The 144,179-nt window shown below is 37.8% G+C and overlaps 5 protein-coding genes and 1 non-coding gene across 6 annotated transcripts in view; 1 reads left to right on the top strand and 5 right to left on the bottom strand.

The window, feature by feature from the left end:
* prkci (protein kinase C, iota) overlaps window positions 1-32,513 on the bottom strand; it is a 34,675-nt gene extending 2,162 nt beyond the window's left edge. The window contains exons 1-16 of the mRNA XM_014984306.2: window positions 31,979-32,513; window positions 21,795-21,916; window positions 18,675-18,764; window positions 17,410-17,460; window positions 16,690-16,775; window positions 16,427-16,564; window positions 16,295-16,349; window positions 14,167-14,222; window positions 13,195-13,371; window positions 11,213-11,310; window positions 9,458-9,544; window positions 9,227-9,362; window positions 9,015-9,102; window positions 6,809-6,934; window positions 6,309-6,388; window positions 4,089-4,178 (exon numbers count right to left, since the gene is read on the bottom strand). Coding sequence (XP_014839792.1) covers window positions 4,089-4,178; window positions 6,309-6,388; window positions 6,809-6,934; window positions 9,015-9,102; window positions 9,227-9,362; window positions 9,458-9,544; window positions 11,213-11,310; window positions 13,195-13,371; window positions 14,167-14,222; window positions 16,295-16,349; window positions 16,427-16,564; window positions 16,690-16,775; window positions 17,410-17,460; window positions 18,675-18,764; window positions 21,795-21,916; window positions 31,979-32,061 — 1,563 coding nt within the window. The 5' untranslated portion in view covers window positions 32,062-32,513. The remainder of the gene's footprint in view (window positions 1-4,088; window positions 4,179-6,308; window positions 6,389-6,808; window positions 6,935-9,014; window positions 9,103-9,226; window positions 9,363-9,457; window positions 9,545-11,212; window positions 11,311-13,194; window positions 13,372-14,166; window positions 14,223-16,294; window positions 16,350-16,426; window positions 16,565-16,689; window positions 16,776-17,409; window positions 17,461-18,674; window positions 18,765-21,794; window positions 21,917-31,978) is intronic.
* A 4,603-nt stretch (window positions 32,514-37,116) lies between these two features.
* On the bottom strand, window positions 37,117-45,556 carry dapk3 (death-associated protein kinase 3). Its single transcript, XM_014984304.2, has 9 exons — window positions 45,442-45,556; window positions 44,037-44,144; window positions 41,669-42,029; window positions 40,787-40,916; window positions 40,628-40,676; window positions 40,505-40,531; window positions 40,273-40,425; window positions 40,128-40,173; window positions 37,117-38,752 (listed from the first exon to the last, which is right to left on the bottom strand). Exons 2-9 carry the CDS (start codon window positions 44,096-44,098, stop codon window positions 38,216-38,218), a joined length of 1,365 nt encoding a protein of 454 aa, XP_014839790.1. The 5' UTR covers window positions 44,099-44,144; window positions 45,442-45,556; the 3' UTR covers window positions 37,117-38,215.
* Window positions 45,557-46,475: 919 nt separating this feature from the next.
* trnae-cuc (transfer RNA glutamic acid (anticodon CUC)) lies at window positions 46,476-46,547 on the bottom strand. Its single transcript has one exon. It is a non-coding gene; the product is annotated as a tRNA-Glu (tRNA).
* A 249-nt stretch (window positions 46,548-46,796) lies between these two features.
* On the top strand, window positions 46,797-57,534 carry sppl2b (signal peptide peptidase like 2B). Its single transcript, XM_014984301.2, has 15 exons — window positions 46,797-46,911; window positions 47,695-47,811; window positions 48,424-48,606; window positions 48,762-48,851; window positions 49,458-49,597; window positions 49,847-49,989; window positions 50,102-50,198; window positions 50,950-51,066; window positions 52,390-52,471; window positions 52,552-52,626; window positions 52,710-52,772; window positions 52,846-52,945; window positions 53,030-53,107; window positions 54,604-54,764; window positions 55,436-57,534. Exons 1-15 carry the CDS (start codon window positions 46,864-46,866, stop codon window positions 55,628-55,630), a joined length of 1,689 nt encoding a protein of 562 aa, XP_014839787.2. The 5' UTR covers window positions 46,797-46,863; the 3' UTR covers window positions 55,631-57,534.
* Window positions 57,535-59,951: 2,417 nt separating this feature from the next.
* LOC106916185 (rho guanine nucleotide exchange factor 18-like) lies at window positions 59,952-80,189 on the bottom strand. The gene is made up of 21 exons (XM_014984299.2): window positions 79,930-80,189; window positions 74,252-74,302; window positions 73,548-73,658; window positions 73,163-73,257; window positions 72,019-72,159; window positions 71,529-71,773; window positions 69,518-69,643; window positions 69,040-69,157; window positions 67,892-68,143; window positions 67,564-67,640; window positions 66,950-67,131; window positions 66,727-66,782; window positions 65,210-65,389; window positions 64,981-65,121; window positions 64,282-64,373; window positions 64,124-64,210; window positions 63,037-63,084; window positions 62,474-62,935; window positions 61,544-61,859; window positions 61,312-61,416; window positions 59,952-60,753 (listed from the first exon to the last, which is right to left on the bottom strand). The coding sequence occupies exons 4-21, from the start codon at window positions 73,239-73,241 to the stop codon at window positions 60,536-60,538; spliced, it is 2,925 nt and encodes a 974-aa protein (XP_014839785.2). The 5' UTR covers window positions 73,242-73,257; window positions 73,548-73,658; window positions 74,252-74,302; window positions 79,930-80,189; the 3' UTR covers window positions 59,952-60,535.
* Window positions 80,190-82,564: 2,375 nt separating this feature from the next.
* On the bottom strand, window positions 82,565-143,169 carry insra (insulin receptor a). Its single transcript, XM_014984298.2, has 21 exons — window positions 142,015-143,169; window positions 129,297-129,845; window positions 109,909-110,233; window positions 104,429-104,568; window positions 103,966-104,110; window positions 103,526-103,740; window positions 101,926-102,052; window positions 100,421-100,662; window positions 96,555-96,722; window positions 95,203-95,401; window positions 94,224-94,507; window positions 93,511-93,650; window positions 92,885-93,044; window positions 91,915-92,014; window positions 91,759-91,826; window positions 90,635-90,864; window positions 89,069-89,179; window positions 87,515-87,674; window positions 85,486-85,615; window positions 85,163-85,297; window positions 82,565-84,116 (listed from the first exon to the last, which is right to left on the bottom strand). The coding sequence occupies exons 1-21, from the start codon at window positions 142,088-142,090 to the stop codon at window positions 83,759-83,761; spliced, it is 4,062 nt and encodes a 1,353-aa protein (XP_014839784.2). The 5' UTR covers window positions 142,091-143,169; the 3' UTR covers window positions 82,565-83,758.
* Between the last annotated feature and the right edge of the window lie 1,010 nt (window positions 143,170-144,179).

Genomic DNA, 144,179 nt, shown 5'->3' with positions numbered 1-144,179 from the left:
TTAAATAAGATTCCCTAATTTCCATAACGTTATTTAATGCATAAAATATAAGACAACCTTTATATCAATTACACAGATCAAAAAATCATTGAGATATTAAGAATAATAAATATTAATTATATTGAAACAATAAAAAACAAATTATAGATGACCTTCCTGCTCAAATTAAATGCTTAAACACAAAAATGGAAAGAAAGTTACAACAAAAAAAACTTCTGTCGCCAAGTTATAGAAATTATTTTTTAATCAGTGTCATAAGTTGGAAAAGGTCTCAACACAATTTTTGTTCGGCGCAATAATTTATGCGACAATTTATCATCTGGTAAAATTCGTTACGTCAGGCTTACTGTGGACATTATTTTTAAGTTTTTCCAGATTCTCAGCTGAACCTATGTGAGTTGGACTTTGACTAGACCATCTAACAGATGAAAATGCTTCATAGCTCTTGCTGTATGTTTACCAGGTCTTCTTCAAAGCCTACCCAGCATCTAAAGTTCTCCACAACTTCCCTGACCTTTCTGCCGTGTTCCTTGATCTTCATGATGCTGTTTATTCTCTAACAAACCTCTGAGGCGCCGCATACAGTTTCAACAGTGAGTAAAACCTGCATGAGTCAGTCGTTTTCCACTACACTGATTACCAGTAACTCGATAAGCTTTCATCTGCCTCCCACTTGCATCAAAAACTGACTGGAAGCCCAGAAGAGCTCCCCCTGCAGGCCTGCAGGTGAACTTGTAGGACAGAAATTTGGGTTTGTGTCACGACGGTCAAAGTTTGGAGGGAGGAGGGAGTGCAAGCTGATCTGTCCAGACGCTGTGACCAACTGCTGAGTCTCCGCTCCAGACCAAACAGGGGGAAAAAAGGAGGTCATACTGATCCCTGCTGAGCTACGCGGTCTGTCCGTCACACGTGGGTCTGCTTCAGACACAAAATGTACCTGATCCTTCAAACGGGGACAGTTTTAGAAGTACAAACACTGTGAATGATTCAGCATATACTAATGAAAACATACACAAAGGTTAGAGTTATTATTAGAGCTGCAGCTAACAATTATATTAATAATCAATTAGAATAATTCATTATTTTGACGATTAATCAGATAAAACATCAGACACAGTCTGCAGATATTTCATTTAACCACTTAAGTCGGTTTTATCAAATTTATTAAAGAAAAAAAAGAAAATTAACATTTTCTAAAATGCGACAACATAGCATTTCTTTTAGTGCAGCAAAGGATGCATCAGCACAAAAAAATACTAACATAAAAAGTCCTTTCTGGCTGACTTACCAATATTTTTTTCAATTAACCAGTTAATAATTGGATAGTAAAAGGTGTTTAATAGGATATTTTTCTTTATTTTATTTTTTTTAAGGATTAGAACCAAGTGAAGCTAAAATTATGCTATTTAATGAGTTCTGGGTAGAACATGCTTACAAAGGGTTTCTTTTAATCTTAAGTGCAAAATGTATATATTTTTCAACAGTTTTGGTTTAATTACTGCTCTGAGTATGTTGCCCTTTCAGCAATTTGCCTTTTTTGAGTCTGTTCTCCACTTAACGATTAATAAATTACTAAATTAGTTGATGACTAATCGTTTCAGTCCTGGTTATTATTAAGCGTGGACTCTTCCAAATAATCTTTTCTTCATTCAAATATAACCATCAACTCTATTTTGCTGATGATAATGACGATTTTATTACACTTTTGCTGTTAAAACAAACATCTTTGGATTTTTACACGATTATTTGAAATGATTTCTGTCAACAACTGAGCTTCAACTCTGCTGGGACTGGGTCTCATTTTACAGCGGATGGTGTCACAAAACGGAAATCTCACTCTTAGACGACATCTCATTCATCGTTGAAACTGAGAACAGGAAGCTTTAAAAATATCTGCGTGTATTTCTGGTTGTAGATTCAATTTCACTCATATTCCTACAGGTGATTCTGAACCTCCTAACATGCGAGTTATTGATTCCCACAGCTTCATCCCCGAATTCAGAATTAAACTTGAATGGTTGTAAAAGGAGAAATCAAACTAGAGAAAAGCTCCAGTGTTTGGAAACTTTGTGAAAATAATCAATGAAAGTGTCAGAGGCCGAGATTACTTCAGTGGAAGTAAGAGCAGTATCTGAGAACTGGAACCTTAGCAGACAGTTCAGTTTCACTCTGAAGCAACACATGATTCACCGATGATCAAAAAAAAAGAAAAACAGAGCTCCACATTTTAGCTCTATATGGTCCGTCTCCTCTAATACGTTCTCCATCTTTGGCTTGAGCCTATCTGAGCCCATGTGAGTCACCCCATCAGCTGTTGTCAGTCTCTCGCTGACATGTTTGTTTCTGTCTGGCTGTTCTAAACAAGGACACGCGTCTCAGACCACAGCTGGTAACCTTTGGCTTTTACGCTGCAGCCAAACCTGCAGAGCATGACAGGAAGGCAGGACGCATGACCCCAAAAGCACTTAGGTTTGACCCTCAGCTGTCCACCTTTGTCCTACTTTCCAACAAGCACGCATCTGAATTCAGGAGGAAAACACAAAGTTGGCAGCAGGCTGTTCGCATTGTACTGAAGAATCCAACACATCAACGTCCAAAGTGCGGCCCGGGGGCCATTTGTGGCCCTTGGACTGACCAACTGCAATTCGAAAACGATACAGAATTGGCTCACAGATGCAAACGGAGACATAAAAACTGTTACCCACATTAACTGTAAATTACAGTACAACACAAAGTATTTGTCTTCTTACAACCAATTTTTAAACAAAAGGTAAAACCAAGTCTATCCAGAGACTTTTACTGAAAAGCCAACTTTGTTAAACCCAAATGAGCTTTTATTCGATCTTAAATGTGGTTAAATAAAGCAAACATTTTGAAACAGAGTGTCCCAAATCTTGTTCTTATTACTGAAAGTAAATTTATTCAATCAAATCCAAAAGAAACTGAAAAATAGAGGTCTTTCTTTTAATACATGCAAAATTACAGTAAGTAGTAAATTTCTGTCAAAAAATGTTGAGATCAAAGAAATTTTCTAGAGAAAACAAATTTTTAGGTTAACAGAAATTTTCTACAAAAAGCTTGAAATTTTCAGATTTTTTTTTTTTTGAAAAATTTTGTAGAAAATTTAGAAATAAATCACAACATTTCTGAATTTTTGGCCGAAATAATTTCTATCTACAATGGCCCACATACACTATTGTAAAAATCTTTATTTGTTTGAGTTTAGGTTGTTTTTTTGGCCCACATGGCAAAAAGTTTGGACATCCCTGCATTAATGGAAAGTTGAAAGGAAAGAGAAACAATCTTCACAGTCGTGGGTAGGATTTCAAATGTGATTTTAGTAGAAAAGTGAGTGGAAGGAAAAAATGTATCGAACAATATTTGGAGGAATGGTGAAGCAATGGTTATTTAAGAATTTGATGGATATTTAACATTACAACAGTTTTTGTCGTGCTTATTTTAGGGCTAAATCCAACAAACATCTTAGCGATTAATCTATCCTTTATTCTGATGATTAACCTGAGAAAAGTTATCAAATTCTGCAGATTTTTTAAGCCCTCTTACACAATATTAGAAATCCATTAAAAGTTGCAAATATTTTAACTTCTTTTTCAAATAAGAAAAACATTTTACTGCCTGAAATGCGTTAACCGCATTCCATTAGTGAACACTTGATCATTAGTAGCATAGGAAGCATCTCCAGCTAAAAAATACTTTTAACATCAACATGAAAGCTCAGCCTTTTCTGCTTAGCTCAATAAGATGCCTTATAGGAGATTTTTTTTTAATTTATCTACAGAATTTGAACCATGTGAAGCTAAAACCCTGAGTTCTGAGTAGAACATATTCACAGATTCTCCATCTTAAATGCAAAATTTACATATTTTTGTACAGTTTTTGTTTAACTGCTCTGCGGCTGCTGCCATTAAAAAATAAGGCCTTTTTGAATCTGTATGCTCCAGTTAGTAATTAATCTATTACTAAATTAGTTGACGATTATTTGAATAATCATCATGACTGACTGAGGATGAAACAGCAAAAGCACACATACAAAAAAAAAAAAAAAAAGAAAGAAAAAAATCACTCACAAGTTCCCAGTCGACGTTTCGGAAGAACGGATGGCCGTTGATGTCTCCGAAGCCTGTCTGAGGGTGGCAGCCCAGACGCTCCTTGGGATCCTGTGGGAATGAAGGTGAGAGGAGGGTGAGAGACGGTGGGAGATGACAGCAGGAGGAGTGAGACAACATGTCCAGCCAGGATGAGGAGCGAGTGACAAGGAAGAGAAACTGAGGACAGACAAATAAACGAAGGCCAAAAAATTTGAAGCTTTTTAATTCATTTGAATTCACCTTCAAAAGGTAACATATGATGCTTCCTTGAACAGTTTTAGGGTGGTGTGTGGGCTGTACAAAACATTTATTATTTTTGCACAAAATCACTCTTCAATCATGATTTTTAGTCTGATCAGTTCTGCCTATTCTGAGCTTTCAGAATGAGATGGTTTAGGGTGTCTTGTCACTTTAAATCCAAATAAGCTGCTGTGGGCCACACCCCCCACTTAATGCCTATACTGGCAAGTGAAAAACAGATGCACAATTATACAACTGTACAACTTTGAAAAGCAGAAGTGGAGCCTCCTGCGCAATCAGCAAGTTTTCAGCAAGTGGTTTCTGGATGGTAAGTCAACAACACAACACTTTTGTTTTTCCAGAAGCCATTGTACAGGACATACAATGGCTGCTGTACAATGGCTGCTGGTAAAACCAGCTGACCAAACATGGTGGAGCTCAGCTTGGGTTGTGAGGTAACGGGCTGGAACTCCACCTTGGTTGCTAGGAAACGGCGCAGTGCCTGCTGATCTGTGACGTTACATTCTGGAGGTTTTTGAAACACTCATTTTCAAGGAAACAAAAAACGTTAAAACATGGCTAGGTGTTTGGGTTTTTTAAGCATTTAGGCTGTTTTTAGAAGAAGTAGAAAGTACAAAAATGTACAAAATGTTCATTTTAAATAATACATTCCCTTTCAAATGAGTCATAATACTCCTTACATGAGTCCATCAACTGGTTCATGTTACATATTCTTCAAGACAAATTTCCAGTAAGGTGGTTTTTGATCTATTTTTAGAGATATTACAGTCATTTAGATGACAGTGCGGCTAATTTAGTTTGAACTGAGCACATCTAGTGATGATTAATGGTCGATTTAAATCAACGAACAAATTCAGGGACAACTGTCTGTGTGACCTCTCAGGATGAGCCAACATCTCTCCCACACAGTGAGTGTTGCATTGTCATGTCTGTCACTTGGGCACTTTATGGAAAATATTAGTAGCACTATTCATGACAGGTATCACCAACACTGACAACAAAACAAAAACATTAGAACAACCTCAAAACTACGCTAAATCTGCATTTTTTTTTACACAGTCCTATTTATATCGACTTTTGAATTCAGATCATCTCCCAGAAGGAATGATTGAAATAAAAGCATGTTTTTTTTAAAGATATTTTCTGCCATTTATATTACATTTTTAAGGAAAAAAGCAAGTTTAAAAGACAATTAAATCAAATTTTTGGATTACAAAAAATTATTTTCAAGCCACATCACCCAGCTCTAATCTTATTTAAGTGTTTACATCCACCGCCGCCATGATTTTTAATGATTTATCACATAAACAAGATTGTTCACAGGTGATTTTAATAGCATTTCTCATTTAATGAAAACACTGCAATTGTGAAATTGCATCTCCAAAAGGTTTTAGACATATTTATAATCGAAAAGCAGCTACAGTCTCTTGTTCTGAACTGCAAATAATCGTTTGTGCTTCTTTTTCATCCCGACCTGATTACGCCAATGCCTCACTAGAACAGCTACAAGTTGCCTAAAATGCAGCTGCCAGGCTTTTGAGAAAATCCTAAGTATTTTTTACATGTGACTGATGCAATTACATCGACTTCTGGTTTATTTTAGGAGCGTAATTTAAGATGATTTCATTGACCGAAAGCTCTTCATGGACAGACGATCTATATCTCTACACAAGTACATTCCTGGCAACTTCTAGAAGATTTTTAAACTTTCTGCTCAACTACAGAAATATGTTTACGTTGTTCAAATGTCATCCTTCAATACACAATAAAAATGTATGGAAACATGGAAATCAAAGTGGTGTGTGTGTGTGTGTGTGTGTGTGGGCAAGTTAGAGAAAAAGAGAACACAATAGAGAAGGAGGTGGAATCAGTCCAACATGGATATGATAATGTAATTCCCAGCAGAAACGGATCTTAGCCTGTTTAACCCCTTCATACCTTGTTGAGGAAACCTTTGAGAACGCTGGCAGCTTTCACTGACAATGAGCGTGGGATTCGGATCTGTTTTTCCAATATAACTGCGACAAAAAAAAAAAAAAAAAAAAGAGGCATTGAGACTGACACACTCTCCTCATGCCGACATGTCAGGTTATTGACACTGCTGCAGCTCGGACCCCCAGCGCTGAACATGCTGCAGCTCTGTGATCCATGTTGTGATAACGTGTGTTGAATTATGTATCGGTCTGCAGATCCAACATCTCACTGGCTATTCTAAGAACACAAACACATTCTGGGAGCATATTTAATAATGAAATAAAGGGAAAACACATACTTTCACACATTTCCCAGCAACAGATGGCATGTGCCTGGCACCGACAGAAGCCGTTATAAAGGTGTCGATAAAAAGGTGTTGGATGCTTCATCACAGTAGGTTTTATTTCCCCCCTGCCTCCCGTCCAACTATAAATCTTAGCAGTGCGTTTCTCTGCGAGTTATACCTTGAAAGAGGTAGTCTTCTGTGTTTTGGTCTGGGTTTTCGTTGCTGCCGACAATGTCGAAGGGCGACCGGCCCGCCATCATCTCAAACATCAGCACGCCCAGCGCCCACCAGTCCACGCTGAACCCTGAGAGACACACATTAGAGATTATATCTGTAAAGCAGAGACATGACTTCTTTACGTTCCAGAGACGAAAGGCGACCCATTATGCTTCCTTGAACAGGTAAGGATCGATCTACAGGTTATTCAAAATGTCTTTATTATGTTTTCTTTGCACAAAATCATTCCTAGATTATAATATTTCAGTCTGGTCAGTTTTACCTATTTTCAGATGAGCTGCTTTAGGGCCTCTTAGTCACTTTAAAGCTTAATAGCTCTTGCTGGCCATGCCCCCCCAATTCAACGCTTACACCCCATATGAAAATGGCTGCCAATTATACAATCATACATCTTTGAAGAGCAGAAGTAGAGCCTCCTACACAACAAACAAGAATGCAGCAAGTGGTTTTTGGGGGCTAATTCAACAACAAAACACTTTTCTTTTCCAGTAGCCATTGTATACGCTGGAGCTCTACTGGGGGTTGCTAGGTGACGGGCTGCGCTTTGCCGGGGTTGCTAGGTAATGGTGTAGAGCCCATTGATTGTGATTGAACAATCTGAAGGTTTTTGAATTAAAAATTAACTTATTGCCAAAAGAACGGCTTAGGGGTTTTTTTTTGGTTTTTTTTTTTTTAAAGCGTTCTGATAATTTTAAGAAGCAAATGAAAAAAAAAACATGTAAAATATGAATTTTGCTTAATAGGTCCTCTTTAAATTCAAGACATCTAAAGGTTGTTAAAAGCTGATTTAACTGCACATGAACTAAAAAGACGACATTTAAAACCTTAGCAACAAATACTTAACCTTAATTTATCTTTATCTACTTGCCTGGGTGTTTTTTGGCTCTAGCATGCATGCTATTTGGCTTAACTGTGGGACAAATGTGCCAATAAACCCCACATTTACCTCCAACAAGTCTCAATTTCTCATTCTCTCCTATAATCGTGATGTTTCCAGCTCTCTCTGTGACCTTTGGCATCTACTGCTCTGATGAATATACGCATCAAATGTGCAAATTAAAGACAGTAGGAATATAAAGGTCAAAGCAGGTATATTCAAAAATGTCCTTGGGGAAATTAAATACACTGATGTTACTGTAATAATTAATTTTCAACACAGTGTGCAGCTCTATTACATTCCTCTTTCCCATCTACCAATAAATCATACTTTTAAAGTAAAAAAAAAACTTTACAAAAAGAATAAACCTTCATAGTTCTGTATTTTATTAATGGTAGTTCCTAGAGTAATGTAAAGTGAAATGAGTGAAGAGCTTTTAACTTTTTAGGTTCCTCTATTGTGAAAAGATTTCTCGATTTGGGTTCAAACTTCCCTTTTAAATCAATGCCAACAGTTAGCGATGGCTTGGGTAACTGTGAGCCGTTGTGTCTTTCAAAGAGGATTCTCATGTTGAAACTAAACGACGTCAAATCAAATTACTGTAGTTTCTTTAAAGCTTGGTTTGAAATGCGTGGCTGCCACCAAGCAGAGCGTTTAACTGAACCACAAGACACAACAAAGTGAAAAACAATAAGGAATAATTTTAATGTAAATAATGGTTTCTGTGACAGTGAAAATCTGAGTTGTAAACAGTTATTTCTTCTTTTTTTTTTTTCTTAAAAACTAGGAAGACTTGTCGCTATGATACCACTTTGGTTACCGGGGAGCTTTTCCTATTTTTATTTTATTGTTTTGCGTGTCGATAATTATAGCCGAGGATCTCAGCAGAACAAAGTGACATTTATCTGAGCAGCTGAAACTAAAGGCAACCTTTGCCGTCAATGTGTCTCGCTAGACTTGGAGTCATCAGGCCGGCCTTTCACCACACTGTTTTCCAAAGCTCATGCACCTTTGAGCAAGTTTAAAACTTTCCCAATTAAGTTTGTCTACTTTCGTATTCATTTATTTCCTAGGTTCTGTTTTTTTTCCTGACATAAACTACATTTCATCTGCCCTCATCTTGTTCAGATAAACATGCAGCTCAGCTTTTGCAGCTGCCATTACGACTGAAAGCATCATTTCAGATATCGAATCATAACTCCTCTGTAACTTTTCATAGGCAATCATCGGATAGCATTTCTGGTAAGTGCCTCCCCGTCATAATTCTCACCATAATCTTCTCCTCTGAGTATTTCAGGAGCGATGTAATTAGGGGTACCACAGAAAGTGCTTGTTGTATCGCCTGGTCTCAAACCCTCCTGCAAAAACAGAAAGATCAGCGCGCTGAAATCAGTAAGCCGACACTTCTGGAGCTCTGCAGGTGCTTTTATCCAAAGTGCACTGTGGCATCATTAGTTCGCGCGTTAACAGGAAAACAAACACCTTGCACATGCCGTAGTCTGTCAGCTTGATGTGTCCCTCAGAGTCCAGCAGAACGTTGTCAAGCTTCAGGTCTCTGTAGATGATTCCCCGCTCGTGGAGGTAGTTGAGTGCCAGACTGATCTCTGCAGAATAGAATCTGAAATAACAGGAACAATCATCAGGATCGTGGTTTTTTTTGTTTGTTTGTTTGTTTTTTCTTAAACAAACCAGAGGAACGGACTGGGTTTATACCTGGCGTGTTCTTCTGGGAGTTTTCTTTGTCTTTGCATGTGGAACATGAGGTCGCCTCCATTTACATATTCGATAACAAAGAAGAGTCTGAAGAGAAAATACATTTTTATTGTTAAATTGCTTTTCTGGTGAGTGGCTAGCAGCACAAAACACAGGACAACACAAACAGTCCATCCAACTTCCCTCTGCTATTTTTAGGTTTAAACATTGAGTGGTGTTTTTGAATATTTTTCATGATGGGAATCTCCCACAACCTGAACTGTGACTTCACAGATTCATTGACAGAAAAACGCACTCCAGTCTAGATGCAGAAATACCCCAACGTGTCATTTAGAAACACTCAAATGGGTAAATTCTGTAATGACTGAATGGTTTCTTTACATGACTGTTTCAAACTTGAAAGATGTTTTATATTTAACCACAACATTTTCACTTTTTCTAAACCTTACAGGCTGAAACATTTGTTTATTAATTTGGTATTTCATGTGATACACCAACAAGGTGCTACATATGGTAAATGGATCAGCAAAAGCCACATGGTTTTTAAAATCAGTTTGCTAACAGAAATCTACAAAGTGTGGTGTGCATTTTGTTTGTCCTTTCACTGCTACTAAAGACGCAATTTTTTTTTGGCAATTTTCTAAAAACTTTGACATGAGGAGGCTAAAATGTTCCCTGTTCTTCATGGGGAAAAGGTCAGATTGAATGGAGACGTTTTGCAAAAGATTGTCAACAAATTTAAAGCTTTTTTAATCCTTACTGTCCCTGATAGTTTAGCTATTCACAGCTGAAACTCACTTGATTTCTTAAAAAACCTCTTTTGCTGTTTTTCCTCGCCCGCACTGGAGTTGGGAATCCCTACGCTTACATTTTTGATTTCATTTGACCAGAGCATTTTCTTTCAGAGCATCTGAATTCTGAAAGCTATTAATTGCACTGAAAAAAACTTATTGTTTTTTATTAATATAATTTTACATATATCGATTTATGACTTTTTAAGGGTGTTTGGACACCATGTTGGAACTCCCTAGAACACGTGTCAAATTAAAGGCCCGTGGGCCAAATCCGGCCCGTTGAAGGTTTTTATGTGGCCCTCTAGACTCTAGACTAAACACCAAGTGTGCTTACATATCATCTATCAATCAAATCAATGAGGTTTTATCTGTTTACTGTCAAATTACCTCAGTCAGTCCCTTCAAGTGTCTTGTTAATTATAGTGGAAATCCCCCCCTAAAAAGTTAACAAATCACTTTTCTGCGCAAAGACATAATTGGGAGTTTGTTGCTGATTTTTCTCAAATTTGTCAAAAGCTTTATGACTTGCACCTTAATTAATGTAATATTATAGTCCATGATCTATACAGCGAGTAATAAAAAGTCGCATTTACCAACAAAAATATGCGCAAATGCTTAAAAATTAGTACCACAAACATTTTGATTTTTATTGCAAAAAAGAAAAGAAAATCACAAAAACAATCGTGAAATCCTAGAAGGACTGAAAAGATGTTTGATATCTAATTTTAGTAATTTATTAATATTTTAACAATTTGTGAAGGGTTTTTATTGATACATTCTGGCACAATCGGCCCTTTCAGAGCATCCATGATCTTGATTTGGCGCAAAACAAAAACGAGTTTGACATCCCTGCCCTAAATCATGCAAAACGTCATGGAAATATTGAGTTGATTAAGAACTGAGAGTTTTTCCCACCAAATGCAGCCTGTCCTAAGGGTCGACGAAGAAGCTCGTCTCTCACCTGCTATCTGTCTGGAAACAGGAGTGGAGGCCGACTAGGAATGGATGATTAGAGGCCTGCTCAAAGACGTGCTTTTCTGTTTGGACCCAATCGATGTCCTGGAAGAGACACACACAAAGACACACCCAAACGTCAATCTGAGATCATTGTGACACAGTATCCTTGAGTTAATAAAAGCTGAATAAGCAGATAGTCCCATCGACCGTGCTACAAAGCTTCAGGATGGGTTGTATGGACGGTGGCCAGCTGTGGGACAAAAAGGGCTGAGCTAAAAAGCGGCAGGAGGACTCCATCGATGTTCGGAAGATAATACATCTGGACATGGATGCTGCTCACGCTGACAGCGCAGGGACAGCTGAACACTTCAGCATTGATCGAGAGGCGCTTGTCAATTTGTCAATCATGCTAAGTGCATCTAATCAAGGCTAACTACTCCTGTTGCCGCCGGCTGTGCTGCTACATGTGTCGACAGATCAATTTCTGATGACATGATGGTTTATCTACACCTTCTTAGAAAGACTGATGGCTTTCAAGAGGTCTGTCGCGTCAACTAAGTGTTTCAAACAAGATGTAGAAGATGAATGAGACGGATGTTCGTTATGCAATGAGTAACAGCTCATTTTCAATCAGATTGTATATGGAGGCTGTAAACGGGGGAAAAAACAGCACTACTAACAAGAAAAAACATTTACATTTTTTGTTTTGAGATCTTAAATGTATAATTTCTCCCTCCAGACCTGTCTTGTGGTGGTTGAGCAACAATTTAACCCTTAACTTTAAAGACGGAAATGTGGAATTTAAAAAACAAAATGGAGTCCACATGATGACACTGAATCTCTCAGAATTCCCTGGTATCCGAAAGCAGGAAAAGCTATATTTTGGCTTCTGCACTTTATCTGTTACCCAGTAATGTGGGGCTCAGCTCACTTTGGCTCTCTTCAGAAGAAAAAAAAAAAACGGTCAGTCGTGGTGGAAAAAACCTCTCTGAAACACAAATGTCCTCCAAAATAATAAAAGAAAACCCAACTCGACGCTTAGAGCAAGGTTAAATTAAATCAAAGTTAAACTGAATCGAGAAAAAAATCTTTACTGTAAATTGTGTCACCGCATGTTGGTAGGAGGAGCAAGGCTACAGGAGTTGTTTACAGTAAATGTTTTCGTAAATCAGAGTAAGCAAGGTGAGATTTTATTAAAGATTTTGTTACCGTTTGTGTCAGTTCAGATATTCCTTTGGCAAACGACTGAAAAACAGGTTACATAGCAGTCCAGATCATTATGGATTTACTGTAGCCTTCAACTCTAAAGCATTTCTAAAAGGAGATTTTCTTGTTTCAAATGTGAAAAACATGATTTGTTTAGGTTTTTTCCTTAGTTTTCAAAATGGTGGCGAAATACATTTAAATGCCCTGAATGGATCCACTTAATATTCTGCTGAATCACAACACTTGAATTCTCACTGAATTGGGTTAATAAATATGGCTAGAATGGGAAAAACAGAAAAGGTGGAGTTTGGGAAAAACCTCCTCAATTTGGAAAATAAAGATTTGTTTATCATCGTTTTTCAGTTCCTTTATATTGAGGAACGTTTTAATTTGATTCTTAACTCCACACGCTTGGATTTAATCAGGCTCAGGTGTGGCTGGTGAAACTATAGTGTCTAAATCACATTTAATTCAGGATATAACAGGGGTAGGTTCTTTTTCCCTCCACAATAAAAACAGCCTTCATCTGAGAAATGTTTCATGATCTGACAAAAACAGAAGAAATCTGCAGGGGCTCAAACACTTTTCACAGAGCCACAGGTACAAGGCTGCTAAGGAATCATTTCATGCATGTTTACAGAGTTCTCTCCTCTTTGTGGGTGGAGTTTTACTGCATCTCATTTTTTAAAACACATCCGCTAAACACTAATTAGTGTAAACAATCTCCCATAAAAGCCTTTTTAAAAAGAACGAGTTAAGTCTCCCCGTTGGTTCAGATACCTCGTCATCGTTGACGAGCTCCTTCTTGACGACCTTCATGGCGTAGATGCGCTCCGTCTTCTTTAGCTGCACCAGCAGCACCTTGGCGTAGCTGCCTCTGCCGATCACCCGCAGCAGGTCAAAGTCCGCCAGGCCCAGGCTGGTGGGAGACTTCCCTGTGTCTCTACTGCTGCGTGCCTTAAGGGGGGAAAATCAACGAACAGGGTGTTAAATCACATCATTCAAAACAGTAAACAACCTAATATGATGATTACAAAGTCAACTGAGACAATCAGAAATGAATAATTTCGATCCAGCTACCTTTCTCAATCTAATTTCATCTGTGAACTATCGACAGAGCTGATGATCTGGTTTGGACAGGAAGATGATTTCCTTTGGGTAACTTTGCAAATGAGATTGTAGCGGCTCCCAGAGCAACGTTTTGAGAATAAATCTTAGTAATGATTTCCATGTGCCTATTAAAAACCAACATGCAGCTTGCATTAGGTTAGGCACTTGTATTACAGTCATATTTCTCGGTAAACATGGCTCCCACCTTCACCATTTCCTCACTCCTCTCTTATAATCATCTTAGTAGTAAACTATTTCAACCTCCTGCCTTCACTTGAAAACTGTTAATATCTCTCTCTAATCTCCATAAAGAAAACGCCTAATTTAATTTATTCTTTACCCATCTTCTAAACTACAGTAACCCCCAACTCCATCCCAAGCCATTAATCAGCTGCTGCTGTTGAGAGCTGTGATAAAAGGTTACTTAATTAGCTCCACCAAAGGAAATCAATAGCAGTGCAAGGGCGCCTACGTCTGCACGCTGTATCACAGAAACGCAGCAGGTAAACAAGAAGATTATAACCCCACTTTTATTTCTGATTATTCCATTTTGTTTCCTCCCTTGCTAACAATTTAAATCCCTAAAGAACATCAAGATGACAAGTTGTCATGTCAGTGACAATCAAAAGATTTCTCTCTCACCAATTTCTCCTCTCCATCGTAATCCAAGCTCCGACTGGAGTCTTTAGTCTGAGGGCCTGAGAAGGAGGAAAGTGAGGAAAACAAGCGGAAAAAGTGGCAGACAGAGTGACAGACATACATAAGGAGAGGGGGTGGCAGGAAGGGTGAAAAACAAGTAGGAGAAAAGAGAGAAGAAGGAGAGAAAATAGGTGAGAGACAGTCACACGTTTTGTTCACAGCTCGCTGCAGTGCCTGGATAATCTCTCACTGCTGGGTTAAAACGAGAAAAAGAATCTGTTCTGGTACTTTTTTTTTTTCATTAAAACATAAAAACCTTCTTTGTTTATGATATATTCCAATGTTTTTACATCTGTGCTCCACAACACACCCAGGTGGTCTGTCGGCATCCGCAGCAGGAGGTCCAGCTGCTTCACTATCATTAGTAACTAAAACCCCAAAATGTCTCACTTCAGTCGACTCATTTCAATCTGGTTCATAAGCCTCAAAATAAAACCAATCAGCTAATAAGGGTGTTTAAAATCTACTTATGAAGTTACAGTTGATTATTGTACTCTTCTAAATTCTTCTTATTCGATTTTAACCCCATTAGACGGAGAAAGGAGAGAAATAATGAAATTCTTCTCAAATAAAATCCTCACATCGAGAAATAAACTCTGAGTTTATTCGTTTTAAGCTTTGATTATTTTAGATTCTAATCAGAAATCTTTTTCCAGGTCATCAAGTGAACTCCAAATAAGCTAAAAAGTAAATAAAAGTGTGACTCAAAGTGCTTTACATTTACATTTAACAATAGCAAAATAAAGGAAAGTAATGAAAAGTTATTATTTGAAATGGGGGTTTTAGCCTGGATTTAAAGGAACTCAGTATTTCAGCAGTTTTGCAGGAACATAAAAACTGGTTGCTGCTTCTCCATGTTTGGTTCTGATTCTGCAAAGTAGACGGGCTGGAGGGTTGATACAACAACAAAAGGCCTTAATGTATTCTGGTGCAGCTGATTGACTACTATGCAGACGCATGGAGGAGTTTGGTGTTGCTTAAAAAAAAAAAAATAATAATAATATTTGTGTGATAACACAAACAACTTAAAGTAGCCCCGTATCTTTGCTTTAGACTTTCAAGGTTAGACATCCAGCCCTCGTATTAACTGTGCGTTTCTGAAGCTCAGCAAAGGCCAAATTTAGAAACTGCTACTTCAGATGCATCTCAAATTAGAATATCATCCAAAGTTATTCCAGGAATTCACAGTGATCCATCTCAAATGTTTATTTTAGTGGCCACAGCTTACAGCTAATGAAAACCTAAACATTTTACCTAGGGATGTTTTTTTGCATCAATGCAGCGTGGAGTGGAGGTTTCTTTAACACCAACCCTTCAGCTGATCCACTCTGTCAGTCTTGGGCCTTACCCGTCTTTCTTTGATTCTCTCTGGGATTTATTTAGGTCGGCCCAGTTTGCTAACAAGTCAACCACGGTGACACCATCATGATTAAAGGCTGTATTGTTATTGTTTGGGCAAAGTCCTGCTGGGAAATGAACTTCTCCATAAACCTTATCAGTAGAAGGAAGCATGAAGTGCTCTAACATTTCTTGATATTCATCATGTTGACTTTGGACTTGATAAAACAAATAAAATAGATGCTTGAAACAGAGTGGATACTGGAGAGACTTCCTTCAGATCCTCAGAACTTTTAAATACGTTTTTCCTTCACAACCTGCTGCAACCTTTATTTAAAAAAAAAAAGAAGAAAAAAAAACATTTTTCCTTTCACTCAACTTTCCAATAATATGGTTGAATACTGCCAGACTGAGTATTCTGAAGCAATGAGGTTTTGTTGCTTTAATCAATGGAAAACCTTTAACAGTCTTCCAGGTGATTATTTAGGCAAGAATATGTCTTTGCATTTCTATATTAAAATTATTTTTATTGGTCTGTGGAACATTCTGCTTTTATGAAAACTGAATGTTGGTTTTAAGCTATAAGAATCTGAATTACCAGAAATAAATGTAAAGGCTCACTTTTTCAATCAAATCATTGATCATTGAGTCTTCTGTGTTTTGAGTCGATGAATCCCTGTTTCAACTAACAACATATAAAACGACAATGTAGATTTAAATAAAAATGTGTTACCTTGGTGATCGGCTGGGTCTAGATGACTTGACTGCGTGCCGGGCATGATTGGTTCCTAAATAGATTCCACCATTAAGAATCGTCAGGCTATGCAGGATCTGATAAGTTGTGATGATTTGTGACAGATCTCACCTGAATCATCGGTCGACCGCACTCCACCGTCACCAGTTTATGGCACTTCTTGTGCACCAGCAGTTTGCAGTTGATGCATTTGTAACCTTGTCGTCCCAGACCCCAGATTCGGTCCGTACAGATGGCACAGTGAGCTCGCTGCATGGGAGGGTCAACAGAGGGGAACCGTCATCACAAAATACTTTTTATACCAAAAACATTATCAAATATAATGTACAAAACCAAAATAAATCCCTTAGATTGATCTCAGTGTCTTGTCTCACCCTGTTGAAGCGTTTGGCCTGAAAGGCGTGGCCGCTCGCGTAGTAAAGCTTCCTCCAGCGTCGAGCGCCACGGCGATATATCGACTCTATGGAGAGAAACAGACTGGTCTCAATACAGGAATGTAAAATGGTGCCATTTAAACTGGTTTAAACACCAAAAGATTGTCAATTCAGCTAATAGTTTAGCTGTAACTTGTATAGCTTGTTTTTGAGCTAGCAATGTTGTTTTTCAATAACCAGGACTCATACATTCAGTGTTATGTGTACTGAGGTTTCTAGATTTTTATGCAGTTTTTAAAGACTTTATAGAGTTTGAATACAAAAACATTTTATATTTATGTTAAAAAAAAGAAACAAAACAATGAGGAAAGTGGTAAAAACATATTTCACTTATTTTAAATACAGCTGGAGCAATTTAGATTAAAGATTGGCTCAAAATTTCCAACAGATTTGTCAAATTTAAAAATTCTGCAAAACCCAGAGTTTGACATGTGACATTTATTTTAGTTTTATTAATAAATTAAACAAAAACTGAATGCTTCGTATTTGGTTTGGAATAGAACCCTTATTTAAGAGGGACTAGAGGAAGAAAAGGCAGCAAAATTGCATTAATCTTTAAATCATACCTAATAATTATTCTAACATTTTTTTCAGGTAAATTATAAATTTTTCAGGATGCTTAAAAAAGGTCTAAAAATGAAGAAAACAAGTTGAACTCACTGTCCTCTCCTGGACAAGGCATACCGGGTTTCTCGGGTACACAAGGGAATACTGGAAAAGAAGAAAACATCATTTTAACTTAGCAATAATATTATAATATTTTCATCTTCTCCCATCAGCTTCAGCGGCGCTGCTTTGAAAAGGAGTAAACGAGTCGGTGATAAATGTAAAGAGTTCTAAAGCGCGGCCTCCTTAGCATTTACCACCAGTAGAAAAGGCCTCTTAACTGGAGAAATTTGTAAAAACACTTATAAGCATTTTTTGCAAAGGTCACTTCCAGGGAAGCGAGAGGAGAAACAAGATTATAGCAGCCAATGAGAGGGGAAAAGGCAGCAACCTCGACCTGGAGCAGCGTGACTCAAAGGGGAGGCGTGGGCCGCGGCCAACAAGCTTGCTAACAAGCAGATCTGGCAACCCCCGAGGGGGAACCAGCACATCTCCTCCCACCCTCAAAACCCCTCCACCTCCATGCATGTGGCATCCAGTGCACTCTTGACCCGGCGCCTCTGATCTAATTAAAACATTACATTAAGCACAGAACCTGTCCCCGTTTTCCCCAGAGAGCGTGCTTACACACAGAAAACCTGTCAATCAACCCTCAAACCCAGAGCAGCACCTGAGTTAAAACCCTCAAGATCCAAGAGGCTGCACAATAATAATCAATAACATTCGGCTTAGACGTAGGAAAGTAAACTGGCTTCAAGGCTTCAAAATGAGCAACAGTGGAAGTAATGTTGTCTTTACAGGTCACTGGACAATTAACTGTACGTTTAGGTGATGTTTGTGTTCAAAAATAGTCCTAAAGGCGACATGCAGAGATGCAAAAACAGCAAAATGCAACCAACATCGATGAAGTTTACAATTACATTTCTGCTTTATATGTTTAGATAAATATACATTATTCTGTAAACCAACAGCAGTGACTATTTTCTCACTTGATTTTTCTAAAAATAAAAAATAAAAAAAAAATAGCACATTCTGCAGATTTTGACGTCTTAAGCTTTTTTTTTAACACAATATTAGAAAAACATTCAAAAAGGCAAATGACTTGATTCCTCTTTTTAAAACTAAAATGCAATAACAGATTTCCATCACATAATTTGAACCAGGTGAAGGCAAAACTGTCAACTAATGAAGTTTTGGGTAAAACATATTTACAAACTAAAGTCTAAACACACAAATGGATCTGTGTGTGTGTGTGGGGGGGGGGGGGTCATAATGGGTATAAGTCATGTCAGTTTAAATAAAAATAATGATAAACTCACTGTGGATTGTGAGCTCAGAGTCTTTGTTGAGTTCATAGAGGCGAAGAGCTTCTTCCAATTCCAGCTGAGACGACACGGTGCAGGGGTCACCTGATAAACCAGAGACACATCATCATTAAACATATGTAACTCAAGAGACCATTTGAACAACCATGTAATCAATTAAAGTAGTGATCAACAGGAAAAGACTCACATTAACCTGGGTTAAACTTTTTTTTCCTGAATGGTTGTGGCTGCAAGACAGCAACCATAACCCCACAAAAACAAAAACAGCTCTTGATAAACATTCCCCATTTGTAATATGCTTCTTTATCGCATCCGTCACATAAAGAAGTTTGATTTTTATGCATACAGTAACTGCGTTCAATCAAATTTATTCATAGTTAAAAATAATATTGACTACAGTTTTTTTTTTTTTTACATTTAACTGGAATTTATCACGAAGAAATAAAGATGCCTTTTCAGCACTGCACAAATAAAACTTTCTAGTGGACTCATATACATACATATTTTATGTGTAGGAAATATAACGCTGTAAATGATAATAAATAAAATAAAGGCTCTCCTCTTTCCCCCACCTCCACAAATACACTGTAAATAATTAAAGTGACTGTACAAACTAAAATGTGTAATCCAGTTTGTTCATTTATAATGGTCACAGTTTGGTGAGTCAGTATTTTGTCATCTCTGATGTAATTTTTTTCATTATTATTCTTCCTGCTCATGTTTAGAATCAGCTTTGTTCCTAAAAAAAAAAAACTAACTTTGCTGCAGTGTTTCTTGGTGTTGTACTTGTTTCTTTTTAACTTTTTCTAGCTGTCAAACACCTCAGCCTCTCAGTGGGGTCATAAAATTTACATGCCAGCCAACAGCACACCAACTACAGGTGCATGAATCATTATGACTCCAGATTTAAAGTCACACCTTCGAATGTTAGGAAATACTTTCCATTTTGAGGAACTAAACACACCCCACGCCACTAATCATGACAGCAGCCTGATGCACAGTGGGCTGCTTGTTCAAGGATATCACGGCCCCCCGTCATGACACTCGTCCCCACATCCCACGCAACAACAATCACTGCAGCAGCAGAATAAAATTAACCCGCATTACAACTGTGTTCTCCGGCGATATTTGGAAAACCAAACAGAAATCTCAGACTGTACTGGAGTACTTAGAAACTTTCACTAAGACGTGGAACAATCTTAATTTTCCCAGCGTGTCTTCAGGCTGTGGCTGACGTTACCTGTAGGCTTCAGCAACACTGGAATATCCTGACAGAAAACACACTTTGAATCAAGTATGTTTGTGTCAGACTGCAGTACATGATGTTTCAGTTTCACTCTACCTGGTAAAAACATCAAAAATGCCGCTCAGATATTCAGACGCCCGACATTCCTTTAACAGGAAGAGCCAGGTGCCGCGGCGGCGTCTACCGATCCTGTTGGTCTCGGTGCGCCTGCCATGACAACCAGCTGCTGCTTGTGCAATTAGCACAAGAACAGAAACTGTGACACATACTGTAAAAACTGCTTCTGTATGTTAATAATTGACTAACTTCCAACAAGCAGCTGGTTTATTTTTATTTTACTATCCAGTAGCTGTTAGTTATTTACCAGAATGAACGATTAAGTGACAACGCTATCATCCATTTGTTTTATTATCACTACATTTAAATATTTTTTCCGCTATCAAGCAGAAGTACTTAAGAGTCTTATGTGTGTATGGAAACATAGATGACCTAGTTTGTTGTTTTAAAACTGCATATTTTCCCCAGCAAAGCACCTGTGGTTAAAATAATTAAAGTGACGCGAAAGAGAAAGTACATGGCAGCATCCAACACCGCCAAGTTTATGTCAGATGTCAGTAATCTGTGATTCTGTGTAGGACAGACAACTAAGAAAGAAACTCAGCTGTTTTTGGAATTTCCAATTTCAATTTAGAAAAAAAATGTGTTTTTTTTTTTTTTTTTTTTGCTTTCATGAATTACAAAACTAAAGCCATAGATTACATAAAATGTAAAGGTTATTTTAGTTTTTGATTCAATAAGATAAACCTGTCTAGTATAGAGATTGATTACACAGTGTGATAAAGATCAGACGAAAGATTTGTGGGGTTAAAAAAAAAAAGGTGGCTGTTTAATGGTTCTAAGCTTTAATGGTTCTTAGTAGAAAGTTGAGTGGAAGGAAAAGCTGTGGTGGGAAAATGGCTCACTGTCACTGAAATAATTTTAAGCAAAGCCAACTGAAGAGTTTAGAAGAGACTCAAAATGTGTATTCAGGACAAGGTCTGCAATGGTTAAATTTATTTACTAATCCACTCGTGAACAAGAGAAAAGAAAAAAAAGCATCTTAGAAGGACAGGAGGAATGATAGAGGCCATTCTCTGTAGTATATGAACATATTAGTACACAATATTATTCTCCATTACCTATAATGTATTGCTTGCCATTGAGCTATAACATTTTTTTCATTGAATTGCTGATATTCTAATTTAGTACTATTTGACCGTTTTTCGTCGTGTTCTTTGTTTAAATTAATAATTTTAGAAACACCTGATCATGACAGTGGCAAAACCTCACATGCACAGCTGCATGAAACTGTTTTTTATTAATTAGGCAGTAGGAAAGACAGCCTCCTCTCCACTGTTTACTTAGGAAGGACCACCAAGCGTTGTTTATTACCCACACATAATGACTCCGCTGATTATATGTGGGAGGCTACAAGTGGGAGTTAGTCTGAGTCTAATGAGTTTTGGCAAGCTGACCTCCTCCTGGGCTCAACGATCTGATGGCTCAATCTTTCCTGTGACACCATTACTGCTGCCTGACTAACAGGACTGAATACAAGAGCTGCACACCTCTGAGCTCAGAGGAGAACGACAACAAGGATGTGTGTGTCTTTATGTAAACTTGTTTTCATAGGAAGGTTTGACACCACCTGCGGTAGGCAAATTTACCCACTAACTCCGTAAACATCGGCTTTTAAAAACATCTGCACTTTTTTCATTTCAGATAAACAGCAGCAGGAGCTTCTATTGCTCCCAGTCTCACTGTTGTTTTTGTTAAAAAAAAAAAGAGAGTGAGAGAGAGAAACGCTGACAATGCAGAGATAAACACACCTTCCTCATCGATCCACTTCATGGTGAACTGCTGGTCATTGTCCATTGAGCACATGTCTCTCACCTCACCAGAAAGGCCTTCATAAGAGATGGACGGTTCAAAATGTGTGATCATGATGTCCCTGCAGGGGGAAAAACAGAAAGAGGAAAACACTTAAGGAGCTATGGCAATACAAAACACATGCCATCAGCTTGGGCATAAATCTCACACATGCTGGGATTGAGAAAAAGAAAAACTGATCAGTGTTACAGCACATTTTCAAATTAAATCATTACAGTGACACATTTAGTTCTTTAAGGGAATAAAACTCAAATAATGTTAAGAGTTTTTTTCTTTTACTGTCTTCAAAACCAAGTTTACAAACACTTCCTTAATATTTTCAGTATCTTCCACACCTTCACATTAGTTTGCTTGAATTTTGGCCCATTCCTCCCAACAGAACTGGTGTCAGAGTTTGGCTTCTATGCCATTTACTTAGCTTAAGTCAAGTCTAGTTTATTTTTAAAGCACATTCCAGCAACAAGTTCAAAGTGCTTTATGCCATAAAAACAATACATTAAACAATTATGAAACAACCAATAAACATTACATTTTGTCAAATGCCATCAGCAAAACCATTGCCCAAATAACATACATCAAATATTTATCAATGTTCAATTTATTATTGATGAAGGCAGCTCTGAACAGATGGCCTTTATAGCCTTGATTTAAAGGAACTCAGTGTTTCGGCTGATTTGTAGCTTTGTGGAAGTTTGTTCCAGATTAGTGGAGCATAATTACGCCTTTTCAGCTCTGCAAAAATAAACTTTTTAGTGGACTCTGGAACATAATTTTATATGGTCTATTTAAATGCCTAATTTCATTATGTTATAATTATATATTTTAAAACTGTAATAGAGCAATATGCCAATAAAAACTTAAGTTGAAGAGTTTCTGTAGTGTGAAGTATATTAAATAAATTGAGAAAACTTGGTTTAATCCATTCAATAGCTATTTATTATCCTGTCTTTCTTTCCTTGTTAATCATTTATGGACAGCCTATCTGGTTTAAAATGTCAGAACAATTAAAACGCTGCCAACAGTTAGGATGAAATGATCAAAACCAAATAACTTCTCTGGGTAAACCCAAACAATCAAAGGCCTTTTCATTTTATAGCTAGGCAATTATTTTTTTAATTTGTCGTCAGCAACACACACTGACACTGAAAAAAATAAAACACTCCATTCATCTGAGCCACATGCACTCACAAAATACAACACTTGGCTGCAAGTCTCAGACTTTGAGTTTGTTACAACTGCAAATTTATTCATTCGCACAGAATGACGAAAGTTCAAGAAATATCAGCAAAACAAGATCAAGGGACACAGAAACTCAAGAATGAGTGGGAGCAACACATTTATACATACGAAACCAGTTGATTTAATTTTTAATTTATGGTCTTAATGGACGCAAGTCTGGAAATACAAAGATTTTCTATAATCTATTATCCCTTTCCATAGTTATCCGGATCAGAAAAATACTTCAGATTTGATATTTTTCTAGATCTAAAGGAGCTTTGGTTCAGTAACTAACTCTCCACCTCATCCTGTAAAATTTGGTGGCAACATCCTGTTTTAAATTTAAGGTTCTTCTGATGGGAAATTATCACAAAAAAGTATTTAACTAAAACTATGAGGTGTAGATTAAATACACGGAATAGGGGTTAAAAATGACAGAACCGCATCAAACCGAGTAAGGAATCATTTCTCACTTTTTTATGACAGCAAGAGTATTGATGTTATCTGACCACAGCACTGTGGGTTCCCACAGTTTACAACCTTATAAGAGCGGATGGGGGTGGTACGTACAAGCTTTTACACGTCTGCAGGCAACGGCGTTAAATTCAGGCAGCCGAGCGCGGGACGTCCATCAGGACAGAGATTAAAATGAGTAAAATCAGCAAACAGATGGGAATAAAAAGGGGATATTGTGTGAAATCTGTCTTGGCTTTTGTGGAATGACCACCAGGAGGAAGATCTTTACTGCCATCATCAAGACTGACAAGGGCTTTTCATCATCTTGAGAGCTTTAGAGCAGGACGGTAAAATCCAAACAATTTGTCAAGGACATGTAGAGTCCAGTGTGAGCACAGAGTATGGAAGGTCAGTAAATGGTAAATCCATGCCAGCACATAAATATACAACAGGTAGTGATTTATTTGCTTATAATCCAATTTCACATAAATGGCGAGCGTGTGAAGTAGCTTGTCTTGGTAATGCATCTTCCACACAGCAGATATTAAAACTGGCTGGCTGGCTGGAAATCACGCACGTAGAGCAAATAAAGCACTCTGAGCAATAACACGCTGACGTTAAGAGTCGGCCTAATGCTCGCCTCGCCCTCCCTCTATTTTCTCACCCGCTTCCTCTTTCCTGATGGTGTTAATCACTGCCTGGAAGGGAGGCGGAGGAAGACTGGCAACTACACACCGCCAGTCTGATCTCACCTCCAGGCCCCGAAGCTCTTTATTTTATCCTGCAGCTTTGAAGACGTCAGATGGCAGAAAGCACACCATAATCACAGAGAATGGTTCAAACACAGAGAGTGCAGATGATCTTAATAAAGCCTCCTCTGCGTCCAGTGTAACTGGACCCAAGTCTTCACTGCAGAGTTACATTTTAGCTCCTTCTAACAACTTCCTCAAACTCTGATAAGGGTCACATCTCCTGCAGGAAACTGGAACACCAAGCAGCTTCTTTTTTTCCTCAACACTAGTTTGACAGGTTGTAAAAAGCTGTTCTAAGAAAAGCAGGTTTTTAGAAAACCCAAATTGCTTAAACATATTTCATTAGTGCTCCACTAACCCAACATCAAGAAAGCATTAAATTGGTTTTAAAGCTAAATTTATGATTTCCTGTGCAACGCACCATCTTAGTCCTAGCATAGTGCTGGTCAATAAATCAATAAACAATATATATCATGATAGACATATGATCAATATCAATAGATAATACATCTGATAGAATATTCAATACATAGAAAAAAATCCAATCCAATACCACAGAGCATTCTGGGGAATGTAGGCAGAAGAAATGCTTTGGATTTTCTACATTTTTAATTATTTCTGACATGAGAAAAACAGAATCAGACATAAATAATGAAATTAATAAATAAGTCAACATAAAACAATCAAAAGAGTCTAACAATGACAAAAAGAGTAATGCCAACATAGCATGCCCAAAAGGGAGCAGGAAGCTTTTGCCATCATTCCTCACACAAATGCTTTAAAATAAACAATAGCGTGGAATGAAAAATGTAGTTTAAAGAGGAAATGTCGCATCACCAAGACAAATGTGAGAACGAGGGGTGAAACAATAACACAAACTCACAAGATGAGACAGAAACAGATTTTAATAAACAAAAATTCTATATTTCTATTGATTTGGTCAAACTCAAAAATTGACGTCTTCTGACATTAGGACAGAGCTTAGCTCATAATGTACGCTGTGATTGTGATGTAGCTCAACCTACAGTCCAGCCATTGGTTGCTATAGCGATGCAAAAATTTTATATTTATTTTAATTGCATTTTTTTGTTGTTTGCCTTTTCTATTACTTTAAAGTTGGTGTTTAGGTACTATGAACAGCAGTAAAACATAAATACTTAATCAAACTTTCAAACTTCCTGTCAACTTTAAACATTTTTTAACTAAAAAACACAGTGGACCACTGGATGACTGCTTCATAATGCCCTACCACCGGACGGAGCACTCTTTCTGAGGGAAACCCTGTACAAGCAGAGCTGTGTGTTGAACAAATGGGATCTTTTAATTGTTGATGACTAAGAAGCAACAGCATTGCAAGTAGACGAGACATCTCTCCAACTCGGCAACGTCCAACTGTGCCTTTAATTTACAGAGGGAAGGAGGAAAGGGGAATAATCTGAACATCATGATTGTTGTCATGACCTAAAGAGAGATCAGGGTGACTTTCTATCTCTCTGCCAATACTGCAACGCAAAGAAAGTAACTACTATACGTGATTCATGAAAATCATACACAGAGTAGACAGAAGTTTAGACAATAGGCTTCAGAAATCCTGTTCCTCATAATAATACTAAACTGTGCTAATCTGGACCGCTGGATGCTGTGGTCTCTAGGCAACAGGGGTCACCTACAGTGTTAAACAAGTGGACAAAATCTGGAGAACAGCAGCAGCAGCAGCCAGAAACAATCCAGTCAGTCATGTGGACAAGGTCGCTCCTGAGAAAAACGCACACATGTTCAAAACACCATTTACTTCAGTCACGACTGACAATTCGTGACTAAGCTGAACTTATTATAGTGCAGTGTTCTTCTGCTTTTAAATACAAAACAACTATATTAACAAGCAAGGGAAAGAACAAAAGCAAAAGTGAGGGACTTCTGTTCAAATGTTACAAAGCTTGTTCAGTCCATTTAGAGTGAGTGATAGGGCTGAAACGATTAACTGGATTAATTGTGATGAATCAATTATTGAAAAACTAGTCAACTAATTTAGTAATCAATTAATCATTAACTGGAGTATGCAGACTCAGAAAAGGTCATTTGCTGAAATAAAAAACATTTAATCTTTGAGGATGTGTTCTTGATTTGTTATGCCATTACTGTCACTATGTTACTTGAAAATGGTCTCAAAACGACAATGTTATTGTTTGTCACAAAAACCTCAGGTAAAATTTAACATCGTGACAGGCCTAGACAAGCTCCAAACAAGGTCCAAGAATGCAGAACAATCCGACATGCAGCGATGGAGCTCTACTGAAAACAAGCTGCGTTATTGGCTAATGGATGGCTGCGTGACGCTTGAGGGGGTTTTCAGAAGAAAACAGACTAGGAATACCTTTTAATTTAAACAAAGCAGTGCCTTCAAGCACTAATGCAAACAGGAGTCTTTAACAAAAAGAAAAAACTTCTCCGATAGCAGGAAAATAATTGAGTTGCTCCATCAGGCTGGTGTAATCTCTGTACCTTGGCAAGCAGCATTGCTTCACTGAGGAATTTTAAAGTTGAGCTGATGCATGAAGGGACTTGATTTGAAAGTAACAAAATGACGTGTGCGCTTTGTGCTAAGAGTCAATTGTTTTAAAACATAAATTATCTCGTTCTTCTAAAAGAGTTCTGGGTGAAGAACTTTTCAATTAGTGCGAAAGCACAGCCTCGTAATAAACCGACTGGTGAAACAGGTGTTAATTGGACTCCATGCCTGACATGGGGTATTAACTACAGGCATTACCTAAAGTGTTTCCCCAAGAAATGGGTATTATCTTTGAGCCACTGGGGCTTCTAAAAGGCCTATCCAAGCCAGCAGCAATAAATACACAAATAACAATAAACAATAATGTTCCGCAAAGCGCCAACGCCAAGTGCATGCTGCTGCCTCCAGCTGCACAAAGGGCCTGAAATGGATTTTAAAATCCTGCACCCACTGCGCACACTGCAAGCGATCACTTCTCCAAACATTTAATTCTGTTAAGCAGGATATAATGAACTCTTATTAGTTTCCAATGCACAGAAAATTTATTGTAAGGCAGCTGTGTGTCTGCAAAAGCATAACAGATTATATGTTTGTTTTTTTTTAAGCTGTATAATCACAGCTTAAACTTCTGCATAAAATTTTTTTTTTCCAGGTTAAAACTGGAGCGTTATTTGTCTATTCTGCAAGAAAAATAATTTCTATTTAGACGTACTGAAAGACTGCCGTTTTTACCTGCTTACACAGCAAGAAAGTGAAAAAAACAAAATAAAAAAAATGTTTTGTTCAGTTTTGTCTCATCATATTGTTATCCCTTTATGAATCTTGGGATAATATGTGGAGAAAAACTAACTAAAAACCAACAGTTAGTTTTATGAGAGCAAAAAGAAGATGAGTCAGTGATGGACGGAGACGACGACAACCAGACACCAACCTGCACAAGCTGGCAGACTCAGGAAAAAAAAAAAAAAAACAACAAACAGAAATATTATTCACACCCTGAGACACAGCCATCCTCTGGCTCATTCCTGACCTCAAAATAATAAAAAATATCCATTAAAAAATTATTTGTACCTTCCTCAATAACCAAAGACATTTATCAGTGTTATAGAACATAAACCTGTTTTATAATTGCCGCTTTTTGCAGGTTTTTACTGGTATTTTTGATTATTTGTCTTGGAAGGCCTCCTAACAATGACCCTAATCTCCAGCTTCCTCCAGAGATTCTTCATTAGATAGGCCTGTTACAATAATCAATAAATCAATTAATCGTATGACAAATTAAAACAAGCTCAATAATTTATATTAGCATGATTTGTCATTTTTCTCTTTTCCCATCTTTCTACCAAAAACTGGATGATAAAATCTTCGTTCTGGTGTTTAAATTTCAACTAACCCTTGTATTTTATTAAAGACAATTTTGTTGTTTTGTTTATTTATCTTGGATATTTAAACTCCAACGTTTAATGTTCATTATAATTTAAGGTTTATTGATTTTTGAGAATATGTTCTTGCATTCTTTTGCCATTACCATGACTCAAAACAACAATATTATCAGTTATCGCAATAACTTCTGTGACAATTTATCGTCCATCTAAATTTGTTATTGTAGATTCAGTTTACGTCTCAGGCTGGGCCACTCCAAAATGTTAATGCTACTTTCAGTAAGGAAAAAAACACTTTTGTAAGGTTAAAATAAATATTTAAACCTAAATCTGCGAGGAGTATGAATAACTTGGGGATGACCTATAAATTTACATAAGAGGATATTACTGCACAGTCTTCAAAACACAAGAATAGGTTCATTTCAAGCTTAAAGCCGCTGATTGTTTCCTTTAACAACATCAGTGAAATAAAACTACAAGTTTCTGACAGATTTAAAACGGGACAGAAAAGTCTTCTGAAATGCTCCCCATTTTAAGACGCCTGGGGGAATGGTATTTACGATCTCTGCAATGGTTCTTTTATTGCACTGCTCATTCTTCACATTGGATGTTTTCTAACTTTAGGCTTTTTCTGAGCTAAATAAGCGATGTTATTCAACGTCGCTTTATTCTTCTTCTCCTAGGACATTTTTTTATCCACATTAAAGGTCACAATTATAAACAAAACAATATTAGAATATTTATTTCTAAAAATGGTCAGCGTTACGTTAACAGGACTTCCTGAATATCTTAAGATGCATGTCATATTTGGAGTGAGGGATATTTATATTAAGATAAGTCACTTTATACCTTGGATGTACCTAAAATAACAGATAATTTTTGTAAAATTAACTGTTTTTAGTCTGCACCTTTCATCTACATGTTTCTGCTGAGAAAAACTGAGATTCTACCAAAAACTTTTAGAAAATTTAAAAAGAAAGAAAACACGTATTTTCTCCATTTGTACCAGGGATGAGCTGGTTATTGGTACCAGTACAAAAACAAAGAATTTCAGTTTCAAAATCACCAATAGTCTTAACTTTTTTTTTTTTTCATGAAAAACATTAGAAAATGCAGGGCTGATGAGAGTTTTCGGCTGAGCACTGAAACGCCGCCCCTCCCCTACATGTTGCTGTGCACTGCCGGTCAGCCGACTAACACAAGACTACAAAAGTTTTTCTTGTGCTTGTAAAAATGTAGATAAATTTGGGTGTCTGGAAACATTTTCAGGGTAAAAAAACCTCAAGATCTTGATTCTAAACTAGCGTCAGCTACCATTATGAGCCTCAAACTCCTCCTGTTAATAATTACAAAGTCTTACCAATGGCTAGATAACGTCAAATTTATGTACTGTAAAATCAAAGCCATAATTGTAATAATAATGCACATATGTAACAACCAATATATTATGTTATTTTGGCAGTACTACAAATAATTGTTGGATTCATTCTTTTAATAAAATGGATAATGTTATATATTCATGCTTTAAATTATGAACTGGAAATTGTCAAACCAACACAGGCCTCGTTTATACATCACAATTTTATTCATGAACATTTTACCATTAAGCTTTGGTTTTATGTAAAAGAGATTATTATAAAAAGAAAAAAAGCAGTGTGACACATTTAAATAAAACATAAGCTGCGATTGTTTTGTTTCAGAATACCTTCAGGTTGATGAAAACAACTGAAATCATTTGTGTAAAAAATCTAATTTATAGGGGCATTTCGGTTAATTTTTCAAAGTAGAAATGTTGAGGTCATCAACTTCTGACTAAAATAAAGATTGAATAAACATAAAAATAGGGAACATCCTATTTTAGTCCCGTTTCTTAAATTTTTGTCAAGCTGGTAATCCATGGAAAACCTGTCGTTTACTGAGGTGATACTATCATCAAAAGTTTGGGACAGACTGGTTTGGCACCTCACCTGTACGCTCATGCAGAACACGATCTGAACATCTGCCTACATCTTTATATACTTCTCCGTTAATGCATCCAAAAAGAAAGACGCACAGACATTTACGAGGCTCGCAGCTATGTTCGTCGCTGGGAACATTGCTGAGATTCCTGAAGAAGGAGGTCATAAATAGTTAAGATTCCTCCCAATGATCACCACACATTACGGCGTTCTTTAGGCGTGTCGAACACAAAAGGTCCAGCTGACCCGTAAGACATGTTTTTCAAGATTTCAGTCACTACAGAGTCAGCTGGGAGAGAGTATTTAAGAAATAACACTGTGATCAAAAATGTCACCTAAAAATACAATAATTATTTCACTGCCATTTGTAAAGCTATTGTTGAGCACTTCAAATGAGACAAAAATATGTAGGCGATGTCACTTCTGAGCTGTAAAAACATTAATTTGTTTGCTTTCATTAAATTACTCAATTATGAAACAATCAGCAACTTTGCAGCTGCCATTTGTGCTCCAATCACGTTGAATGGTAATCATGCTGAACTGGCTCCTCTCAGTTCATTTCTATAACTTAATGAAAACATACCTAGAATATTTTTTTTCTTCATTCCTCCTACTGCAAAATATTCAGGTGATGTTTGGGTTCGGCTTGCCTAAAAATGAGCAGGATTTCTAAACAGTATGCATGAGGACGCACAATATATTGTACATTTATCATTATATTTATATGCACATTGCAAAGAAGCACCTGGAGTTAATAATTTCAGCAGCATGCATTAATATATTTGATGGCATTTGTTGTTTAAAGCAATATAAAAGACTGAAGTAAAGATGTAGTAAAGTGAGTAAAAAAACAAACAAAAAAAACTACAAACTGTTTCACTGTAAACAACATTTTCTATCATCCTTGTGTTTGAGATGGAAATTATATTGTTTTAATAGTTATCATTAGTGGCTTGTTTAATATGAACCTATATCAGAATGACAGTAACATTAATAAATATTATTTTATGTTTTCCTCATATGGTGCAGCTTACTTGCATACCAAAAACAGCTTTACTAAGAGTGGAATAATTCGCATTTGTTTTTACCACTGTATGGCAAATCGTCTACATCTCCTTTGTTTTCCAGATTAAATTTACTAAATTTAACTGGGACCAAAATATGTAAGGACACTCTGTGTTAAATTCTTCTTTTTCGTGAAAATTGTACATAGAAACCAGTGTAGCTGTTGGAACGAAAATATAAGTAAATCATAAAAGAATAGATTAAGAGAAAGCATCGCTCCAACATGTAGATTTAAATACTGTACATTTTCACACCAGCTGAATATAATGGCCTAACTTATAAATAAATAAATAACACACAATAAAGCTTCTCTGTTTAATTACAAATTACACAAACCTTAACTTTTATTACATCTTATCGACATTTCATGATACGTCGACTTGGAAACACCGTACAAAGCTTTACCAACAAGCCAAATCCTTATCAATCTCAGCTGGAGACAGCCAACTTCAGTTAGCAACTGTTAGCAAGCCGAGCTTCAAAGCTTTGAAACTGAGTTAAAACACATATATTCCCCACTCGATTAAAGCCCCCGGATATTTAGTGTCTGGCTGACACATTCCTGACATTCCACAGAGGGACTGGCTGTGGGTTGACAGGACGCCTGGACAGTTTCAGCTGCCCAAAGTTTACCGAAACCCTCTGATAGAGGACCAGCATTAGCCAGCCGTTAGCTCGTTCAGCTAATGCTAGTCAACTGATTAGCTTCCAAGTGTAAAACTTTCCGTAATTAATTTATTTAATTAGGCCGAATACACAGTGGATAGCAGGTCGAGTTCTTACCCTTTATAGTAAGCCTTGACCCGGACTTGGTGGGAATTCTCTCCGGGGTGGGACATGGTGCTGTCCCGCAACGTCGGCATCATAAGCTCCGCCGCGGACACTCAGATTCAGATTCACCGATACCTCCCTTCCCTCTTCAGCGGTGTAAACCACGCCCAGAAACACTGTGATTCAAGGGACCCCCGACAAAAAAGGGCCCCAAATGAGTCAAAAGATAGTGAAAACAGTGTTCCGGGGTTCCTCGGTTAAATAAAATTAACCTGTAAAGTAAAGGAAAACTTGCGGGTCCACCAAACAACTCCCTACCGCAAAGGCCTAGCGACGGACTCTACCAATAGAAGAATGTTCAGGGAAGCGAATAACCAACTTGAACACTCATATGCACACGACACAAATACATAATCTAAATACTTACACGTATCTAAAGATTAATAGTAAATAACATTTAAAAATCAGCCTATTAGAATAACATATATCGAAAATAAAACGTTACTATCCTTGTAGCATCGTTCTGACTGTACCAACTCCCGTTTTCAACAGTACGGTGCTGCCTTCGAGTTCCACACAAAAGCTCGGAAATAGTTGAAACCTGTAAGAGACGTCTCTCTTTCAGGTTCTCTGGCACGGAAATAACATAATTGACCAACAACAAAGAGGTGTGTTATTTTAAGTTTCATTTTAGAAACACCTCGCTAGATTTGGGGTGCTTTTTTAAATTGAAAGACGGAAGAGTGAAAATGGGCATTAAAATAAAATAAATAAAATTATCTTGACTGGTAGTTGTTTTAGAAATTGTTTACATTTTTCAATGTATTTACATTTTTATTATTTCATTTAAAGGTAATATTTATATGATGGATGTAATGCACGTTCTAATGTCAAATAAACATACAAAACAATATTATTTTCCTTTCCTTAAATGTGGGAAAATAGCTGAATACTATGGCGAATAATCAATTCAGTATGTGGCAATTTTCAGGGTAAAGACCACTTTAGAATTTGGTTATTTTCTGAGATTTCAGAGTACAATTGAGCAACTATCTCAGTGTAGTATTGCAGACTACACTTGAATGTCGCACGAGTTACGACCATTGGCAGCAGAGGAGGTTGAGGATGAAATTCAGACATCCAGACCCAGTAAAACACATTTTTGAAAAACTCAAAAACAATTACCCTAAAGAAAACAGAACTTCCTACAGGTTCTGATGGAGGGCCACCTGTTTATTACACACTGAAAATTAACCCATAAATTAATGAATAATATATTTTATAAGGACATTTACGCTTTATGTACATGGACTGAAGAGAAAATAAGCATAAATAGTGTCTTCATAGGTCTGCCTAAAAAAATCAGTCAGCTGCAGCTGATCCAGATAGCTGCTGCTCACTAAAACCAGGAATTTAGAGAACATCATCCCAGCTCTACACACTGGCTCCCTGTAGCTCAGTTGTTACTTTATAAATCACTTAAAATAAATTGCTGTCGCTCTACCAGCCTTTCAGATCTCTCAGGTCTTCTGGATCTGCTCTGTTCTGCATCCCAAGAACCAGAACCACACATAGAGAAGAAGCAATCAGCTTCTATGCACCACAAATCTGGAACAAATTTCCAGAAAACTGCAGAACAGCTGAAACTCTGAGTCTAATAACCCATCTGTTTAGAATTGCTTTTGACTAATAACTATTGATCAATATATTTGATGTGTTTATGCTTGATAATTTTGATTAAATGTAATTTTGGTTGTTTCATAATTGGTCAATGTATTATATTTTTATGACATAAAGCACTTTGAACTGCCTTGTTGCTGAAACGTGTTATACTAATAAACTTGACTTCACTCCAAGTTCGCAGAGAGGGAAGACTTCATCTATTTATCTCTTGACAAAGCTATCTAGATATGCAAATTTTCGAGACAAATGTTTATAATGTGCTAATAGAGCTAAGTATGGTGGAGGACTTATGAGGCTGTGGAGTTTTTCTCTTTCAAAGGCTCTAGGGAATTTGTTAGGACACAAAATACCATGGATAATTAAATACCAAGGCATTTTAGAGGAAACATTTGAAGCTCTTTTTTTTTACCATAAAACCTGAAAATGGGTCATCATTGGGTCTTTTAGAACAATAAGAATACAAACAAAAGACCAGTGAAAACAGAAAATGGTTACAAAATGACTCTTCTTCCATGAGTGTCTTGAGTCCCAGATGTAAATGTGATGGAAAACCTGTACGGTGAGCAGAAGAACAAGAAAAATATAAGGGACGTATGGGAGAGATTATGCAATTTCCCTGTTGGCAAAAGAGAAAAGGTTGCGATAATTGTTGGATCAGTGACTTCGTAGAGATGAATCATTTCTTAATGTGAGAAAGTATTCCCTGCGATCAACAAAAATATCTCAAATTTTCAGTGTGAGATTATTGCAAAGCTACAAAAGATGAATTTATTTCCAAGCATTTTGCGCATTTTTTTGCCATTAGGTGTATAAACAAAGAATTGTGTTTCTGTGAGGGGAACAAGACTAATTAGTGAATGCCGTATAGCTGAAGGTTCTGGAGTTCACTCAGATTTGTTGACTCGAAGCACAACTGGAGAAAGAGAGACTTGGAGAGCTGACTCATGACCTACCAGAGGCGCATTGCTAAAAGCAGTGACCTGCGTCAGAGTTGGTGGAAAACGTCACCTACTCACAGTTTTCCACTCACACTTTCATCCAGGCTTCAGAAAGTCTTTGATATGCTCAGATTGTCTGATTGTCTCTTTCTTACAGAAAAATGAAACACCTGAGAGCTGTCAGACTGCATGAAGTTAGTGTCCGCTCCCTCATTACTGGTTTCTGTTTAATATTTTTGCTGTTTCCACTCAGGTTCATTGTTCACTGCACTCAAGTGTCTCACAGTGTTGAGATTTCGTTTTTGGGGCTGCAACACAAGCCACATTTCAGTCTATTTCATGCATGTAAAGGTGTTTTAAAATTAGTTTTAATTAAACAAAAATGCAAGAGAGAGCAAAATTATTACAAGATAAAGACAAAATGTATTATGACTGATGTCACAGTGTTATTGGTGAATAAATGAATGAATGAATACATTTGAAAGCTCATTTAAATTTGCTGTATATCCACTTTTATGCTAACTTCCTCTTGATATTTTACAATTTGGTGGAAAAATACAAAGTATATGTGTTCACATGTATCACATTTATTTATTTACATATCAACAGAAAATGAATTATTTGATAAAATATCTATTTAAGGGTTTATACCCTTTCTCTTTCTGTCTTCAGACAAACAAGTCTTGTGTAAAAATTTCAGACTTATTAATTTTATTAAAGCAGTTTTGTGATTAGTTATTAATTTGTTCAAAAACTATTCTCTGAAAGATTATTTGGATCATTTAGAAACAAAGAAAAAGTTGTCATGCAAGTTTATAAATTATTGTATTCTGATTTTTTGTGGTGGTTTATTTGTCATCAGCTCATTTTTTAAATTAATCAAGAATGCTAAAAATATTTACTACCAACAGTAATATAAAAAAAGTCTAAATTATTTTAATTTTGTCTTGATTTGTTTTTATTGTTAATGTGACATCTATATTTTGACTTAAATGTTTTTTTTAATTACTATCTTTTCTTATTTTTATCAGTTTTAATGTCTCCTTTATTTAAAAACAAATCTGTCACTTGTATTTCAGTAATTAACCACTAGAGGGCACTGTTTAAAGTTTAAAGTAAAAACAGTTCTGTCTGCATTGATCTCCGGTTTGTGGTTGGATTTTTATTTATGTTTATTCCTATTTTTCATCATATAAACTGATGATTTTTTACAGTTATTGTTACACACTATGGAAATCTACCAAACAGACTGTAGATGGTAAATAAGAACACAACGTGATAAATCTTGAAAAGATATTTTGAAAAGAATTTCTACTTACTATATATTCCTGACAATGTATTGCAAAAATGTGGAAGATAACTTGAGATAAAATCTCTTTTCAGGGGAAAACCTGTCCAGGACACACTCCAGAGTGCAGGATACAAAATAAAAAAACTACTATTTAAACATCATGAATTTCACTTACACACAATGCGAATAAGAATAGAGCATTAGGTTAAGACTTAAATTAATTTAAAAGGGGACTAAGAGTAGAAATAAAAATGTTCAGTTGTCAAGAAGTTTTAAATTCATTGAGGGGAAATGACTTTTGCAAATTGTGTAAAAGAAAAAGTTTTTTAAGTTCTGGACAAATTTTAGGGACACTGAAAGTGGATGTGATGAGCAGGTATCGTTCTGACCTTTTTGGATTTATGAGCCTGTTTAAAAGAGGCTGTATTAGTCTAAATTACAGTATCTTCACCATGTAGATGGAACTTTACATTTAGCAAATCTCTTTCCAAGTCCATCCATCCATCTTCTTTACACCCTTGTCCCTCAGTGGGGTCGGGAGGGTTGCTGGTGCCTCTCCAGCTATTTCTTTCCAAGTCATTTATAAAAATTATGAAAGGAGCAAGAAAAAATTAGCAATTTTTTTCATTTTTATTCTCCACTTTGTGCTGATTTATGACAAACACTAAGAAAATACCTGAGAAGTTGGCCCAACTTCTTCAAATCAGACAAAAAGGGTGTCAAACAATTGTGTGACACTTGTGTAGCAAACATTTTCATTTTGCCGGTATCATTTTAAAGACAAAGAAATGTTTCCAGAGGTCATGAAAGGTCAACGAGCCTCCCCCCACTCACCTACGTTTGTGCAGCAAAATGTTTTGTGTTGCTTTGGCTTTGATGATATTAATAAAAGTTTAAAGGCCAAATGTCAACCAGCTCCCCTACTTTTACAAAATCAAGATGACCTTTAAACTTTCATTAATATCTTCAAAGCCAAAGCGGCACAAACAAAAAATTTTCTGCACAAACATTTGACGCCATTTTGTCTGATTTGAAGAAGGCGAAGGGACCAACTTCACTCACGTTAACTAAATTCATTAAGTTTGTAATCATAACAAAATCTGAAAAAGCTCACACTGCATGAACATGCTGTGGGGGCAAATCTTGGGACTCACTTATGAGGACAGGATGTTTACTGCCTAAATCTGTATAGATATTTTTTGCAGTTACATTAAAATGATTCCCACACAGAAACAATATGCTGAAGTTTCTTTATTTGAAACAGTTCCCAGAAAGACTTACAGATCAGGATACAGATTAAAATAGATTCTGAAACTGCTTTATAAGTGCAAATGAGTACATCTCTCTACTGAAAAATACTACAGACGACAGAACACCATTCCTGCACAGGGAATGTGGTAGCTGGATGTGAAACTCGTCGATGGAATGTCTGAAGTGTGCCGTGACGATCGCAAAGTTACACCGAATGTACAGACAGAAGGTTTCCATGCACGCCGTTTGGTCTACAAGACTACTGTGCAAAACATGTTGCATTTTAAGACTATCAGTATTTCTGTAAATGTGAGACTGAAATGATTGAGCTGATGGCAGCTGAATGCCCACGATGAGGTTGATAAGTTTTCAGGCACTGCAAAGGCTGAGTCATACATTCTCAAAATCAGGCAATGCTTTATTTTAGTAGTTACTATAAATTCAAACCTATATTAAGTTATTCTCCTGCTCAAATAAATGACTTGGCACCAATGAGATGTAGAACAGTTTCAATGGCTAGCAGGTGATCCAATTTAAATTACATGACATATAAAATAAAGCGCTACCCTAAAGCTCTATATTCTGTGCTGAGGCTTTAAATTTATTGCATCGACACTCAGTCCAGACATGCATGTAACTGCATGAATAAATACACCTGAATCCATCAGAAATCTGATAATATCACATGTATTGTGAAGCTCAACGGGAACAGAAAGCGTTAAATTGAAAGCTAGTCTTTAAAATGACAAACCAGGCTACAAATACTCAAAGGAATGGGAGTCATTTCCTTCCTCGCCAACATGGTTTGAAATGACAGCCAAGTACATTAAAATATCTAGAAATCATAAATTAATGTATTAAAAAAAAAATAACTGAGCCTTCTTCTGCAGAAGCGGCTTCAACATGTTTGCCTCTTAGATTCTCATCCTTCCCTATGGGATGAAAATGGTGGAAGATTTTCCCGATATGCAGCGGCGGCGGCAGCAAAGCGCTTGGAGACGACACTTATCTCCTCCGAGAACAAGCAGAGCAGAAGGGCGGGACGAAGCTTTAGAGAGAAACGTCTTGGCTGGATGGCGGCTCGGCTCAGGGGACGCTGCCGGATCCGAGGGCGTCCTTCTCTGCGGACATGGACCTGAGCAGCTCCTCCACCCAGCGGACCTCCGAGGCCACCTGCTCGGCCAGCGCGTCGTAGCGGTTCTCCAGACGCCCAAACTTGCGCTTCAGGTTGTTTGCCGACTGCATGGTGAGCCGGGCGTCCTCCTGGCACTTCCTGCGCTGCGTTTGGGAGCGCTGCAGCTCCTGGCGGATGTGGCTGAGGTCAGCAGAGATGCTCTGGTTCTCCTCCTTGTACCAGCCCTCCTTCTCCTCGTAGATGGACAGCAGCGCTGCCACGTCCTCCTGGCAGGAGCGCTGGTTGCGCTCCAGCTCTTTCAGGCCCTCCTCTGCGGCGGCGATCTCCTCCAGCACCTGGGAGAAGCGCTCAAAGTTCACGTAGGTGTTGTTGGGAGGCATGCTGGAGTGCGACTTGATGGTGTACTCCTTCAGCCGAGTGGTCTTCAGGCGACGGCGCTCCGTTTTGTGATCCCTATCCTCCTGGCGCACGTTTCGCCTCTTGATAACCTGAAGAAATCAAAGATCGGAAATTGAGAAGACGCTCCACAGATGTTACGACAGAATGCTTTGCCAGACTAAAACCTCCAGAATCCTCAAATCATCTCTAAGGAATAAACTGAAAAGGTTAAAGATGATCTATTATCCTTCCCCGTTAGGATAAATCGATGTCCATTAAATTTTTGCACAAAATCATTCTTAGGTGATGAGATTTTAGTATGATTAGTTCTGCCTATTTTGACCTGTTTTAGGGTCTCTTGTCACTTTAAATCCACATAAGCTGCTGCTGGCAACGCCCTCAAATCACTATTATGCTTGCATGTAAAAAAGGCTGCAAAAAGATGCAAAATCATACAACTGTGCATCTTTGAAAAGCAGAAGTAGAGCCTCCTGCACAACCACCAAGAACGCAGCAAGTGGTTTCTGGATGGTAAGTCGACAACAAAACAGCAGCAGCCATTATTACAGCAGTGAAACCAGCTGACCAAATGTGCTGCAACTCTGCTTGGGTTGCTAGGTAACAGGATGGCCTCGGGTGGGGTTGCTGGTGACGGCACAGTGCCTGTCGAATGTGACACCACGTTGAAACAGCTCATTTTCCGGAAACCAAGAAAACATTAACTTATTGATAAACAACAGCTGGCCGTTTTATTTAAGTTTTTTTTTTCTTTTTTGCTTGTGCTGTTTGCAGAAGCAGTAGAGACCCAAATGGACGTACAAAATGTGCAAAATGAGGACTTAGCATAAAATCACATCGCTAAGAGATGACGTTTTAAATACAGAATCTAGAAATGTCAACAGAGATAAACACGTACTACATAACCGCATAGCTAGACGGACAAAAAGATGGAAGAATAACTGGATCACTGGTTACTTAGGATAACAGATAAAGAAATGGACTAATGCACTGACAGAAGGACGAGTAGATAAATGGATGGAGGAAAGAAGGCATAAAGGACTGATCAATAATGGACAGAGACAGACTAATTGGTAATTATATTATTGGTTGCATGGATAACAGATTGATGGATGATAACAGGAAGAAAGGATACATTTATAGATGAATAATAGACAAATTAATGGATGGAATGGTGGGTAACAACAACTCTTTCTCTAATTTCTTAATCTATCCAGACTTGGAAAACATTTCCTGAATTTTCCAGCTGGAGTGAAAACCCCGAGATAAACTCCCTGGACTTTAAATGAGACTCCAAACATCCCATAAACAGTTTTTGTACAATCTGCTCACCTGAGGAGAAAATTAAGAAACTACAACAATAATAAAAGCATAAAAAAACCTGATTAAACAAGTCAGTAGATCTACTAAGCACCATTCCTAAGTTTTAATGAGAACAGTGAAATTATTAATAATTAAAATGCCAACCTTAATCCAGGGATGCTCCAGACTGTCATCAATTGTCATTCTCTTCCTACACAAAAAGAAATCATTCATCAAGTCACCATTTCTTCTAAACTAAAATCCAGTAACTTAAGCAATGTGAATCCATGAGTTTTATTTATCTTATTACTTTGGGTCTTTGACCAGCAGGCGGCGTATGAAGTCCTTGGCCAACTCACTGGTGTTGCTGAAATATTCCTCGTCAAAGTCGTAGTTGACAGCCGAGATGTTGGTCAGAGTCTCCTGCTTGGTCTCGCCGAGGAACGGCGACGCTCCGCTCAGTCTGGCAGACAAAACGTTTCCCGTCAGCGCTCACTTTAGAAATGATTCGACCGAACGCTATGATGAGAAACTTTACTTACAGAATGTATGTGATCACTCCGATGCTCCTGCAAGCAGGAAGAGATGAGTAAAGATAAATGGCAGGTTGGTAAACATCTCTAGATGAGGAGAGGAAAAAAAAAAAAAAAAAAAAGACTCCTCACCACATGTCTGCCTCCAGGCCGAGCGGCTCGTAGTTGACTATTTCTGGTGCTGTAAAAAGCATGAAAGAATGAAAGCTTTAATTCAAACCAGATGTGATCAGAAGCCAAACATTTTCCACTTACGAGGTTTAAACTCGGAGTGCAGCTGTGAGACCTTACCGACAAACTCTGGAGTCCCAAAGATGTTCTTGAACTCGTTTCCAGCTTTGATCTGGTGAGCGATCCCAAAATCAATCAGCTTGATCCGGGGGTTGGGAACGTTCTTATCCAGCAGCATAATATTCTCAGGCTGAAGGATTGAAAAAAGAAAAGGATTTTTACTTTTAAAGGTGACCTATTATGTTTCCTTGTTAGGATAGGCCTGTGGGATATACAGAACATGTTCATTACATCTTTTTGCACAAAATAATTCTTAGATAAGGTTTTAATTGCTCAGTCCTGCCTATTTCAGAATGGGATGTTCCACCGCGTCTTGTCGCTTTAAATCCATATGAGCTGCTGCTGGCCACGATCCTCAATTGAATGTTTACTCTCACATGTGAAAATGGCTGCGAACGGATGCACAATTATACAACTATACACCTTTGAAAAGCACAAGTGGAGCATCCTGAACAATCAATAAGAATGCAGTGAATGGCTTCTGGATGGCAAGTCAGCAACAAAACACTTGTCTTTTCCAATCAGCCATTGCACAGCGGTAAAACCAGCTGAGCAAACGTACTAGAGCTCAGCTTGGGTTGCTAGGTGACGGGCTGGGGTTCAGCTGGGGTTGCTAGGTAATGGTGCAGTGCCTGTAGTATGTGACTTAACAATTGAAACACCAAAAATCACAAACTTATTGCCAGAAAATGGCTGGTTGTTATTTTTAAGTGCGAGAATTAAAGTAATGCAGATATTTTTTTTTCTTTTAAACAGAAAAAGTTATATAAACACACAATGACAATGATATTTCCAAATATAAAACACATTTCATCACTACTAATTTGGTTAAAAGCCCTCAGCAGCCTTTAATCTCCCACCAGTTCCCCTCGGATGGCTGACCTTCAGGTCGAAGTGAGCGATGCGCTTGGAGTGGAGGTAGTGGACGCCGTCCAGGATCTGCTTGAGGAACTGCGTGGCCTCCTCCTCGGTCAGAGACTCCTTCTCGGCCAGGAAGTCGAACAGCTCCCCGCCGGACACCAGCTCCAGGATCAGGATCACGTCCGTCTTGTTCTCGAAGATGTCGTGCAGCGTGATGATGTTGCTGTGCTGGATCTCCCGCAGGATGTTGACCTCGCGCTCAATCTCCTCGCGGCTCACCCCACGCCGGCTGGACGACAGGCGCCGCTTCTTGATGAACTTGGCCGCGTATTCGACGCCCGTGCTCTTCTCCTTGCACTTCCTGACGATGGCGAACTGTCCACTGGAGAGAGAGAGAGAGAGAGATTATGATTTAAAAAATCATATTCTTTGCTAATATTTTAGGTAACTGTATGGTTGTAACATCATGGCAAATATTGTTTAGGACAAACATTCTTACAATAATCTTCTTCATAATGCCACTTACTTAAAAAGTGTGATTTATATCAGTAAACTGCACATTAAGTAGATTTAATCATATTTTATAATTTATTGATGCTTTCATGGAACAAACAGTGGAGAAAATGGCAAAAATATCATTTTCTATCATACTGCCAGTTTTTTTTTTTTTTTACCTTCAATAACTAAAATGAATCATCATAACAATAAATCAAAATCCATATCATAAGACATTTTTCATTATATGATACATGCACATTCCACAGTATCTGTCATAATAACCAATTAATCAATCAATCGTTTGATAAGCTAAAATTAGTTCAATAATTTCCATTCAGATGATTCATATTTTTTTGAAGAGCAATTATTTACAATTTTTGTTTACAGTTTTGGTTGTGTGTTTTTATTTCCTTTCCATTTATATTTTTTGTGCTTTATTTAGTATATTTTAAATCTCTTCCTGTTCCAGTGTTAAGTGTTACTTGTAAAATTAAAGTTTATTGATCTTGCATATTTCTATTTTCTATATCAAAACAACAAATATTATTGTTTATTGAAATAATCACAGGGACATTTACTGGCCTATACCTCCACTAATATTTGATTAAACGATCTTCAAGAACCACAAACTCAATTTACAATCTTTGGGGATTATTTTGGCTGGATTTGTCGTCCATTGCCCCACAGGAAAGGGAAGAGTTCCTTTAAACAGTTAAACAAGCCATTTTCACACAAATGTTCAATCAGGTTGATGCCAGAGAGTTAGGGGGGGAGGCCGTTCAAGAAGCTCCAGATTAACATTTCAAACACAGTTTGATGTGGAACATTTAACTATGTGTAGTTTCCAACATCTGCCAGGTCAAAGGAAACTGGTTGGGATGTTTGGGATCAAAAAAGTTTCCACAAACATGGAGATGCAGGAATGCCACAGACGCTGTCTGGAGTGAAGCCAGTTTAAAATCAACATAGACCGACATTAAATACTTATTTATGCACCCAACTGATGCAAGCTGTAATCAGTGCAAACTGAAAAAGCCACTTTAATTATACAGCTGAGGAAGATTCAAGTGCTTCATTAAATGCCAATGCTAATGCAAATAGTGAATATTTGAATATTGATTAAGCCTGTACCTTACTGAAACTAAATGTAAATTATACTAACAGATATTTTCTTAAAAGAGTGAGAGACAGACAGACAGAAATCTTGCAAACAAAGCTTAATATCAGCATCATTTCAGGACAAGTCCAACACTAAAGAACCATTTTAATTGCACTTCAAAACTACTACATGGCGTGAAATGTTATTTGTAAAGAAGAAAATCTAAGTGAAACCAAAGTGGAAACATAACAGCAGGATCTGTCCCTGTAGGACTGTTAATTCACATTTGTTTCAGGAAACAAAAACACTCTGACACTGTCCCGATGTTTAGAAACTCTCCACCACAGCAGAAGCGGAAAGGGACAGCGAGAGCCACTGACGTCACAGTTTTTGCTGCATTACTGCAGAAAGAGATTAGCCAAGGCGGGAAGGTGGGTCAATCTCTTTAAAAAAAAAAAGAAAAAAGATGACTCGCCTTTAAAAGTGTCCAGTGCAGCATAAAAGTGCATTCAATTATATTTTATGTTGCTGATGCAAACTTGTTATGATCAGAGTTTTTTTTTTTTTTTTTTGGCAGCCTGGAGTTCATACCTGACAGATCAATAAACTGTGTGGTCCAGATACGCTCATAATTACAAGAAATAGATCACTGGAGTTTAGCTATACAGCTGAGGAAGCCTTATTAGAGTTTCATAAAGTGCTTTGCATGCATTTTGCCTGGCACTAAAGGGCCACTGTACTGAAATTAAACACCTGAAAAACATGTTTCTGTCAAGTGGGAATGGTTCCTACCTGCCCAGCTCCTCTCCCATCTCGTAGTAGAGCTCAACATCTTCCTGCCTGAAGCCAGCCATGGTGCTGACGACGCTAACGGTGAGGGGAATAGGTTCTGCAGGTGTCCTGCAAAGTAAAAAGAAAGTTAACTATACAGATCAGTCAATGAAAAAAAAATTAAATAAGAAATAAAAGTTACATACATATAGATGCATCACACAATTAAATAGAATATTAGATGTTTTATTAATAAAAAGGATTCATAATAGACATGGTTTGTTGTCTATTATGGGAAGTCAGATGTTCTTTGAAAGTCCTTAATCAACAAAAAGGTGCATGCTAATAAAGCTGACTCTTCACAAAGTGCTGCATCTTAGTATAATGATGGAAAGTTGAGTGGAAGGAAAAAGTTGCTTTATGTCCCTCTTGACATACCGTCTGCTGTGGCTTTTACATAGAAAAACAGCATGGATGCCAAACTTCATAATTTGCTCAAAGCACCAATATGTAGATTAATCACCACAGTATCACTGTGCTTGATTGGCCAAAAAAACTTGCCTGACTCAATTCAAATAGGAAATATTTAGAATATTGTCAAAAAAAAAGTTAACACTTTCAGCAATACAATTTTAAGAAATAACATTGTGTACTGAATCCATCCAATATGAATTTTCCTTTTTGAATTTCAATACTAAAATGGATTCAAATTATCGCTGGTTCTCTAAGAGCAAAACATTCCCTTATTTTTTTAGAGCGTAACCCGAGTTATAAAGCAGCATAAGAGTTTCCTGCCTGAATGGACGTTCAGCTGCTCTCCTTGCCCTGCCTCCTGTCCTCCTTATTTGGTTGTAGTGAAAACACAGCTTTAGTTTTCAGACACTTTGGGGCTGATGTCAGACCTCTGCATACCAGTCTTACTTAGATCACCTCCTGCTCCTGCTTCAGCAAACTGACTCAATTAAAGGGCCCGGAGCGACTTCACAAAGAGATGTTTTACCTCTTAGTTCTTCACGCTGCACAAAATATACCTAAGTTTAAAGGTTTTTATGAATGACACAATTTCTGATTAACGTTTTTGTTACGGTTTTTAAAAAAACGGGCTTTTCCTGAGAAATACAACCGATAAAACAACCTAACGACAAACGTGTTACAGATTACACGAATCAAACTGAAAACCACACATATCCCGTTATTTTATTCATGATTGAAGGAGTTTCAACGCATTAACAAGAAGAAACAAAACGAATCCTGACAACGGAAGACGGCTAGCTATAGCTCGGTACATAACCTAGCATTAAACGCCGGCTGTCGTTGTTTTATTAATTTAAACCTCACAAACCAAACTACGAAAACTCAAATTATGGCAGCAAAATACACAGCTAGTCAGATTAAAAGAGAAAACATTACAGCAATGGATACTCACCGTACGGTTCGCTACAACTACTGCATTCCTCATCCAACTAGCTGAGTGGATCTCCTGGTTTATCAACTTATTGACGTCAAGACAGAGAACTTCCGGCGTCTAACTTCAAAGTAAAAGTTTTTCAGAGAATTTCATAGATTTTTTATTTCATTAATTTAAAAATGAGAAGGTATTTAACATTAAAATAAGCTACAAAAATGAGAGTATACCAAGATAAACTGAAAAAGTAATAAAAAAAGTTAAAATAAAAACAAATAAAATAAGAAATTGCTTTGCAAATATCAAGGGGTAAGTGCCAAAATTTAAAATAAATATGCATTTTAGTTATATTTCCATATGTGTTAATTTAAATGACAAATGCATTTATTAGATCAACTAAATTCAAAATATCTGTTTACAATAATGTCTAAAATACAGTTAAGTAATCAAATGTGAAAACCATTAAGAAGAATTTGAATTCACCGTATTTCAAAAGATTATATAATCATTTAGACATTTATTAAACTATTATAACTGGTTGGGATGGTAACTATAAATTTATTGCGTGACGGATGTAAGTAGCGTGAATTTATACAATGAATTCATATGATTTATTAAAAAGTCAGATTTTTTAAAAAGCCACAGACAACCTCTTATTGTTAAGTTTGAAATTCTTCAGGTTCCGCTAATGATGGCTGACTTGACACAGGTAAAATATACACCAGAAGGAAGGACATATGGAATGACATCAGGCTGAAAGGCTACTGCATCATGTCTGAATAACAAGATCGAGCACGCAACAACAAAGATTATAGAGGGGTCCTGCTATGAGCTGCGCATGTGAAATACCAATGACATTGCTGAATAGATGAGGGAGAATTACAGCTGCCTGTCTTTTCTTTTTAATTTATTCAGTCTTATGAAGTTCTGTTTAGCTTTGTAGTCGTACCGATAAAACGGTAATTGAACAGTTTGAAGCGCGGGCTCTTAATCCTGTTAATAAATGCAACCCCCCCTTCTCAACTAAAAAGTATCGTCAAAAGTTGAAAAATGTGTTCCCTGACCGGGAATCGAACCCGGGCCGCGGCGGTGAGAGCGCCGAATCCTAACCACTAGACCACCAGGGAAGATGACAACTGCGACGAAAGAGCAGAAATTGAAAATGGTAACACAACACATCAGTGTGATGTTTCATTTCTATTTACGTTTTGGGGAAAAAATAACCCACAGACTGTTCCATATTATATTTCCGTTGTAAAAGCTATATTTTACTTTATTTTAATCTAATCCAATCAGAATTGAGCTCTTGATTGCCTCCAGATGAAACCAGCCAATGAAATAATGACTAACAGTGTAAAGGGCGTGGCTTTTCCCAACAGCAGCTGAGAGATCGAGCTGAGCGGTTGGTCGGTTGATGGGTTAAACAACAACAAGCTCGGCGATATGAGGGTTCCCGGAGTACTGATTTGGGCCGCTTTCCTCATCCAGAGGGTGAGAGTGATTAAATCTGTTTCACCAAAAACGGTATATTTGTACAAGCAAGTCTTCTAGTTGACACAGTCGGGGAGCTGTACTGTAATCGATTTTTTCTGCATTAGCCTTAATGCTATGTGAACGTTAGCTTGCGGAGATCACCGTGGGCCCTGGAAACCCACAGATCACCGGTGGATAGGACATTATAATAAAGGAGGGTCGCTGCTGATTCAAAGCATCTCTGAAACCAACACAAGCACAGAATAATCCGGAAGCGAATAGAGATTTATTTGCTAATAATCTACAACGTGCCGTTGGTTTTAAAAATGGCAGCGGGTCTGAAATCTGAGCCGAAAGGAGTAAAATATATTCAGATGGCTTGCGTTGCCTCTAGAAAACAACTATAAAACTAACTCGACCCAGGTTAGAAAACAGCCGTGGTAAACTTTTAATTACTCTTTCCGAATCAGATTTAAACGCTTTTCTCTTTTTTTTGCACTTCTCTTTTTGTGTCTCAATCATAGGTTATTTGAAGTTATGTTAAATTAAATTTAAGATGAATCTTATATCGTTAGAAAATGTCTTAGTTATACAGTAAGAACGAAACTACAAATTGGAAAATTGGGTTAAGAGTAGCATAAAACCCTGTTAAGGTAAGGTAAGGTAATTTTATTTATATAGCACATTTTCGGCAACAAGGCAATTCAGAGCGCTTTACATGAGTTTATTTGTGTCATAATTTCTCAGTTTATTCCTTCTATCTCTCATGACCAAAATGAAACAATGTTTTTCTGCCTACAGGTGGTGGGAGAGCATGGCATGGCCCATTTCAGTGATGCGGGCAAAAGCAATGGGAAGGACTACTGCATATTCTTCAAGTCCCAGTGGGCACGTCTACCTCAGGACCTTAATAAAGCAGTAAGTATGCTGGTGACGCAACATCCTTTTGAAAAACTACTCTTGCATACCATTTGTGCTTCACATTTTGACATGTCACAACCACAAACTTCAATGTATGCTGTGAAGTTTCTGAGATTCCCGCAAAGAACTTGCAGAAAACCTCTGAATCCTAAATAAAGACAGACATTTGTGCTTTTCTGTCCTGTTAAGAAATAACTTCATTTTTGGCTTGTAAGATTATCTGTAGTTTCCAAATCAATGAAGCCATAAACTTTACGCTCTGCGTGTTTCCTGTTCTGTCCACCTGACGACAAAAAAAGAAAACCCTGGCTGGATCCTCTTGACAAAGTTCAACTGTTTACTTCAAAATAAACACAATACAGATGTAACTTATTTACAAAACAATAAAGTAAAATAATAATATAAAAGAGGTAAAAAGAAACTGCTTAACTCTCTGATAAGCAATTTCATGTGCAAATTTACAATTTGCTCATTCAAAACTTTTTATATATTTTTTTTAGAATAAAATTGAACAGCATCTTTCTCACGTATGAAATCAGAGAAATAAGAGTTTTGTTTATTTTTCCACTCCAGTTTTGTTTTAATCGCTCCGATCTTTCTCCGCCACAGTCCCATCTTCAGATCTATGACTTGACGTCGTCGGTCCTTTGCTCGCCCTCCGAGGTCCCAGAGGGGGGCTTCCCAAACCGCATCCCCATGGTGATGAGGGGCAACTGCACCTTCTACGAGAAGGTCCGCCTGGCCCAGATCAATGGCGCCAAGGGCATCCTGATCGTCAGCAAAGACAGGCTGGTAAGATGTTCACTTACCGTCACAGTGTATTGAGCAGATTCCAGTTCACTTTATTGATCGTGTGTGTGTGTGTGTGTTTCACTTTATTGATTGTGTTTGTGTGTGTGTGTGCGTGTGTGTGTGTGCGTGTGCGTGTGTGTGTGTGTGTTTCACAGACTCCACCAGCAGGAAACGAGAACCAGTACGAGGAGATAGACATTCCTGTAGCTCTGCTGAGCTACACTGATATGCTGGACGTAAGCAAGGTGAGGATTTTCCTGATGACAAATATTTCAGGGTGTTTACAGGTGCTTGAATTTCAAATAAAGTGTTTGCAACATTTGGAAAGAAAGTGCTTGATGATCTTTCTGCAGAGTTTTGAAATAAAGTTGTAATAAACTTTCATGTGAAAAGACGCCTTGCAAAAAGTCAAGTGTTTATTTATGTTGAGTGGGAAGGTTTTTTACCTTAACACAAACCAATTTGTTCAATGTAGTGAATATTTATTATTCCTAATGAGGTTTTGATCTGTGTAATAGCAATAAAGGATTTCTTATATTTTATACATTAATGTTTTAGAGATTATTTTTTGTTACATTTGTGTTTTGTTCTCAGACCAGTCAGTCGGATAAGGTGTGTGAGACATTTTGTTATATTTTAGTTCACTTTGTATGTAGAATACTAAGACAAGATATTATTAAAAACAGAATAAATGATGTCATAAAAGTTAATTAAAACCAAAGCTGTATCTCTAAAGTGTGGGGTTGGAAATGTTTGAAAATGTAACCTTGAAAATGGTTGGAAAGTGCTTTACCCTTAGATTTAAAATATTTAGTCACCCAGGCTGATCTCATTGTCTGTAACTCGTCCAGACTTTCGGTCAGGGGAGGCTTGTTGCCATGTATGCTCCCAATGAGCCGGTGTTGGACTACAACATGGTGATAATCTTCCTGATGGCGGTGGGGACCGTGGCCGTCGGAGCGTACTGGGCCGGCAGCAGAGATCGCAAGAAGTAAGTGGGAATCCCCCCCCCTCCGCCCTTCGGAGTGAGCAGAAATATTTTTGCAAATACGAAATAGTAAAAAGTGCAGCCTGTGTAGTTTATCTGAAGCTGCGAGCGACTCACCAGTTTGAGCCAAAATAGCAGAAGGCCCGGTCAGATGGAGGTCTCTGACGCTCGAAACGTTTCGTAAAATGGATGATCAGGAGCAGTAAACGTCGACTCGGTTCGAGACTCTTCAGCCTCTGATCTTATTTTCAGGCGTTACATGAAGCATAAACGCGACGACGGCGCGGAGAAGCAGGACGAGGAGACGGTGGACGTCACCCCCATCATGATCTGTGTGTTCGTCTTCATGTGCTGCAACATGCTGGTGCTGCTCTACTTCTTCTACGACTACCTTGGTACGCCACACAAACATGGGAATTCAGAGAGAGTGCAAAGAGATGAATCATTTCAACGCTCCTAGAAGGTAAATTTGAGTTAATTTTCTGCTGTTGATGTCTGGTTGTTCAGCCATTTGGGTCATCGCCATCTTCTGTGTGGCCTCCTCCGTCGGCCTCTACAGCTGCCTGTGGCCTTTCGTCAGGAGGATTCCTTTCTGCAAGTGCAGGTGAGGCTGCAGCTGAGGTTATACTGATGATTAAAAATGCTCCTCATTCGAAATAAAATGCATCTATAATCTGTTAGAATAACATTTCTAATTGCACTAGAGTCACATTTTGTTCCACTAAAACCACAAGTTTCAGAATATTTTTGTTTAGATTTGGTGTGATGGACCAACACAGAGCGGTGGAAGGAATATGATGAGTCATGGTTTTGATTCTTTTTAGAAATGAAAATCTGAAAAGTGTGGCATGTATTTGCGCTGTTCAGTCGCTATGAGGCAGCACATTTTTACTTCAGTTACAGCTGCCGGTCGGTAAGATTCTTGACCATTCTTTACAAAATAACTGTCTGACGATGAGTATAATTCTTAATATTTATTTCACAGATTCTTTGGATTTGACTATGCCATCACTAAGCTTTTACTTTTCCAGCCTCCAGCAGGTTTTCTTCTTGCTCTGTGTTCAGCTCTATCAATCCTTCTTGCTGAAGAAATGGATTTGAGCTGTCAACATATTCCTCCAAAATGTATCTTCTATTGAATGAACTTCTTAAATTTTGTGGTTGTGATGGGACAAAATGTCTCTCCAGTAATTGGAAGTATGTAGTCTTGCAAATTATGGGTGGGATTTGTAAAGAGAAACAGATGCTAGCATGAGTTGTGAAACGTAAACGGTTAAGACAGAGAAACAAACAAATCCTGCGGCGACGGTGATCGTTAGCGGGAGGCTAACCGATGTCTAAATTATGTAAAACAGGATCCCAGAGAACAACTGGCCGTACCTGCACAAGCGTCCGCAGATCCGCGCACTGCTGCTGTCGGCCTTCTGCGCCAGCATCAGCGTCGTCTGGATGGTGTTTCGCAACGAAGACCAGTGAGTCTGAAGCCAGCAGATGTGCTTCCTGTTTGACAAATGAGGGGAAAACATGGGGCTGGGCTATATGACTTAAAATCTGATTTCTTTTTATGCAATATATATATATATATATATGCCAGATCCTATATTAACAATTTTTTTTTCTTGCTTTCATTTCTAAAAGAGAAATTACAAATGACAGAAAATATTTTCAAAATGTGGCTTTTATTTAAGTCGTCACTGCTGTGAGTTGTTTGACAGAGTGTTAGGGACAGATTATAGATGTTCAACTACGAGAATCTACTCATAATAGCAGAATAAAAATGCAATTTTACCAGGAAAATATTCAAATTAATAGAAAAAAAAATGTTGCTTTAATGAGAAAAAAATAAGCTTAATTACCAGCTCAGTTTGTCTGGTTCTTTATAACTGTTTCAAATACAAATTCCTGTTACTGATAATATTTTCATGCTGATATATTAAAAGATTTAGTATTTCTATTGAGTATGCAGTATTATTTGTAAAACTTATGCACACTGCAAAAACACAATTTTACCAAGTACTTTTTAGTCTAGTTTCTAGTGCAAATATTTTAATTAAGTCTTAGTTTTGTCTTAGTTGAAATATACTAACTCACAAGTAATTTTGCAGCAAGATATAGAAGAATGTTCTAAACAAATAATTCCTTAATGTTGGTGAAAAGTTGGCAGTTTATCACTTATAGCAAGACATTTTTCTGTTGTTATAAGTGAAAAAAATCTGCCAGTGAAACTAGAGATTTTTCATCAAGATTAAGAAATTATTTACTTAAAATATTCTTCTATATCTTCCTGAAAAGTAACTTGTAATTTAGTTTTGTCTTATTTTAAGTGTGAGAAAATATTTGCTCTAGAAACAAGACTATAAATGGTAAGATTTGGTGTTTTTGCAGTGCAAAATTTCTCATTTTTGTTTTTCGTGTTAGTTTTCATAATATTATGAACTTATTCTGGCAATTAAAAAAATACAAAAATCATAACCTTGCACTAATGCTTTCAAAGTCAAGAAATAGAAGCTGTAAAACACGCTTGTCAAACAAAATGGCGGGCCATAAACGGGCTGACATCACTATGAATTATGGAAACACAAGGACTTTTAATGGTTGAGAAAAAAAATCTACATTTTCAATAATACCAAAATTCAACAAATCAGTTTTACCGATTTATCACCCAGCCCTAGAAAAACCAGAGTTTCTGCTTTTCTAATAAATTCTTAATAAAGTGGAGACACGTGGGTCGGCTGTGTTGTTGTTTGTTTTGGCGCCGCGGGCTGATGGCGGCTCCTCTCTGCTGTGCCCTCCAGGTGGGCCTGGGTGCTGCAGGACACGCTGGGCATCACCTTCTGTCTCTACATGCTCAAAACTGTCCGGCTGCCCACGTTCAAGGTGACGGATCGGAAGCGTTCACAACGGCTCAGCCGCCTGAATAAAGTCATAAATTTAACCCGTTTCTTTCTCTCCGGCAGGCTTGCACTTTACTGCTGTCGGTTCTGTTTGTTTACGACGTTTTCTTCGTATTTATTACGCCCCATTTCACGAAGGTACGATGACTCTCGGCTGGAGTGAAAACAAACCGAGTCGTAGTTTTCCGTCTGATTGTCCTCCTGTGCGTTGTTTTTCACAGAACGGGGAGAGCATAATGGTGGAGGTCGCGGCTGGCCCCTCGGACTCCGCCCCTCATGAAAAGGTGAGCGCTCTGATGATGCTGCTCTTCTGGGTTTCAGCGGCGAAGCGAACACTGACTCTGTTTGTGTCTTCAGCTGCCCATGGTGCTCAAAGTGCCCAGGTTAAACTTCTCTCCTCTGGCTCTTTGTGACCGGCCCTTCTCCCTCCTGGGCTTTGGGGATATCTTGGTGCCAGGTGACATTTTTAAAATGTTTTTGCTCACGTTTTGTTGGTTAGCTTCAACCTGACGTGGAGACGGCTATTCTGTTCCCCTGTCAGGTCTCCTGGTGGCGTACTGTCACAGATTTGACATTTTAACCCAGTCCTCCAGGATCTACTTTGTGGCCTGTACCATTGGTAAGTTCGTCTGCTTGGATTATGATGGGATGGTAAAGATAAAACATTTATTTCATAGTCTGCAATAAGAAAATAGGATGAAATGAACGCAGACCTAAACCTACTACATTTCCGTTTTGTTCAGATCCACATTCTTTTAATTTTCTCACACGACAACCACAAAGTTTAAAGCATCTTAATGGGATTTAATGAGATCGACACAAAACAAAAAACAGCATAGTTATGAAGTTGTTATCCAGGGATCGTATGATGATTTAAATCCTGAAAATGCTTTAATTTCATTTGTGTGTTAAAGTTTGGAAAGTGCCTGATTTCTGTATAAAGTCATTGAAAGTGCTTGATATTCAACCTGCACAGTTTAATAATGAAGTACAATCTAATGTTTGATTAAAAGCCTAAATTTGGGAAAACATTATTTTCAGTTGACATAATAAAAAAGACACATTTCTCAGTCTGAAGGTAAATCAGATAAATCTTTTCTTATTTTAGGTTAGTTAGAATTACCAAAATTATCTCTATTTGCTAAATGCAAGAAAACGTAGCAATAATATTTTCAGGGATTTTTTTTCTGTAACTTTATTTGTTTAATGTGTTTAAACATTCAGTTTGGTCTTAATTTACTAGGATTGTTCCAACATAATACATATTTTCTATTCCTAATGACTCAATGATTTATTAATCTGTGTAATTGAAATAAAGATTCTTATATTTTATAAATTTCTTTGTTAATTTAGGGTTTTATTTTCAGTCCAGTCAGAGGTAAGGTATGTGAGAGAGACGTACCTCTCGCATACAGTTTACCTCGTCCCTGCTGTATAAGTAATACTTTATTTGATGTGCATAAGGCTGACATGACGCTGTCAATGGAGAAGCAGCATTCAGCTTCTATGCACCACAAATTTGGAATAAACTTCCAGAAAGCTGCAAAACAGCTGAAACACTGAGAGCCTTTACAGCTAGACTAAAAACCCAGCCGTCCAGAGTTGCTTTTGAAACAATCAGTGAAACATTAATCAATAATCTGATGTGTAACGATGACAAAATGTAAAGTTTCAGTTGCTGACTTTGTACTTTTATGATGTGAAGCACTTTGAGATGCCTTTTTGGTGAAATGTGTTGTACAAATAAACTTGATTGGTTAACATGAAGGAGTCTTTATAAATGTTTGACTGTTTTAAAAGTGTCATTATTTACCGAACGTCACTTCCTGACCGTCATAAACATTCACAAAGACTCCTTCATGTTCATGACTTGGTCTTGTTAGTCTTATGCACACAAAACATTATTAATAACAGTAATAAATGTTTTGTTTTCATCTCCATTGCATGATGCTGGAAAAGTTTGAAAAGTTACCTTGAAAATGCTTGGAGAGTTCTTGAGCTTTACTGCTGGAAACCCTGTAAAGAGAACGATTATTTTGGTTTTGAGCCATTTTTCTCCACAGCGTCTGTGCAGAACTGTTACTAAAAGCCAGATTTTCTCTCCTCTCCCGTCAGCGTACGGCATCGGCCTGCTGATCACGTTCGTGGCTCTGGCCCTGATGCAGATGGGCCAGCCGGCGCTGCTCTACCTGGTGCCTTGCACGCTGCTCACCAGCCTCGCCGTGGCGCTGTGGCGCAGGGAGCTGCGCCAGTTCTGGACTGGAAGTGGATTTGTGGTGAATACCAGTTTGATATGACTGCCTACTGCGGAAGAACAAAAAGACTAATTAAAGAGAGAGAGCGACAAAAGACAATTAAAAAAAAAAACAACAACCAAAAAACATTCTACTTTAAAAAAGAAAAGCCATGCAAAGTGAAGTAGAATTTCAAGTTGAGTAACACCAGCCACTCCAACGTCATCTTTCTGTTTCGCTGTCCCTCCCCTGGCCTTTAACTGACTGTGGGTGTGCTGTAGTCAGCTGTCTGTGAATGTCACTGCAGGTATCTGGGCTTGGCTCTTTACTTTTAATTAAATCATGCTTACCTCACCTAAAGTCCCTTCCTGTTGTGTTGATTTTTCTCAGCAGCTGAGCCTTTACTTTCTGTTGAAGCGAGTGATCATGCAGCAGATCGTGATCCTGAAATAACCTGGCATGTTTATCTCAGTGAAACTCATGATCTCCGTGGGATTTCTGCTTTTCAGTCAACAGCAATGCCTCTGACTACAGTTTAACCTCAGAAGAGCTCCAGAAATTTGGCATTTTATTGTGCCAGAGGGATTACTGTGAATGTTTTTCTGTTTACCTTCAGGTCCTCTGTATCTGTTCTCATTGCATAATTTTTTTTTTGTCTAATAACTTTTCAGATGCCTTCTTTTACACACATTTTCTTTTCTGTCCCCCTCTAGCCTCCCATAGTCCTCGCACCGATCAACCCCACAATGACCGCCGAGCCGCAGATGGAGGGACTCCCGTCCAAAGCGGAGCAGCAAACCCCGGAATCCACCGTCGAGAGCGAAGAGACGCCCGACGCCGAGGAAACGCCCGATGCCAAGGAAACGCCCTCGACGCTGGAGACGAGTGACGAGAAAACCAGCAACTAGTACATTTTTAGCTTCACTAAATATTGATTTGTTTTTGTTTTTTCCTGGGGTTTCTCAGTGGAGATCCAAGGTTCTCTTGATACAAAAAGGGAAGAACTGTTCGGTTCAAATGTATTGAGACAGAGAAAAGTGAAGATTTGTTTAAACTGCTGGTAAAGATGTGTGAAAAAAACACCTTAAAATAAGTTCAGCTTTTATTGCAGCAGCATGGATGAGAAAAAACTGAATCATTTTTTACCAAAATTATCCTTGAAACTGTTGATGACAATGGTGGAGATTTAACAGTTTAACAAATTTTAATAGAAAATGTCTACAAGCTTCCCAGGATTTTTGCAGGAGAAAAAAAAGCCCAGAGCATCACAGATTCTCCACCGTGCTTAATAATATTTCATTTTTACTTTTGATTATAACTCGTATTTCCTGTGGCTTTGTTTCCATAAGCTTCTGAAATGTCACAAGATTTGTTTCCATACAAATCACCAAGATCAAGACCAACAATTATTTATTTTTTTTCTCCACTAAAAAAAAATGCACTTCAATTAAAGGTTGGATTTATAAAAAATTAAATCTAGATTAGATCATACATATGCAATACAAGAAGTTTATTTTAGCGGTTTTGTCCACATCTGTAATGAAAGAAAATTCTAATTTAAACTCGGCTCACTCTGATCAAAGCGTTTTCTCTCTTATTGATGCTAAAAGATCAGCGACATTAGCAGCAACTTGGAAATCATGGATTCAACATATGTGTGTTTCGACGGGGAACAGTTTGCAGATGTTCACGGGAACATCTCCAAACTTGGACAATTTGATGAAATAAGAAAATAAATCTCAGCTTCTCAACTGTGAAAATTTAAATCTGTAAACTGATTTTTTTATTTTATGTTTTAAAGAAAAAAGAATCTTGTAAATAATCTCCTGTCGCTGTCGTCTCTAATTTCTGTAAAATGCCCCCAACAGATGAAGTGTGGCTGTAGAGATCAACTCTGAATGTTTGGGTGTCTCTTAAACCGACACCATCGCCAAACTCAAGAAGAACCCACATGGCTTTTCTGTACTGCAAACAGGTTTAACTGGGCCTTACTGGTCTAATCAATGTGTTGTTAAAAAAAGATGTCATAATGAAGACAGAGCTGATGTTTCCGTTTTGAAAGGTTGCTGGTTCTGAAACTTGATTGGTTCCTGTTGCATTATAAACTGCAGTAACGAAAAACCCTTTAAAACTGAACCCAGAGTTAACAGTTTTATTTTGTTGTTTTTTTTTAAACATATTTCTTAAAACTTTTATTTTTTTTCCTATTTATCATATTTTGTAACGTTTTATTTTGCATGCTATGGTTTTTAATTGTACATTTTCTATCAAACTATCATAGGACGGTACAAAATGTCGCTCACTGACTGCTGCAGTTTTTTCATGTCTTAAGATTTGGCCTTATTGTGTTGGCGGCGCAGAGGAATGTGTCTCATGGAAAAACTGCTTTATGAAAACAATACTGGACTCTAAACGTGCTGCAGTTTATCGGACAGGAGTGACCAGCTGTGTTAAAACTCATTTCATGCATTTGCACTCTTCTTTTTTTTTTTGCTCATGTACGTTTTTAGCTATTATGATAAAGGATTTTTGGATGTGGAAACTAATAGTGAAACGTGTTCAGTGTTCCCCTTATTCCTGACCTGAGGTCGTAACAAACAGCAGATCTCAGCAGTCAGAGAGGATAAGCTGGTTAATCACAGAATAACCACCATGTGTGTGTGAGGCTGAGTTGTGTGGAGGTGAAAATATATTTCATGTGGGCAGCTGATATGTCAGATTTACAGGACATGAATCACCAGTATACTTTCTGTTGTCACCAAGTGGTTTTTAATGCTTCTGAGCGATAATTATAATAAAAAAATGTATTTAATGTTTGTTTCTTTGTTTTCCTACATTAATGTTGTTAGTATCTGTATATTGCCTTCAAAAAGGACATTTTAAATTGTCATGTTACCTCAAAAATTAATGTATATTGTTGAGGGTTTATATAGACTAAAACAATAAATGTTTCAGAAAGAAAATCCTTTACAAGTAAAAGTCTGTAAATGTGCCAATGCATTTGTTTGGGTCAGAAACACATTTGACTGCAAAATTTTTGGACGTGCGTCTCCAGCAGCTTCTCAGTTGGACTTTGACTGGACCACTCCAGCACATCAATACGTGATCTCTGGACAAAATGAATAACATCCCGTTGACACAAATCTTCCATCTGAGCTGAGGATCTCTGCAGCTCCTCCAGAGTCACCATGTTCGAATTAAAGTCGCTGCAGTGAATAATTAGAGCCGTCTTTATCCCAACCTGATAGTTTAGGTACATTGTGATTCTATTAGCTGTTGGTATGATTGCAGTTGTGTCTTAATCTTTCCAGTTTTGATTGATTAAATAGTTTTTATAAGGTGATTAAACGCAAGATTCTGTTGTATAACCTAAAAAGATCAGGTTCCTTGATCTTTAATCTTTGGATTTATACAGAGATTAAATCCCACAGAGGTAAATTATGTTCACACTGCAGCCTGAAGTGACCCAATTTCAATTTATTCGGTCATCGGAATTTTTTTTTTTTGCCGTGGCCATTCACTTTGAAATAAATGTGACCTGTATGTGTTCTCCAGTGTGAACTGCAAACGAACTGAAAGTGTCCTGCATGCGCAGTAGAGGGTGCAATAACGTCACACACAGAGGGCGTGCTCAGTGTTTTGCCAAACCGCCATAAAAAGTAGTGCTCAGTGTTAGCAAAGTGGATGCTAACGGTGGAGCATAACTTACAATTCTGAAATTGTTGTCCGACGGAGCCAGCACTTTAGTAACGTAGTCCTCGCTATCGTCCGCCATGGTTGTTCTTCTTCCCGCTTGCGCGTATCAGGGCGCAGAATAGTGACGTTTGTCGAGTATTAATGACGTTCAGGTCGGATGAACGTGACCTGGCCGATCAGATTCAGGACACATTTGAAAAGATAAGTATCGGGCCTGGGTCGCATTCGAAAAAAATCCGACCCGTATTGTACAGACTGTCATGAAAAGATCACAGATCACATTAAGGCCAAAAAAAAAGGAATTGGGTCTCTTCGGGCTGCAGTGTGAAGGCAACCTTAGACTCTTCAGAATCATATTGAAAATGTAAAACCATGATTCATTTTCTCTATTCAGCGTGGACCGATCGCATAAAATCCCAATAAAATACATCAATTATTTTTATTATTTGGTAGTAACGTGACAGAATGAACATATTTATGCTGTGTGGATTTAGACGCCTGTGGTTTCTGGGGCTGAATGAGTCTTTTCATGTGCAGAGATGGACAGCAGCCTGACAATGAGTCTCTTGTGACTTCAGCAGTTCCTCAAAGAGGACAGAGGGAGTATCTATTTACTCTGGATCGCTTGTCTGATTCACTGGCACACTCCTTCACAGAGTGCACACTCCGCCAACACAAGTATAAATATTTCAGCTATGGGATTTTTAAACCATTTTACCTTTACAGGTTCTCCAAGTGCTGATGTTCAGCACCTTCTTCCAACTGGGCAACAATTCAGGCTTTGAATGCAGAATCTGCAAAAGAACAAACTGAGGAACAGCTGACGGAGCAACAAATGGAGGGTTTGATTAGTAAGAATAAATAGATGGATAACTGTGAAATATAGAGGAATAATGAGCAATGGTGCGTTCACCATTGCTCAAACGTGTTTTGAGCATCAGGTGCTTCTGGTTTACATTCAAAGTTTATGTGGAGCGTCGGACACACCCGACACTTAAAACGGTTCAAATCATTCCACACTAGATGCTCGAAACTTTGAACGTAAATTAGACGCCCCTCAAATTGTGTTTGGTGTGAACGCAGCATAAATAGGATGTTGAGAATGTTGGGAAAACGGTGTCTTCAGTCAGAGGCTTCTTCAAATTTGCTGTAATACAGACTGCTACAAAATATCTTACCCACCAACAGCCATCAATAACTTGAATAATTTGAATTAATAAGTTACAACATTTAATTTCTCTTTTGGATCAATAAAATATTCTTGAACTGAATGTATGCAAGAATAAAGGGATGATAGAAGAAAAAACTGTTGAATAATCACTGGATGAATGGATGATTATTGAATAAATAATATAATACAACCACAAGTGTTCCATTAAATTACATAAAAGTTCAATAACGCATAAAGTCTGTGTTTGATTTCTCTGCACTTCTGACGGTTTAAATAAAATGAAAAAGGAAAATGTGAGCCTGGCCTCATTGTGGAAGACGAAAATATCAAAATAATGCATCATGAAAGCAGCTTCACATTGATTTGAGTTCTTAATTTAAAATGTTTTAATTGCATGCCGTTCAGTTGACGTTTGACCATTTTTACACAAAACCAGTTCATGTTTACAAAGTTTCAACCAGGAACAACATGATACCAAAACATGATCAGGCTGTCAGAGGCAGAATTGTTATGAACTCAAACGCGTTTGTCGGAAACTTTAAATATCTGTCAATACTGTGTGAAAACTCAGTCTGCACAAACTGCTTCCATCTACATGGATTGCTCATTTTCAATAACAAGTCGGACCAATTCGTACACAAACTGAGAAGCAGAAGCCTGAAGATCTTTGTATTTACAGACGTAAACTTGTTGAACCAAAGTTGTACACACATTATTACAGCTGTTAAAGTTAAAGCTTAAGAGTTTAATTAAAATAAAAATAAACTTTGGGTCAGAGTCTTTGTGTATTAAAATAATCATTTAAAATATATTTTTTTTCATAATTACAAAAGGCCAAACTTTTTGGATTGTTTTTTTTTTTTTTTTTTGGCAAAAGTGCAACTCTTCGAGGATTTCTCATCTGGATTAAAAATCTCTTCCTGCTGCTCACATCCAAAGTCCTCCATTAAACGACGATAACCTTTTCTTGTTCTGTCGTATTCAAGTCTGTCGGGAAGGGAGGAGGCGGCGGTGGAAGAGAATTAACGTTGTTCCACTTCGGTGCGATGAACGACTGAGACGGCTTCACGTTCTGGGAAGCCGTTCTGGGAAGCCGACCAGATCCTGAAGGTGGTGACCAGGATCTGGGCTTCAGGTCACCAGATCCTGGTGTCCTGAAGGTGTCTGAGGGAGGAGGGGAGAAAAGCTTTAAAATACTTCCCTGCAGCATACAAAACATGAAATTACATCCACTCAAGTTAAACTGGTGATTTATACTTCATTACAATAAATTATGTTGTTAAAGCTACTTAAAGTCAACAAGCAGAACAGTTTAAGGTGGCATCTCCTTTAAAGGCAGGATATTAGATTTATTTATGACAGAATTTATAAAACTGTGCATCATTACGTTTATACTTTTGGCAAAGTAAGATAAACCCCTCGAGTGCAGCGTTACCAAGTAAATTTGTAATTCAGTACATTTGTGTCTGTGTATGTTTTAAGTCAGTTCAGAACAGTTTTTCTGTATCGGATCGTATCGGCCGATGTAAACTTCAGATATCTGTATCGGTATTGAAAGTGAAAAAAGTGGATCGGTGCATCCATGAAGGTAATTGGATAACAAAGAACTAAAATGATATTAATGTTAGAGAAAATCTACAAAAATGACATCAGAAGTTGTGGCAAAGCTGATATTTTTGGAAAAATTTCTAACATTTTGGAAAAGTTTCTCTAGGTTCATACCTGCACTTAAGACTCTTTTTGGACTTGTGCTCATTTGGGCTTTAAGACTTCCACTGTCTTTCCCCATCACCCGGATCGGGATCACCTGGGTTACATCTATATTGGCTGGAGGAAGAAAACAAACAAGAATGATGTTCAATAGACAGAAAGTATCTGCAGCTTATAGACTGCTAATAACACACAATAAACATTTAAAACGACTAACCCAAATGAATAATTTGGGGTTTCTGACCTGCACTGTGGGCTCTCTTGTGGGAGCGCTTTGACTTGGTTTTCTCCTTCTTTTTGGGTTCGGCCGCCAGCTTCCTGGGAATCTTCTGCTGCACCTCCACAGGGGTCTGCACCTGGTTGGTGGTGCTCATCAACTGAACCGGCAGCATCTGCCTGCTCATTCTGATGCTGGTGCTCCGGGGAGGAACCCGCGGAGGAGATTCTGCCGGGTCAGGAGAGTTACTAGTAAAGACCAGTGGATTGGGAGCTGGGGTCAGAGTCCCTGCTCCGTTTACTATGCTGCTCCTGAATGATGGGGCAGTGGAGAGCGCCGGAGACTGGGAAAAGAAAGGACAATGTGAGGAAGATGTTAAAATCATGAAGAACACAACCAGAGTTGAGTAGTAACTAGTTACTTTTACTTGAGTAACGTTTGGGAAAAAGTGTACTTTGAGGAGTATTTTTACTGCGGTGTACTTTTTACCTTTACTTCAATAATTGTATTATGAAGTTTCACTACTCTTGAGTACAATTTCTGGACACTGAGAGAAACTTCACTGAATGAAGAAAAAAATTCTCCAGACTTAAACACACCGACAGCCTGTTTTAAAGATTTACATCAAAATAAATTGATTGGGAATGTATTTCTTTTGCCTGATTTTGTCATTTTGTAATTATGTCATTTATAGAAATTATTTTCATACTAACATTCCCGAATAGCTTTATATTTTGATCTGTCTGACGTTGTAACTCTTAAATATGAAATGATTTGATCAGTTACTCAGTACTTGAGTCGCCTTCTTACCAAATACTTTTTACTCTTACTTGAGTAATTTCTTGGATGGATACTCTTAACTTTTACTTGAGTAAAAATATGTTGAAGTAGTGATACTTTTACTTGAGTACAAATCTTGAGTATATTTACATATGTGATTTTCTCTTTTATTCTCACCCATGTCGGATCGTCATAATGGTTGACAAGCTTTGCCTTCATCTTTTCCAAACGTTCCTTTTCCCGTTCAATCATCTCCCACTCCCTGTCCAGTTTCTGTGTGGTCTCCCTCAGATTCTCCAGGTCCTGTTGGTACGTCTCCTGACTCTGCTTCAGGTTCAGCTCTTTTTCTTTTAGTTTCTCCTCCATCATCTTGCACTCCTCCTCCCGCTGCTGCATCTTGGCGTTCTGACTTTCCATCAGCAACTGCTGCTTCTGTCTCTCTTTCTCCCAGCGCTGCTGCTCCTCTCGATGCTGGTTCTGCTGCTTGTGCAGCTTAGCCAGCTCTGCTCTCTGCTTCTCCAAGTTGCGCTCTTTCTCCTTCTCAAGCAGCGCGTTGGCGTTGCTGCGGACGGGCAGCTTGCTCTTTGACCAGAAGAGATTCTGCAGTTCGATCCTGCTGTCCTGCTGGGCGATGACGGCCTGCACGAATCAAAGCGCTGATATTTTATTTGCAATAGAAATATAACGGCGTTTTTAAACTGTACATGATTCCATTTGTGGCCTTGTGAGGTTCGACTTGCCTGTAAGCTGCAGAGCTTCTGCGCCAGCGACTGAACGCTATCAAACACCTGCAAAGCAGCAGTGAAACTTTTGTTTATGAACGTACAGTCACATCTCCTAAACTCTTTACAATCCTACTTCCATTGACACTTTATGTGACAGATTAACACAAAGTTGTGAAGTGAAATTGTAGTGATGCATGTGTGGCAAAGTTTTGTACTTTGCTCTTTTATTCAGATTCCTCTTAAAAACCAACGAGAAAAAGAAAAACAAGCGTAGCCAGTGGAATCAGAGAAATAAGCAAGAGGATCGTGGTATGATTTGAAGAAATAAATTGATAAACATCTATTATAATAAGTTTGTTGTCAATTTTGTAGAACTGCCATTTTATTTCAAATTTTAGGTTTAAAAATAAAGAAAAAAAAACATGAAACCTTTACAAAGAGTAATATTATGAAAACCAATGTAAAAAACAAAACAAAAACTTTCCAACCTAAAGACAAGAAAAATAGGTTTAATAAATATTACTTGTACTTTTAGTGTCATTTTGTTGTGGAAATTCAATAAAATAATTACATTAAAATATCTATATTTACAAAAAAATTATTTCTTTTTTTATCACTTTAAGCAAATTTATTAACTCCTGTGGGACGTCGAGAGAGAGAGAAACCTCAATATTTGAAACTTAATGTTCAAAGAAGTTCATCCTTTAATATGAAATCTGTAATTTCGATACTATATTTTCCACAAAGTGGAAGCAGATGGACAGGACTTTTACTTTTATTATTTGTAAAAGAAAACAGATGTAAATATATGTTCTTTCACTTTATAATTTTCCAAAACTTTTTGTTGGTTTATCACATAAACTGCCAGTAAAAATACTAAAAAGAGAAACTTTAAAAGGTATGGCAACAATTGCAAGGCATGTTTGTGAAATCCAATTTGGAAAATGTGTTAAAAATGGATCAGATGGTGTGTGTGTTTCATTCTATTATAGTATTTTATATCCATTTTGTAACCTGTCAACATTAAAGGGGACATTTATATTTGAGCCGTACACCGTCCCTTTTTAAATACAGTTTATTATTGCCATCATGGTGGAGTTACCGCTGTCCCAGGGAATCCACCGCAGGCTGAACCACAGAGCAGCTTTGGGTGGGATCCACTTTCATCATCATCATCATCATCATCAGTCTGGAACAGAACAGAGGAAATGTATAAAAACTGAACGTCCAGTTTAGATCTTTTACATGCGTCCCACTTACAGACTTCCCCAGGTCTTCAGAGATCGACATGTTCTTGAGCAGAAGGTCACAGCTGCTGTATCTGCGTTGCACCTTCTCAGCTGCATCTTCGTCTGACAAAACATTACAACAAAATAATCAATTGAAAAAGAAAAACTCCTGTGATTTTTGAGATCTTAAGAGAGAGAGAGAGATCTTAAGGAATAAATCAGTCAATGATTTAATTTCTCCAGCCAGAGCTACTTTGGGGCGCGGTGCAATGACAGAAATAAGAAAATCCTCAAAAGAAGAAGTCAGCGGTATGATAAAGTATCTAAATGCACATTTTCAAGGTGTGTTTCAGCACATATGTCCAAATTTTTCTGTTTTAGGTCAGAAATATTAAATACATTATTTGCATTTGCTAAATGCCACAGAAAGGTGTGAAGATGTTTTAAATAATATTTTATTTTCAGAAGTTTACAAACTAAAATCTTTATGTAATTTATTAAAACCCAGCTTGTAACATCGTGGCATTATAACTGGTGGACATATTTCAGGCTTTAACATCATAGAAACATAAAAATAAATGAGATATGACATCAAAAACAGAGACATGTCCTGAATTTTGGCAAAAAGCATAAACATTTCAATCTGATCTAAACTTAGAAAAAAATTATAGTTTATAATAAGCATCTAGCTTCAAGTGAGAAGGTCTATCCTTACTAAAAACAAACTTACATTTCTTGCTTTTAGCTATCAGATTATCCAGAGAGCCTTTGAAGGTCTGTGCCCTCCTGACACTTTGCTGTGTCTCAATTTCCCCCTCAGGAGTGGCTGGATGTTTAATCATCATAAAGAGCAGGGTCTGTAACTTTTCCACTGCAGACAAAAGAAAAACCAACAAACAAACATTATTTAATCTCTCTACTTGAAGAGACGACTTTAACTGTAGTTTTTCTGGTCTTACCCTCTTCGATGGCCCCATTCAACAAGGTCTCCCCCTCCTGGAGGTCAGAAGCATCGCCTCGCAGCAGCAGCCCGTTGTACAGGCTTTTCTGACCCAACACGTCATGATAAAGTTCAGCAAACATTTCCTGTTTCTTCTCCAGACTTTTCGTTATCTGCTCGTCTCTTTTCTGCAACTTATCTGAAAAGTAGAGCCAAACAGATCCGTCTTTAATCCACCAAACGTAAACACAAAGTAATACAGATTTCCTACTATTTAGGTAAAAAGCAAAAATAGAAAAACTGCTTGGATTTTTTTTTTTCAGATATTTACCATTTTAATATTCTTTGCCAAAGTTAATCAGGTATTTGGGTTACAGGTAGGATCTGTGTAGGGCTGTTGTAAACGAATATTTTAGTAATCGAGTAATCTATCGATTATTCTTACGATTAATCGAGTAATCGGATAAAAAAAATTATAAAATGAAATATTGGTAAATCTGGCATAATACCGGTGTTACTATCAGATATCAATATCAGTCCAATTTTTCATATTTGAGCATCCCTAACAGTTGCTTTTTTGTAGTTTAGAAAACTAACCTGTAACAATAATAGCTCACTTTCTAAGTTAACCAGAGGAAAAGTTATAGAAAAATCTGAAATTATATTGAATTTAATAACAAAGAGGCAGGCTCACAAATATGCTTATAAAAAATGTCTACAATCCAGCTTTTAGTTTATGTATTCATCTTCAGTGAGTTTAATAGATTAATTAAACTCACCTTGCCACCTAACCTGTCACGCTTTGGGTTTGAAAATACGGGAAATGCCGCCTGGAGTGGGAGGAGAGGGCGAATGAACGAACATGGGGTGGAGGGGAGGAAATAGACCAGCGGACTGACGAACCGTTAGACCGGGGGACGAACACGGGGGAAAGCAATACGGGATATTTACGACACCTTCACTGGTCACACTCAGAAACTCATCTACCAGCCATGTACGATGCGCTCCGCCACCCGTTTCTTCAGACCGGGATATGAAATTTATTGTGCGGTTCGTCGGTAAAGCTACATTTACACGGTAAGCATCAGCTACTCAGCCGCCCGCCCTGTTCAGGCTATCCGCTCACCTCAGCGCTCTTCCCGCCGTTCGCTTTCAACCAGCAGTCCCGGAGGAGAAATGCTGCCGTACTCCAGGCATTCCCCCAGTCATTTTAAGGATGCTTATTGGTTCCCCAAAAACGATAAAAAGTCGGGCATTATCATCAATCAATAAAATCCCCACGGACCAATGTTGAAGATTGGACTTTATGCCGCTGAGACTTAGCTTTTGTCAACAACTCAGAGGCGGAAGTGAAAGCTCCGCGCAACGCAAATGAAGTCCCGGCCGGAACACGGTGCGCTAACTAATAAAACATAAATTAACGAAGCTTCGAGGCAGGTAAATTTTCCTCGAGGAATTTTAGTAATCGAGATACTCGAATCATTCGAGGAATCGTTTCAGCCCTAGATCTGTGTAATCTAAATTCAGGGGTATTACCTTGATACTGCTGCAGTTTAGTAACCATTTCTTTGTGCACTTCATTGTCTCTGCAACTGAAACACAAACATTTCACCGACAGACTTTATTTCAAAGCGACAAAGAAGCAATAGTCATCTTTCGAAACAGAGATGCTTTAACTTTTATCTGATGAAGTTATATTCAATTTATTAATTATTCTTTAACAATTCAGCATCTTAAGATCTACTTCTGTCCCTCTCACCTTTCTGCCATGTCGCGTATGAGGTCCATCCAGGTTTTGCACTCCTCTTTGGAGCTCGTGTGGAGCTCGTACATTTCTGGCGAGCCGGAGGGACACGCACAGATGACGTACATGGCTCTTTCCTCCATGGCCACTTGCCTCACAATCACTCCCTGCAGGTAGATGACTGGCGGTTTGCTATCCTGCAAGAGACAACGATAATGTCCTCTGTTTACATTGGGATGTAGCCTTCATTATAACAACTCAGATCCGACATGTGGCACAGGTTTAATAGATTCCAGCTTGGTTTTTAAAAATGCTGTCATTGTGACTTTACATCTGCTCAAATTAAGGTTTTAATGTGCAGTGAAAAAGTATTTGACCCCTTATAGATTCCTTCATTCTTGTTTTTCATTTTACCAGTGGTGAGCACAACTCTGACAATCCACAGACATTTTTCTTTTTGGTTTAACGCGTTAGCATTTTTGCTAACGTTAAAACTTTAATTTTTCTGGATGTCTGCTAATTCTACAGCGCTAATTTACTAAGCAATTCCTAAGATTGCCTCATGATTAGAAAAGAAAATGACAGATAGTTGTGATATTTTTGCTTTCTGTGAATAGTTTTGGACTCACCATGGCAGCTAATACAAGCTTCTGATCTTTTTCCTGTAGCAGAAGCAGCATATCTGACAGCAGCACAGCATGAATTTCTGCAGGGGAAAAGAGAACAGCATGAAAATTTAAAAAGACACGGACAGTGCTGCAATTGGAGACAAGTTTCAGGAATGATTTCTTTACATTTTACACACTCATTTGAATGTCATCTAGCAGAAAACCAAACATTGTACCTGGTCATAGACAGCAGCATACTGACCAGTAGACTGAAAGTTTAAAATAAACGCCTTTTCATACAAACACACGTCTTTTACTTCTAAGACGGAGGCCAGAGTCCATCACAAACCTTTTTGTTTACCGGACAACTTCCAGGTCAGGGGTCCTTCATGCACCAGCGTCCTGTTGCCCTGCCTCAGGTCGTCTCTCCAGAACCCGCGGCCATCTTTCAGCTTGGCCTGAGTCTTTTGCTCCAGTCGATTAATGATCTCTCTGAGGCGAGCGGTCTTCCCAAATTCACTCACCTGGGTGTTCACCTGGGAGATGGTGTGCTTGATCAGCTCCAGAGCTTTCTCCAGCTGCCTGTGCTCATGTGTGTCAGCTGTGAGAAGCAGTACAAAATAAATTACCAACCGATTAAGAGAAAAAAATATTTTCAAGACCGAAGCTCCAATAAGAATCGTGTGGTTCATTTCTGATCGCTGGAATTTTTGAAGCTTGAAAAGACAAATACCAGGATTTGGCCAATTCTGACTTCTCTTTAGGGGCTAAACTGAAGGAACATAAGTGAAACAGAAGTGAAAATAGTTTTCTTAGGCTTTCCTGCCACAGGTGGTCATTAAATTAGACAGTTCCCTTCAACCTCTGTGGTTATCATGACTTCATTTTAAGCACCTTGCCAATACTGGTAATGTCTAATTTTGAGCATGTATCACTCTGTAACAGCATCTACACCCAAGAGTGTTGTTAGTGAGACCTGGCAATGCTTGCGCTGCATTAAAGTTACATTCAGAACAGGGAAATTCTGACTTCCCAGTTGGAGAAAATCAACTGGAACGCCCTACGAAGTCAGATTTCCCACCAAAAAACTGGGAGTAACTCCGACTACCTGCAACTTGTTAGGAAGCTTCTTGGTTAGACAGCAGTAAGTTATGGTGGAAACATGTTTATTTTACAAGACACACATGTAAGAGTAGCGCCTGCAACTCTAAACTGAGCACCATTAAAGGTGGTGTTTGCTTACAGAAAGTAAAGGTTAAAATGATTATAAGAGGTATTCCAAACAATGTTGATGTGCGTCGCCATGTTGAAATGCCGACTTTGAAATGAGAACGTATAAGTATAATTTCCGAGTATTGGATCTATAAAACAATGCATGCAAAGGTCTGATGGAGCAGAATTTTGACCATTTCCCGTTTACATTTCTCAGTGAAACTCTGGTTTTTACCAGAACTGAAAGAAGGCAGCAGATAAATGGATCGGGGAGGGATCCTTTACCGTCTGTGTTCTGGATGATTCGCTCCAACAGAACCGGATATTTTGTGATGCGTTGAGTCACCAGCAAGAAACATTCAGGAATTGTTAATCTTCGCGCCAGAGGCAGCTGATCGATTTTCTGTAAACAACAAAAAGTGTTTTGTTTTTAAACCAACTTCATAAAATGTATTATCTTATACAGTATTTATTATCACTTAAACTTGCCAACATCTCCATACGCTTGTTGATTGGTGAAGACTTTGCTTAATTTAAACATCACAGATGTATTTTGGTTAAGTCTATGTTTAATATAAGTTGCTTAAAATCTGTATTTTTCTTTCCTAATTTCAGCTCAACCTCTGCAGACTCTCCACTGACAAACCGGCTACATTTCAGACAGAAATAAATAATAAAATCACAGTTTTAATATTGAAGAAGCCGTTTGGATGACAGGTCTTTGTTTTTTAAATAAAGACTGCATATAGTGTCGAATACTCACTCTAATCAAAATTTGCAGCTTCTTGTTGCTCTGCATTTGCTCCTTGTAGTAGCTGACAGCTTCGCTGTGATGGCTGCAAAAGTCGCCGTAACCCGCCGCCATCTGTATTCCCAGATTACCTGAAAACTGACACCAAAAACAAGAGCTTACCGATTCCGTCTTAATCTCTGGGTTTACGGGAAATTAAAAAAAAACAAAATATCACATAGAAACCCCTCAGAAACATATTTTATTTATGCCCGAACAAAACGTAGTTCACACATTTTCACCTGCCACTCAGTCAAATCACAGAGTCTGCAGTTTGCACAGGCAGAACAAACAGCCACTTGAAATGTAAAGTCTACCAGCAAAATGTTATGATTTGCTCTTCGTCTTAGTGATGAAGCTCAGAAATGAGGTCAGTTTTAATGTTTTATTCACAGGTAAAACCCTGGCAAGATGACCAAAAGACGAGGATGTGCTTATCTTTGAGTGAACTAAGCTGCTCTCAGCATTTGACTTTTAGATCAAAGTCAGAAATTCAGTTAAATATCAAAGTCACAAACTTGAAAACTTGCTTGTATTTTACAGAAAATCTACAGAAAAAACCCAGAGGCTTCTATTATTACTACATTATTTTGTCAAAAGCTGAAAACTGTGATCAAAAACAAAATGCAATCGATTTCACAGCTTTCATATAGAGTAGGGAAGCACGATATTCGGACGATATCAGTTGTAAAATTTAATATCGGAAAAATTTTCCGTCAAAATAATTCACTAATACAAAAGGTGTAGATTTTACATGATAAACCAGCGTCAGTGATGCCTGCAGCACAACGTCATAAGAAGCTGATAAGTACTGAAGGTTTTCATCAATTTGAGTTTAGTTTTATGAAGATTTACCAGTTTGCACTGTTTGAATCTTGTCAATATCTTAGAGAGAGCAGGTGTTATGAATAAATTTGACATTAAACATAATACAAGTTGAAAGGGTTACATTATTTTTAGCTTCCGTATTTGCATTTGGCAGAAGGTTAAAATGACAAAGATAATGCAGCATATTAACTCCACAGTAGAGAAACCATATAGTTTCAGTAAGTAGGTATAGAAAAAATATATCGATAATACTGTTATTGGTTATCAGCCAAATGAGTTTTAGTATATCAGCATATCGGATATCAACCAAAAATCCAATATTGTGCATACAGCCTGTAAAGGTTCCCTACATGTTCAGATTTAACCATGGCCCATCATTAACAAATGGGAAACTCAAAAATTTGGCTTAAAAAGCATCAACTGTGAATTAATTTAAGGCAACAACCCAAAGACCTTATGTCAGATCATAGAAAATCAACAAAGGTTCTCATGTTGGTGTATTAAAGGCACATCTCAAACCCGCTGCAGCAAGATATCAAAAAGAACTGAGAGCCTCCACCCGTTCTGGGTGTAACAAAGATGGCTGAAGGCGGCATGATCATCTGTTCATCAGGTTAGATGCAAGTGTAACATTTAGTCATTGTCCTGTTCAGGAAGGAGGAGCCATGTTTTCTGTCTTGTTTGTGAACAACCTACAGTGAGAAATTATTTTCTAAGCTGCAAAACAGAAAGAAAGACGCATGGAGAGAAAGAAAAATATGAAATCTTGGGCTGTTCTGAGATAGCTAGCAGAGAGTAAATCAACCATAAAAATCTGGTCAGTGCATTTTTAGTTGTTTTTAACTTTTGTAAAAAAAAAAAAATTAACAACATAAAACATAAAAAGACTGAATTGTATGCAATTATTCCAGCATTCTGGAGCGAACCCACCCGCATCAGAGACGGCACGATCTGCACTTTTATCTTATAAACATCACATGAACAGAAACATAAGGGTGGAAATGTGTAGGTGAGTAGAAACAGCATGAAGCAGACAAAGAATAAACACAATATATTTATACAAATCACAGCTAATAGACCAAACTCCCTGACAGATTTTGTTATTTTCTTAAAGAAATTTCCATGACGGTTATTCAGGACCGGCCCTTTGCCCTACCTGATAGATGAGGACATCCGCCAGCTCTGTGATGTAGTAGTTATTTGGATTGTCCTCATCCCGACTCTCATCTCTCCGGGATTTGAGGGACTTGAGGAAGACATAGTGGAGGCTGAGCAGAACCTTCAGGCTGGGGAAGAGCTTCTCCAGGTCGATGATGGATTGGAACTTCTTCAGCTCGTACATGTAGATGTGGAGGAGGATTTTCAAGGTTCGCACATGGTTCATCTCAGTCTGGATCAACTCTAGGGAATTGACAAGGGTTTTGACATTAAGCAGCTGATGTTTGCTCAATATTTAGCCTGAAACTTGGGGTAGAGGAGGTAGAAATGTTTCTATATAAACACATCGTCTACAACAACACGACTCTTACAAATGCAAGACGATTTTAGGGTAATGTAATGAGGCAGTTAGTTTGACAGATGACTCTTTTCCAGGAAGAGTAAGACACACCCCAGTTCATACATTTTCAACGTCTGTTCCAGCATACCGTAGATCACGTCCTGCCTTTTGACAGCCTCTTTGTTCAGAGACATCAGGTAGTTCTGGTCCACAGCCGTGCTCCAGGACTCCGCCTCCAGACCGCGGGAGTCGCTCTCCAGATCAGCTCGCAGCTCAGCATAATGGGAGTCTGCTGACACACACCGACAGGACCCAGACAGGGATAGTTCACACACTCTGTTCAGGCAGCAGGGATTTCAGTTGTTTTCAAGAACTTATGAATGTACAACTTCTGCAAGTTGGCATCTATTAAAAAAAAAAAAAATCCACAAAAGGAAAAAAAACTGACAAAAAACTTTGACTTTTATCAGGAGATAAATGTTTATCTCCTGAAATAAAATTCAGATGACGAACAGTTATGCCAAAGAAAAAAAAGGGGAAGAAAACTACATTTTTTTAGAGGACAATGTAAAACTTTTTTGGTAACACTTTATTGACGGGGCGTGCATAAGACTGACATGACACTGTCATAAACATGTCATAACGACATGGAGGAGTCTTTATGAATGTTTATAATCGTTGTCATGAAGTGTCATTCAGTAAATAATGACACTTTTAAAGCAAAGTTCCACTAGACGTTGCATAGAAAGTGTAAACTTTGCATTAAAGGTGTCATTATTTACCGAATGACACTTCATGATAACAGTCAGACATTTATAAAGACTCCTTCATGTTCATGGCTGTTGTTATGACATGTTTATGAAGGTGGCATCTCAGTCTTATGCACACCCCTTCAAATAAAGTGCAACAATTGATTTATTTTTTTAGGTTTGAAGGAATATAAATCCACACTGTCATAAAATCTCTTAATAAAGAGGACAATGCCATTTTTCTTAAGCTTGAGAGAGCACAAATTCATGTCTAAAGAAAACAGAAGCTGAATGAGGCGAGACAATCTACATTTTTTTGTTCAGGTGATAAAACTATTTAATAACATTTTTAAATTGCAATCTATTATAGGGTAAATATTTCATTACGTTTGCCACATCATGATATTTAAAACTAACAATTCTCTGATTAAATCAAAACAATACAGAAATCACTTTTTTAAATTCTTCCCATCTTTGTCTTGCATTATAAACTATTTCCATTAAGGCTCCATAACTCTTGACCTTCATCTGTTACCAACTGACCTTCTGGGTTGATTGGCTCGGCCAATAACGCAGATTCATCAGCGAAAGGCTTCACCCGCTGGCCTTCAGTCTCATCCATCTGCGCCCGGCTGGGTCTAGATGGCATGCGATGATAAAAGGCTCATCAGGTAAATAAAAACATGCCAGCACAAAAACAGAATACCTCAATACTGCTGCGACTAGTGAAACATGTGAAATGTTTTTTTGTTTTTTTTCAGTGTCGAGCAAAGTAAAATCCATCAAGTGGAACAAAGCTGACTAAAATTCAGATGTTTCGGATGACACATCCACCCGACCCGGAATACACATGGAAAAACCCGAGGCGCTGAATCTTGACGGGAAGTTGTTGAGTTTCTGATGAAGATTTTTTTATTTTTAAACCAACCTCACGCTTGCTGGTCTGTATGAAGAGGACTCTGGTGAAGAGTTGGACGTTTGGGGAGGAAAACTGCCTGTCCAGCCATTAGAAGGCGACGGACAGAAACTCTCTGCAGAGCTGAGAGCCAGAACAGCAAACAGAGACAAAAAAAAAACAAACTGTGAGAGCAGAGCAACACAGGGAAAAAAGATAAACACCGAAAGTAAACTGGTGAGACATTCACTTAAAAACATGAAAAAAAAATCCATGTTGATATTAATCAATGCTTATATAACCTGTCTCAACAATAACTGCCGTTATTGGTGTCATATTTTCTGAACTATTCACTTAAAAAAATGTGTCTAAAGGAGTAAAACTTATTTTCCTGACTTGTGACACTTTAAACAGATAAACTGTCTGAGCCAAGGAAGAGGGAGTGTAAGCAGAGAGTGAAACAAGCTGCAGCAGAAAGAATCATGTGAAGGAAACTGGTTTGACAGACTGTGACACAAGTCAGAACAGCTGAAAGGGAAAACTACAACTAAGAGCAAAGCTGACCTGTGGTAGCAAGCTGAGAGCTGAACATTTAGACAAATATGTTCTAGACTCAAAGTGAGAAAACTCCAATATTATTTACATTTAAACTAAAATCTCTGCAAAAAGGTGCAAAAATAAAAAAAGAAACATGATTAGTAGTTCATCGTTGCTTTAAGCCAATTTGAATGACTCACCCTTCTCATGAGAAAGTTTTCTTTTGTCTTCACAATGTTTCCACAGTTAAGCTGAAAAAAAAAATAGGAATGAAAAACATGAAATAAAGAGTCCATCCATATGAGGGATGTTAAAATGCCGATCAATCTGATTCAACAGTAGCAAAGCATGGAACAAACAAAAACAAACAAATATAATTTATGTTGTAAGCTTCCTCTTATCGAAGAGCTTATTCAGGAAAGCAGTAGCTGTGTAAAGTTAGACACACCTAGAATAAACACCGACGTTTGACCAAAGAAATTGAGGAACGCAAACTATTGGTCACCAGTCCAGGACATTGTTCATCAGGCTTTTTCTGAAACATTTTTCAGGCGCCACCATTCTGACCGTTTAAACACCAACAAGAACTGGACTTTTTCAGCTTTAAGAAAACAACAACAAACACTTTCCTACACATTGGCACTGCATAAAAGAAAGAGCTCTCTCTTGTAAATGAGATCTTCAATCTCACTGGGACAACCTGTACCAATAAAGCTTAAATGACAAAATAAATAAATGATTGGTTTAAAGGTGCAGAGTATTATGCGCTTAATTTACTCAGAAGTTGAAAGTTAAAGGTTAAAAGTTAGAAGGTTTATCACCAAACTCCCAAATTCAATCCAATATGGCGGCCTTGCATTGGCAACTTGGGGCTAGTTTAAGTAAACAAAAAACTTTGGACAATTTGCCCCTTATATCTCCCACACATGCACAAAGTACTTTAAAGCCTTTTTGAAAATGTTTCAAGGTAAACAAAAGCAAACCGCAAAATACATTATTACCTCGATCTACCAAAAACAATTAGCTTGCTCACAGACAAAGTGCTTGAAAACAGTATTTGACTCTTTTTTGTCAAACTTAATGTCCAGGATCAAATTAATTTCAACATAAGGCAAAGATAACCTAAATTAATACAAAAAATGTCCTAAGTTATTAATGTAAACAGCTATTCAAGCCAATTTATGTAAAAAATGTATAACTAACAAAATATTTCTCCACCCTTCACCTGAAGCATTTATGATTACTGGGAATACGTCTCATGTCACAGTGAACCTGCACAATTGCTTCAATCCAGTCTTATTAGAGTGCTTTCAATTCCACAGCGTCTAAATCAGATGCAGATGTAGGTCCATACTTTGACTAGGCCATTCCTGTCTGCAGCAGAACAATTCATCCATTAAATTACAGGGAGTTTTCAGGTTCTGGAGGAAGCCAAGCCATCCCAAACCATCACATTACCCCCACTGTGATAAAAAAACAAAAAAAAAAAACAAAACAAACAGATTATTTAGACAATTATTTTAGGAAGATGGTGGCATTAAAGCTTTGAGGATCTGGAACATTTATGCGAGACAAATACAGAATAAACATAAGCTTAGATACTTCAATCCTATCGTTTTTTTAAAGGAGCTGGAACATTGTTAATTTGGTTGTGATGTTGTTCCTAGATGATTCCCAGTTTTATGGTTTTCAGATTGTTCTGGGTGACCTTTGAATTACTTTTTGTTGAGATGTTTCTGAGGAAGTAAAAATCAATTTGCTTTATCAACTGATTGTCAAAGCAGTTGGTGGCATTTGTCCACATTTACCTTGAAATTGATTGATTTAGATTTATTCTAAAGACAACTGAGGGTAGCCAACGTATCACTAGTGTTACCTGTGGCTCAGTGTGAGAACCAGTGTGTTTGCAGAACATTATTTAAAGAATCCTGCCATTAAAATTGTGGTCAACAGCAAACAAGTTATAAATATAATCTACCAGAACCTTTATATCAAACCGTGCTGATAAAGGCTTCAATAAGGTCTTCAAAGTAAAAGCAAACCCTAAGACCGTTTTATAATCTTTTGAAGAAGTCCTGCCCTCCAACAGCAAAGCAATGATCCGTGTCCTGATGCTGAGCGCAGTTCATGCATACATGAGGGTTTTCTCAGGGTTAGATTACAAATATAATATTACACATACTGTGAAGGAACCACACATCTTCATATTTCTAAGTGCCAGAGCCCGTTTTCCTCTAGTATCATTTTCCTTTCTTTAAAAAGCATCCCTCCAAGCTTCATGCTAAGTCATTCTCCACAATGTGGCTGTTTCCAGTCCCTTGTTGTTTCTCACAGCCACACCTGCTACGATTCACCAAAACTGGGCGGAGAAAGAGTCAAGAAGCATGAATTACAGGTCATACCCTGCAAGAGAAAAACTAGACCAGCGAGTCGGCCAAGTCTGCTGCAGAGGACGGACGGATGGAGAAAGGAAAAAACAACAAAACAAAGTACGCTACTAGCACGAAAGCAGTTCCACTGTCAATGGTCATAATCATAGTATTCCCACATGAATTAGTGCATGAAAGTGAATCAGTAACAGGTGTCATCATGTCCTGTCATAGGGACACAAATAGGAGAAAGACAGCAATAACAGCAAAACAAAAAGATGCACCCACTACATGACATAACTCCAGGCTGTTTACATTGCTGCTCTTTGATATCAACCTAAATTGTGAGGAGAAATGTTCATTTGTAGTTTTCCATTGACGTCTCAAAGAGTTTGCAGAACAATGTGCATATTCTATTTTGGTTTTCTTATTAAACATCCCAAAGTGTGCATGCAAAGTTTACTCATGTTGCACCAAAACATTATGAAACCAATGGCTCAGCAGTTATACATTGCACTTTTCCTGCTGCTTTCGCCTTTAACAGCCTTGACCACAGTTAGTTTACTTATTAACCTCAAGATAAATGGATGAACACATGCTGCAATCTTTGGCTTTAAATGTGGTTGACTCGTAAAGTCACTGAGCATCTGTCAGTGTCCAGAAGTAAAGCCATCTATTCACAACTCCTCATCCTAAAGTCGTAGGGAACTTTTGATAAACGTTTGAGATTGACTGGAAAATGCAATATCTCACACAGAGACTCAAGGTTTCCCCCAGAAAACTTGCTAAGCCTGGAGGTTGGGCGGTAGGGCAGTCATTCATCCAGCGGCCCATCATGTTTTTCAGTTAGAAAATGTTTACAGTTGACAGGAAATTTTAAAAATATTACTTGATTTTTATGTGCTATTGAAAGATTGGAAGATTAATATGTGAATACCAACAATAAAGTGTTAAATAATGTAAACATTTTAAAAGTATTTAAGTAAATAAGCAATGCTTAGCCTGGTGGGGGCACAAGTAAAGCCTGGTGGCCTGCCAGGCTTATAAAACACTGGGGGAAACCGTGGGTACCGACACAAATTTAATAACAGACAAGATGAAAATGAAGGCTTATTTGAAAAGGTGGTTAATTCATTTGTTTTTCCATCTGTTTGTCTTGTTCAGACTTATGAAGCAGCTGCAGCCTGAGGCTGTCTAATTAGATCACATGGCTAACAATCAGGAATACACAAAATATTCATCAATACTGAAAAATAAACTTTAATATAAAAAGAATAAAACACGGGACTTTAGAAATCTAAACAACAGTTAGATTAGCGTTAATCAGAATAACAAAACAAAACCAACTGTGGAGGAAAATAACACCAGCTGAAGCGGAAGAGGCAAAACTCTGACATACTTTCTTCTTGTGCAGCAGCAGTACTACGAACCAACACAGAAACATGCCAAATTTTACGGAACCAATACGGCGAACAATAGCTGTCAATACTACGACAGGTATGCAAAGCCGTAATTGGATCCCTTTGTAGTGGCTTGTGGTAAAAGAGCTGCGTCTCAAACACACAGCCGTGACATTGCCCTTTCTGACTTACAGAGATATGATCCTGTTTATAATTTTAACACTAAATGCTGGCAGATGGCGGCCATGTTGGATTCTCGGGCCATGGTTGGGGAGGAGCTTCCAGATTTTCCAGTCAGTTGACTTAAAGATAGCAATCCAAAGTTTCAAGTTCAAACTGAACACGGCATCGTTTGGCTGGGAATTTGTAACTCTGATCAGAGTAAAGTGTCAGACACAACTTAACTGTTGAAGCAGAAAAGACCAGGCACATTACTCTGAGCATAAACAATTCAAACTAATATTTCTCAAACAATGCGTTTGAGAATCTGACCTGGGCTTAATGACTGAACTTTCTTTGACCTTGAAGATGATATGGATTTGAAAGATTAATAAAAGTACAACTTCCCAACTTCTAATGAACTAAAATATGTTTTCATCTTATACAAAAATGAGATCATTATAAAATCAAGGTCTAGCGTTTGAATTACACATCACAGCAAAAGGTAACACAGAGCCTAGCTAAAATATTCCTTCAATTTTTTTTCACATTTTGTCACATTGCAACCACAAACCATGTCTGAAAAGGAAAGCAGGTGATATTTATACAAGTTTTCTAATCATTTTACAACTTTTACACATGTTGTGCATTTGTACTGTATTGTACAATGCAACTGCTATTACAGCTGCAACTCAGTTGGAGTATATCTGTACCAGCTTTCCATATCTTGACATCTTTCTCTTTGACAAAGGAAACAGAAATTTATCTGGATTTAGGTCTGGACTTTGACTGGATCATCATAACGCCCGAATCCACCTTGATCTAAACCATGCACTGTTGTTGCTATGATTATAATTGCCTTTGCAATTTTGCATTAATTTTCAAGGTCAAGACTAACTCTCTATCGGATGCTAGAAGCTCGAAACATTTTAAACTTAAACCAACTTTGATTTGCTTCTTAACTTCATCTCTAGTGTTTCTTTCCTGAAACTTATGAAGGACTGATTCTGTTGCAACGACTAATAAATAAATACATAAATAAATGAAGACATAACTTAAGAATTAAATAAAAACCATGAGGAAATAAAACTCTACTGTGATTGGTCAACAAACCAATCAGCTCCCAAGAATTCACACAAACTTCCTGTATAAATAAATAAATAAATGTGTAAATAAACATGGAAACAAGTTATTACAACATACACAGTTACAATTATGTCCTTATTTATTTATTGTTGATTTTAGCAGGATCAATCCACCAGAGTAAACAGATAGTTGCTGTGGATTTTATTTTTTTTCCATGCACCGAAAATAATTCAGAAATAAATCCAACTGAATACCATACGTTTATAAAACTTTAAACTATATTTATTTATTTGAGCAAGAAAATATAAACACACTTATTCTGTTATGATGTTGAACATGTGCAACAACAACAGAGGGAATGGGAAACGGCAGGACGAGATTACTAAGCGCTGCACTGGAATGGGAATGCTAGGAATGCCAAGGTGAGGGTATCTGACCTGGATTCATAACATTTCCCATCGACTGAGTGTCAGATGAGCTCGGCGGAGGCAGGTGATCTGAAGCATGAGAGTGAGAAACGGGAGTGGCAGAAGGTGATACTAGCAAACCCGTAGCGTGGCCCAACGGCTTCCCAACGGTTAAAGGCTAACTTTACCAAATCTGACACGCAACGGTGAAAATAAATTGAGTTTGATTAAATTATTAAATAACTCCAGCTTATTTCGAGTTTGGGTAAACAATAAAAAAAAATAATAATAAAAATCACTCGATTTTATCTGTGTTTTTTAACTGAAAACACACAAGTGACGTTTTTTTTTTTTTTTTTTGTTTAAAAATAAAATCTGCCAACTTCGTTTGTCAGCGCTAGCTACCTACAATCTGTTTCCCTCCTACAACGTTTTAACACAAAAGCAGTCACTTTACCTGGAGGCAGAAAAAGCATGCAGTAGGAGGAGGACGCGTCGAAGGCGAAACGCAACTTTCTGTTTACTTCCAGGCGAAGGTTAAGTTAATAGATCTCTTTACAGATCCAACTAAACAGAAAGGAAGAAATAGTGAAGATGTCTTCGGAGGAACAAGTGCACAAATCATTAAAAAACGGTAGGTTGGACGATGAAGGGAGTGTTTTAAAAGAAATCCCAGCCTCCTCTCCACTCTAGTCCGTCCTTTTTCCAAACACTCGTCAGGGGCAGTGAATGCAGCACCTATGTTTGTCGAACAGCGCTCTTTACATTGAGCTATGGCAAGACGATTGTCTATTTACTCAATATTCTTGATTTTGGGTGTCAACCAATTAACCGCAATTAAATCAACATTACATACTAATTTTTACATTTAAAAACCTAAAAAAGTACTGAAAGCATCGTATCGTTTACTTTATATTCTATTTATTTGTATTTTTTTATTTTCCCAGGTATCTCAAAACACTTGAAGTTAAATGATACAATTTGATGCAAAAAAATCTTTATCCTAAATAAAAGGATAAGATAAAATAAAAGGGCAAAATAAACATTGCTGTAACTCATGTCATCCACGTTTCTTCAAAAAGGGTATTGCTACGCAGTGGGCAAGACGGAACACCAGTAGCAGTCAATCTCGCAACACATCTGAAGAAGCCTCTGACTGAAAAATCTTATTTAAGCCTTTGAGATGCTAATTAGCTGCTCCAAATTGTTGCCACGGCTAAATTGTAATGCATGTTCATCATATGACATCCAAAATTTGCAAGGTTATTTAAAAATTAAGTTAATCACAACAACCTGATTAGCCTTAAAAGCACAAGGACACTATCATAATCAAAATTGCATCCAAATAAACAATGTATTGAATAATTTAGAACATCAAGAAAAGTCCAGCTAGTACTAAAGATATATTTTAAAGACTAATAAGCTAATGGATTGGATTTCAACCAGTGTAGAGCTTGTTCAGGAATGTCATGCTATGGGACCTTGTTAGAATCTACTGAGAAGAAATAGATCTTTTTTTTTTTTGTTATGAAAAATCAGCATTCCTTTGTGTAGAAAACTCCAGCAATTAGCATTATGCTAAACACATTATACTAAGTCCTGGGTAGCTTTGGATAAGTGCCAATGTTCTTCAGAAATACTAAAAAATTGAACCCAAAATTAGGTCCTAATTAAAGAGGGGTTCACTTTTATGCAAAATTTACTGTTTGTGTTTCGCTGCGCTATGCTTTGCTAAAATTTGGAATGGTAAAATCTGCTGTTAATGAAAAACAGTGGATTTTTGTGTACGTGTCACTTCTATCTTCATCATATTCAAGACCGTGTTTATTTACGTTTTAAACAGCAGGTGGCACTGTTACACTTCTTAAAGTATTTCATTCAAATCTCAAATTCATCAATTCAATACGGGATTCTTATTAAACTCCTGATTCCTCCTGCGTGTTTTACCATGTGCTATTGCTTACTTTTTATTATTATTTTACTGTTTTTTTTTCTTAAAAATGAAGGAAATTAAAAGAAAATGTAAATTATTAAAGCCAGTTCAAAGTCCTACCAGGAGTGACTATTCTAAGAAATGAGTAATTACCCCCCCAGTCTGACCTCTTGCCAAATATCATGAAAGTACGAGCCCTTTAAGAGCCTTCATGATCTTGGTTTGGGCCAAATCGAAAATGAATTTGACAGCCCTGATACAGGTGGTTGTTTTACATAAATAATGGATGAAAAAGTACTAGTTATGAAGTTACATAATCCAACAGCAAAACAAGACATTATGGTTTATAATATGGGGGTAAAAAATATATATTTCCACTGGGAAATTATTTCACTTATACGAATTATTGATTTAAAACAAGCTCATATATCGTGCTGAAAAGTTATGTTTTCATGAAACTTCACCAAAAAGTACTTGGTAAGATTTTGTGTTTTTGCAGAGTAGGTTAATTGGTTTCTCTAAACTGTCCTTAGATGAGTGTGTGTGAATGGCTGCTTTGTGCGTCTCTGTGTTGCCAAGGCAACCTGACCATAGTGTGTCCTGCTTCTCCTAGAGATATGAACCAGCTGTTATGGACAATGGATGATGGCTGCTTCTTTTTGACTGGAAGTAACATTAACGTCCTAGATAAGGGCAGCTAGAATCAATCTCAAATAAAACCAGAAATAAAATCATAAAAGCCCCGGGATTAATAATAATAACACACAGGATCTCCTCCGGTGCATTATAAGCCTGGCGGGCCACCAGGCTTTACTTGTGCCCCCACCAGGCTTAGCATTGCTTATTTATTTAGGTCTTTTTAAAATGTTTGCATTTTTAAAGATTTTATAGTTGGTGTTCAGGTATTAATCTTCCAATCTTTTAATAACACATAATTATCAAGTGATATTTTCAACTTTCCTATTCAAATTAAACATTTTTTAACTCAAAAACACAACGGGCTGCTGGATGAATGACTGCCAGGCTTAGCAAGTCTTCTTGAAGTAATAAGGTAAAACCAGTCAATCACATATATTTTGTAAAAAGTTGTGTAGCAAATTAACTCAAAGTCTCAACAGGTATGCAAAGAAGAAGAAGAAAAAAACACATTTGTCACAAATGCACCTTGCTGCATTATTTACAGCACTATTTTTATTTTGATCTTGATAAGATGGGCAGACATTTTAAAGCTGGAGACACCAAACACTCCTCCTCCTGGGCATCACACTGTAAAAAGACCAAGTGCTGTTGGTTGATCACAAGTCAGAAAAAAAAAGCAAATTAGTAAATGACTTTCTGGATTAGAAAAAAAACCCAAAAGAGACTAACATGTAAAAACATTATCTAACCGAAAATACCTCAAGAATGACAACATATCTATGTACAAAAACATCAATATAAGATTTATATATATATATTTATATTTCTTAACTTCTATACCCACTAAAATATACCAACAAAGCAGCTATTGGTAAATCTGACGAACCTGTTTGCCAACATGTCTCTGAAAAAAAAAAAACTGTTTAAATATCCTTCAGCTGTAGATGTGAAAACTCAAATACATGAAAGAAGGGAAAAAAGGGAGGGAAAACGGAAATAAAAGACATGTAAATAAATAAAAAACAGAACAGAACCCAAAAGAAGTCCTGTGTTTTTATCCTGTGTGCCATTTTTGGAATACTGCAGTGTGAGGAGGTAAGCCACTTCAGCCAGCTTCTCTAGTGGATCAGTTTGTTCCAGGATGGATCATCGTTTGGACCATCCAGTAGTCTCTTTTGTTTCATTTTCAGTTCGTCATCCACATGCATTCAAAGACTCAGTTCCATGACAACCGATGTAGGCCACAGACAAAAAGAGAAGGGCACTTTTTATTCCCCAAAACGAAGCAACCCGGGGGACAGACTGAGGGGCGAAGAGGGACGCGGCCTGGACGAAAGGGAGGGACAGTGGGTTTAGCAGCCTTCTTGTTTGTCAAGAGTTTGTTTCACAGTTGAATCCAAAATCCACCCAGTCGAGCACAACATTGGCAATATATATATATATCTATGTACAGTATATAAAGTACAATCTTGAACAACAGAGAGAAGCAGGAGGTTCGTCCTTAAATACAAAAAGTGTCTTGTGGCGTCCGCGTGTGGACTCGCTGTAGTGTGTGTTTGTGGCATCTGGAGAGAAAAATAAAGTCCTGAGATGTGTGTTGAGGGGTTTCTGAGGACAAAGTGATCAAAGTGTGATCTATCTATATGTATATATATAAAATGAGAACAAAAATAGATTTTATTCTGTAGCGTGGACGTGGTTGTCGAGGGATGTGTTAGGATGGGCTGGACCGCGGCAGCGCTAGTATCCGTCCGTTGGTTTTGCCCCCGTTCATGTGCGTGAAGGGGATGTGGTGCTCCTCGTAGCTGCCCCTCAGGCCCACGGAGGACGCCTCGTCCCTGTCCGAGCACTGCTCCCTCTGGGAGTACGACGACGGGTCCAGGGGGATGCTCTCCATGTTCTCCATGTCCAGGTCGAAGTCCTCGCTCTCTGGCAGCTTGTTGTCCTCGCTGTAGAAGAAGGAGACTTCCCGGAACGAGGGGTGCAGGTCGTCCTTCAGCATCTCGATGATCTCCTGGAAGGTCGGACGCATCTTCGGGTTGTACTGCCAGCACATCTGCATCAGGTTGTGTCTGCGGGACGAGACGGGGAGAGTGAGACCTCGCTGATGTTTTACCCTCTATGACCCAAGTTTCAAATCTCCGCCTGGATATTTTTGCTTATTTTAATTGTACGCAGTTCTTTAAATGTCCTGAGTAAATATATTTGCCCATTTATCCAAATTACTCTCACAATATACTGTCTACTAAAAGGCTAATTTCACTCCTTGCTACGGCGGGGGGTGAGATTACCATAATAACCCGATATTGGCTGCAAAGCGGAACGTCTCCCCTTTCAGAAACCGTTGGAATTTTTCAGCAAAATATCGCAAAGTTACAGTACTGCAAATTTGGATGTAACTTTATATATTTATATTATATTATAAAATGTGATACAGGTGACGTACTATGCTTCCTTCAACAGGTTATACAAAACACAAAATCTCTAAGATTTCAGTCTGATTAGTTTTGCTTGTTTCGGAGCATCTTGTCACTTTAAACTAAATAAGCCGCCGCTGGCCCCTCAACTGTTACACTCTCATGTGAAAATAGCCGCAAACAGATGTGCAATTTTACAAATGTACATCTTTGAAAAAGCAGAAGTGGAGCTTCCTGCACAACCAACAAGAATGGATCAAGTGGATGGAAGGTCAACAAGAAAACACAGTTGTTGCCTAAAATGTCATAATAGGAATCCTTTGGTGTACATTTGATCATTTGTAGTAAGGGATGTTTTTAAAGGATGCAGTTAAAAATACTTCTAATATGAGTGGAAAATATCTACAGACAAAGGTTTTCTTTAATCTTAAATGCAAAATGTATATATTTTTTGTGTAGTTTTGGCTTAATTACTACTCAGAAAACATTTTGGAGTCTGGACACTCCTGTTAATTAATTGGTAATTAAATTAGTTGAAGATTATTTCAGTAACTGATTAATCGTTTCAGCCCTACATTCAATACGCCTCCAGACTGAAACTTGTTAGTGGCGCCTACTTTAAATACAATATAAAAACAGCAGCTTTGCCTTAATGTTTATATATTATAATACAGATAAACAGGTTTTGTGTGTGTGCTTACAGTCTGTCTGCGCAGTTGTCTGGCCGGTCCAGGAAGCCTCCGTCCATGACGAACTTGAGGACCTGCTCGTTGGACAGGCCCTGGTACGGCTGCTCGGCCAGGGTGCTGATTTCCCACAGGACGACCCCAAACGACCTGGTAAACACAGAGACCAGCTGATTAGACGTCTGACAGACTAATAAATCCGTCTGTAAACACTCGGAGGCCAGAAACGGAGCTGGTCCTTGTGAATACCAACAGAGAAAAGGTTTTCAGGTTGGTTTTCTGGTCTGGTTGTGTTGTTCTTGGTGAAATGTTGAAGAATAATCTGTGTTTTTACTTACCAGCAGTCTGAATGCGCAGTGAAGACGCCGTCCTTCAGAGACTCCGGTGCCATCCACCGGACGGGCAGCAAGCCCTTCCCTCCCTTACGGTAGTAATCCGTCTCATAGATGTCCCTCGTCATGCCGAAGTCTGGGAACAAAACATGATTGAAAGATTCGGAAATTAAGCTAGAAGGATGCAGAGATTTTTTTAAGATTGAGATATTTCCTGAGTATAACTGGTCTGTTTATCTACATCTTAAAGGTGACCTATTATGCTTCCTTGAACAGGTTAGGATTGGTCTCTGGTCTATACAAAGCATGTTCGTTACATTTTTGGCTTAAAATTGTTCCTAAATAATGAGACTTTAGTCCCGTCAGTTCTGCCTACTTGAGCTATTTGAGCTGCTTTTTGACACTTTAAATCCAAATAAGCTGTTGCTGGCCACGCCCCCAAACTCAACATTTTACTCGCATGTGAAAATGGCTGCAAACAGACGCGCAATTATACCACCATACATGTTTGAAAAGCAGAAGTAGACCCTCCTGCGCAAACAACAGGATTGCAGAAAGTGATTTCTAGATGGTAAGTCAACAACAAAACACTTGTTTTTTCCAGCAGCCATTGTACAGCTGACCAAATGTGCTGGAGCTCAGCTTGGGTTGCCAGGCAACGGTATGGGGTCCACTGAAGTTGCTAGATAACAGCAGAGTCCCCACTGACTGTGAGTTTTTGAAGTGGCTCCTTTTCCAGACACCAAAAAATATTAACGTTTTGCCAAACTCTCCCCCACCCCCAAAACCAAAAAAAAGCTGGACTGTTTCTAGAAGCAGTAGAGACCCAAAGGGAAGAACAAAAACATGCAAACAGAAGGGGTTGACTGTTAACTGTGACTGGAGCTTTTCAGACCATGTATTTTATAAATTTTTGTATTCCACAGTTTGAACCAGTCAACAAATCTCAAAAAGCTCCGAAATGAAGAAACAAAAATGATCCAACATCAGTCTTCATAACATCAGTGCCAGTAATCATTAACTGCTCTCAGAGGAGCGCAGTTTTTGGCCGCGTGTTCCTGTTTTTAAAGCACAACAATATCGTTGCGCAACCCAGTGCTGACACAAGCAGGTTGTTGAATTAGTCAAGAATTGGGACACATTCTGTGGCACTTACGACCCTAAAAAGTTGAGTGTGAAACATTATGACACAACAAGTGGAAAAATGACCTGAAAACTGTGAAGGTTCAGTTGTGCTGCAAACTGCAACCTAAATAATGACCCACTGTCACTGGAAGAGTTCACATTGTCCTCATGTTAAAACTTTAAAGTAATTAATTTGAATTTTACATGCTAGGCTAGGAGTTTGTAACAGGTAGCTCTCATAGATGTTAAAGGATAAACGGTTTTAAATATACATTTTATAACAAAAGATGGTTTAAGCTGTTCTTTAATATAATAAATCGATTTCCCACAAGAAAGTGACACAAAAATATCATTTATGATGTTGTACATATAAATTTTTTGTAATAAACTTGGAAACTATTAGTCTTTTTTTTCATTTTCCACAAATTTCAACATCCCACAGAAGGAAATGTAGACGTCTCCTTTCCTGCAAACATTTTATATTCTTCTTTATTTTAAAATCTAAATACTTAAATTAAACAGAGCTCTTTAAAAATGACAACAAAATTCTCAAAGTAGAGATTTAAGTTGTCTTTTTTTACAGCTTCAATTAAGTGTTATTTAGCTACACTGAAGACAAATATGGCTCCTAGTTCACAGACAGAATGAGAAATGAAATGTTTTCAAGAAACAAAAAGCTCAATGAGCTTTAGCTACATTGCAAAGAATAATGGGTAAAAAATTAAATCTGTAGACGTGTGAAAACCATCTATTTATCTTCTAATTTACAATAAATCTCCATTTCACATATATGATATAGATATAATTAAGAAAGTAAATTTGTCACAGATTGCATAAGAATGTGTCTCTTCATGCTGCCACCAGGGGGCGACATCAGAAAGCTTTTATATAGCCTCCAAGCAAAACGTACCTCCTATCTTGACTGTGAAATCGTGAGCCACCATGCAGTTTCTGGCTGCCAGGTCTCTGTGGACAAACTTCTTGGCGTTGAGGTAAGCCATGCCGTCTGCGATCTCGGCGGCCATTTGGATCATCTCTTTCAGAGTGGGAGGTGGACGCCCCGGGTTATTCTGAGAGACAGGAGACAGATTTTAAACGTATGATCTACAGCAAACTGGCCTGTTTTCCTGAAATGCTCTCAGCCAGCGCCAGAGGTAACTGTTTAAATCCTCTGTCAACATCCCTCAGTCCTCTGCCCACTCCAATGAATGTGTTTGCAGACATTAAACCACACAGCTTCCTGTGGCATTTAAACGTTACACTGGTAGTGATTTAATTACAGATATTAAAACATCCAATGCAAATGTTTTTGCAAAAACTGTGGAAAAAATCTTGTGTTTCTCTGTGCAATCTTTCATGATGTTGCAGTCAGAGAGAACGCTAAAACGAAAAATTAAGCTAAACCCAAAGAAGAATAAGGTTAAAAGAAAAATAGTGCCTTAAAACAAAACACTGGGACAGAAGAGGAAGAGAGTCACACGATGATGTATCAACATCACTACAAATAGATACAAAGTTGGACAGAGCGATACAGCGTAAAAATAAAATCTCAAATTTTTTTCATACCAGGTCTGATTTCTGATTTTAAGAGATTTTTTTTCTTGCTCTCCTTTCTAAAAAAACGACTCTTTAAAAAGTGGCTTTTAGTTCAATTATCTCTTCTTTGAGTTTTACTTTTATTATCAGAAAAAAGACTGAATTTCTCCAGTGGCATGTCTTCAAATTAAGAGGAAAAAAAGTCGTTTAAATGAGAAAAACATCTTCTAGTTATCAGGATCTGACGTTACCGGCTCAGTCCATCTGCTTCTTTCTTTGAAATAGACTCAGTCGTTCGAACAATCGTTTCAAAGTCCTGCCGCTGATAATAATTTGATGCTGATGTGTTAAAATATGACGCGTTTCCTTATCTGTAAAACCAATAGTAGAACTTCACAAGATGCTCAACATTCCTCGTTTAATATTTTTTATCTTTTTGTGTTTGAGTTCTCATAAAATTGCTATTTCATTCTCCTAATATGACTTCACTCTTAAAATATTATGACTTTATTCTCATTTTATTACAAAGAAAATCTTAGCCTGGCCCTAATATTCTCAAAAGCCCAAATAAATAGAAGTTGTAAAAGACGCTTGTCAGCAAGATGGCGGCACTGGGTGTCAAAAATTAAATCTTCAAAAGCCAAAAATTTGATTAATCAATAAACAGGTTACGTGCCTTCAGCATTTAATTTAGCATCTTAATTCAGAGATTTTCAGTTCAGAAAATCTCATCAGTAGATTCTCCAGCTCGCATTCTTGCCTTTAAAAATAACATTTTGATCCGGGGCTAAAAATAAAAAGAACCATCAGAAATTTGAATTTGTACATCCCGGGCTGGGACAGGTGGTGTATTTTTTCCACAAAAAAGCAGAAGTGAGAGGAAGAAACTAAACTAGCGAGTGAAACCGCTGTGAACAAGATGTGCTACCTCAGCGTCAGGCCGCAGAGAGCGCAGGTAGCTCTTCAGGTCTCCGTGGGTCATCAGCTCCATCACCACCAGCGTCGGCTGGCCCTTCGACACGACGCCCATCAAGCGGACCTGTGAGGAAACAGCATTATTTATTGCATTATAACTTCATGTGACTTATCTCTCGTCTTAAATACTCAAATTTAAGACTTTTTAAGACCATAAATTAATAAAATTTAAGACCTAAATCACAACAGAAATGTACAAAAGAAATAAAGGAACCCAAAACTGTTGAAACTTCCGGGTTTTTGTGGCTCGTGGCAGCTTTGTGCTTTTTGCATGACATACGGATGTCTAACTAGCTAGCAAGTATTAGCTTGCTAGCTTGTTACTGGTATCCTTAACTGTGTTGAGTGACACTAATGTAGTGAGCAAAAATGTCTGGGCATGACTCAAACATTTGCCTGACAAAAATAAATAAATAAATAAATAAATAAATAAAAAATAGATAGAATATTAAGCCTTAATTTTCAATAAACAAATTTAAGACTTTTTAAAGGTGACCTGTTATGCTTTCTTGAACAGGTTAATATAGGTCTATGGGCTATAAAAGAGATATCCATACATTTTTTTTGCACAAAATTATTCTTAGATAATGAGATTTTAGACTAATCAGATCTGCTAGTTTTGAATTTCTTACAGAATGAGCTGCTTTAAGGCGTCTTGTCACTTTAAATCCAGATAACCTGCTGCTGTCCACAATGTTTACACTTGCATGTGAAAATAGCTGCAAACGATGTGCAATTACGCAACCATACATCTTTGAAAAGCAGAAGTAGAGCCTGCTGCACAACCAACGAGAATGCAGCAAGTGGTTTCTGCATTCTTTTGTCAACAACAAAACACTTGCTGGATTTCCCCCAGTGTATTATAAGCCTGGCATGCCACCAGGCTTTACTAGAACCCCCCCTACCAGAATAAGAACAAACGTTTTTTGTTTATTTTACTTTAATACATCAGTAAAGCAAGTTGTGCTAATCTAGGTTGACATAATAAAACATTCTATATATTTAAAAGAGATAATGGGATTTGATTATACATACAAAACCTACAGAATAAATAGTTTTATTTAATGCACAGCTATATTTTCTTTGTTATTGATGTTTTATTTCTCAAATTTCTCACTTTGTAGCCATTTTTTAAACACAAAAACACAGTGGGCGATTGGTGGACTTCACTTCCCTAGCACCACTACCGCTGGGCTTAGCTCGTAATCTGGGGGAAACCTTGACTTGCCTTTTCCAGCGGCCATTGTACAGCATATAAAGTGGTTAAAAACAGCTGACTAAATTTATTGGAGCTCATCTTGGGTTGCTAGGTGATGCTGGAACTTTGCTGTACCTGCTGGTTTGTTACATTCTGGCAGTTTTTGAAACTGCTATTTTTCCAGACACCAAAAGAAAATTTTTTAAGCACTTGGGCTGATTTTTAGAACCAGTAGAAACTCAAATGATAGTACAAAAACATGCAAAATTAGTGTAAGACTTTGTAAGGATGCGCAGACATCCTGATAATCAGTTTCTTTACCACATGGTGGCAGCTGAAGGCCTTCATGACTGACGCCTCGTTCAGGAACTCGATCCTCTCCCTCAGGCTGGCCGACTCGTTCACCGTCTTCACCGCCACGTGCGTTTCGCCCTCGCCCTTCACGATGTCCTTAGCGATGCCCTCGTAGACCATGCCGAAGGAGCCCTGGCCCAGCTCCCTCAAGATGGCGATCTTCTCACGCGGCACCTCCCACTCGTCCTCCTCGTACACTGCAAACACATTTCAGGTTTTACAACCTTCAGTTTCAGGGGAATACAGGCAGGCAGGTAAGGACAAGCCGAACCAGAGCATCTTCCAAGTTTTTATGAACACAATTAATGTCAAATTCTCTGATGCGTCGTATGAAGCAGCCGCTTCGGTTTGACTTACTGGAGTTCAGATGCTTTGATGGCTCGAGTTCATTTTAACCGTTTAACAGATAAAACTGAGTAAATATTTCTGCAAGCTACTGACTGGCAATGATGTTCTGCACCAACATCAAAAAATGTAAACAGATTAAATCAACTGAAGATGATTTACAAACAGGAAACATCAGGGAATTTCCGCTGACAATGAAACATTTAAAGGCCTCGTGAAGAACTGGGAATCTGACAGGAAATTGATCAAACAGTAATGTCAAATACAAATACAATACATTAATCTCAAGAAGCTTGAGATTAATGGTTGAGTTGTTTACATTTTTTGTTACTGTTTTAGATAAAGTTTAAATTAGATACTTGGTGTTTTCTCTGCTTGATGAAAACGATTTGACCTTTCAAAATCTTATCCATCACAACCGGATGCGTCACACACGGCTGTTTAAGGAATAAGAAGCCACTCACTGTGTCATTAAATAACTTGTTGCCAGGCAGTAACTACTGATCAAATCCACTTGGTGACTTTTTTAAAATAATTTTTGGCCATGCAGTGTACATATTAATTTACCTGGATGGTTGTTTTTCTTTATCTAGTCTATGAATCAACTCCTTTGTTGAAGTGAAACTCTTTAGAAAACACAAGCAGCTAATGCTATTGATTATTTCAGCTCCATTTAAACAGGATCCTGAATGAGGCGCTAAAATCCCTGTGGCGTTAAAGAAACATCTCAAACTCTTTCTGCTCACCGTCATTAGCGCTCAGGTACTCTGGGTTTGAAGAGGCGTAAATGGGTCCACTTGGTCCTTGGGTTTGACTGAAAGGAAGCAAACAAACACCTTGAGAGGACAAAGGGATGAGAATACATAGAATAAAAGAATGAGAGGGATGCGAGAGCTGCGTACTTCTTCCTGAACACGACGAATCCAGCCACGCCCAGAAATACCAGCAGGACAAAGCAGACGATCGGCCCGATGATGATCTTCACGATGGAGAGAGGGTCGTCTGTTCAACACACACCGTCACATTTCAGGTGGGAAAGAAAACACTCAAAGATTCACAGGCTGCTAATTAATTATACATGAACTGGATGGACACAACAATTATCTACATTCTGAAGACTTTTGCTGATTTAGTGAAGCTCTGATTTTAAAAGAATTGAATTAAATATTGTGGGAAATGTAAGAAAACAGCACTTAGTTTTTCAATTTATATCTAAATTTGGTAATAATCTTCAATGATCTGAATTTTAGAGAGTAAAATAAAAACAACAACAAAAAATGATTCAGTAAATCACATGAAAAAAAAAAAATTATTACTGATCCCAGATCAAACTCCAAACAATATCTAGGAAATATTCAACATTTCTTTTAGTTATCTTCATTAAAATATTTCAAAGTGTTTTAATAACCAAACTGCATTCAATTTTGTCTTTTTTTTTAGATTTGTTTTGGCACAAGTAGTCGTTTATTGGATAATAGTTTGGTCACATGACCTCATCCTGAGGAGGAAAAACCCGTAAAGTGTGTTTCAACAAGTCAAAAACCCCAAACACACCAGGAATCAAACCTTTGTTTAGTAAAATCTTCAAGCATGTTTGTAGTTTATGGAGTAAATATTTGGGTTTGTAAAGAAAAAAGCTGATTTTCTCTCTGTATGGTGATAAGTGATTTATTCAGTAAATATTTTCTTGGTGTTTCACTTTGGATAAGAGAATTCCTACTACACTGTCAGAACTGTGAGCTCTACTACCATGATTTTTTAAAACACACTGCTCCTACTTTGAATGCAGTTTTACTTTTTGTCCCTCGTCTCCTCCGGTAGTTTTCATGAAAAGTCGTCTCTGAGCTCAGTTTTTCTTCCACAGACACTTACTGGGGTCCTGGACGTAGAAGTACGAGGGCTCGGTCCACGACCCGTTTCCAGCCAGTGACGTGGCTCGGATCCTGACCGAGTAGTTCCCAGGATGCATCACTTTCAGCCTGCAGCCGCCGGACGCTTTGTACATGTTTCTGGACACACAGTGGGGCAGCTCCTGCAAGGGGGTTTGGCAAAAAATTTATGGTTATTTTTAAAATTTTTCCTGATTTTTTAAAAGGTTATTTTGACTTTAATGCCGATATTTTATGACGTTCTGCTTTAAAACTCCATGTTTAGTTTCCCCCCAGTAGAAAGACAACATGTGTGGTTACAAAAACATGTTTTTAACAGAAACAACAGGCATCAATCCCTGAGATGAAGCCTATGTTTTTTCCACGTTTCCATGGATACTAAAACACTGCACAGCACTAAAATTACTTGCCCATTAGGGCTCATCAAACTAAGACCAGGCAAATTTCAAAATAAGTCACGTAGGCATGGTCTCTTCACACTGATGCGCTCTGTGGATGGAGTTAATTTGTTGCTTATAAATTTGTTAAAAGTTGCTGTTAGTCATGAATAAGCCAGAAGACGCTGCTGCTCTGTGAAGGAGGATCTACGTAAAATAAGCGAGTCTTTACCTCAGGGTCTCCGACTCTCTTGTAGTTCACCTCATACAGGATGATGATGCCGTTTGGCGCTGCAGGCTCCTTCCAGTGTAGGTGCACCGTGTTTTCTGTCACTTCATGAGTGATTTCACCCAAAATGTTGTCAGCTTTATCTGTGAGGAACAAAATCTTTCAGAATCACCTGTTTCAACTTCACAGTTTCTACAAATTCAATATTATTCCAAATTCTCTTCTGAGAGGCTGCAGGTCTTTTTTTTTCTGTACAGAATTGGGAAAACTGGCTTTTGTTAATCATGTTGCAAAAAGACTGGACATTAACTTATTTAATTTTAAGATGACTCCCATAATTGTGACGGTTTTTAGTAACTATTTGTGTAGCTAAAAAATTTATTAAGCACCTTTAACTATCCAATTATCCAAATAATCAACAGATCAGCTCTGCACTGTTTTGAAGTTAAGCCGAGGAAATTTGGGATGAAATCTTCACGTATTTTTATAGCTGCAGATGATCAAAAGTTCACTAAAGCGATGTTATTTTGTTGCGTTTAGGCAATAAATTGTTTACTTTCTTATGTAAAAAAGGGTTTGAATTGTTTATTTGCATCTTTTAATGTTTTTCCAATATTGCATAAATGAAAAATTCCCATCAGAATAATCGATAACAAAAATAATCGCTAGTTGCAGCTCTAATCAAAAGCTTATTTTTCCATTCGGAGGTGTTTTACCTTCAGGCATGGTGCGGGCACTGACGTACGCCGCCATGCTGCAACGGTTCTGGTCAGTGGGATGGTTGCAGGCGTGGACCTCGATCTGGTAGCTGGTGAAGTGTCGCAGGTTGGAAATGACCGTGGACTCCTTGGCGTGGACGACCACCATGGTCTTCGGGTATTCCTTGTTCTCGTCCTCGTCGTTGGGGACGCCGGTGCTGCCCGGCGGGCTGGCGGCGGTGGTGAGGAAGGGCTGCGTCCTGTTGGCGATGCCCATCACAGAGCGCCGCTGTCTCGGGCGTCTACGAAAGGCAGACGTGTTTAAGTAAAAAAAAAAAAAACTGTCAACTTTAACACATGCAATTAATTTAAAATGTTTAACGCATTTATGTTGATTAATTTTGACCTAAAAGTTTCTCTCTTGCAGAGAGTTGCTTAGCTCAAAGCAGCGCGTAACACAGTCTTGTACTGCGGTCAATAATGCAGAATTGCAAACGCGAGTGAAAAAATGAGCAAAGAGAGAACATTTTGCTTTAAAAAACATCAATGCCCAGTAGAGAGGCTATAGACCTCGATTCGAGTTTAAATCCCGTCTGTGTTTCCTTTGCTGCATTACCTGTCAGATAAAAGGCAGCTGCGCCAAAAAATTCTTAAAAAAAATAAACAAAAACGCTGCAATGGACATTTGCACAAAACCAAGACATTATCAAGCTACTTATTGCATCGATAAGTTATTATTCCTTCGAAGAACAACTAGTTTATAGTTAACGTTTCTAAATTACGTCTGAAATAAAATTACTTCTTCCTGAATATGAAAACTGAGATGCTTGGTTTGAAACATTGAGAAAATGTGATTTTACATTTCGAGCTTATCGAGTGAAGCTGTGATTAATTGCAGCTCTATAATGTGATTAATCTAATTAAAGTTCCACAAAAACTTACAAAAAAAATAAGTATCTGATGATTTTATAAAATAAAAACCAGCAGTTTGACTTACTTGACCTCGAAAACTTCATTGTGAAGGTAGTTTTCAAAGGTTTTCCTGTATTCCGAGTCTTCTTTCTCCTTCTTGAGCTCCTTGTCCGTTTTTGGGCAGGCACAACATTTCTTCCCCTGGCCCTGGTCCTCCGTCTGGTTCCACTTCTGCTCCTCGTCACTGTCCACCTGAGTGGGCACCCGCGACGGCAGCTTCATTCCTGGTGGCAGACAGACATGCGGAGCGGGGAACACAGAGGGACATGACAGGTGAAATAAACAGCATATTCGCTATATCCACACACTCCTGCAGGGATTGTCTGTCATTGTCAACCTCAGCAGTAGCAGTGGAGATAAATTAACCCTGACAGGACCTCCCTGCAGACTCCAATCTCTATAAACATGCAGGCATTATAGAATCGATGTGCGAGCGGCGCAGATCGGCGCTGACGGCTGGAGGCTGACGTGAGCCGAGCCGGGCTCAGAACAATTGAACCAAAATAAATGTTTGAACTTCGTTTGAACCCGAGCCAGAAGCCAAACGAGGGTCTGGACTGTCTGACGTTTCATTTCCAGATCACATTCACGTAAAGGAGAAGGAGCTCGTAAAAAGAAGTGCCGGTGCTTCTCAATAAATTCAATTAGTTTCAGAAAAGTGCTAAACACAGACCCGTTGCTACGGCAACCGGCTGACAGCATCTCTGCTAGCTGACAGAGCTGAGATTACGTTCAAGTGTGTGTGTATATATATGTAAAAAACTGAAAAACATTTCCACACAAAAAAGATATGTAAACATAAAGAAACTGAACATTCAAGTCCATTACAGTTTTATGCTTTTAGGCTTATTGAGCACTTATTAATAACAATTGATTGTCTGAAAACTAGCAGTGGTTGATTAATTTAAACACCTGCTCTACTGATGATCTATTAGAGTAAGAAAGTAGATGTTTGATGTCGCGTTATTTTGGTGCAGCACAAGTACATGCAAAGCTAGCATAACTAACCTACTCACCGCTTTCTCAATATATATATATATATATATATATATATATATATATATATATATATTTATTAAATGTTTTTACTGGCCTGTGAAATGTGACACTCTTGGACAAATAACAGCAAAACATTGCGTCACTTTTTTTTATTCTTTGTCTGATTGTGTCCTTTTCCCAACAATCATCAATATAACCAACTGGATGCGTAGCAACGGTGCATGTGTGTTGCACAATAAGTCACCTGACGGCGCATCCAGTAACATATATCAATGGAAAAAGTACTAAAAATCTTTGAAGTGACATTAGCTCTCATGCAAAGCCATAAAAAAACCCCACTCTCCTGACCCAGAAGGCCAGAAACCAACAGCGTCTCACCTTTCTGGCAGTAGTCAAACTTGTAGAGCTCGCTGGCCTCAGGCTGGCGCTGGTAGAAGACCAGGTAGTGGGTGATGTTTCCGTTGGGATCGTTGGGAGGTTTCCACTTCAGGATGATCTGAGAGGACGAATTGGAGGAAGACATGGGGTCCAGTGGTACGGAGGGCTCTGCACAGACATTGAGGAAAGAACTGTTAACCAGGAAATATATTTAATGCTCAACAGAGAACAAATAACAACTAGGATAAAAAAAAAAAAGACTGTGTGTGTTGTATACTATGGACAAAATCCCCTTGTCCTTCTTCCTTCATGCCCATGTTCCTAAACAATTGCATATCAATTTATTTTTGGAGTATTTGGAGTTAATGTTCAGAAATATTCTCAAATGTAATTTTGCTGAAAAAAAAACTTGTTTTATTTTCTATTTTCATTCATTTTTATTCTGATTCCAGTTGACCAATACGCCTCTTGATCACTCTAAAACAACTGTTAATTAATTGCAGTCACACAATCCAATTTCCTCTTACATAAACTATGACAAGAATGGAAAAAATACTTTGGTTTGTAAAATGGGTACAAAATACTTAAAAAGTTTTACTCAGGTTTTCAACAAACCTCTTCTATCATTGGTAGCCTGAAAAATTTAGCTCAGAAAAAAGGACATATTGTTTCCGAGCTTTTGGTTTCTGTGGTGTAAAATGCAACAGAAGTTTACAATGGAAATGCACTAAATGCACATTTTTCAGAGATAACCTACTTCACAGATTTGATACAAATCTAGAGATAAATCACAGTTCTTTGTTTTAGAAATTAGAAGAGGAAAATTGCAGTTTCGATCCACTTTGCATTTCAGATTGCTGCTCGATAACGCGGCGCTTACTGGCACACAGCCGCCTGCTCGGGTTCTCCCCGCGCAGCCTCTTAGTGTTTGATGTTTGCGTCATCAACTGCTTTGGTTTTTGGTCGCAGGCCTTCATGCCACAAGTGGAAGGAATTTATTTTTTTTACTTTTACAAATAAAAATCTGAAAACTGCCCCCTTTTACTCAGATGATTCCAAATAAAAAACAGAATTTCCTTCATAAATCCCTTATTTGGTACGTATAATCCTGCTGTGCAAGTTAAACTCAGTTTCACAAAGGTGTCTGCCAACCTAAACAGAGTCGAAGTTGAAACTCGGTGGTGGCAGAATAATGCTATGGGAATGGTTTTCCTCAACAGTGATGGGGCTAAGCAATGAGACAGCATAGAAAAAATATTGTAAATGTTGAAATCCTTTAGTTTTGGTTGGAGGCTCACTGTTGGATCAGTGGCCCAGTCAAAGTCTAGACCTAAATCAAATAAGGAATCTGAGGAGATTTTTAATTACTGCTCTCCGTCCAATCTGAATAGGCTTGAACAACTTTGCCAAAATAGAGAGATGACCCCAAATACTTGGAGATTCTACAATCATTGACTAATGAGGGAACAGCATCAAATGTACACCACTAAAATAAAACTATTTATGTTTGCCTCTCTACTGGCTGAAAGAAAATGTTTGTTTTTGCCAACGCAAGTCTATATGTCTTTTATTATGCCTCTAAATTACAAGTAGCCCTGAAACTTTATTAGTGCTCACAACACTTGTAGTAAAGAACTTTTTTTATTTCCATTTGTTAGAATCCATACTTTCAGGATCTGTAAATAACTCAAATGCCCCGAGTTGATGTGCTCATGGTTTTATTGTGGACAGTCACATTTACAAAACAGCACCACTCTTCACATTATGAGGAACAAAGACGGTGAATTAAGAGATTAATATTCTAATTTGAGGATGTATACATTAAGATTTTGTGTTATTCCGGAGGTATATCATCAAATCCCAAAAAATACATTAAAGTTTGAGATTATAATGTGACGAAATGCGAAACAAATCAAGGATTATGGACAGTTTAGCGACTAAACAATGGACTTCTTTTACCCCTATGTGAAGCTGCCAGCACAGTTATGAACTGACTTTGTTTTAGTTCAAGGTCATTTTAAGGACTCAGGTTATTGCATCAATCACTGTCAACAAACTCCACATGACTAGAAGTTCAGTCAGTGTGAGATTTATGAAAACTGAGGGATTAAACACGAGAGTGTATTGGTAGGATTAAATACAAAAGACTTTAAATTGCTAATCTCTGCTTTTACTCTGTTGTACATTTATAGTTTCAGATGATTTTATCCTGAAAGTCTTTACAGATGACGTGGGAAGTGTGTGTAGCAGCAGAATATGCAATATGGAGTGTGTGTGTGATAGATTGAGATTTATTGCCTGTGTGTTATGACGTTCCTCCATGACAATGCGACGAGCTGGTTCGACCGCATTGTCAGACCAGGTTTGATCAGCGCCAGCTTATACTTATACTTATATACTTTGCCCTTCCGATGAGGAATGTTGGTGAGACGCGACAGCGACCAGGAACCGGGAGCAGTCGCCAAACGGGCAGAAAACAACGCTCCCCCGACACGGCTGGCTGGCCGCGGCGTCTCGGCTGGAGATTTGTTTTGTGCGAGCGACGGATGTCATGTTTGATGCGGTTTGCAGGGAAGGAAATATATTTTGTCTGAAAGGAAGACAGCCAGACAGGTCACAGTGTCTGTAATTAGGCCGAGCTGCACGAGGCAGGCTCTGTGGGTGGCAGGGGACACGAAGTTACCAAGGAACGGAGGCTTGGTTAGACACCTTGCATGAGGTGGAGTCCTGTCAGGTCGGCGGCAAAAATAACCGTCCAGCTTCCTGTTCCCTGTTTGCCTTATTTTTGTTTTAAAGCAACAAGCGACTGGATGATGTCCAGTCCGTGAATTTCATCATACTAGACCTGCAAGTAACGATTAATCGGATAAAAAAACAATAATTTTTATTTAACCACTTAAGCTTATTATGTACAGTATTGGAAATATATTAAGATGCAAATAAACTAATAATTTTATTAATTTTTTAAATAAGAAAACTGTTACTGTCTAAAATGCAGTATCAACATTCCTTTAGTGATGATTTGTAGCGAAAGATGCATCTGCATGAACATGTGAAAATCTTTTCTGCTTCCTTCAACATCATTACAGTTTAGTGCTGATCTGTTGATTATTTTTGAGATTAAAGGATTACTAATTAGACAGAAAAATGTGCTTATTAGGTGATTTTTCTTTTTTAAACAGTTTTAACCAAGTGGAAGAAGAAATATACAACTTCAGGACTTTTGTGTAGAACATATTTACAGTCAAAGGTGTTTTTTATCTTTAGAATGCAAAATAAGTGTATTATAAGCCTGGCGGGTCACCAGGCTGTACTTGTGCCCCCACCAGTCTTATCATTGCTCATTTATTTCAGTTTTTTTTTATGTTTGCATTTTGTTGGTGTTCAGATATTAATCTTCAAATAATATGTAATTATCAAGTGATATTTGAAAATTTCCTGTCAAATGTAAACATTTTTTAAGTCAAAAACACGGCAGGCCGCTGGATGAATGACTGGTGAGCGCTCCAACCACCAGGCTTAGCAAGTTTTCTGGGTGGAAACCTTGAATGTATACATTTTGACCTTTTTGGCTTTGTTACTGCTCTGAGTTTGTCGTTAGCCTTTTTGAGTCAGTATGAGCCAGTTAACAGTTAATCAGTTACTAAATAAGTTTTTTTGGTGTTGTTTACACTGTCGGTGAAAGGTTTGTCTGAAATAAACTAAACTAAACTAAACTAATTATTTCACAATTAATATGATTAATTGTTTCAGACCTACTTTTGATGTTTTGATGGTGAATAAAATTATAAGCATTAATTTGATCTCACAAAAATTACATCAAGATAGGAAAAAAAAAAAATCTGAGCCATTTATGTCAGTCTTACTGGTGGCATTGGTGCGAACGTAGATGATATTGCTCTTGGCCCCGTGGACCTGATGCTCGTCGGACGCAGAGAGCTGCGTTTTCACCATGATGGCGTACTGCGTCCATGGCTTCAGCGGCAGGATGAGATGACCCGGCTCGGCCTGCTCTTTGTCTCGGCGCGGCGGGTCGACGTCGGCGATCACCCAGCTGTTGGAGCCGCAGGCGTCCTGCCCGTCAAACTCCGTTACGTTCTGAAAAGGTCTGCAACGATCAAAAAAACAACATATAAATGAAGCGCAGTGGGTGTTTTACATGGGGAAGGATTTAATTTGTTTTACTGCAGTTTGTCATCAGAGTTATTGAAGCAATCAGAAGATGATATCTGATGACTTGTGTTGTTAAACTTTACACATTATTCACGTAAGATGAGTGTTACAATTTGTATAAAATAGAGTATATATTCTAAGACAGATATCAGAAAAAATTAATGGAAGAAGATAAAAAGAGGATCTTTATATTCTTTGTCCAAGGTGACTTTAATGCAGCTCTACTGCTGTCTTTTATTTAAAATAATACAAACCAGCAGAAATAAAATCCTAACGCATCCATCTATACAGACTCACATTGACATTTTTTGTACAATTTATGCAGAGGTGGTGAAGATGGATTAGTATGAATGATTATTTGATATCTTGAGATTTAAAAAATGAGATAATTTCAAGGTTTCCTGACATTTCAAAGACATACTGCAAGTACTGCAACATATTATTCCATGTTGATATTCGTACACTTTTCCCGAAGCAAAATTCAAGCATTTTCTAAGTAAGTTTTAAAAATTATTCCAGCACCGGACTTTGGAGATAAAAACAACATAAATAAATTAAAGAAGAGAGTTTCAACTCGCTGTTATATGGCCTTATTTATCACTGCTGATAATGTCTGATTATAATAATCTAGATGTCATGGGCAATATTAACTAAAATATAACAAAAGTTATACACCCTGTAAACCTGACTGGCTGGTCCAAGAACAAAACATTCATTTGACAAAAAATTGTATAACATATAGGTTAACCTTTATTTCGATTACAAGGATAAAATTGTGCAGTTTGAATAACCAGCATTTTCAAGGAGTTTATACAAAAACCAAGCAGGTTGTAAACCCTCAAAACACATAACTGAAATTCAAGCACTTTCAAGGATTTCAAGCACTTTTAAAGTCCTCAGACCATAGCATTTATTTTAAAATATAAAATATTATATTAATCCTTTAAACATTGAGAAACAAAAGTGGAAGGAAGACACAAAAAAAGTTAGTAAAAGAAGGAATGAAAAAGATAAAGCAAAGATGGACAACAGGAAGGAAGGACACAAGTTTATTACTTCCATGTTTTGAGGGTTTTAAGAATTAGAACTGATTTTAGAAATGACCAATTTTCCACAACGCTGACCTTTTCTTTCTCTTTTTATTAAGGTTCTGAAATAACAACCGTCCGGTTCTGCTCCCACCTTGAGGAGGACTTACGCTTCTTTGTAGAGAACCATGAAGCCCAGCAGGTCTCTGAAGTCCGGAGGCCAGAACGGCTCCCACTTGATCATGATCTTATCACTCATGGTTCTGACCTGGGTGAACTTCAGCACGCGGTTCTCGCCTGGAAAACAAAGAGAAACAACAATTTGCTCAGAAAATTCCAGCAAAATCATGAATTGGAAAATATCTGCAGAAAAATATCTGTGTTTATAGCTTTATTTGACACTTGTCACCTGCAGATTTTCAATCATTTTCTCCCATCTTCCAAATCATAAGGATGGAGATTTTCTCTTACACACCGACGTCATAGTTTATAGATTAAACTGCTTTTCATAGGGTTCTAGAAAACGTAGTGAAAAATCAACTCAAAAGTTTCAATACCTTGAAAGTCCAACTTATTTCCACTCTTGTCATTTTTGTTGCTGTTTTGTGATAAAATGTTACAGAGCTGAAGAATTATATCGTCAATCTTTAGAAAGATTATTTCTTTTTTTGTTTTCTTAGAAGTCCACGTTTACACCTACTCTAGGAAAACAGTAATGAAGCCTCTTAATGCCTCAACAAAGAAAAGAAAATGTCTTGTTCTGTGCAGCTGAGTGGAAAAATTTGCTCCAGTCCGGTGACCTTCACAGGTGAGATGGTTGTTGTCCAAGTAAAGGTCAGATGGAAACCAGAAGTTTAAGAATTTATACAAGCAAAAATTTGAAAGAAGAGGATCAAGACTGAACGAATTAAAAATACAAAAACTGTTTAGATTATTACAGTATCAGCCTGATGAAGCAAAAGCCTGTCTAAATGTCGTTCTTCAGACAATTTATCCTGGTTTTCTCTGAAAAAAGAAAATTTATGATTTATTTTCTACCCAATTTAGGAGCCAGCCTCTTATAAACAACTCATTCTTCAAGCAAAGCACTTCTTTGGAGGGATTACTGTCAAAACTGTGTGGTTCAGCGCTGATTGAGTGTTTTGTTGCGTTTTTCCTCTCCCAGCTGGAACCAACAGTCCTGCTGTCGTCGTCATAGCAACGGTGGAACACTGTACAAGTTTAACCTTTATTTAAAACTTCTTTCACGGACAGAGACGACCAGGATATTTTATGCCCAAAATGTAGAAAGGATGTCAATTGATTCTACTTTTTATTCTGTTACCAAGATCCACTGAATCAATCTATTGTAATGTTGATCTATAGTTTCAAACAATGCTACACCTGTTATAGTCAAACACTATGTGAGTTTTAAACAAAAACTGGATAGAGACGGAAGATAGTGTTGTGTGCAAATAGGCGGTGGAATGTGAACTGAAGGAAACAAAATAACAAAAAAAAAATTATAATAATAAGATCTTTCAACTTCTTCATAAAATCCCAAAAACATTTAGTGAAGTTTACATGCTAATATGCTAATATGTAAAGACGTTCAAGGGAACTGTTTGCACTGTTTTCCACTGTGCTGCTGCTTCTTAGAAAAACAAAATCAGAGTAAATGTCTCCAGGAAGTTATCTACAAACACAAGACAGGAAGTGACAATAACAGCTGTGCCATGCGTCAGTGTGTGTCTGCTACAACAGTCACGTCTGCAGACTGTGGTTCCTTACATGAGGCCTGGTCTCCGTTGGTCTTGGAAGCGATTTCGTTCTTGACCCGCCGCTCCTTGGTTCCCGTCACCTCCTCCATCTTGCGGATCTCGGACATGCAGAGCTTGGAGTTGTAGTGGAAAAACATGCGGCCTTGCAGGATGGTCAGCTTGTGTTTGGACCAGTCCCAGAGCTGCCGCAGGTTCTGGTTATCCAGGGCGTAAAATGAATAATTCCTGGAAAACAGCGGATGGACTCACAGTGAGCATTGAAGGCTATTTCTGACTGCAGAGCTTTAAATAACAAACATCCACCACAATTTCAGGATTAAACTTTGTTTGTTTTTGAGAGCTCAAACCAAAAGCACAAAAAAAAAGACATTTGGAAATGTCAGACTGTCTGCTTTTAACTCATAATTACAGGAAGAGGCTCTGAAATAGTTAAGGACGAGGGAGGATTACCCGATTTCCTGTTCTTCTCCGCGAATGAGGCGGAGTTTGCGGAAAAATGAGAGGGATACGAGAGCGTAGGAACGTCGCACTGTGAGGTAACCAGTGATCTCCTCCAGCTGGCCCAGGCTGGCCTCCAGCTCAGCTGCAATGTTGTCTAGAAAAAAGAAGAAAAAAAAACATTGAAACCAATCCTGAAACCATAAAAGTGAGTTTCTTGAGGCACTAGAGACATTTATTAAACAGTAGCTGGACATAAAGAGAAGGGGAAGAACAACACATTTATTTTATCATCAGCTGTATCTTTAATATTTTATTTCCATGTTTTGTTTTCTAGCTGCTTGACTGGGTGCTCTTGACGTAGCCTCTTTGTTTTGGACAAAGTCAAAAAGTCAACAAGCCTTTGTTTTGCCCTGCAGCGCTGACGGGTTGCACGCTGTCATGTGACACCACCAAACAGACCGTAGGTACTCACTTCCTCCCCGCAGGTTGATGACCAGGCTCCCATTGAGGACGGTGCAGCCCCTCAAGGCCTGGGCGGCAGTGACAGAGTCCACCGTCTTCAGACCCATGCACACTTTGGGACAGGGTCCTGCGCAGGGCGTGCAGTTGAGACTAACAAAAAAAAAAAAAAAAAAAAAAAATCAAATGAAGAAGTTTAGAAAATATCTAAGAACAGAAGGGTGTGCTAATCCTAGTACCTCTTTTAATAGTTCACCAACTAGTAGGTTGTTTACACTATGGCGCAAAGTGAGAATGTTTTTGACTCAGCAAAATATGCCCATTATTTAAATCTGATTATAAAGATAACTGGAGTAAGTCTGTTGCAATAAAACTAAAATACTTTAAAATACACTTTAAAATAGTGTCGTTAGTTTATAAATCACTGAACCGATTACCACATAATGCATGAATGATCTGCTGTTGTCATAGCAACCTTCCAGGCCTCTCAGGGCTTCTGGTTCTGGTTTCCATCCCCAGAATCAGAACCAAACACGGAGAAGCAGCGTTCAGCTTCTATGCGCCACAAAACGGGAACAAACTTTCAGAAAACTGTAAAACAGCCGAAACACTGAGTTCCTTTGAGTCTAGACTTGTTTATAGAGGCTTTTGTTCCATTATTAATGAAACATTAACCAACATTTTTGATTTGTAATCACAACACTTGGAAGTTTATAATGTTTCAGATGTTGATTTTTGTGTTTTTATGGTGTAAATCGCTTTAAACTGCCTTGTTGCTGAAATGAGCTATAGTTATAAACTTGATTGATTACTAAATTCATCACATTAAAAGGAGCTTGATAATTTTCATTCTGATGATTAATAATTTTTTAGAAGGGGGCAATTTTGTTTAAAGAGACAACATAATACATTTTATGTTTGGTTTTGGTTGTGTGGTTTTCATTTTTGTTAAATTTATTATTTTTTCGTTGTCATGTTTTATTTTGGATATCTAAAATACCTTCCAGTTCCAGTGTTAGAAGCTCTGGCCAAAATTTCTGCTTATTGTTCTTCAAAAGAACAAACCTGCATTATTATACCATCATGAATATATCACTACAAAACAGCAATATTATTACTTATAGCAATAATTACTGGGACAATTTATCACTTGCTTTCTGCTTTGTTTGATGCAGTTCCCACATGTTGGTTCAACTTCAGACTTTTACAGGTTTACTTTTCATTTAATCCATTTTTATACAATATTAGAAATGCATAAAAATATGTAAATAATTAAATCTCCTTTTGAACAATAAAATAAACATTTTATTGCCTAACGTGCAATAACAGTATTTCTTTAGTGAATGCTTCCTCATTTGTAGTAAAAGATGACTCTGCATCAGTCCTTTCCGTCCGACTTACCAATAAAGTGTAGGATTGATCTGTTGATTATTTTTTGGATTAACCAATTAATATTTGATAGTAAAAGATGCTTGACAGGAGATTTATTTTATTTTTTTACAGAATTTGAAATGGGTGAAGCTAAAAGTACCACTTCCCAAGTTCTGGATAGAAAATATTTATAGACGAACGTGTTGTTTTTTTTTTTTTTATCTTAAATTCAAAATATACATTTTTGGTACCATTTTGGCTTAATTGCTGCTATGAGTATGTTCTTTCAGCAAGCGGCCTTTTATTAGTCTATATATTCTGGTTAATAGTCAATTGCTAAATTAGTTGACGGTTATTTCAATAAATTAATTGAACACGATTAATCTGATTAATAATTTCAGCCCGAACTGTGATTACTACGTTCATGTTCGGTCGAAGTCGATTTTATCAGAAAGTGAGAATAGACTTTTGCTTGAAAGTGGTGAAAAACAGTGGATTCGTTTCAATTTTTTAAATAAATCTAATTTAAAAATACTTTATTTGTCCCAAAGGGAAATTAATCTGTGGCTGTAGATTGATAAAATATTGGATGCAACAGGTCTACAAAGCAAAAGCTGTTGCGACAATGGAAGTGAGCAGCAGCTGATCTGCGACGCGATGTTGTAACAGTAGATCAGATTAACAAACAGCTTCCAACAGCAAAACAAGCAGCTCATGTGACGCAATTCTTAAAAAACGGCAGGCGCCTCGAGGGGAAATAAGCATTTCTATCTTCCACATAGCAAGCTTTGAGCATCGTTTATTTACTTAGTGCATAACTTCCCTGAACCGTCTTGACCCTTCTTGCTTTTTTCCTTACTCTCTGGTGCCACATCCGCACTTTTACTAACTGCGAGGAGAGCACCGCTCATCCTAACAGCGAGCCAAAAAGGGGAACAGAGACAGTCACAGTGCGAAAAGCCAAGGATACGAGTCCAAATGGGTTCACTACAGGTCGACAGTAGCCTGGAGGTTCAGATATGCAGGCTTTGTTGATTCATTTCCCTGGAAAAGCGAGAGCAAATCTGCCCAGAGAGCGGCTACCTATGCTCGATTTTGAGCGGCTTTATTCTGGAGACAACGAAAAATCTACAGCTTATCTCCAAAAACTGGCAAAAGTAAACTAAACAAACACTTTAGTTTAATATCTGATCATTAAAAGAGGCTTTACCCAACATATATGTATGGGTTAATATTACATTTTTATCCAAAGATTAGCTTTATGCCTCAGAAGCTCAAAGCAGAAAAGAGCGTGCATCTTTTCTGTCTGAAGAAAGGCTGCCCCGGCGCTCCGTCTGCTCTCTAGCTGCTTGTCAGGTGTGAATAAGCGCCGTGTGACTCTTTAAACGTGAAGGTGCACACTGTTCAAATGGGAGATTATGTACTCTGCAAATCCTCTGTGGATTAATAAAGGTTAAACACACATAACGTCACAAACAACCAGAGCACAACGGCTTTTCCCCGTCACAGCTCTGAGCGACGGCCTGGCTGGACTTCGCCGCTGCAATCGGCTCATTGACAAACGTTTTTATTTCCTGCAGAGAGACCGAAGAACAAAGCCTCCAGTCAGAGTAAATGGACGGTAATCCCTCAGCGCCCGTCACGTTCTGCTGGTGTCTAAACATTCATGATTTACAGAATCACACTGATTTTTTTCAGGTCAAAATTACAGATTTTCCCAGATTCTGATTTCAGGAATTTTGATGTCAAGAATTGTTTTTGATTTTTAGGCATAAATAAAGGTAAACAGTAATTTATGAACACAGTATTAGATGGATGAATGGATGGACGGATGGATGGACGGACGGACAGATCGATGGATGGATCTTATGAACAATACCACAGAATAAAGTTTTAAGTTTTAAAAGTTTCCCATATTTATTCCCACCAGGTGAATCCTTAAATCAAACTTTTTCCTTGTCCTCTTAGGTAGAAACTCGGGTTTTCAGCTGCTGACAAACTGGCTCTCAAAACAGAAATAAAACCCCAAAAACGTCAGCGTGACTCCTTACTGCGATACGAGGACAAACGTCTAAACATAACAGGCTATAAACGACCGAACAGTGAAAGCAGCTTCACGTCTCAGTAGCTGCATTTGCATACCACTCGATCTCTGCAGTGCAGACACCTGCAGACCAGAGAGCGACACCAAAATGAGGAACACTGAGTCAGAAACGCAGATGTGCCAGCCTTCCTGCACCGCTGCAGCGCTCTGACCTCACTGTTGGTTTCTGTGTGCAAAAACAAACGAGGTGATGCCAGCGCTGTGGGGACTTTCAGGTCCTTCTGTTACAAACACGAAGCAGGAGTTTATAGTTTATATTAACAAAACAAGCAACGTTTTCGATTCCAAAACCCTTTCAGCTACTGAATTATTGCATAAATAGAATTATAAGCTCAACAACAAAGATACTTATTGTTTTTCTGTTACTCAACCATCAAATTTGTAAAAACTCATATTTCAAGTGTTTCAGGGACCCCCGATCATTCATGTATCATCTTTGAGTGAATGATTCTCTAGAAATGTAAACTGTGGATGCTAATCATGCTTAGCATTTAGATGCTATTTTAGACTTGGATAGTTTCGTTAAACTAATTTTTTGCACAATTTGCACACAGAAATAGCATTTTCCAACATCCCATCAGATTGTGTTTTGAAGCAAAAATTAACCCCTAGTGGGGGAAGAAAAGTAGATTTGTCGCTCATCGCTGTTGTTTGCAGACGTCACTTGTGTATCAAATTAACAGACGTACCAGAAACGCATTACAAAGGTTCCAGAGAGCGACACCAAAATGTTTCCCAGGACTTTTCTATGTAAAACTTTGTATTTACAAATAAATAAAAAATGTTAATCTATTAAATTAATCGTAATTATCTCATTAAGAGTCCTGGCCCCAGTTAATATAATTTTTTTTTACCATAAACTGATTACAGACTTTTAAGGAACTTTAAGTTTCAACACGGTTTTTAAAATTCCCTTTGAGGTGTTTTCCTGGTCTTTCTAAAAGTGGAAAATTAAATATTAAACATGAAAGCGATACGAGCTCAGTGTGGGAGTCGGAGGTGAGCCTTGTTTTCTGCAGCAGAGCACAGAAGGAGCAATTTTCAAAATAAAAGCTTGATGGCTTTGGTTCAGCTTGGTGATACATTTTGTTTTTACCTAAGACCAACAAAAGGGAGAGATCTCTGTTACTAAGAGAGAGGAGAGGAGAAACAACATGGGAGAGGGAGCTGATGAAGCCGTTTCCACGCCGACCCTCAGATCAGTCCACAGCGTTTTCACTGATACACTCACGCTATTGGCTGTGTAATTTTGCGTCATCGAGGTCAAAGTTCAAGAAATCTCTAACAACACTGTGCAGACTTCACTGAGTTGGGGGTGGATCCACGTCAAGCGTAGTCAGAACGCTGCGTGGCGCATACGACACAAATGAATGAGTTTCAGTGTTTCCTTCTTCCATCTTTCCTTCCCTCTCTTCTTTTTGTCTCTTATTTTCCCTTGTAGTTTTACACCCTTCTGTCCATTTTGTCTTTCTTTCCAGATTTCTTTTGGCATCTTTGTTTTCTTTCATTCTACCATTTTCTTGTCATCTTTCCTTGTTTTACAATCTCCTCTTCCTCTCTTTTCTGGATTTTCATCCATGTTTCATTGCATTTTTTATTATTTTTCCAATCGTCCTATCATTTTTCTTTTCTTGTTTCTCCTTCCTTTTATTTCCAATTCTTGGCTTTTATCCATCTTTCATTGCATTTTCTCCAACATTTTTCCAATTTCCTCTCCTTTAATCCTTCTATTTTCCTTTCATCTCTTCTTTTGTTCCCTCCTTCATTCTTTTCCCTTCCATATTTAATTGAGATATGTTGAATTTTTTTGCCCCGCTTCTGCTCTTTTCTATTACACATCAAATGCAGGTGATGTAAAAAAGAAAAAGCACACATTTTGACTTAAAACAGCAGAGCTACAGAGCAAAGATGCAAAATAAAATCTATTCTAAAGCAGCATACAATGCACACTTCGCTGATTAAACATCTTCCCTGCAGGCCATCAAGCAGCCATCAGACCGTCTCGAGTGTCCACTTACGTGGAGGAGTTGCCTATCGAGTAGCCAGAGGGACACTCTGGGATGCAGGCACCGTTGTGGATGACGTATTCGTAGCAGTCAGAGCTCTTTTCCTGCTTGCACCTGTTGTGCAAATTCTGGCAGAAGGCGAGGGAGACGCAGCGCCAGCCCTTGTAGGTGAAGTAGTTTTCTGGGCAGTGCTCCACGCAGCTGTCCTCGTGCAGGAGGCCGCGGCAGGCCACGCAGTGCCTGGGCGAGTTGGGCCTCAGGCAGCCGCCCAGACACTGGTAGTGGCAGCAGTCGTCGTCCTTGGTGCAGGCTCGGTGTGTGCAGTTGATAGGACACACTGCGTGGAGAGGGAAGAGACATGCAGTTTAGACGGAGTGGGCCAAAGGGAGATTTTAGGTCTTGCAGGCCATAAATGTGCATGTGTTATATTTTTAGTCTAAATAACAATCGCAGAAATGTTACACAGTGAGATCTTTCTTTCAGCAGGAGAGAAATCCCTCACACAGCATAAGGCAGAGGATCATCTGTCATGTGGCAACAAGCGTACTGACTGCAGACAGCAGGGGTCCACCACTGGTCATTAAAGAAGCACATAGTTATCCAGAACACTGGTGGTCAGTAAGAACAAACTGCACATGGTATTTAAAGCAGAGGTGTCCAAAGTGACCCAGGGACAATTTGTGGCTCTCAGAGTCGGGCTGGGCGACAGACTTAAACGTTTTATCGCAATATTTTCATGTGACAATGGTAAACGTGACAATAAGAACGATTTATTTAATCTTTTGTAGGAAACTGAATGGCTGTGAATGCATTAGGTAATTTTATTACTGTAGCACATTTTCAGAAACAAGGCAATTCAAAGTGCTTCACGTGAATGAGAAAGGAATACAACAAAACAACAAACCAAAGGAAAGAGCAAAAGAAGAAAGAATAAAACAAAAAAGTGTAAACCCATGTTTACACTTTTTTGTAAATGATTTCTAGATTTATAAACTAGAAGGAGTTTCTCTGGATTTTAACTTTGTTCTAATTCCTGTTTTGGGTTGAGTGAATATGTGAACTAGATGCTCCTGTTATAAGTACAAGTACTCCATAATTTATAAGCTACAAGGAGTTTCTAGGTTATAATTATAGCCCAGCAAGCTCAAATAATGCTCTTGAGAAACATTCCCATTTGTAATCACATAAATAACTGAGATCTGTTTCACTAAACTGCACACACCAACTGCATTTAATTATATTTTCAAATTTATTGAGATTTGTTGATGCTCTCATTGAACAGTTTGGTGTAGCTAAAAGAGGCCACAAACCTTTAAGATCCTTCAGCCTACTTTACAGATGATTTCTTCTACAAATCTGGAGATAATCAGGCCTGAGTGTGGAAAAATCATCTGCTTTAATTCCAGATATTTAAGGCCTAAAATTAGGAGTTTCGGGATTTTCTGGATTTTTCAAGATCTTGTAGATGCCTACAATAAATCAGCTAGTTGAATGATAAATTAAAACAAAAATTCCCATTAACATGATTTATAGGTTTTAATCTTTTCTCTTTCTTTTTCTACTAAACACTGGATGATAAAAGCCTTCAGTCTGATGTTTTGGCCTCAACAAGCCCTTTTTTTGAAGGACAATTTTGTGTACAGAGCCTTCATAATTCATTTTATTTGTTGTTGTTAATTGAAAGATAAATTAAAACAAGCTAAATAACTTTCATTTGTTTTTCTTTTCTCTTCTTTTGGTAGAAAAATGTTGTCCTTTTTAACAAAAACTTAATATTTAATTTTATTTGTCGTTTCTGTTTATTTATTTTATATTTTAAAATGTCTTCCAGTTCCAGTGCTAAATGTTCATCAGAATTTAAAGTTTATTGTCGTTTGAGAATGTGCTTTTGGATTTTATATCACTTGAAAATTGTCTCAGAAAAACAATATTATCATTTATCACAATAAATTCTGGGACAATTTATCGTCCAGAATATTTTTGTTACCTTGACGAGTCTAATTAACATCGTTTTTTTAGTTAATTTAAATTATCTCATGGTGTTGGTTTCTTTGCTGTAAATGTCACAGAAAACTCCAACTGTATTGATCTTTATTGATTTAAAGCCTGATTGTGCACAGAGTAAAACTCTACTGTTGCATAACCTTCAGGCCGCGCTGATTTGCAGGTGGGTTTAGCCGCTAGTGACTGAATGTAGGTGAGGACAAATTGTGCGAGCGTAGATGAAGGATTCACCGACTAACTTGAACGCTGGAGATTAACCTCTCGTCCATGAAAGCCAGATTAAATCCGTTACGCAGCATGTGTTTGTGCGTGCGTGTGTGTGTGTGTGTGTGTGTGTGTGTTTGTGCGTGCGTGCGTGCGTGTGTGTGTGTGTATATGTGTGTGGAGGGGCTGCCAGTCATTGAGGTCAGAGACGGACAGCAGGTCAAACCATACATACAGGTGTCTTTGAGACGACAACAGTGTGAAAAACTAATTTTCTGTTTTAAAAAATGTGGTTTCCACAGACAGTAGGGACATGTGTCATGAATAAACTCATCATTTGTCCATTAGAAGAAGAAAACAACGCAGTGTCCTCTTCCATTACCTGAGGGGAGCATGAAGAGCTGCAGGAATATGTGTGTGTGTGTGTGTGTGTGTGTGTGTATGCGTGTGTGCGTGTGTGTGTGTGTGTGTGTGTGTGTGTGTGTGTGTAGAGCAGCAGAAAGAGGAGAACGGCAACATGAGAGGGCGGCGAAGGGGGGGAACAGTGGGGCGGCGCGGCTGTAAAAACAAATGATATAACCACTGTTCATTTTTCAGTCATCTTCACACAAGTTGAAGCTTTTATTTCCCTTCCTATTTGTTTGGAAAGCTGCTCTTAAAGCTATCCCCACATGCATATTTGCACACGAACATGCGCCGCGCAGCAGAGACTCCTGATCCTCGGCCAGCGCTCCACGCCGCAGCACAGACCCAGCAGCAGATCCTCCCTCAGTCATAGCCAATGTGTTGACTAGCTGCTGCAGCCAGCCATTCAACTGGCCTCTCCCATCTCTGAGGAAGACGGCTACAAACGTTAACCCTCTCTATTCCCTCACAGCGACAGAGGGAGAAGCTGCGAACAGAAAAACTGCCACGAGAGTCGCACAGAAACAAGCCGGCGCTGAATGAGAGCAAGTCTCGCTGCCTTCACTGCGCTGCACTCATTCACTGAGTTTAGGTCTCTATTTACTATGCATGGCTGCCGTACACAAAAGAAAGCTCCTGTTGAGGAGAACAGAGCGTTCGACAATAATGGGGTCACGCTCATGTCAAAACAATTATGGTTTGTTGTTATGAGGCCGAGCAGCTCCACGCCTCAGTACATTAATCATCTCTCCTCTCATCCATGACTTTAGGAGATTCTTATGGACTCAAATATAATATTTTCAATCGCAGGAACATCTAAAATCAAAGTTTATTGGCTTGGATGGTGGAGGATTTTGGTTCTGAATTTGTGCATTTACCACTTAATGGATTGGAGATGACTCCCTAATTTAATCTAGACAGAAAATTGGTTTATTTTCATTAAAATAAGACGTACATTTTACATTCAGTAAACATGACTTAGCTCAGAAGAACCGAGTTGAAAACAGATTTTTGCGACATAAATCTATTTTATGTCGCAAAAATAGATTTATGCCATTCCCTAAAAACAAAAAAGATTTCCTTTTTTGTTTTTAGGGAATGAATTTAATGTTTTTAAAAAAATCCCAAATTGTGGTTTATGTAATCTGCAATCAGTGTAAAATAATCTGATCCAGGCTTAATCTCTTTATGAAGTTAGGTTGAAAATAATCTTTGTATTTTCACTAATAGGTTTGGTGCTTTTATTATTTAAATAACTTCATTACTTAGTTAATAAGAACATAAATATCGACATTTGTGTGGCATAGTGGTTCAGTTTTATTCATTAGATTTATTTTAAGAGCAGTTTTAGTTTGTGTGCACCATAGATAGATTCTGCAATAACATTTTAAATGCTTTTTTTGCCACTTTTATGCCATTACAAAAAGAAATACCACAAAATATTGTGGTATTGGCAATAAAGATTTTCTACTGCTTATTGGAAAGGGTCAAATTAATTTTCAATATCCCATTTTTATTCAAATTAAAAATAACAAAATAACAAAAATTGTTTAAAGAAGTACTGTGCCATTTTCTTGATATTATTTTTGATCCAAAACAAACTTTTTAGTTGATTGGAAATAATTTTAAAACTAAATATACAAGTGTTATGAATAATTTTAAGTGAATTTAATACATGCCTCATTCCAAGACCATTCAATGCCAACGAAGATTTAAAAATCTTCCTTTTTTTAACTTTTCATAAGGCTAAAACTGTTTTCAAAGCATCTCTGTTTATAGCAGAAACATCCAGTTCATTTTTGAGCATTTTTAGATGTTGAACTAGTATAAAAATATTAAAAAGAAAACAGTGAAATATCCTTTTAGCTCTGCCCCTTTTTCCAGTAATCCCAGCTGCATGATCTGAAAGCACGCATACCCTCTGATCGCAGCACATTGTTGTGTTTAAGAGGTGAAAGAAAAAAAATCTTACAGTTGATCTGAAAGGATCGTTATTGGCGTTTTTGATTGCAATCCCAAGGGCTGTGTAGTGAATATTAGTTTATCTTTTATCTTGAAGAGTTTTGAAAACTGAGTAAATTCAACAGAGCTGGGTTTCTGCCAACTTTAATGGAGTTGGAGTTGAAGCGCTATATACCACTAATTTCCACCATTAGCACTGTTTGTAAAACTAAAATCACGTCTGTAAGCTGATGCTGAGAAGTTATTTGCCGTCTTACAACCTGAGAGGCTCCAACAGTAACGAAGAGTGATCACACTGAAGGAGATGGACTTGTTTTCTTGTGTGCTTGTCAGAAATGCTTTCAGGGTTGAGACCTTGGGGACCTGCGAGAGAGGGGCCAACCCAAGCCAACTTTGATCTTTGTGAATGAGGAGGGGGGCCTTTAGAGGGAATTTCACATTCTTTCCTTTAAAACATGCAAATCTTTAAATACATGGTAACTTCCTGGATTGTTATTGTAATTAGGCCTGGAGCTGTAACGGTTTAAGGGGAACTGAGGTGTTTTTCCCACCGTTAGTCCACTCCAGTTGGGCCCGGTCAGCATCTTCATGCTTTATCTTCCATTGGTACAATCATCAAGCAACAATAAATCAATGCAAGTTTTCAAAAGACAGTTGGACTTAGACCTGTTGTCTCTTGTCCTCCTAGTCTGGTTCCACTGACACCGGTCGGGTTCTGACCGATCTCTTGTTATGCAGCTTGTCCAAAGTACAGCAGGATCACATGAAGGCCAAGCAAAAAAGCTGCAGAAATGCCTGGCTCCTTATCGCATTAGCCGAGGCTTCGGTGGGAATGGAGGCGGGGTAGGGCTGCAAAATGAGACCCCCGATCCCCGAGGCTTTAAAACAGGCTGCAAACCAACCAACAACAAACCAACAGCACTTCAGGCTAGAGGCGACCAAGAAGAATACACACTGTTGCCAGCATGAGGGCGAATGAAGCGATCTGCGCCATGTGCCAATATGAGATTCACCGAGTGGGGACATGTAGAAAGGCAGAAAAGAGTGCTAAACAGCCAAAAATGCTGAATCTTAAAACACCAAACAAACACCAACCTGTTTATGCAATCTTAGATAACTCTGAGCGGAAACTTCCAGATTACATCCATGAAAAATAGGGAGTCTGAGAATTTCAAAAAGCAGAATGTTTCTGGAGCGATTTTCCTTTTTTAGTCTTCTTTTAGGGCAGCGATGAAACAACAGCGCACTCAGACTATTTGGGTTGCGATCACTTTGGATCAGAGAACATGGCAAACAGGGACGTGGTGGAGCGCTGGCTGCCAATTAAAATTCCACGGCAATGACAAGGGTAGCATTTAGCTTCTTATGAAAGAAAGTTTTTACTGAAGGCCAGAAGAAAAAAGGCTTTAGGGAGACACATGGCTGAAAAGTTAGAAGCAGAGTGAGAAAAGTAATAAACAGAACCGCTCATGTTTGAAGCCTCATTCCCCACCAAGATGGGTGAAAACAAGACAGGTTAGCAGTTTAAACATTGAATTAAATGTTTAAATCCAAATTTATTACTCCAAATTTAGGAGGAAATTGTGATTTTGTTAGTCTGCTCAGACAATAAAACCTAAATCTTGGCACCCCACCTTGTAGAGAAACTGTTAATTAAACTCCAGTAGAGTAAATCCACCTACAACACCTTAAACCACAGATGTCAAACTCAAGGCCAGAGGGCCAAATCTGGCCCGCTGTAGCTTTCTATGTGGCCCTCTAGACCAATTACATCAATAAATCTGCAAAATTCACATAAAATCAACAAGTCTCCACATGTTTTTTCTGATTTTACTGCACATTTTCTCAAAGTTGGTCAAAAACATTGCGTTTAAGTGACTGCTGCCTCAAGCTTTCTTGATTTTAAAGACTGCAAATAAAAAGTCACATTTAACATCATACATTAGTAAAAATTCCTTACAAACATTTCCAAATTGGCACCACAAAATCTGTCATTTTGATCGCAAAAAAAACACTAAAACAATTATAAAATCCTGGAGGGACAGCCATTTATTGATATTTTAACAGTTTAATTGGTTTTTATCAATATATTCTGGCACAACCGGCCTTTTAAGAACATTCAGATTTTTGATACGGCCCAAACTGAAAATGATTTTGACACCCCTGCCCTAAATTAACACAACTATCATTTTACTAATTTTCTTTAATCAACAAATTTAAATCTATTTGTACTATTTCATAAAACCTAATTTTATTCAGACGAATTTCATTTATCACCTCATCTACACTTTTTCAGCCCTCAACGATCTGGAATACCTCTAGAACCTGTGCATAATTGGTTCGGTTTCCTGGTTGGCACTGAACTTTTATTTCAATTACAAATTTTTTAAATGTTACTTACAAAGCCAGTTTTCAAGTGATTGTTCTGTTAGATCATGCAGTTAAGCAAATTACTAGCATGATTGTTGTGGGGGATTTGCTGGAAGTGATAATGGTGTATTCCCATAAGTGAGGAAAAGTTTTGAAAAAGGATGACTGCCCTCAATCTTTTTAAACTTCACCTCAAATTGCCAGCTAATTGGATTCAACACTCAAAATGTTCTCGCTTTTTTAACCGCCATGTGAACTAAAATGGCCCAAACGTTGTCTCATTTGACAGTAATCCTAAGTAGGGAGTGAAACTGGGTTTTGGACTGGAGACAGCTGGCTGACATTAAGCTGTTGGAGTGGCTTGAACCTCAGTCCCACTGAAACTCTTATCAGGTTTGTTTAAAAACCTGGTTTGTGCCAGAAAGCAAGAACTTTATGTCAGCTTGACCCATCACAAGACGAATGGGCAAATATCAGACCAGAAGCTTGTTAATAAGTGACATAACACGAGTGCTTGAGGTGCTACTTACTAGGACATTTAACCAAATAAGGTTTTATGCCTTTATGATAGAAAGTTTGTTATAAATTCACAGTGGGGACCACACTTTTGCATTTTAGTAGTATCATTCCATCCTAAAAGCAAAAGATAAATCATAATCAGCTTTATTGGCTAAGTTTGAGCACACAAACAAAGAATGTGACTTTATTTCCACTTTGCTCTCAATGTGTAGTCAAGTTAGAGTTCGAAATATAAAGTGATAAACACACAAAACATGATTCATTCTTCCTGAATAAGTCATCAGTTTCCAGTAAACGTAGCTTTCAACTCTATCTAGCGCAGAGTCGGTTTCTCATCACATATTCAGCAAACCATCACAACGGATTGTTTCATCGCTGCAACCGTTTCCCAAAGCCGAACACCACCAGTGAATGTTTTCAGAAATATAACCAAGCTTTTTCCACCCCTGTAATACATTACTGAACATTTATAATGGTAAAAATACTTTGAAAGTTGACTCATGCAACTCATTTCTGCAAATAATAATTCAGCATAAGAAAAAATGTGATAAAAAAAGAGATGCTGGTTAACACACTTAGAAATGTTGTTATCTTAGGAAGTTCCAGATTATAATCCCTGTTTGAGGTTTTGGTTAAGAGAAAAATAAATTTTAGCATGAGATTAGATTAGCTGCTATCTTAAGTTAAACTGTGCAAAGACAAAAATACGTCTTTCAAGTTGCATCAGAGCTTTTCATGCTTGTTATTGTGCAACAGACAAATTTTGCATCTACCAATTTGGTATCATGTGAAAATAAAATTTAATTAGTATGTCAAATGTTTAATATTTGAGCTAGAACATTAACTTTCAAGGTTTCCCCCAGAAAACTTGCTAAGCCCAGGTGTTGCATGTTAGGGCAGTCCAGCAGCCCGTCGTGTTTTTGAGTTAAAAAATGTTTAAAGTTGACAGGAAATTTGAAAATATGACTTTATAATTATGTGTTAATGAAAGATTGGAAGATTAACACCTGAACACCAACTACAAAGTCTTAAAAAATGCAAACATTTTAAAAAGACTTAAATAAATAAGCAATGCTTAGTCTGGTGGGGATACAAGTAAAGCCTGGTGGCCCGCCAGGCTTTCCACTTTGCTCTCAATGTGTAGTCATTATTATTAGCACTTTATTAGCAAAGTGCTAATAATACACTTTGATCGTTTAACTGCTAAATATTTCCATGACGATACCAGGTGAGATTACCTTTTACTCTTAATTTTACTGCAAAAATTATAGACGTAAAGGGAGATGAAACAGATGGACATGTAGATGGATGTACGGACGGACAGACAAATGGAAATATGTCTCTTTTTCCACATTTATTCAGATCTGTGAAATATTTAAATCCAATTCTTGCTTTTCCAGACTGCCTAGAAATTCAGAAAATAGTTCTGTATTAAACTAAAACAACAAAACTTGCACCAGATATTTAGCAGCATTTCGTTTTGAGGAAGTTCCAGATTATAATCACCATTTGAGGTTTTGGTTTGTAAAGGAAAAAGAAATTAAACCATGATATTCACAAAAGTTAAAATCCGGTTTTACACATCTGCAGGTTTAAGAAAGTTGTTGCAACTAGAAGGTAAAGGTGGTGGCTTCACAAAATGATTTCCTCTGAATTAACAAAACCTGACTGGGAGCACTACTTAAAGACCATAATGAAGAAACTTTGGAAAACCAAGTTATAGATCATACAACAAACACAAACAATCCAATCAAGCATGAAAGCAGAAAAGCAGTGACTTCATAAAACCAAGGGCTTATCATCAGTTTTATTTCCACTTGTTGGATGGCCTGACTCCACGGCGGCAGCAGGGCACGGTTAAGGCGACTCTGGGAGCAACAGGGACCGTAAACAACTTCATTAACCGGCTCCTGCCTCCGCTAATAGAACAAAAACACATCAACAACATGGAAAAGCACTTTTTGTTTTTAATGTCGGCCCGACACCGCCGTCATCCAAAACGCAGGATATCTAACTCGTCCGTGACCGGAATAGAAATGATAAACACCCTGTTCTCATTGATGGGCAATTACGTCGCCTGTTTGGCAGGCAAATGACGCACGGTGCGGCCTTGAATCTTCATTTCCTTCCGGATATCAGCGTCAGGGTAAAATAATAAATAATGACTTCCCTAATGCTCAACTTTGTCTGGGTAATGACATCAAACGCTGATTTGTTCTTAATGCAACATCAAGTGATGTGTTTTGTTTTGTTTTTTTTGTTTTTTTGGTTAATGTCAACTAATTAAATTTAATTTGAGAGAACAAAGAGTATGTCCTTTTTAATCTATTTTTGCAACAACAAGTTTGATCTGGTAAAAAGATTAGGATGGAAAAGTGGGAATAAACTGGGCACCAACACTCAAATTGATCAAAACAAAGGTTAGGGACTTTTTGCTCTTGTTCTGCAACCATAAATGGGTGTAAATACGAAGCTTTGGCATCGTTGCTCCAACCAAAAACATTAAGATTAGATTAACAAAAAAGATTGCATGTTTTCGACCAGGACTGGGCAACCAACTTTTCAAAAAGGGCCACTTGAATAATTTTTCTTCAGGGCTGGATTTATGTTAATCCAGGAATATATTTTCATTGTACATTACATATAAACTTTTTTTTTTCTGTTTTTGTTTACAGCTGAAGCTTAAAATTGTTATTGCAACATGAAATACTGACAACAAACTTTATTTCATATTACTAATATTTATTTTTTTAGAAAAAGCATGTTTAGTCCTGGGATCTGCAACCTTTACAATCCAAACAGCCATTTTCTCAGTCATGTAAATAAATCTGTTATGTAACCTTTTTAAATAAAAAGACAACTTATAATTCTTGCTAAATACCAACCACACCAAATTTGTTGTAATTTTTAGGTTTAAAATAAAAAAACGTTTACAAAAAGAGATGCGGATATTTTAAAAAAGTGTTTGTTTCCAACATGGTGGCAAGTAAAATACACAAAAAATTATATTAGCTTTATTTTTAGTATCATGTTGTAGACATGAAAAGAAAAATGGATAAAAAGAATAGGCTAAAAGACAATGCTTATTGTTATATGCATTATTATTGATAATTAAATTTATACTGTCTACTTTAAAAAACAGATTCTTTATGTCAAAACATCTGGCAATAGAAAGCGTACGCTGCTAATACAGTTTTCAAGAAACTAAGCTGCACGTCTTTTGCACCAGATGAAAAGAAACATGATTATACTATCATCAGAACAGCAGCAATCCGTTTGAAACCAAACGGCTGTGGTGAGCGAGTTCATCGGTGGAGAAACGCCTGTCGGCTGCTCAGCTTTAACGAATGCCTGAAATGTCTGAGATTCCATGGGAAAGGCTCCAATAGCTGCGTGGAAAGGGTTTGCAGGGTGCAACTCCACAAGCGCAAGTGCCAGAGCAGTTAAGTCAGCTTAAAGAAAAGAACTTATGTGGCGTGTGTGAAGGGAGCTTAGAGGCGAGCTGAAGGCTTGTAGAGAAGAAGTTGGACAAGAGGGGGAAAAACCAGGAAGCATATTGTTACAACTTGAATTTGTCTGATCTTGTCTGGGTGTCTTCTTTTGCACCGATGATTGTCAACCAAAATTCCTGCAGCAGTAAATCAGTCCAATGTTTTGGATATACGGTCCCAAAAGCTGAAGCTCAAGTTACCTCTTAACATAACTGCCTCAGCGCTGTACATAGAATGACAAGTGGGTGACACACTTGGCTGGTGTGCATTTCAAGCGTTGCCAGGGGCAATTCAAATAAACAGCAGCTTCGAGTGAAAAGCTTTACTCATTTACAACCCTCACGTATGAACCGATCCTAAAGAATCTCGCCTCAACGCTGCGTTAGTGCAAAATCTTAAATATTCTGGAGGTTTCTAAGTTGACTCTTTTTAAAGTAAACAGATCAAACTTTGAATCATAAAATTGTTATGAGAGTCTTTTTAACGAAATAACAGGAAAAGCGTGGAAGTCACTTAAATTTATATGGCTTTATGGAGCAGAGAGCTGAATCGATTAATCAGATTAATCGTGATTAATCGTCAACTAATTGAGTAATCAGTTATATATAATTAGATTCAAAAAAGGTTATGTGGTGAAAGGACACTACCCAGAGAGCAGTAAGTAAGCCAAAACTGTACAAAAATATATTTATTTTGCATTTAAGATAAAAAAAAACAAAATAAACAAATCATTGCTATTCTCTATTGATGAGTCAAGCAAAAAGCCCTGAGCTTTTTACATTTTGATATCAGAAGTGTTTTTAGCTGCAGATGCATCCCTTTTGCTACAAATAATTATTGCATTTTAGACAGTACAATGTTCTTATTTAAAAAAGGAATTAAATTATTTGTTTATTTAATGTATTTCTAATATTCAGTAACATAAGCCTAAGTGGTTAGATGAAACATCTGCAGAATGTGCCAATTTTTTTATCCAATTAATCATCTGAATACAAAACGTATTAGCACAAAACCATTATGAATCTGCAATATTGCAGCTTTTAAGTTTTTACTTTTCACTTGAACTGTACAGAAAAATGGTTACAACATTGAGCTGTATTTGTCACCAGTGTCACAATCCGGGCCTTTTAACAGCAATAGGAAATTAACCGTTGTTCTTTAGAGCACCTTGTTTGGCCTTTAGGTGTTAGTAATGGCAAAAGTTGAGATGTTTTAACAAATTTTTGTCAGTCTGTGTCAGAAAGTGACGGCAAATCAATCTTGCAGAAATGAGCAGCACTTATATCTGGAAAGCTGTTTCATCAGGTTGAATAAAACATAATTTACGTCTCGCAGCAGCTAAAAGCAAAAACCTAAAAGTGACAGAGTTACATTTTGCATGGCAGGAGGTATTAAACCCACATCATCCACCTGAATATTTAAAATTGACTTCTTGTATTAGGTCCTGCAACAAGCTAGGCCTGTCATAATAACCAATAAATCAATTAATCGCCTTATAAATAAAACAAGCTGAATAATTTCCATTTGCATGATTTATTGTTTTTCTCTTTCTGACAAAAATTGGATAACATTTTTCAGTCTGGTGAATTGGTCTCAACTATCACTTCTTAAAAAGGACAATTTTGTTTACGGAGACTTCATAATTCATTTTATTTGTTTATTTTGGATATTTAAAATGCCTTCTAGCTACTGTGTTAAACGTTCATTAGAATTTAAAGTTTATTGATCTTTGAGAATGTGTCAATGTTGCCATTACCATTATATTACTTGAAAATGGTCTCAAAACAACAATATTATCATTTAATTGCAATTTATCATCCAGCAAAATGTGTTATTCTGATTAAAATATCCCTGTAGGTCCAAGGTACATTTCTCCCCCAAGAAAATAAAACAAAAAAACCCCACTATTTTCTCACGGATTGTTTCACTAGTAGCCAAATTTGTCCTGCTGACATCCAGGGGTCACATATTAGTATTTTGTGCTACCGAGACCTCAAGTAAGGCCTCGGCGTCCATTCATAACTTCAGACGGGAAGCAGACCAACAAAGGCAGGAAACAATTGAAGAGAGCTCTTGGTGAACTTCTAGAACCGCCATTGTTTGGAGTGGAAACGGACTGTGGCGCCAGCGCTGGCCGTTACGTGTGGGACCCGCTGCAAGGTCAGCGGCGAGGTTGACCAAGGTTTACACTACAACATCTCGCCCGCATGATGACCGGCCGCCACGCTTTTCCTTCCGATATGGCCAGGATGGATGACGGATGTGTTCATATCCACGATTACACCACAGTGTTACCCCCCCGTATCCCAGCAACAAGGACAAACAAAGGCCGTCGTCTGTCTGCACAGATGCGGAGGTTATGTCCCCCATGAGATTTATAGTGCGAGTTACTGGTCCACACATTCACACAGACCCTTCCAAACCTATCAAAGTCCCTCTTGTGATTGGTGGAGAGGCATGTGACTTGTACTGAGTGTAAATTTGGACCCTCCGTATGGAGTAAAGGTCTTGTCCTTACCTAACCTCACTCATTCACAGCAATAAGCGGTCACGAAAACCCAACACCTAGCAGATCGAGGCGCTACAAAACAAAATGCCAGACCGGTCAGAGAATCGGTACTCAGTGGAGAGATGTTGATCATCTTAAGGGATCCTCATTAAATATGTAACAAGTCCAACAATCCCAAACACAGGAGAGAGCTGCAGCAGGAAAGGAGGAGCACAAGCTCCTTTGAGTGTCTCATCTCCAGCTGAGAGCGGATAATTAAGCTCTCATTCAATAATGTGAATAAAATACGAGCCACCTGGGATACTCAGGTTCATTTGCGGGTGTTGCTTAGTGAAAGCCAGTAGCGGAGACGTTTCCGCGCAGGGCAGATTTGTCAGGGTTCTTATACAGTTTTTATTTTGAGATTATGTGACATTCCAAGTAAATTTGCCAAACCTCTTGCTAATGTTTTTAAAGTATAAGTATAAACGTAGCAACAGCTTATAGCAGATATTGCTATAGTTGTCAGCCAGGTGAATATTTGTGTTATTTGGGGGCAAATAAGACAAATAAATTAAAGTTACATAATATTACCAAAGTTTCAGACCATGGCTGGAAAACGCATCACAATATAACCATGTCATATCAGTCAATATCGATAATCACTTATTCATTTTTTTTTTTGTTTTAAATATCTGAAACGCTGTTAAACTGGTGTCATGACCTTTCCTGTTTTATCCACAATTTTCACTCCACGGCATTGTTTTTTTTATTATTATTATTTTTAAACAGTTATGAGGCACGGTGGTGAAACCTTAAACTGCTGCTGCGCCACAGGTTGTTGCTAGGCAACCACAGAGTGAGTCAGTTAGTTGATGCCACCAACTTTTGCTTAACAAGCCATGAAATATTGAGCGACTAAAGCTTTTCCTCTGTCTACATCTCCCAGAATGCTGTGTGGTTCTGAATCAGAGTTCAGTGAAATTAATTAACATTTTATGAGACGTGACTTCTATTCACACTGATCACATGCCTACCACGATATATATACAGTTATTGATTTATTGCCCAGTCCCATTTCTAACTCCATAGAATCTATATTATGCCATAACATCGTTTTAGGTAAAATGTCAAACTGAAATGTCTTTTGATTAAAGCCACAGATTAGAGCAGTTTCAATGCTGATCTAGGTTCAGCATTTCCTGAAGTTGATCGTAAAATGTATCCAGGTTTGATGCCCATGCTAGTATTTTCACAGGCTCCTGTTACATGGCTGTAAACATAAGGAAATGAAGGTGGAACATGTGCTGCCTTGTGGTGGAACATGTGCTGCCTTGTGGTGGAACATGTGCGTGTGTATTTCACAATGTTCTGCTGCGTCGTGACCAGGTATTTGACTTTCCAGAGAAAATTTCCAGCATAGCCAAACAATTTGTGGATCAATTCCTTTAGTTGGAAAGCAATATGGAAGCAATATTTTTCCTATTGCATCATGTCTTTCAGAGCCTTCAAAATAAAAGCCAGATACACAATAAGTGACAGGGGCAACAAGCACAACAAGCACAGGAGATGGACTGAAAAACCCAAGATGGATGGTTTTCAGATTGATCAGGATTAAATATTGTGTTGGAAATATTAGTTTAATTATGCTATTTTTAATGATTAACTTTAGTGCATGTGGAAATATTAGACAGATCATGAGTTTATTGAGTACTCCTCAATTTTGGTTAGATTTAGACTCATAGTTTAAACAATATGTAACTTTATCAGTAGAACATTTTCCTTAGATATAATGATCCCAATTTGATTAAAATTAGTCTAATCAGTAGTTTTTTTAAAATATAGTACATCACTTTCTTAAGAATCTATAAATCATATTCATCTGAACATGTTTTAGTTCATTATAACCAAAGAAGTTGAAAACTAATCAGAAAATATTGAGTCCAACAGATGTTTTGGTATTGAAACTGCTCATGTCTGTGTTATAAGAGTTTGAATATATTATATAAAACATGTACCAATTTTTATAATCAAAATCTGCTGTTTGATGCACTGGGTCAGAGGTCAGGAGAGTTCTGTGGGTTCAGTAACCAGTTTGAGGCACTTTGAAATGAGAAACACAGATAGCTGATAAACTCTGGTCCCACTTTCTTGAGTAAAATGTTTCTGTTTGAAAATGAACAATCTATTGTTCGTACCCTGGGAAAATGCGCAGGGAGGATGGGTTAGGCAGCGATGAATTCATCCCTTGGTCTTGGTAAACACCTGCAAGGTCTCTGGCTGCAAACAGCAACACGTCATTATGGGCTGTCTGAGACCACCTCTAAACGTTACATTAGAACGCATCAGACAGTAGAAACACGCCTTGATATAAAAGTAATTGAGCTAAAACAGCTGGTCAGATCACTGGGGTGGAACCGTCTTAACTGCCACACGCAGTGGTCTCCGAAGGCGTGTCTATGTATTGTTGTATTTTCCTAAGGTAATTAATTTTCTTCTTTGTGGCTTTGGTTTCTGATGATTATGTTGAGCTGTTGGTGTGATTTTTTTGCATTTGATTGTTTGAATACATTCTGATTGATTGTGACTGCTGTCTTTGTGTTTTCACTTTTACACATGACATTAACAAACCTGGGGAGACGAGAGAACAACGAGCAACAGGTAGTAAATATCTCGTTTCTCAACAATTGACAGAGTGGACAGAAACATCTTTTTGTCTTTTTCCAGGCAGTAAACACACCTAACCAAGCCCTTTCAGGTCGTAGTAACACCGCTCTTTGGTGTGGACGCTACGACTTAAAAGATGTTAAAAACTACAGCCTGAGGAATCTCATACACTTGGGAAGCTTCTTAAAAGGAAATATTTAGGCTGTGAGAGAGTGGGACTTCTAGCAGATACTATGAAGGTAGAGCAGAGCTAGAAAACTCAGATCGAAGGGTAAAAATTTTAGAGTTTCTCTCACACACACAGTTAAATTTCAACTCTGCTACTTACAACAGGAAGGCCACAAATACCTATTTTGAGTGCTGTTATATGTGCCAATACAAATGTTAGATAAAGGAGAATCTGCCTAAAAACTGGCCTTCAACCTTAATAGAAAGTCTGATTACTAAGATACAAAAAAAGCTGATTCTCTCTTATTTTTCACTAGTCATGACATATTCTTCATAGGATTAATACAAATGTTTGTAAATTAATTCATAGGAACAGCTCATTTTAAATCAATGAGGGTGTTTTTAAAACTTATTCATCCAGTTTTTTCTTTATTTAAATTTAAAAACCACTAATTTGTGGTCTAAGGCAACGCTTTGCATTATGAGGAAGTTATTACCGAGATCTTCGACTGTGAAAACAAAATTGATCCTTTGGTATGTTTTAATAGAAACGGCTATGAACTGGATCTACTGCTAGTCCAAGCCTAATACCAGAACCACTTTGATCTAAAGACCCTTCTATATAGCTGGTTGTGTGCTTTTGCAAGTATTTTTGAGTTTCCTGGTCATCTCAGAGATATTTTAACAACAAAATTTTTATAAATTAACCTGAATTCATTTATAAAATCATGCATTTTCTCACATTTCATCCTGGAATTTAATACTAAATTTAGTATTTTTATACAATTCACCTTATTGTACAGTACACCAATGAGGAGCTAATTAAAGATTAGGTGGATTATGCCATGTGTTTAGAGCAAAATAAAGCTTTTCAGTCATGAAATCAATGACACATCTGACATAAAAAATATTTAATCTGATGTTAAACCATTTAGAGTTCCTGATTTTATTAGGTTCCGTTTTAATTTTGTTGTTTTGTTTCTTCAAAAAAAAAAAAAAAAGACATTTGCTGTGGCTAACCAGCACTTTGTCTCTGTAATTCTCTGAATCATTTTCTGAAAATGAGGTGTTAATGTGAGTAGGCGTTAATTTACATTGTATTATATGTACATATATAGTGCAAAATGTCTTTGATTAAAGGCTGGAGATGTGCTAAAAGTAGCAACAGCGCAGATCAGAGGAGGACACGGTATGCTTCGCAGTCGTCCTGTGGTTCTCGCTGGTGCTTAACGGGTCTTTTCATGCTTTAGCGAAAGTAGGCAGAAAACCGCAGGTCCCAGACCACAGGACCACAGGTCCTGCCTGAACAAAATCCCTCCCCATGACTGAAAGGCAGCGCTTTCCCGTCATCATCTGGTCTTAATTCACTTTCATAAACTGGCACGACTAGGAAATCATTCAGAAAATCATTCGTAGGCAACTACGAACGACAAACCAAGCTGTTCAAACAAAACCCTGAATAATTGTAGGGGTCTAAATTTCAAACGATAATAATAAGAGAACAGACAGGAAAGTTTGTGTTCTTAGCGACATTTCAACCTTTCAGCTGCATGACGCCAGCTTTTTGTTTTACAGTAAACACAGCGGCAGAAGAGAAAAATAAATATGCCTGGATGTCGAACTTCTTCACCCCTTTCAGCTGAGCAACAGGAAGGCTGCAGCCGACGGGGAGAAATGTTTACAGAATGACTGGCAAGGTGTCGCTATGTGGAGCTGGGTTTCAGCTGCAGAACCTGGCCTAATTGTTTATACCCACCACACAACACAGCTCTGACATTCAAACATCAAAAACACAAAAGTGTTTTGTCTTGAATCCACTTGAAAGTTTTTTGTGACACACTGACATTCAATTTGACTCACCCACAATTTTTGTCGTTTCATTTATTGTCTGTAAATAGCAGGTAAGAGCTGCAGCAAAAAAATAAGAAATTCTCGTCGAAATAAATTGCTTTTCAGACGCTATTTGATATAACTTTAAACATCCGAAATGTTTAGTAAATTTGTCTAAATTCAAATATCTTTTACAAGCCGAAAAGAATCTGAAAGTGATTTGAAGAGATGCAAATGTATCCCATAGTTATCTAAAAACTTCACCCATAAAATACACGTTTCATCAAAATAGTGTATTATTTTGTTACATTATAAACAAGTTATTCCCAGTCTAGACAGGGGGATACCTCATCATAATTTAATGATGATTAAATGTTTATACAAAACTTTAACTGAATTAAATACCGCCCCTCCCATTTGTGCTTATGGGGCAAAACGTGCTTTGCCTGTGGCTGCATTTTGATTAAAACCACATTTTCTGAGAACATATTCGGCTTCCACAACACCAACATGCATAGGCAGCATCTTGAATCAAATATTACACACAAACTTGGAAAACAGGGTTCAAAATTGGGCTGACTAATGGTGCGTTCACACCAAACGCGTTTTATCAGAAAATACCAGTTCCAGCTTGCTGGATGTGAATTCGTAGCTGTACTGTAATTTCCCAAAAGTAATTTCCATTCATTAAATTAGCAATTCTGACACAATTTACATTCATTAATTGCTCAAATTGTCTGAAATCCTATCTCACAAGTCTATTATATTAATCAGATTAATCACAAGGAGTCTATTATTGAAATAATCATCAACTAATTTAGTAATAGATTAATCGTTAACTGGAGTATACAGACTCAAAAAGGGCCATTTGTTGAAGGAACATAATATTCAAAGCAATAATTAAGCCAAACTGTACAAAATATTTATACATTTTGCATTTAAGATTAAAGAAAACTTTTGCAAATATTCTCTACCCGCATTAGAAATATTTTAACTGCAAAGCTACGTTATTGAATTTTATGCAACAAAACGTCTATTTTCTTTTTTAAAAACAGAATTGAATTATTTGTTTTTTACTTAATGTATTTTAATATAGTATAAAAAATGCTAAAGTGGTTAAATAAAAAAATCTATGTTAATTGATTAATTGCCAGAATAACTGATTAGAAAAAATAATGACAAGTTGCAGCCCTGCATGATATAAAGCTCTACAATCAAGTCTGCCAAGACAGAAATAAATATTTTTTTTTAGAGATTATATTAATGTTGAATGATGGGAAAAGGCTGCTTACTTCGTTGGCAGTGGCTCTGAGTCCAGCAGCGTTCGCTGAAATGCCCGTTGATGGTCGTCGAAGGGCAGGTGGTCTTTCCGATCGACGCCCCTGGGCAGACATCGCCGCACTCTCTGTCGTTTTTGTTGGCCACGATGTAGTTGTCCTCCACCGAGTCGAGGATCTTCGACCAGTCCAGGGTGGACAGGTAGCAGAGGTCCGGGTTCTTCTCGATCCTCACGGCGCCTCTGGTGATATTCATCAAGCTGTGGAGGCCGATTTCTCTGAGCTGGAGCATCTCGAATATCACCAGGGCGTAGTTGAAGAACAGGTTGTTGCCTCGGATGACCGTCAGGTTGGGGAAGAGGCTGCTGAGGCTCTCCAGGCCATAGACTCTGAAGAGCAGCAGGTAGTCGGTGACCACCCTCAGCTTGGGGAAGCTCAGGCCTTGGAAGTCCTTGGGTTTGGTCCCAAACATGAGCAAGATCTTCAGGTGGCCTTCGATCACAGTACAGTTCTCGAGCTTTCGCAGGTTGGTCGCATTGTTGCGGATGTCCTTGCTCGAACAAACTGAAGATACAAGAAAATGGAGAAACAATTTTTTTGTAAATTGGGCTTTAAATAGACAAAAACAAGGACAAAGGAGTACTCTGTGAAGCAATATTAACTAAACTGCCCTTTATTTTATAGGTTAAAGTTCAGTATTGCCCTCAAACGTAGGTTTATTCTTGTGCAATTGTCTGCTGTATTTCACCAGATGTCTGCTCTGTAAACAGGACAAGGCCTCATAGGGGGGAGGAATATAAAAATCAACCTTCAGATAATTAGAGAGAATGTTTTATCTTCAAACATGTGGTGGTGTCTCTGGCTCTGACAAAGAACAGACCATTGAAGATGACATTTTGTTTAGCAACCACATATCTGCCTGTGAGCTACTGTCAAATATGGAATGCTGTCATCAAGCACGCTGCGCTCATCCCTGGTTACGCTGTGTTGCGGAGCTTCTCCTGCAAATCACAACAACTATACAAAAACCTAAAAAAAACTGAAAAACATTTGGTAATGCATGAAAAATATGTGTCTGTGTGGGCAGCTGATACGCTTGTGTATTTGCACCAGCTGTAGATTTGTAGTTTTGCCTGTCCTCACCCAGACACACAAATCCTGCTTGATGAGAATTCCTTGACTGCTATTGCGCAGTTTGGCTGCATTTTTTCTGTCTCCATTTCCAACTGTACTAAAAACATAATCCTGTGGCCAGCCATTATGAATCTGACAATCCCTCCAAACACAAATCACATCACCAGACAGCCTAAATATTTTACAAGAAAATGCTCCAGACCTCCCCCCCAAAAAAGAAGAAGAATCCTAAAAAATAAAATAAAATAAGATGTATTTCCACAGTCCGATGATTCACCAGACTCACATTTAAAGATTTTCATCAATCATCTTTCAATGTTCCATCTGGAGCTGTAACCACTTATCGAATGATTCGAGGACCTCAGTTATTAAAATTCAAAGCTACATTAAATTATGTTTTATTATTAGTACACCATGTTCTGATTGGATTATTATTTGTGTTGCGCAACACTCATTTTTGCCAATAAGCTATCAATGAATGCTAATTGCTATTAGCAGCTATGGAGGAAGATGTGTGGGATCAGCTAAATAGAAATTTTTTTTTTTAAAAAGAGTAATGTGGAAAAAATAAAATATAGTTTAGAAATATTTTATAAAGTTTTTTCATACTTTAAACTTGTAAAACTGAATTTTACAAAAACCTCAATTTCAGTTTGCTTTGTAATTTGTAAAGGTTAAGGTGAAATGTTTTATTTCTCACTGTACTGAGTGATTTTACACTTTAAAAAGGTTTATTCTATCTGCCTTGTTCATCATTTTCTTTAAACAAATTCTAGTTTTAGAACGGTTGTCTTGCAGAAACAAAGTTCTGTGTTTGAATCCTGACCATAATATTTCATAGCTGAGTTTTGTTCTGACCATGTTCTGTGGCTTCCAGAATATCAATAAAATAAAATTAATTGAAGACATTTCCAGAGAACGTACTCTGCATATTATCCAGTACTGCCTTCAAACATTCTGCTAAATGTATCTTAACGTTTTCCATGAAACAAATTTAAAAATTGGTAAAGATTAGCTCAACTTCCCCTGCTCTAAATCTCCCCAGCACATGTTCCCTCTTACATAGCAACATAAACAACGAAGCCAATAAAGATTATTCCCTCTGCAGGTGCTACTCAAGCCACACTCCTGCCTCGGTTTTCCAGTTCATGGGTCCACACAGCTGGAGGTGTGTGACCCGGTGAGCACTCCGATGTGTTTACTGCCCGACTCACCGCCAAACTCCGCATCAGGCCAACTTGGCAGTCATGTGGAGAAAATGGTGCAACAACTATAAGAAGCTCATTGAACACCGTCTGCTCAGCAACATTACAAGGTAAACAACACAAAGAGCCTCTGAAGAGTGAGGATCTAATCTACTGTATGCGTTTTATTTATGACCAGGCTTATGGGATATGTGGGATTGAGCTGACAACACTGAGAAAGTCTCACAATCCTCCAGGTTTTGAAGCCCATAAAAAAATAAAGAAAAACTTAAAACTTTTATCCCTTTTATAAATCAATCATCAGCTTTTCTGGGAATATAGTGTGATACCAAAGTATTCAGACTCCTTGAGGTTTTTCACATTTTGTAAGATTACAACAGCAATCTTTAATGTATTTAACTGGGACCTTATGTGACAAAGACAAAGTAGAATATACAAACACATTAATATTCTAACCAAACAAAATATTTTATATAAACTTCTAAACAAATGTTTAGAAGATAATTATAATTTTGAACATCTGCAATATAATAAAGCATTAAAAAAACGCACTTTTCTCAGTTTTGCTTTTACTCGTAACACTGCTGCACATACTCCAGACCAGCAGGTGGCACTAATGCCCCGTAAGCTTCTTTGGGTGCATTCACACTGCAGCCTGAAGTGACTCAATTCCGATTTTTCGGCAATTCCGATTTTTTTTGCCGGGGCCGTTCACACAGCCAGTAAATGCAACCTGTATGCGTTCTGCAGTCTGAACATGCAAATGACCTGAAAGTGTCCCACATGCGCAGTAGAGGGCGCAATAGCGTCAGCGTTCTCAGTGTTCTGCCAACTGCCATAAAAAGAAGAAGTGTTCAGTTTTTACGGAAGTAAACATGGAGGCTAACGGTGGAGCTTAGCTTACATATTTGAAGTTGTTGTCCAACTGGAGCAGCATATTAACAACTTAATCCTCATATAATCCATCATGGTTGTTGTTTTTCTTCCTACTTGCGCATATCAGGACGCAGAATAGTGAGATTTGTTGAGAATCAGTGACGTTCAGTTCGGATGAAGGCGACCTGGACGGTAGTAGGTCGCATTTGAATCGGATACATATCGGATATGGGTCACATTCGAAAAAGAATCCGACCTGTGCTGTTCACACTGCCATGAAAAGATCGGATACAGGTCGCATTACGTCAAAACAATCGGAATTGAGTCACTTCAGGCTGCAGTGTGAACGCAGCCTTTGAGAGATGCAAAAAAATGTAGATAATCTGAACTTGTCTATTTGGATCAACAAATATTGACAGCAAAAGCCAGGTAGCATCGTGTCTGGGTATTACAAGCTACACTTTCTTTCAAATGTTTCAGATGCTCGCATAGCTGAAAATTTTTTTTAGCTGTGTGGGTCCTCCACAAAAAACTTGGAAAAATACACAAATATATAAATCTATAATTACCAATTCTGTGATTATTGAAGCACTAGTTGGCAGAGGTTCCCTGTATATATTACAACCTGATAATATCCCATGAATAATAAACATGCTGCTGAAACACCAGCTAGCTTTAGCTACAAGATTTGTGGCACAGGTTTAAAGCCAAAACAGGCAAGTATATGTCTAATCTCAAAGTTTAAGTTCATTAATTGATTCAGTTATCATCCTAAATTTACTGAAATGGAAACATGTTTTGATCCAGTTTCAAATATCAATCTTTGATTAAATTTTTTTTTTTAAATCATCCTGGAAGAAAACCAAAGACAACATGTAGTGGTGTGGAAGTTCTCTTTCCAATTGAAACAAACAATCAGAACTACAGAGGAATAGTTTAAAATCAAAGCTTCCATTTGTTAAAATGGCCTAGTCAAAATCCAACTGTAAATTTTTGGCAAAGGTTTACCCTCACATTCTCTTCATTTAGTCTGGCTGAGATGGAGCATTTATCAAAGACGAATAGTAGGAATATGGGTGTTGTGAATCGGCTTTGGCTATAAACAATGTGACGCAGACATTACATTGTCTTGATTTGTGTTTCTTGTATCTGTCAGTATAAAAATAACAATAAAATAAAATAAAAATCATTCTCTGTGTGTGTGCAAAGCTGGTAGAGACGTAGCCCAAAAATACTTGGAGCTATAACTGCAGGCGTACAAAAAAAAGACACATGGCACTTCACAGATTATTATTATGTAGCTACATAGTTGTTGTGTTAGCCTATAACATAAAATCCAAGTAAAAAACATTAAAGTTTAAGATGGAAAAGTGACAAAAAAGTGAACAAGCTTTAATCCATTTTACTTTAAACATTTACCTAAAAGGAACATAAACAATCTGCTTGAAATCGCTGAACATCTGCAACCCTAAAGGAGCCTCTCTCTCCGTCCGTCTGGTATGAGTGGAAAAAGGCGAATCATCACAGGGCGACGAGTCCAAGCTCCTATCAGTGTACACTTTCGGTCAGCCCAGTATTTTTAGAACCACATTCCCAATAGAGAATCTAATACACAGGAGTCACACCAATAGAGGCTCGCTCTGCAAACTGGAACATGGCCGCCCTGGTGTGTAAGTGAGGAATTTCAGAGCGGCAGCAGAGATAGAGTTGTTTGAAGACCGACGTGTTTTAGTAAATGTGAACAGAAGTTTGGCCGAAACGGGTTTAAACAAAACAACGATTAAAACTTGAATCCATGATAATGGAAGTTAAATATGCCTCCCTAAATGTAATGATCCCTAGACTGGAAGACAACACAAAGGTTACCATGGTGACAAGGCAAGGCCATACATCCCGTAATTTAGCCAGACGAGCTAGAAACAGCCGAGGGGCTCTGAATAATCGATTAGAATGATTAGAGGGAGATTTTCATTTCTTCACTGAAACAAAAACTAAGAAAATGACTAAAACTGCAGAGTAAAACTCTAAAACTTAATATCTTGACTGCATGGTGAGGAATGAAGAACATATTTGCATTCACTTTTTTAAATTTGGACATATTTCTATGGAAGTTTTTAAAAAAAAATCGCTCTCTGTTTCAAGGTTACACAGGTGGATAACTATGAAAGGACCACCAAGGATTAAAAAAGCATGCAACAAATACCTAAGATTGTACTTACCCTTCTTAAAACAAACAAAAAAGGTTTTAACAAAGAGAAATCATCATTCTTTCATTAAAGGTTATTACAACATGTTTTTTACTCTATCAACTCATCAGCTTATCGCTCTTAAAAGCTTTACCACGCCGCGCTGCTGTTGGATTCAGTGGGTGACGCTTGGAGGTGGTCTGGTTCACATTAATCAAGCCACAATCAAAGTCAATGAGGCATAAAGGAAATCCATAGAGCTTGATCACATTAGAGAGCAGGAAAAAGACAAATCCACCTACTAGATCTGACCTCTGTGACCCCGTTTAGAAAAGTAATGTCGCAGCCTGCGCAAAATCCTGACATAAACACACAATAAATAAATACATGCACTCTCACTTATGACACATTACCACCTTGTAATGATTTCAAACAAATGAGTCATGTAAATTACTAAATGAAAAAAGGTTTTCTGCTTGTACTTGAGCTGAAGCATTGGCTCAAAATTAAACGGTTATTATGTGTGCAACAGCTGAGGTAGACGGTGGGTCCACTTTGATTCTCAGCAGCACCAACTCTCACAGTCTCACTACGTTTGCGAGTCCCAACAGGCCCCGACGATGATTTCTGATCTCATGATCTGAGTGAATGTGGGGGGAGGGCTGTGCTGGGAGGTGAGCAGGGTGTTAAAAGACGTTGTGTATTACTCCTGGACCCAGTAGAGAAGTGAGGCCTCAAAATGTATGCAAGAGTGCAAACAGAGTCAGGGTGATTGCAACACTTCCTCTTTCAAGGTTTTACAGTTCTGTTATTTTGGCACCTAAAAACAAAGCAAAAACATGAAAACATGCTAGAGTACTCACTGTCCTCAAAACTTTAAAACAAGTTTAACTTCCTGATATAATAATTAACTTGCAGTAAGGAAAAGATATGAAATATGCAGCCATATGTACCATAAATGTAATTTTAACATTCAGACATTACAATTTAGTTAACCGTGTACTCATTCTGGTAAGACTAATGAAGCAAAAACCAACAATTATTCCTCACTTTCTCCAATTATTTACAATTATTGCCGTTATAAACCGTTTCTTTTCTGTAGAAGGTCCAGTACTACTTCATGGATAGATGAATGGCTGCTATATGTTGAGTTTTCCTTCAGTTTATTTTTTATATAAAGTATTTGTTGTTCACTACTTGTGTTTTTAGGTCTGTTTTTTGCTTGATCTGTTGTTGCCATTAACCATTTGCAGTTTCTGATGCGTTTTTTTCCCCATAGAAAATATTCCTGGTCCAATTCTTCTAACAAGGTTTCCCTCAAAAAACTTGCTAAGCCTGGTGGTCGGGGCACTCCGCAGTCATTCATCCAGCGGCCTATTGGGTTAAAAAAGGCCTAAAGTTGACAGAAAATTTTAAAATATCACTTGATAATTATGTGTTATTGGAAGATTGGAAGATTAATATCTGAACACCAACTACAAAGTCTTAAAAAATGCAAACATTTAAAAAAACTTAAATAAAAAAAAGTTTTTAAATGGGGGCCAGTGATAAATCTTGAGTTGTTGCACCAAAAATAATGCTTCGAGTCATGTGTAAGTGTTAGCGGTCACATCCTGCGTGAAACATTTCAACATCCGCCACTTTGGCAGACGGAGCTTAAAAGTTTTCACGAACTCTGCGAGTCTGTCAGTCTGTTTTTTTCTACACTTAAACACGCTAAGGCTAAACATTGTTCTGTTGATACAAGTAGCAACAACAGGGTACAAGCCAAACCTAAAGACACTTGGGAGTACCACTAAAACCTTAGGGACAAAGAAAAAAACTGTTTCAACACCTAATCTTGAAATTGCTGTTTGGCTCTTTATGGAGAATGAGCTTAATTTGGGTGTTAATGCTGAACTGGTTTGCCACCATAATAAATACACTCTGTTTTACTTCCACATAGAAAAAACAACAATGCTCCGGTGTTTAGTTGTGTCTTTTTTCTTAGACAAAACCACTGGTGACGCAAACAGTGTTCACTGATTTTCTGCCAAGGACTCCCCGTCCACAGATTGTTTCTGTTTGTCTCTTTTATGGTTGAAGGCACTGATTGATCTATTAGTGCCTTTTATTCTGTATGTCCTCTTGTTTTATAAAACCATTGCTCTTTCCCAGGACACAGACATTGATGGAAGTTATTTCTGCCACTGTGCAGCCTCTCCTTCCTCATAAAAATTTCTCTGTACCCAGTGACTCTGTCAATGCTAGCTGTCTCTGGTTTTCCTGTTAGTAGTTATTGATGTAGCCAAGTATAAACTTCAATAAAATCCAGGAAAGTTACAGCAGATCCCTGGAATTGGCAGCGGAAAAAGGAGATGAAATGAGAATCTCTTTAAGAATGGTTTTAACTTCCAATTTTAATATGCAACAGGAAAACCATCTCGACATCAACGCAATAGCTAACATTCAGGCTTTACTTGGGCCCCCACCAGGCTAAGCATTGCTTATTTATTTTTGTTTTTTTAAATGTTTGCGTTTATAGTCGGTATTCAAGCACTGATCTTCCAAAAACACATAACTATCAAATGATATTTTCAAATTTCCTGTCAATTTTAAACATTTTTTAACTCAAAACATTGTAGCCATTTAGCCAAAACTGAACAAAGTTGCGATATTAAAACTTGTTTTGCTGCCAAGAGAGAGTGCTTCCTGTCCACTGTCACCACATTCTTGAATAGGAGAAAAAACAACTGCAAAGTCAACAACTCAACGCAATTAGCTGGTCTTTCTTAAACAATCTTAAGCCATAAATTTGACTTTGTAATTTAGACTTATTACTCAATAAAGAAAATAGAGAATAAGTTTAAACCAGCTAAAGAGCAATCAGATCCATGAGTTTACGTCAGGTGAGTGAAAAAGAGAGATCACAAAACCCATTCTTGGGATTTTGTCATGTGCATAATGTGGACCAAAAATCATTTAGTTATTCAGTTAAAAACCAGACTCCCTCCTTGTTTCACAATCTTTTTAAAAATAAACTCAAAACCTCCTCATCCCCCACCACAACCTGTTGTTTTTCTTATTGCAGATAAGCACCACGTGCTAATCTGAACGCACCGCGAGGCGGTTCAGTGACTTGCCACTAAAATGTCAAGCCGTCGTGCTGAAACAGCTAATGTCCGGGTAATCATCCACACTCTTGATGACCATTTAAAGAACTTTGATTTTGTGTGGGTGTTGAGGGCAACACTTGCAGAGTGGGATAATAATTACCTCTCAAGTTTGAGAGCGCAATAACAAGCACAACAGAGGCACTGTGTCAAAGGTCAAAGATCTGACACAACAAGCCTCCCCTGGTTGGACACATTTGTAGACAAAGTGAAGGAAGGCAGGTGTGCCACATAGCTATCACAAAGTATGTAATTTTCTTATAAGAACCTGTCATCCTGGATTTAGCCGCCATTGTTGGGTTTGACAAGCACAAAATCGCTCTTTTGAATCCATGTCAAATATGAGTTTGGTACCTGAGACCACAGAGGCTGTTTACGAGTAGCGACAGTGTGATGATGGCAGTTTCATTGCTTTACGATTGTTCCCCTTGCCAGACCTGCCTGATTGCAGGGCTCGTTGTGACCGGAGTGCTGCTCAACAACACAGTGCCTGAGGCTTCACAGCGAACTCCTGCTGCTCGACACTCCAGTCGGAGTGATGTGTTATCGCAAGAATCAACCCAATCACCAGAGACTGCAATGTAAGCTGCTGCTGCTGCTGCTTTTATTGGCTTTCAGGGAGTAAAACACTGCTAAACAACGACGTCAGTTGTGGTTTGAAAACAGACTAAACTGTTAGACCTGCCACAATATCAAAATCTACTGGACGATAAATTGCCCCAGAAATTATCATGATAAATAATTATGTTGTTATTTTGAGAACATTTTCAAGTTGATAATAGTCTAATAATGCAAGTGTGCCCTCTCAAGGGCTAATAAAATTCAATTTTAGAAAGAACACTTAACACAACTATTTTTTCATAATAAAGAATGAAAATTACTGAGCACAATTGCTTATTGTGACAAGCTAGTGCCTTGTTAGGACTATTTCATTTTGTTACTTAAAGCCATGACACTGGACGTATTTACAAAGTCGAGCTTAATTGCAAAATTAGAGGAAAACGATAAAAGGTTGCGCATTTCATCAACACATTTACTCTGGCACGCTTGAATAAAATGCAACCAACTAACTGCCTATAAAAGTAACTAAACTGATACACAGTCTACCAGTAAATAATTTAATCTTAACCATCAGTCAGTGCCAGTTCTATAAAACCAGGTCATACAGCTACTGAACATAAGCTTTCATTATTAAGTAAAACTTTCCATCAAGCTGAGCTGGACAGCAACCAACAAGCAGCTCAGAAGTTTTCTGACTTCGACACCGGCCGGTCCAGCTTATGAAACCAGCCAGTGTGACACCCAGGTTCCACTCTTCAAGTCTGTGGCTGATTCAAGACTGAGAAGACCGGGAAAGGGAGGGTGAAGCAACGCAATTTCACAACTTTCTCCTCGTTTTTTTTAGTCAGGATTCTTGTTCAAACTGGTTTGAAGATAACTCTATATAAACTCATCTTTACAGTCTGCAGAAAGGGAAAAGAAAGCCGTTCTCTCCCTTCGAAACGTCGAGGAAAACTAAACCAGTGGAGTGAGTTTCAACACCATGCTGTCAAGTGCACAAGAGAGGAGACTTTCTTAAACGATTATAAAGAAAATCAAAAGTAATTTCACATTTTTACTATGCCAAATCCATCAAAATGGGACTCATTATGATCAAACAGGTTTCAGTATGTGTTAATTATCTGACAGCTTGTTTCTAATCATTACTTTAAGAGTGAAACTCGCAGCATGGCGTTAAAAACCAAATTAATGCCACTCCATTTGGAGCAGAGCCACTTCTGGTGTTCTAATAAAATCCAAACAAAATTTCCACAAGTTGTGACACAATTACAACATCGTTCCCTGCTAATAAACATCCTCGCTGTACAGTAGGTTACACCAGCAAGTAGGTCCCACAGCTCCGCTACTTACTTCCTTGGAAGAACAACTAATATTTGCTTTATGTAAAGACTCTTAGCGGTGTAAAACAGCAAGTGTGCGCAAACATGAAAATGTCTCTGGGCGACGCGCAGATGGATTCATTCACTCCGATCACCTGAGCTGGTGAACACAAAGGGATTGTCAGGAGCTGTGAAAAGAGCTCATTGTTGCATTCTTGCGCTGACCACAGCGCCGACCCAAAGGCTTTCCAATTACAATAACCGACGGCTAATTCTGTCCAATTCTCAGACTACTTACTTAATTGGGACAAAACATTGTGTTTACAGTTCCTGCACAGTCACACACACACAGCCGATAAGTGTCAACCTTTGTCCCTTCAATGCAGTCACTGGATACAACGCCGCCGCCGCCGCTGCTGCTAACATACCTTCATCAACTCATCATCGCTAACAAAACAAGATATCTGGACGTGCAATTTTTCTGTTTAAGGTACACAAATTAGAAGAGGTTTTGCAGCAAAAGAGCATGAAAATGAATTACTACAATTTACAAAGGAAAATATTGTCCTAATGTAATCATTTTTAATGTGTTATGTGGTGAAATGCATCAAGGGGGACTGACAAATTTAAACAGTGGGTTTCCAAGTATAAGTAATAAATTAAAAATGTTTTCCTCATGCTTCTGCCCAGAGGTCTCCAGTTTCGTTTAACACTAGGCTTTTCAGTTTTATCCTTATTTATGGGGCTGCTACTCTAAGAGTCTGTTTATCTCGGCAGTCTGGTTTCATTTATAAGATTTGATTGCTAAAAAAAAACCCTCCAAACAGTTTTTCTTCTGGCTGTAAACTGATTTATTGAGTAGTGAAATATATCCAAATGCTCTTTCAGTGAAGGAGTGGATACTGCAGAAGTCAAGGGGAAATATTTCCTACCTGTGGCCGCCAACCTGCGTAACTCCTCCCTATGACCACACACCGTCACTTGCATTCATGATAATTTTTTTGCAGTACCGCAAACTTAGGATAAGATACAGATTGATGTATATACTATATATTTATAGTACTCGTTCTTTATAGACATGTCTGCACAAACAGAAAGAAAAACATTTAACTGCAATCGATAAATATAAACCACAATTAATGAGGAACGCTCTAGGACACACAATCAACAATTTGCTAAATTAATGTTTTACTTCTGACTAAAAAATGCATCAAAATCAACTTTTATCAGACAAATACAATCTCTGTAATACAATCCTTTTACGTATTTTTACTTACTTTTTCCTATATCATTTATATTGCTATTAAATTTTTAATTTAAAGTTGTAGTTCTGAGAAAAAAAATACAGTTTTTAATACAGAAAATAATAAAACAAACCTTTGCGTAAAAGTCTTATAAAGCAGCTCCAAATTCAGTCAAAAAGTAGGATTTTCGTTTCATGAACGTATCTCTGATCTTCAAGCTTAAACAGTAAGATCTGTTTGTCTGTTTTATAGGCTGGCTTAATTTAGATTAATCAAGATTTGGTCAACAAAACATATAGGCACAGTTTTTCTTATGGTAGTTACTAGATTGAGTGCTGAAGAAAATGCAATAATGATTAGAAAGTGTTTTATAATATGTCTATGTATCCACTGCAGTACAGTGTAACAAATTAATCTTTTGTAGGTATTTTAATAATAGACATGTCTCACTTTTAACCATTTGTTCTTTTTAATACTCTGGAAAGCAGAACTAAATTCATAGCATAATACCTTTATAGCTTTTTAACATATTTAAGCACTTTTCTTGTCTTAAGAAAGGTAATTTATCTCATAAAATGTTCAGATTCATCAAATACAATAAACAAAATAAAGCAGACATTAGACTAAAGGCTGATGACAAATCTGCAGAAAATATTTTAGTGCGTTTTCTAACTCATTCATTCGCATAGTCTCCTCTAACATTTTTATTTGACCTTTAATTCCCACAAAAATTGTCGATATTATTATTTGTATGATTGAGAAGTTGGTCTTTTTTTAAATGAATTTATTCAAAGCGTTTTCCTTTTATTAGTTTGGTTGATTTTTTTAACTTGGGTAATAATTACCCCTATTTTAATTTATCAAACGTTAATCTGCAAATATGCGGTTTTAAAATCATCTCTGGGTATTGCACAACTTTTGTTTTTCATTGCACATTCACAAAACGATGGACGGCAAAAAAAAAAAAAAACTGCAACATTTTCACGCAAAACGAAAGCACCATAATAAGTCGACGTTGGTCGAGTTAAAGCATAATAATAATCAGTTTTCACTTACTTTCTCCATGCGCTCCGTGACAGCTCATCACAAGGCAGACAGCGGCCAAAACACAGCCCAAAGTCCGGAGCCACATAGCTGCTACCCTCCAACCACCGCTCCGGCCAAAATACACGATAATCCCGTGCGAAAGGTGGGGGGTGAACAGTCCAAAACCGCAGAAGATATGCGCTCAGGAAGCGGGGTTTGTTTGGCAGCGTGGGCCAACAGGTAAACAAAAATAAATAAAAGACATCCCGGAAGATGGGCGGAGGAACGAGTCCAACGTGTTCACTTCAAACACAGGCTAACGCAGCAGCGGCTACAGCTAGCCGCTCCGTGAAAAATATCCCCACACTAACACCAGTACCACATATGAGCATTTATTTTGTCACTTAAACGTTGCGACTACTTTAAACCAGACCAAACGGAGCGCATGAGCTCATTCGTGTCCGCAAGGGGGAAATAAAAAGTAGACTTGTTCAGCTTGTTTTAGCCGTTGTTGCTGCTAGCTCGGGAAGCTAGCCTCTGGCTGCTCCCCTCTGGTCCAGGCCACAAGTGAAGTTCAGCAACCTCGGCAGTCAGCTCAAACTTCAGGAAATGTCACAAATAAGCCGCTTGCTTGCACTGCACCCAGTTGTTTTAAAGTCCATAAAGATGCATGAATGAAAACCAAGTAAAAAAAAAAAAAAAGCCCACCTTTATTGGAATTCAGAGGATTTGTGGCGTAATGTTAGCGGGTCTTTCGTAGAAGAAACAAAAATATCCAGACAGAAAAAGAGTTGCGTCTGCTTCGCTTTCTTATCTTGATTAATATTTTGGTGTTCGTTAAGAAGCTTGAGGACTCCCCAGGCTTTGCAGAGATTTCACGTCCACTCTGAAAAAAGCTGACAGGCAGACTTGGTCGCGGATCAGAAGCGCTCCACTCTCCTTTTTGTTTGAGAGTTAAAGATAACGAGGGGAAAAAACGCTCCAAGTTGGCTTCACACTCTGCACATCTGTCTGCTACAAAAACCGCACATGCATGTAGGTAACTAGGAAAGAAATGAGAGTTTTAACTTTCTTTTTTCCTGTTTTTCCCTCCACAGACAGAGGTAGATTGTAGAGTCTCCTGTAGGATCCTCTTCTTCCCAGGCTCTCCGCCAGTAAACAAACCCAGCCAGAGAGCCAGAAGGGCTTGAGGGGAAATACGGACTGGAGCTTAAAGGATTACATAAACGACTCAGACAACCTTTAACGCGTTTAGTTGGGTACAGACTCCTGCAAGTGATGATATTTAATTTGATATAACGCTCATCAGAATATGTAATCCAAAATATGTAGTTTGTTTGCTAGAAAAGTAACGCCAGAGTTGGGTAGTAAACAGTTACATTTACTCAATTACATATGAGAGTAACTTTTTGTGGTAAAACGTATCAAATTCACCAGACACAAACACTTGCAGCTTCATTTTTTTTATTACTGTAAAAAAAAATTATTTGGAGAAAAAAAATATTTTGCCTGATTTTGTTATTTTTGCAATTATTAATTATTTTTCCTTTTCCCACATAGCTTAAAATTTTGGTCCGTCTGATGATGTACTTCTAAAATATTTGATCAGTTACTCAGTGCTTGAATTGCCTTTCTAACAAATACTTATTTTAACTCTTACTTGAGTAATTTCATGGATGCCTACTTCCTACTTTTACTTGAGTAAAAATATGTTGAAGTAATGTTACTCTTACTTCAGTATAATTTTTTACTACCTCTGGCAACATATTTTTACTCAAGTGAAAGTATAAAGTAGTCGTCCAGGAAATTACTCAAGTAAAAATAAAGAAGTACAACTAAAGTACTGAGTAACTGGTCAAAACATCGATTTAATATTTACAAATTACATAATCACAATGTAAATGTAACTCAATTACAGTTGCTTGAGTAATTTTTTGAATTTGTTTTTGCTTTTTTAAGAATTTTTACTACACTGAAATCTTCACTTTTACTTGAGTAATTTTACTATGAAGTATTGCTACCCTCACTTGAGTAAAATTTCTGAATTGTCTACCCACTGGAGGAAAAACAAACATGTTTTAATTAAGAATTCACCAAACACAGACCCACACCTGCAGTTTTAGTTAAATTTCATAAGTTTTTTATTAAAAGAAACTGATTTGGTTTTGTTATTTTTTGTTTCTTATATTAGTTAT

This window comes from Poecilia mexicana, unplaced genomic scaffold (genome assembly GCF_051168715.1).
Source record: "Poecilia mexicana isolate PSO_F unplaced genomic scaffold, ASM5116871v1 scaffold_17, whole genome shotgun sequence".
NCBI lineage: Eukaryota > Metazoa > Chordata > Actinopteri > Cyprinodontiformes > Poeciliidae > Poecilia > Poecilia mexicana.
Note: the sequence above shows the minus strand (reverse complement) of the source record. Positions and strands in the feature narration are given on the sequence as shown.

Coding starts and splice junctions, on each gene's coding strand:
- sppl2b (XM_014984301.2), top strand. CDS start 46,864: ATGAGGGTTCCCGGAGTACTGATTTGGGCCGCTTTCCTCATCCAGAGG. Junction 49,598..49,846: donor GGCAGCAGAGATCGCAAGAA/GTAAGTGGGAAT, acceptor TCTTATTTTCAG/GCGTTACATGAAGCATAAAC. Junction 52,627..52,709: donor TTACGCCCCATTTCACGAAG/GTACGATGACTC, acceptor TGTTTTTCACAG/AACGGGGAGAGCATAATGGT.
- dapk3 (XM_014984304.2), bottom strand. CDS start 44,098: ATGGCTGGCTTCAGGCAGGAAGATGTTGAGCTCTACTACGAGATGGGA. Junction 40,532..40,627: donor GGCCTGGAGGCAGACATGTG/GTGAGGAGTCTT, acceptor TCCTGCTTGCAG/GAGCATCGGAGTGATCACAT. Junction 40,426..40,504: donor GGAGTGATCACATACATTCT/GTAAGTAAAGTT, acceptor TTTGTCTGCCAG/ACTGAGCGGAGCGTCGCCGT.
- LOC106916185 (XM_014984299.2), bottom strand. CDS start 73,241: ATGGATGAGACTGAAGGCCAGCGGGTGAAGCCTTTCGCTGATGAATCT. Junction 65,122..65,209: donor GAATGGGGCCATCGAAGAGG/GTAAGACCAGAA, acceptor TTTTGTCTGCAG/TGGAAAAGTTACAGACCCTG. Junction 62,936..63,036: donor AGAAGCTCTGCAGCTTACAG/GCAAGTCGAACC, acceptor TGATTCGTGCAG/GCCGTCATCGCCCAGCAGGA.
- insra (XM_014984298.2), bottom strand. CDS start 142,090: ATGTGGCTCCGGACTTTGGGCTGTGTTTTGGCCGCTGTCTGCCTTGTG. Junction 102,053..103,525: donor CAACGGAGACCAGGCCTCAT/GTAAGGAACCAC, acceptor TTTGTTTTCCAG/GCGAGAACCGCGTGCTGAAG. Junction 85,298..85,485: donor ACTGCGCATTCAGACTGCTG/GTAAGTAAAAAC, acceptor TGTGTTTACCAG/GTCGTTTGGGGTCGTCCTGT.